The 144,179-nt window shown below is 43.0% G+C and overlaps 4 protein-coding genes across 8 annotated transcripts; all 4 read right to left on the reverse strand.

The window, feature by feature from the left end:
* Nucleotides 1-621: 621 nt before the first annotated feature.
* Nucleotides 622-12,691, reverse strand: LOC132872932 (vesicle-associated membrane protein 5-like). The gene is made up of 3 exons (XM_060908071.1): nucleotides 12,137-12,691; nucleotides 3,516-3,659; nucleotides 622-1,193 (listed from the first exon to the last, which is right to left on the reverse strand). The coding sequence occupies exons 1-3, from the start codon at nucleotides 12,137-12,139 to the stop codon at nucleotides 1,035-1,037; spliced, it is 306 nt and encodes a 101-aa protein (XP_060764054.1). The 5' UTR covers nucleotides 12,140-12,691; the 3' UTR covers nucleotides 622-1,034.
* Nucleotides 12,692-15,256: 2,565 nt separating this feature from the next.
* LOC132872643 (vesicle-associated membrane protein 5-like) lies at nucleotides 15,257-32,853 on the reverse strand. The gene is made up of 3 exons (XM_060907600.1): nucleotides 32,631-32,853; nucleotides 18,063-18,206; nucleotides 15,257-17,302 (listed from the first exon to the last, which is right to left on the reverse strand). The coding sequence occupies exons 1-3, from the start codon at nucleotides 32,631-32,633 to the stop codon at nucleotides 17,153-17,155; spliced, it is 297 nt and encodes a 98-aa protein (XP_060763583.1). The 5' UTR covers nucleotides 32,634-32,853; the 3' UTR covers nucleotides 15,257-17,152.
* A 10,132-nt stretch (nucleotides 32,854-42,985) lies between these two features.
* On the reverse strand, nucleotides 42,986-53,414 carry vamp8 (vesicle-associated membrane protein 8 (endobrevin)). Of its 2 annotated transcripts, none has more exons than XM_060908072.1 (3): nucleotides 53,224-53,414; nucleotides 45,998-46,162; nucleotides 42,986-45,726 (listed from the first exon to the last, which is right to left on the reverse strand). In XM_060908072.1, the coding sequence occupies exons 1-3, from the start codon at nucleotides 53,248-53,250 to the stop codon at nucleotides 45,517-45,519; spliced, it is 402 nt and encodes a 133-aa protein (XP_060764055.1). In that variant the 5' UTR covers nucleotides 53,251-53,414; the 3' UTR covers nucleotides 42,986-45,516. The 2 variants fall into 2 exon arrangements, with proteins under 2 accessions (XP_060764055.1, XP_060764056.1); XM_060908073.1 differs by lacking the exon at nucleotides 53,224-53,414 and adding an exon at nucleotides 46,909-47,131.
* A 2,018-nt stretch (nucleotides 53,415-55,432) lies between these two features.
* ncaph (non-SMC condensin I complex, subunit H) lies at nucleotides 55,433-70,828 on the reverse strand. 4 transcript variants are annotated; one of them, XM_060908077.1, is made up of 18 exons: nucleotides 70,670-70,828; nucleotides 69,810-70,020; nucleotides 69,511-69,598; nucleotides 69,341-69,430; nucleotides 69,134-69,251; nucleotides 68,711-68,862; nucleotides 63,575-63,764; nucleotides 63,410-63,492; nucleotides 63,072-63,274; nucleotides 62,755-62,900; nucleotides 62,550-62,656; nucleotides 59,979-60,098; nucleotides 59,762-59,869; nucleotides 59,486-59,614; nucleotides 59,103-59,213; nucleotides 58,916-58,992; nucleotides 57,958-58,033; nucleotides 55,433-55,936 (listed from the first exon to the last, which is right to left on the reverse strand). In XM_060908077.1, exons 2-18 carry the CDS (start codon nucleotides 70,013-70,015, stop codon nucleotides 55,877-55,879), a joined length of 2,064 nt encoding a protein of 687 aa, XP_060764060.1. In that variant the 5' UTR covers nucleotides 70,016-70,020; nucleotides 70,670-70,828; the 3' UTR covers nucleotides 55,433-55,876. The 4 variants fall into 4 exon arrangements, with proteins under 4 accessions (XP_060764060.1, XP_060764057.1, XP_060764058.1 ...); XM_060908074.1 differs by having other exon boundaries at nucleotides 69,511-69,601; XM_060908075.1 differs by having other exon boundaries at nucleotides 69,511-69,601; nucleotides 70,784-70,824.
* Nucleotides 70,829-144,179: the final 73,351 nt, after the last annotated feature.

Here is a 144,179-nt window from a genome sequence, read left to right on the forward strand (position 1 = left end):
GCCCAAGGTCATTTGAGGTCACTCCTCAACTTGAAATTCTGTAAAACAAATAATCTATTCGAGGGAAACGGTATTAGATGCAGTATTTAATACAAAAGTCAGCAAGTACATTTTTTAAGGAACTAAAACAGATGTGCAGCAGCTTCTTTCCCCTAAAATACCTGGAGTTTATTGTAAAAACCCTGCAGTTTCCTTCAGGTTCTCAGGATTCCTTTCACTTCTCAAAAACATGCCAGGATATGGATGGCTTCATGCCAGAATTGCCCCTAGGTGTGGATGAATGTGTGCATGCTCTGGCATTCTGTTCAGTATGTATTCCCACCTCACATGCAGTGTTCCTAGGATAATCTCCAGGTTCACTGCTACCCTGATCACGATAAAGCTTTGGCTACATGAGAAGTGAAAAAATACAACCTTCTGGAACGACTGAGCTCCAAACCCTGGAGTCACTGTCACAAGCTACAGCTGTGGTTCTGTTTTTTTTTTTTATAAGTAAGATTTGCCATAAGCTTGGGGTTGAGTTAGATGATAGGGTTTGGGGTTTGTTTAGAAAAATGGGAAGCAAAATTTCACCAAGGGCAAGTTTCCTCCAGTGTAGTGACAAAGAGGCAAACAATGTAGTCGCTCTTAATCTTAAGTGTTTAATTCATTCATTCAGAGCATATTTTACAAAGACACTGGCTCATTTATTTGACTGACTGTTAGATCTATTAAAAAACAAAACAAACAACAACAACAAAAAAACCCCAAAAAACCCCCAGAGGTGACAGTGACAAAGAAAAACTCCCTGAGACTTCAGGAGGGAAAAAACCTGACCAGGAAGTAGACTCAGACTCAAACAGTTATCAGTACCAGTACTTGTACATGCACAAGAGTAAACACAAAGAGTATGGCGTGTGAGCAGAAGTAGGCATGACGATGTGTCCTTCAGACCTTTTTGTCTTTTGAACACATAACTTAGCCTTTAAGTCCATCACTTCTTCTTAATCTCCGGCTTTTCAGCTTTTTAACCAGAGTCTCTGCTGTGTCTGTCCTTACCGTGGCCAAAATAACACACAACTAATGATGATGATGACCAGAACAACTGCTCCGACAATGATCATGATCCTCTGCCATTTCTTACATCGCAGACATGTGTTCTCAGTTTCCATCTTTTCCGCCACTTTCCTCGTTGTCTTTTCAAACTGTTTGCTCTGTCAAAAACACAAACAGGATTAGGTATAGGCTAGTTACAGTTTCAATACTATGACAGCAATATTTTATTTGCTTTGTCTTTCCCTAGCTGTTTAGTGCACCAGTCCTTCGAATGTTCTGGATGGATTTGGTTACACCAATAGTGTGGTGTCCTGAGAATTTTTTCACATGGGCTGCATCCAAATACTCATCATTATCTCATCACCTGACATCCAGCAGGCCAGTGACTTGCAGAGAGATCTTTGCCCAGGCCTACCTGTCAGCCATAGCTGCCTTGAGGTGGTCACTCAATAAGCTTATGTCCTTTTCAAGTACCATCTTCAGAGTGGTACATGGCCGGCCAAACTTGCACTTTGTGTCAGGCTCCCAGAGCAACACTTGCGCCACAGGTTGGTCGTGCCACATAACGTGATCGCAAAAAGCATCACTTCCTGATGATACATGAGAGGCGGGGTAAGTTGTCAGAGAGCTGATTATTAGACCAGTGATCATGCCAGGATACATTTAGGATTCTTCACAGCATACTAGTATAAGTACAATCCAGGGACTTTTCCTGAGCTTTGGTCAAGGACCAAAATTCTGAGCCATATAACAATATGGACTCGACTGACGCATTAAAAACCCTAATCTTGGCTTCCCTGGTCAGAGGTTCAACACAGACTTTGTATAGGGCATTAAGGGCACCCACTGATTTGGCTTTTTGACTTTCAATATCATGGGGCATACTTGTCCAACTGTCCAGGGACTTAAAGTCATTGACTTTCTCTATACTCGAGTTGTCAAGAGCATGAAGGGGGTTATTAGTCAAGGGGTTCAGGTGCATCACTTTGGTTTTCTTTGCATTTAGCTGGAGACCAACAGCCTGAGAAGCCAACTCGAGACAATGAAGAAGAGCCTCGACAGAACTGACAATGTCTTCAAGGAGTGCTATGTCATCGGCGAAGTCTAAAGGCCAATTTATGCTGACAACCCAGTCCTCGCAGATGGCATCGCAGATGGCGTCTGCGAAGCCACCCCCCTTCGCAGATGCTCTGCACACACCTCCCAAAAATTGTGACCACCGCAGACATCCTTGCAGGCAGCGTCGCAGACAAGAGGGCTCTGATTGTTCCACTCTACATCCGCTATACACGCACTTCTGCTTCCCTACTTTCCCGGTTTGGTTTGTTTTCACGACCGCCATTTTTAAAAACATGAGCGAAGATGGAGCAGCACGAAGAGCGGTTGATCAAGGAAGTGAGGAACTACGTACATCTATACGACTCCAGTTCTAGTCATTATAAGTAACCGGAGGATAAACACTCCACTAACCACACCCACCAACTACTAGCGATTTCGCGACTTTGCGCCCCCTTGCGTTGTGGCGGTGAATAACATCGCGCATGCCTATTACTCCCCGCTCAATGATAAATTACAACTGTCTGCAAAAAGCTATCTGCGAAAGCCTTGTCGCAAGAGCATGCAGAGCCCCTAAGTCGACAAGGTGGACTGCAGAGTGACGGGAGCTTCATCTGCACCAAGGTACACATACTTCCATATTATTAGTATGCTAAAAGCAGTATTACTCTCTATATAAGTAGGGTGTCCGAATACTCAGTAGGCACCTGGATGATCCACTACATCTGTAGTATGCAAATGTACCACACTATGCTGTCCCATAATTCAGCCGGAATCTCTGATAACCAAAGAAGAAGAATTTCCATGGGGAAAAATATCCAGGTCAGAGGACAGGTAAGATGATGGTGATGGAGTTCATCCGAATTGTGTCCTTACTACTTGCTTGCATACTTATAGAACGTACCACAGTTACACTCAGGTACATAATGAGCATTCGGGTGCAGCCATGGGCAAATTTGGGCATTTTCTACTTTACATTGTTCTCAAATATGTTTTTGTTTTGCCAGTCTAGCAAACCTGAAAAATTTATAATTCGAGATTTCATTCCAATTCCACTGAAAGACAGCCTGCAGTCCTACCTGCACATTTTAATCTAATCTACCTTAGGAAAAACAACTTTACTGGCAACCTGTAAAGAAAAAATAAGAAGTTTATAAGATCTCTGTATTGCAACATCTGGAATGTCATTCAAATGGTGGGACAATAAGTGCTGATTCATTCACTCACTTCTGTTCTGTTGACTGAATTCCTTGTTATGTTATGTATTTATATATATTTATATATTTTAAATCACTTAATAGGAGCATGGTGCAGGAGCAGAAATATGACTACACTTAAAGTCGAAATTGGGTCAAAATCATGTACACGGTACATTCTACAGCTAATGTTATTTATGCATGAACATTCAGAAAGTTCATATTTACTTTCATCAGCAGTGTTTCAGCTCTGTCGTCCAGTTCCTCTAGTTTGCCCTCGCGCTCTCTGACCCTGGTGACATTCTCATGCATGATGGTCCGAACCTCCTCCACATTCTCCTGAACCTGCTGCAGCTGGCTTTCTCCTTTTTTCTGAACACACACACACACCTCAATGCTGAATATGCACAAAAAATGTCTGCCATTTTCACACACGTGCAACAATCGTTAGATAAACAAGGTGCTGGTTAATATTCCATTATATTCCATCATATTTGAAATATATAGAGCAGTGGTTTTCAAAGTGGGGGCTGCGGTCCCCTGGGGGGCCGCCAGGGGGCGCTAGGGGGGCCTCAGAAAGTTGGAGGGACGATAACAAAAAAATTGCGAAGAAAATATATACTTTTTTAAAAGAATAATTATTAAATATATTGTAATTAGTTTTTTAATCATTATTATAAAATATAATTATTAATAATAATACATCATATCGAAACATTGTTTGCCATGCTCATCTCTCCGATTGCCTGTGATGTTGCGGTTTGCGCCATTTATCAAGCTGCTTTGCTCCTCAAGCTAGCGTATTGCTAGCGCAAAATGGACAGGTTTTTGAAGAAGAGACCGAAGGAACAAACCAACAGCCCTGCTGTGGAGGACACTGCTGCGAAAAAAACTAAGAAGTCCTGGCCAACTAAAATCTGAAAATATGAGGCAGCATACATTAAGTATGGCTTTACAGCCATACAGAAAAATGGCCATGATTGCCTGAAATGCGTCCTCTGTCTGGAGACCCTGTCAAATGAGTGCTTAAAACCTTCGAAACTTCAGTGTCACTTGGTACAAAAACATCCGACAGATGCCGAAAAAACAGTAGATTTCTTCAGACGCAAAGAAGAGCATTTGGTCAGGCAATCTGCTGCATTCACCCAGCAAGCTACTGTCCCCGAGCGGGCCCTGAAGGCATCATTTTTAGCCTTGTACCACATTGCTCGTGCTAAAAAACCTCACTCAATTGGAGAAGATTTGATTTTACCAGCCACCAAAGACATTGTCTGAGAATTGCTTGGTGAGGATGCTGCCAAAAAAAATCGATGCTGTCCCACTCTCTGATAACACCGTGAGCCGACAGATTGGTGACATGGCTCAAGACGTATCTGCTCAGCTGTTGGAGCAGGTGAGAGCCAGCGAATACTTCGCACTTCAGCTGGATGAGAGCACAGATTTATCCAATGAGGCCCAACTGCTTGTGTACATCAGATTTATTTCACAGGAAAGATTTGTGGAGGAAATACTATTTTGTAAAGCACTTGAAAGAAGAACTACTGGGAAAGACATTTTTCAAGTTTTGGACGATTACATCGAGTCTAACGGATTGGACTGGACCCGTTGTGTGGGGGTGTGTTCGGACGGAGCCGCGGCAATGACCGGGAAGATCAGTGGAGTGACCGCGCTCATTAAGCAGAAGGCCCCGCATGTAGTGGCCACACACTGCATGCTCCATCGCGAGGCACTGGTCGCAAAAAGGATGGATAACGAGTTGAATCAGGTACTACAGGAGGTTATACGGTTTATTGTTCAGTGCGAAAATATTTGTGTTGAAAACATGTTAGTTAATAATATTCTTATGCTAAACAAATGTAACAATTATTGACTATTGAATAAAAGTAAGAGAAAACATTCTAAAAGTTGATGTTTCTTTGCATATTTTGTAGCATTGTCTGTGGGTTTGCAAAGGGGGTCCCCGGCCAGAAGCTAATGCTGTTTTGGGCGCCTTGGCATGGAAAAGTTTGGGAACCCCTGAATAGAGGATATTACATGGTTGTGCAAAGATATGAAGTTTATCTTCGAGTGGTGAACATATTCAGGAGTGAAAATATTTTCAACACAAGAAGATAAACTTCATATCTTTGTGCCACCATGTAAAGTTCTTTATATTGTATGGACACATCTAAAAAAAAAATACGCAAGTTAATCAAAAGAATTTTAATTTTGAACCGGTTCGCCATTTTGACAACGTGCATCTAGTCAGCGGGAAACACTGGGAGTGACATCATCGGAGTGAAATATCGGGAATTATTATCCATCCAGGACACTTTTTCCATGGAATAAAAACATGTATTCTATTCCCTTCTAGTGGGTTTATTGATGGCATGCAATATTGTTATCATATCGCTTATGCTACATGTATTACGCCACTCTCCCCAATAAGCATGCAATATTGTTACAATATTGCACGTTGTCAAGACAACACGACATCACGTCAGAACTCATGTGAAGATCCAATGACAAAATGTTTCTGCTGTGCGTGCGCACAATCATTTCTTTGCCCGCTGGGAAAGAGAGAAGACGAGGCTAATCCAGTGCTACTGCTAGGATTAGCTATGCTATAATTAAGTGCTAAATAAATAAACTAAAAACTGAAACTGAAGATGTGCTGAACACTCGAAAGTCTACCAAAACTTAATTATATATTCTTCACGCACATTTACAAGAGAAAAACATACCAAACCTGGACATCGAAAACCTGGAAAAGAGACGCGTCAGAGATGTAAAACTTTCACGCTAGCGAGTGACTGTGATAGTTTGTAAATGAACATGGCTGTGAGGTTTGCTTTGTTAAAAGCAGACGATTTTGAGAGAATTTTGGCTGCCAGGTCGCTCCGTTGTGTGTCGCTGTCGATGTTGATTTTAAAAGTAACTAAGTAAATTACACAGGGAAAGTAATAATAATAATAATAATAATAATATTCGCTAACACTATACTGGCTGGAAGGTAACTGGACTGCCGCACTAACAGCACCGAGTCGCGGGTAAGCTAATTCATTCGAGAGTGCTGATATGAAGAGAGTGTGTATGTATAATAATAATAATGACTTTTTTTTCCTGTTTCCGTTTCCGGTTGAGAGTATGTTGTGCGTATTCTGGCTGCTGCTTGTCACTAGAGCTTTTTATTTTATTTTCTCTCCTTTTTTTATTTTTATTTTTTCTTTTTTTGTGTGTTTGTGTAGTTTGATGTTTGTTTGAGTGTTTTGTCCGCCAGTTGTGGTGTAGCTCCGGACCCAGTTTTGGGCGTCGGTTCCCTCCAGGCCTTGGTTCGCTGTGGGTGATGCCTGTGCTCCCAGCTATGGACTGCAGTGAGCTTGTTGCTCATTTTAACATCGTGGTTGTCCAGCGCTCTGTGCTTTAGTGCTTGGCATGATGTTCTGAGTGATGTTGCTCGGTGGTGTCGCGGCGGCTGTGCAGGCGGTTTGGGACATACCAGTGCTCTGCTCGCTTTGTGGATCCATGGCGTGGTGTTCTGAGTGATGTTGCCCGGCGGTGGCGTGGTGGCTGTGCTGGCGGTGTGGGACTTGTTTTCGTACGCCTTTTGGTGGGACTGTAGCTGCTACACCACTGGAATGACATCCTGACCTTTATTTGGTGGACTTTTTCTGCCTATAATTGTAAAGCGACCTTGGGCTTTGAGAAAGGCGCTATATAAATTGAACTTATTATTATTATTATTATTATTATTATTATTATTGGCTGGCTTCTTTTTTTTGTGGTCTATCAGATATATTCCATTCAGTTACTCATCTTCGACTTGTTCAGTAACATGCTAGCTGAATGGAATATATCTGATATACCACTCATCGCCAGCCAATATGATTTAAATATATCACTCAGATCTGTGTTCCCTTTTGTATGAAAAATGAGTTTTTCAACACGACAAGATAAACTTCATCTCTTCAAGCCAACATGTGATTTCTTTTTATTATATCGACACATTCACAAACAAAAAGTCCCCAAATTTATCAAAAAAATATATTGATTTCCTCACGAGTGACATATAGAGGTTTATGTCACAGTTTTGGTTCTCCATGTCCCGGATGGAGCTCGGATGAAAACTACGAGTAATGTATTTCCCAGTAAAACACTCGTGTCCATATAAGAAATATACAGTGTGTCAAATAGACTAACCGTATACTAATATATAGTATATGAAATATCGGATCTTTAACAGTGTCCAGTATTTAAAGGACATATACAGTACAGTATGTGTAAAATGTCTGGGTTTTTTTTCAATGTCTTGTCCACTATTCATTTCGTAATGAAAGACTGAACCTGAGCCCAGGTAGAGAAACCATCCCCATCTACCTCCCCGGGGAAATTTGTGAACTTCTGATGTCGTAACACATCAGGACTGGCTGATAAAATCAATCAATCAATCAATCAATCAATCAATCAATCAATCAATCAATCAATCAATCACAGGTTTCATTGAGAGAAAGTGAAAAGCGCCTCCTTCAGGCAGAAAAAATGTTTTGCTAGCTATTCATTTATCATCAAGGCCAAAAAATAATTACTTTATAAAATATTAACTACTCACTATGAGGACACTGAGGTTCAGTTTTGTTTCATTTTTTATTTAACCCCCCATGTGAAATTTTACTTTCAGTTCAATATACAAACAATGACTTCCTGATAATGTGGGGGCGGAATGATGTCTGTGATGTGGAATAACCTGCATTTCAAGATCCAAGCTGCAGTGGTGATTCGTGCTGAAGATGAATTTTGGGTTTATGTTTAATTACGTACTTCGTATTATTATACAATATCTGACCAAATATCTGACGTAGCTCTGAGATAGATATGCAAAAACATATGATATAAATGTGAGTGTTTCTGAGAGTTTGTAAAATGCAATCCTCGGTTTGTTTTATTTACTTAAAGTACTCATGAGAATGCAAACTAGTTCAGTTCGCTGACTGTAGTAATGTTAACTATTTGTTTATTTTCACATTTTTACCTCCGTTAGCGTGGTATAGTGGTTAGCGCTGTCGCCTTACAGCAAGAAGGTCCGGGTTCGAGCCCCGTGGCCGGCGAGGGCCTTTCTGTGCGGAGTTTGCATGTTCTCCCCATGTCTGCGTGGGTTTCCTCCGGGTGCTCTGGTTTCCCCCACAATCCAAAGATATCAGAATCAGAAACACTTTTATTGCCAGGTGTGCGAACACACACGAGGAATTTGACTCCGGTACCACTTAGCTTTCATAGTACAGTACAACACAGATAAAAGCGTACACACAAAACAAACAAACAAAACACAGGAATGGTGCAATAGTAGGGAATAATAGGAAATACAGAGAGAAGGCCTAACTGCAGTGATCTTCAGGGGAAGATTGTTGCTCCAGCAACGACCTTGAGGCAGTGCTGGCTGGGAGAGCCAAAGATAAGATTGGAATTTGTTTAGGCTTGAAATGGGTAGATGTGGCAGACTACCCTGTTCGTCCATTCTGGCCACTAAAATGATCCATATCTCTCTGCAAAGCCATCAACTTCTCCAATATCGAATCCACTGAGCGGCTCAAGTTTTTAAATAGCCACAGTCTGAGTGCCAACAGCTCTGCCCACCGCTTCAATCATGTCGGGAAGCTTTATGGGGCTTTGAACAGCTGTCACCATTTTCTGATTTCCTCGATACACTAGGGCAATGCCTAGTCCAATCAGCAAAAGTCCTGTGATCATGGTTCCGAATAAGTAAATATCCTCAATGTCCTCCACAGAAAGAACCGCCAGGCACACGACACAACACTTCTCCCAAGCGTCCATCGTATATCCAGCTGTGAACGTTCCGGCAGGACAGGCCGGTTCCCCCGAACCCAGGCTTCTCATCGAGAAGATTGTGTCAATTGCGTGAAGAGACCAGTTTATCAAATTCTGATTTGAAGAACAATGCAGAAAGGGTCTCTCAGACAAGACGAGTCAGCAGAGCAGAAGCAGGAAAGCTCAGGGGAGGAGAGGCAGAGCAATACGAGATGAGAGGAAAAAAACACCTCCGCATTATGTTCCTATCAGGAGCACTATGTGGAAACATTTAAAAAACCTCAGCGCAGCAGCTTTCCGTGAAAGCACGAAGAAGAATTAACACAACAATTACACAAAACATAGAAAGTACGAGAGAGCGAAGTCCCGAGGCAGCCGTCCGCAGCGCCATCTTGGATGGAAAAAAAAAACATGCAGGTTAGGTTAACTGGTGACTCTAAATTGACCGTGAGTGTGAATGGTTGTCTGTGTCTATGTGTCAGCCCTGTGATGACCTGGCGACTTGTCCAGGGTGTACCCCGCCTTTCGCCTGTAGTCAGCTGGGATAGACTCCAGCTTGCCTGCGACCCTGTAGAACAGGATAAAGCAGCTAGAGATAATGAGATGAGATGAGACCTCCGTCAGCAGTGTTGGAGGAGGTTATGTTTTCGCCTTTGTTTGTTTGCCTGTTCCCAACATAACTCAAAAAGTAGTGAATGGATTTTGATGAAATTTGGAGGAAAAGTGAGCCATGCACCAAGGAACAGTTGATTTTCAATTTTGATCCAAATCCGGATATGTATGCAGACCCAGGATTTTTTTGTCTGTTCCCAGCATAACAAAAAGTAGTGAACAGGTTTGGATGAAATTTGGTGGAAATCTTTAGTATTATCTTAGGTTCAAGTGACTTCATTCGGATGTTGATAATTCTGTATGTGCCTTGGTGGAGGTATGTGCTCGACTCAGTACCCTTCGAGTTAATTCATGTTTTTACATATAATTTTTTCACATGCTTCATTTATTTGATCTTGATTCATTTGTCATTGGATTCATCTTTTTACTTCACGTGATTTTTGACAAGATTCAAATATGAACAGGTTTACGGGTGTGCTTGTGCTTCCTCTTCATTGAGAAATTGTCTGTGGTTTGTAAAACTGAATTTATATTGCTTGAATTCCCCAACATTGTGTCTGTGGCCAAAATGAACATGATGAGCATGGATGCATCATGTGCAGAAAGTGTCAGGAGGTATATGACTGGTTACCAAGTGGCCAATGTCAAGACCCGTTCTAGATGGAATTGGAATTTATTAAACCAGTGCTCATCTTCTGAACAAGCTCGCTCAATCAATTTTGCAGGAGGAGTTACTTGAGAAAAAACAGGGTGGCACTGTGGTGCAGTGGTTATCACTGTCACCTCACAGCAAGAAGGTTCTGGGTTCGAGCCAAACGGCCAACGAGGGCCTTTCTGTGTGGAGTTTGCATGTTCTCCCCGTGTCTGCATGGGTTTCCTCCGGGTGCTCCGGTTTCCCCCACAGTCCAAAGACATGCAGTTAGGCTAACTGGTGGCTCTAAATTGACCGTAGGTGTGGATGTGAGTGTGAATTTTTGGTTGTCTCTGTGCATTAGCCCTGCGATGACCTGGCGACTAGTCCAGGGTGTACCCCGCCTCTTGCCCATAGTCAGCTGGGATAGGCTCCAGCTTGCCTGTGGCAGTGTACAGGATAAGTGGCTACAGATAATGGATAAATGGATGGATGGATAAACCAGTGCCCGTTTTCTGAACAAGCTCGCTTAATCAATGACTTTATTTTGAAGGAGGAGTTACTTGAGAAAAAACAGGGTGGCACTGTGGTGCAGTGGTTATCACTGTCACCTCACATGCCCCTTTTCCACCAAAGCAGTTCCAGGGCTGGTTCGGGGCCAGTGCTTAGTTTGGAACCGGGTTTTCTGTTTCCACTGACAAAGAACTGGCTCTGGGGTCAGAAAAAACAGTTCCAGGCTAGCACCAACTCTCTGCTGGGCCAGAGGAAAGAACCACTTACGTCAGCGGGGGGGCGGAGTTGTTAAGACCAACAACAATAACAAGACCGTGAAAGATCGCCATTTTTAAGCGATGAGAAGCAGCAGCTGTACAAACGCGAAGTCATTTATTATTATTGTTGTTGTTGTTGCTGCTGCTGCTGCTTCCGCGTTGTTTTTGCTTCGATATTCGCGCCAAGGTTTATGCCAACGTAGCGACGCAACTGACGTATACAGCGACGTAATGACGTATACAGAGACATAATGACGTGGCTTCCCTTAGCACCACGAGCTATGGAAAAGCAAACTGGTTCTCAGCTGGCTCGCAAGTTGAACGAGTTATGAACCAGCACCGGCCCCGAACCAGCCATGGAACTGATTTGGTGGAAAAGGGGTAACAGAAAGAAAGTTCTGGGTTTGAGTCTCACAGCCGACGGGGGCCTTTCTGTGTAGAATTTGCATGTTCTCCCCGTGTCTGCGTGGGTTTCCTCCCACGGTTCATAGACATGCAGATTAGGTAAAATACCCAGCAACTGGGGTTGTACAAGCCAGTGCATACTTGGTGCCGGGCCCAAGCCTGGATAGATTGGGGAAGGTTGGGTCAGCAAGGGCATCCGGTGTAAACACTTATGCCAAATCAAGTATGCAGAACAGATCTGCTGTGGTGACCCCTAATAGGTGCAGCCAAAAGAAGAAGTTACTTGAGAAAAAAAACAACACTACATTTTTTAAAGGCAGTTGTACTCAGTCAAGACCAACTAGAATATTTGGCGAGACCAATGGTCAAGACGAGACAAGTCAGAGTGCAAATACTGTACCAAAGAGTCCAAGACAAATCCAAGACAACAAACAAAATGTCTCAAGTCCGGACTTGAGTACTCCACCCCTGCTTATCAGTTGTACAGAGAACAGTGGATCAGGTATTGACAGTGAGATACAGACCTGCACAGACCTGTGTATGTTCAGTTTACTATGCACAATTATGAAGCGTAGAAGTAGAGAAAGTGATCCTAAAGTAAAACGGATATTATAAAATTATTACTTTACCATGTTGGTTCTTGTCTTGACACGTTCTTCTAAAAGATGATCCTGGTTTCTGTCCCTTGTTTCCCTTCAGCTCTTCTCTCAGATCTCTCTCCCAGTCTTCTGAACTCACAGCTTTCTTTGTTCTTTAAAAGAACCTTTTTTTTATCCTCTGGTTCTCCACCTACTCACGTCACAGGTTGCCAGATTGAAGGTCGCAAATTGGAATTAAATGATCATCAGATTGCCAAGGTCACTTGAGTGATTTATTAGTTTGACTACCACATAAACTTCACCTAAAATAGCAGCAAAAAATGATCCACTAATTTGCAGATGTTGACACAAGGAGAATTTCCACCATTCTCAGTCCTGCAAAAAATGTTCGATGTCCCATGATACATTGCGTTTACTGTAAACCAATGCACTGCTCTAAAACACTTTTCACAAACATGATGAGGCTGTCCTGGTTTTATTCACAGAAACAACAGCAAGTCCAATCGGCAATGTGCTGAAAAGTGTGCCAGGTTCTCCAAGCTGCAGAGACAACTTACCAACTGGTTTCCTCTTTAAAACTATGCATTTTGTTATTCACTGCACATAATTTTCTCTCATGGTTACCGCCCAGTTGATACATTTCTTGCTTGGTGGCATATTTGGAAATCAGGAAGCTATTATCTTAACTGTCTCTGAATGCAGGTTGGAATGTGGAAGAACTCAAGGATGAAGGTGATGAGCTGGTGGAGTGTGACTCTTCCAAGCCACTCTCATGAACTACTGTAGAGTAGCTTTTGTACCATGAAGTGGTTGTTATAAACCTCAAACAGCACTCCATTTAACCCTGAGGAAGACCATGCTGTGGTCACAACCGAAGTAATCTTGCTCCACCGAGGAGATGTAGTATCGCTTGGGGAAGTTAGGTTTTCTTCGAGGCTGTATATGGGGGAAGCTATGGCCTAATGGTTAGAGAAGCAGCTTTGGGACCAAAAAGTTGCTGGTTTGATTCCAAGAATGGCCGAAGTGCCCTTGAGCAAGGAACATAACCTCTGGATAAGAGCATCTGCTAAATGCCTGTAATGTACTGTAACGTAACATGCTTGGTGGAGTGTTCTTGCCTGAGTCCACTACATGGCTCCTTGAGCTCCTCCCTTGCAATCTCCAGCTTGCTTCTTTTCTTCTCCTCCAGCAGGCCCTGAGCATACATGAATGTCTTTTGACTTTTTCCTTCTCCTTGCCACACCTACAATTTTATATTCTCTCTTCCCAAATCAATCCCCCAAGCCTGCTCTTGATTTGCTTCCAGAGAGCTTTCAATCTTTCCTTCCAAGGTACCTTACCTTCCTCCAAGCTCTTCTCAGCAGTTGCCTTTTTTTTTTTAACCAGCTATACGATCCCACTCTTGAATTTAGAGGTGAGATTGAGAATACCAGATTGGATTTAATACCACCTGCCTTTGATCTTGAGTTACTTTGTTTTCCAGTTGGAGTCCAACTTCTTGTGATTTAACCTCTGGAACTCTTCTTGGATGATTCATACATTCAGTAGTGCACAATTTTATCTAAATGCAGGGACTGTTTGTAATTTCTGACCCATTTTAAAACAACCTTTTTGCTCTCAAGTAGGATCAAAGTTAGAAGGTACGGAGTCTGCTCTGCCAAATGAGACAAATGACTTTCTTTTTTACTTGCTAATTGCTCCATCCTAATTCTTCTAGACCTCAGGGCCATTTTACTCATTGAAATATTAAGCATGTGGTTGGCCTGCAGGGGGCAGTACTGAACTGATTAATGACTAGGTCAATTTCTCTTCCTCTTTTATCCAGTGTCACTGAAAGAGCTCTATGAATATTAATTAGTCTCTTCTCCTTACATATCTTCCCACAGAGCAATATAATTGATGTGCAATATTTTCTTTTTTTCTTTATTTTTACTCCATTGTGTCCCAGTTTGGTCATTGTCACGGCTGTGGCATTGTCAGGATTCATACTGGCACGATTCCAACAATAGGATGAGTGTGGGGAATACCCGACTCAACGGAGACTCACAGTTGGCCTGAGAACTTATCAGAATTTCTGAGTATGTGATGGAGTCTACGGCTTATGATGCATACGTCTGGAACTTCTCGGGCTATTTCCACCACATCCCTCACCTGGAAAAGCAGAAAGAAAATGAGTAACTGGCTCAGGTGTCGGGGATGGTAAAGAACTGTTCCTGTAGGTTTCTGGCATGGGAAAGTCCTCAGGACAGACAAGTTGACACTTGCTGGTTTCTTGGTAATGTGGTTCTTGTGTAATTATCAGCAAATCTTAATCTGGAGTGTAGTGTTGTAGTACTTCAGATCGGTCTCATGATCACTTTATGAAGGTGTCAGTCATGTCTCGAAATCGATCACGTTTTTACCTGGTCTTGTCTCGATCTCAGATATCGAGGACTCAGGATTTTATTTCAAGACCGGTCAAGGCCACAGCTGTGGGGATTTGTCTGATTTATTTGTTAACATAGTTTCTGTGATTGGATATAAAATTTCCTGCTTCAAATGTGACCAATAACGGGACTTACTGCTAATTTGAAAATTTTCTTCCAGTGAACAGCTGTCACTCCTCCCCCGTCCCCCTTCACACCCACTGGTCTGGTCCTGGTCTTGACTTAGTCTCACCTTGCCTTGGACTTGGTCTTGACTTGATCTCAACCCCTCAAACTCTTGGTCTTGTCTTGGTCTCGATACACTTTGGTCTTGGTCATGACTTGGTCTCGGTTTTGGTTGTCTTGACCACACCACTATTCGAGTGTTAAAAACAACTCTGCTTTGCGTTGGCCTGTTTTACACCACTCTGTTATTGATTATTTTCCAATAATGGCACACCACCAAGTGTTTTACAGGCTGTGACATCATTTTTTTCTTTCAGGATTTGGGAAAGGACTTACCTAATCTTGCTTGGATTGCCTTGTGAATAAAACTTATGGTTTTCTTTAGCTTGTTGAAAGGGATTATACAGTATCACCCTGCCTTAAACCTTCATCGTCCATTTAAGGATCTAGTTTAAGGTTTGATCATTTACTTCTAAGCTCTTAATGGGCTGGCTCTCTCTCCCATTTACAAACAGAACTTTGTAAATTGTTGGAAAGCAATCAGTCATACAGCAACAGCAATATGAAATGTTGGTATTTAATATTAAGACAAAACAAAACATGGGGCTTACAAACAAACTGACAACTTAAAAAAAAGCTTTATTTTAGCAGCATAAATTTCAGACGCACCTTCATCAGAAACATCGGATGCTAAGAACACAGCTTGCAATGCTGAATGACAAGGTGTATTAACTATTATAGAGGGGGAAAAAATTAAATATTTTTACTGATACTAATGACTGTATAATGAGCTTGCACTCTTAGAAAAAACAGTTTCCCGAATGGTTCTTTGGATGGTTAATAATGGAAGCTTTCTAAATGGGTTTGACTTTAATCCTTTAAAAAGGAAAGTCTATTTACACCCTGTAGAGGAACTTAATAACATCTTGACCAAAGCCTATAACAGATTGTGCAATAATGTGTGTATATGTCAGATTATACGATGAAAATTCTCCAATGATAGAAAATATGCAAGTCAAGATTTTTACAGATTGTGTGCTTTAACCACGACTCAACAAACATGTCTTCTTTTAAATCTCATGTTTTGTACATGTTTCATTACCAATACTAGCATATTTGTAACTGTCCTGGGAGTTTGGCTGGGAGTCGTTTTACACCATCTTCCTATTGGTGCATTTTATGCTAAGGTCACACATAGCCGGTTGATCTGTGAGAACCATGGCTGGGGCCTACCATGGCCATTCCGGCACATTTTGCAGGCGATCCATTGCATAAATCTGGGCGTAGTAAATATGCAAATGAAACCATGGTAGTCATGACGGTAGTGCCAGTAAAACCAATGGCGGTAGCGACATATAGCGACATATGGCCTTATGGCAGTGACGGCAGTATGTACAGTTTTCACAGCGGCAGTACAGTGTAGCCACGGCAAGATGAAATAAGGAAGCTAATAACCTAATAAAGCCCCTAGGCAAGCTTTTTTACTTTCTGTAGAATATTGTTCCATGAACATTTTGAGCTTGATTATTGTGAAGGAATCCAACAGTCACCCACGTAAGCCTCACGTATGCCTCAAGGATGCTCACAGATACAATCATGGTTGCGACGGATGAACTGACCCCAGCGCTTGACCCACAGCAATTTTCAACACTACAAACTTTCCAGGGATGGAAGCCACACCCTTCTGGCTGTCAAAGTAGCTCTCTGGCTCTCACGTATTCTGATGGAAGGGCCTGGAACGTGTGCTGGAAGCCCCTGGAAGGCTAAAAATCATCTACCGATGTCTACCGTGAAGTGATTCTGGCTATGTGAGACCTTAGCATTAGATGCGTGTCATAGATTTTAATAATCATTGTTTTTCACTCTGCCAGAACTTTATCGTCCTAAAATGACTGACAGTTTTAGACTCAAGCAACGTTTAGGGTGCTACAGGGAACCTCTTTTTTCCGAAGAGTGTCCTGACAGTATAGACATAGATTCTATAAGGTTATTGATCTGACAGATCAATACCCCGTCACCAACAGTAATCCCTATAAAGTACATCTATTTTAAAGATGTACTGTAATATTCATCGTTCCTCAGTTTGAACAGTAACAGTGTGACCAACATCAACATTTCCAGCAGAAAAGCTGCCGAAAGTTCACCTTCATCTCAAAGTCCTTATCCGCCGGTTCCTCCAACACATATTTGTTTGATTAACTACTGCACAGAGGCCAGTTACAGATGTTACTTACGTAGAAATGAAAGCAAAGACAGCAGCAAGTGTCCACAAGTACCATCAGATCTCATACACACACCTCTGAGATTTAAAGATAAGACAGATAGAATGCTTTAGCATGCATCCTGACGCTTGGGTTTAACAAATGAACCGACTCCGTGATTTCCTGAGCAACCTGCAAAACAAAGCAATTCGTTTTCTCTTCCTTTTGGCGTGTCAATCGGAATTGGGTTTCCGTTATTCCCCACTGGTGCTTAACACAACAGCCGTGATGATGATGGCCAATACGACGACTCCAATGATGACTGCCAGGAACACCTTCAGCCTCAAGTTCTCCCACTGCTTTTTTTGCTTCACTTTGTTTGCAGTTTTGGAAAAAACCTTGCTCTGAAAGAAGAGAAGAACAAGAATAAGATCTATGAACATGCTACAATACGTTGTCAGACATTCAGTTTGTGCTCGCTGTGGATAGAGATGAACATGACCAAGGTGAGAATGTAGAGGTTGGATGGTTTTTCTCTAAATATGGTTCAAACGTTTTATACTACACCAAGCATTATGATTGCATGCAGAACATAACAGAAGCAGGAAATAATTACAGGGTTTTACCTGTATTCCCTTATTAGCTGGACATTATCAGGAACTTCACATCTTATCTCAAACTTTCTGACCTCAGAGCCAAAACTCAAATCCCCCATCACCCCCCCCCCCACACACACACAAACACACATGCTTCATTCATCTCATCAAAAAAGGAAATAGCTTTCTAAAATTAACACTGTCAGCAAAAAAAGTCAGGATGTAAATTCTACATTCTTCTGTCTCCATAAACTCTGACCTACGGTGTATTTATAGACTTCAATATGACATTTCCTGTTAGGCCTTGGAACTGTGGAAAGGTATATTACTCTCTGCTGAGGGCCAGAAAGCATGATTAGTGTGTTTACTGGCCTTCCTGACTTCCATCCAGAAATGTATAAAAAAAAAAAAGTTCTGACGAACACAAGAGAGAAAGACGGGCAAGAGGATGTGACCTGTCTTACGTAAAAGAAAGGATAAGAATAGAAAATAAAAATAGTCCAGGTTTTCAGGAAAGTACTCACGAAAATATGATATATTCAGAACCGTTCAGAAAGTTTTTCTTCACCTGTTCCAGTAGCTGGTCAGCTCTGTTCTCCAGTTCTCCCAGTTTCCCCTCACGCTCACTGGCCTTGTTCAGGTTATCCAACATGATCTCGCGAACCTCTTCCACATCCTGCTGTGCCTGCTGCAACCGGCTTTGCCCGTTCTCCTGAACACATACACACACAGAACACATACAGCTGTTGTCAGAAGTTTACATACACTCAACATGGACATGAGCGTCATGGCAATATCAGGCTTTCAGTGATTTCTTTGAGCTGTTCTTTTTCTGCGGCAGAATGATCTTATATTCCAAAAAAATTTTTTCTGAAATAAATACAGGGTCAAAATTGTACATACAGCACAGCTAATATTTGGTTAAATGTCCCTTAGCAAGTTTCATCTTCACCAGACATGTCCGTCGCCATCAGCAAGCTTCTGGGAGAATTCTGGTTGGATATTTGACCACTCTTCTTGGCAGAATTGGTATAGTTCAATTTCATCTGTGTGTTGAGGTCAGGACTTGGTTTAAGATTAACGTTAGCCTGCTTTATCCTCCACAACCACCTCTGATGTGTGTTTGAAGTCATTGTCCTGTTGGAACACCCAACTGTGTCCAAGTTTCTGCTTTCAGGTTATGCTGAAGAATTCTGATGTAGTCCTCCTCTTCAGCAAAACAGCCCCAGAGCATGATGCTATCACCACCATGCTTAACAGTTGCTCCAGTGTTCCTCTGTACCTCTGGTCATTGTGGCCAAACAACTCAATCTTTGTCTCGTCTGACCATAAAGCTTTCCTCCAGAAGACTTTTTCTTTGTCTGTGTAGTTAAACTTTACTTGAGCTTGAAGATCTTGATTTTGGATCAGGGGCTTCTTACTTGAATGGCAGTCCATGGTGATGAAAAACCTTCTTGACTGTACACAGTGTTCCAGCAGCTTCCAGTTCATGGCAGTCCTGTGCCTTGGTGGTTCCTGGGTTGTTCCTGACCATCCAAACCAATTTCTGCTCAACTGAGGGGGACAGATTAGATCTTCTTCCAGGAAAGTGGGTTGGAAAAGTGGCCACACTTCCCAATAACTTGCATTTATATACAATTGTTTGAACTGATGATCTTGGGATCTGCAGTTGTTTAAAAATGGCTCCAAGAGATATTCCTGACTTATGACAATCTATGATCCTTTTTCTCAGATCGCCACTGAGCTCCTTGGACTTTCCCATTGTACTGTGTATTGGTCAATCCATGATGACATTCATATAAAAATGTATCCAGAAATGGGAAAATATGGTAGAATTAGGACATAAGATAAGATAAACCTTATTATTATTATTATTATTATGGGCGGCACGGTGGTGTAGTGGTTAGCGCTGTCGCCTCACAGCAAGAAGGTCCTGGGTTCGAGCCCCGGGGCCGGCGAGGGCCTTTCTGTGCGGAGTTTGCATGTTCTCCCCGTGTCCGCGTGGGTTTCCTCCGGGTGCTCCGGTTTCCCCCACAGTCCAAAGACATGCAGGTTAGGTTAACTGGTGACTCTAAATTGACCGTAGGTGTGAATGTGAGTGTGAATGGTTGTCTGTGTCTATGTGTCAGCCCTGTGATGACCTGGCGACTTGTCCAGGGTGTACCCCGCCTTTCGCCCATAGTCAGCTGGGATAGGCTCCAGCTTGCCTGCGACCCTGTAGAAGGATAAAGCAGCTAGAGATAATGAGATGAGTATTATTATTATTATACATACGTATAATCTGAGTTATGTAAGAAACTAACCTAATGGTGAAAGTAAATATTGCACATATGTTGGGGAAAAAATATTGCACATGGTGTTGTGAAAAACATTATTGCACATGACCACTCAGAATACTGCACATGATATAGGTATTACTGTCTTGATTGATCAGCTGTCCATCTTGCAGAAGGGGGAGGAGTTATAAAGTTTGATGGCCACTGGTAGGAAAGACCTCTTGTGGCATTCTGTGGTGCTCCTCGGTGGCCTCAGTCTCCTACTGAAGGTGCTCTGATGTGACACCACTGTGTCATGCAGGGGGTGGGAGGGGCTGTCCATAATACTAAGAAGTTTCCTCAGCATCCTTCTCTTTGACACCTCCACCAACGACTCCAGTTCCACCCCCAGGACAGACCCAGCTTTCCTGATGAGCTTGTTGAGTCTGTTGGCATCAGCTGCTTTCACCCTGCTGCCCCAGCACACCACAGCGTAGAAAATGATGCTGGCCACCACAGAGTGATAAAATATCTGCAGCAGGTTCTGCAGACACTGAAAGACCTGAGTCTCCTGAGGAAAAACAGCCAGCTCTGACCTTTCTTGTATAGTGCATTTGTGTTTTTTGTCCAGTCCATTTTACTGTCCAATGCTCGAAAAACCTAATGTCCGATCATCCCAGACGACTAAAGTCTGTGCAAGGACGAGTAAAACTTTAATAGTAATCATCCGATCGGACAACAAAAGTTAGTGCTGGCAACCTCAGCAACACAGGCTCTAAGAGAGCAGGGAACCAGTCTAAAGTAGCTCGTCTTGTTTCACGGGAAATGCATTAAAAAGTTTTATTCATCAACACGACAATATATACAAGTACAAAAATATTTTGAGGAAATCATTCAAATTTCCTTGTTTTTGGTTATAATTCATCGAAGTATGCGTGTGTTTGAGTGTACAGGAAAAGCTTGGCTCAGAGAGGTCCACGTAATGACATAATTATATCAATTGGCTAAGGGCGACAAGAGTCAAGGACATCGTGTGCCAGCAGCGCAGTTGAAGCGGACAGCTGTCAAACTTGGAACTTTTATATCACGATTGGAGTTAATAATAAACGATATCACTGAATAATGTTCCTTACCTCTAACCAGTGTGTATTTATTTATATATATATATATATATATATATATATATATATATATATATATATATAGACTTTTAAATTGTTTTTGATGGTTTCATATATTTTGTAATGGTATTTTTATTTCCTATATATATCAACATACCACCATTGTAGCACGGGAGCCTGTGATTGATGGACAGCCAACAAAGGGTGTCTCCCATTGGTTGTAAATCATGACATAAAAATCATAGACACATACGGGACCCGCTGATTGGCTGTTCATATACTGAAGCCAAGTGGAGATGTCCGGCGTCTGGTGCTGTTGTCTGAAGAAAACTACAGCTAATAAAGCTCTACTACTGGATTATTTGGATCTTAGTCAGAAAGAAGTGAAGGATCGATATACACGGAAATGAGAGTTTATTAGCGGTTCTGATCCATACAAAATTCCTCAAAACAACTGGAGTGACGGTGCAGATTTGTGGCCTAGCGTTAGCATTAGCTACATGTTGGAATAGGCCACCTTTTTCCTGAAAAGTCCCGACACAGAAGAAGAGTTTTAAAAAACTACAGAAGCAAGAAAACTTTCTTTGTGTAAAGACTTTTCCCCCAACATCAGCTTTTGGGGACAGGATGTTGTGCATTTACTCTCAAAGGGCTTTGACTTGAACTTATTCCCACTCATCCATGTCTCAGCAACCCCAAGGACATGTTGTTACAGAGCTATCTGCACTCTATCATTTATACAGTGATGCCTATTATTGTTAAAACAACATCTGAAGTGTTATTTCTAAAATAACAAAATATCTTGCTCTAGACTTTCAAAAAATATTGTAAGATTTTATTTTATCTAATAATGGATGGTACAATAATTACAAACACTAACAGAATCAGCACATTCCAGTTGTAGCTGTAGTTATATAGTAACTATAAGCCATCCATCCATTATCTGTAGCCGCTTATCCTGCAGGCAAGCTGGAGCCTATCCCAGCTGACTATGGGCGGGAGGCGGGGTACACCCTGGGCAAGTCGCCAAGTTATTGCAGGGTTGACACACTCACATTCACACCTACGGTCAATTTAGAGCCACCAATGATCCTAACCTGCATGTCTTTGGACTGTGGGGGAAACCGGAGCACCCGGAGGAAACCCACACAGACACGGGGAGAACATGCAAACTCCGCACAGAAAGGCCCTCGCTGGCTGCTGGGCTCGAACCCAGGACCTTCTTGCTGTGAGGCGACAGTGCTAACCACTACACCACCGTGCCGCCCAGTAACTATAATCATTCTTGTAATAATAATTTCAATAAATGGTTAATGTTCAGTTCGCTTTTCATTTATTCTTGATTTAAAGGCACAGCTGAGTCACACAGGTTGATCAGTGTGTAACGGACAATAACTGTTATCCAAAACAGTTTTTTCCTGCCTTAGTTGATTTATTTCCATTTTACATGCGTGCAGCTGTTATAAAGTTCAGTGTGTGTGTGTGTGTGTAGAACTCTCTTGAACTGTAGGTTCATTTCTACACTCTGGTTCCATGGTGACATTTTGCACAGGACTGTGTTCCTTTGATAACAGAAACAAAGCTCCAGCATTATTATTATTATACTCTTTCAAAACTCTCCACAGCTTAACATACCCTAATTCCTCTACTACTAGAACTTTTCCTTCTGAACGTGTCTGCATATTTTGGTGTTATGGTTTTGTGAATTTATGATAATTATGCTGCTTCACCTATATAAAAAAAATCAACTGCATTCTGTCCTCTCCAAAATAAAATAAAGCTCTGGGCAAGTGGAATTGTTTTTCGGGCAAGTATGTTTTGGGTGCTGCTTGCCCATTGGGCAAGTAAGGCTGGGAGATTTTTTTTGAGGACTGCTGTCTATATGGACGCCCAGGTACCTGTATTGCTCTACATTGTCCACCTCTGTTCCCTCAATGGTGACTGGGCTCAGACTGGTCCTTTGCTTCCTAATGTCCACCACCAACTCCTTAATCTTTGCCACATTGAGTTGCAGGTGGTTTAGTCTGCACCACTCCACAAACCTGTCCACCACATTCCAATACTCAGCCTCCTGTTCCCTGCTGATACAGCCCACAATGGTAGAGTCGTCTGAAAACTTCTGCAGGTGGTAGGACTGTGAGCAGTATCTGAAGTCAGAAGTATAGTGTGTGAACAGGAAGGGAGACAGGACCATCCCCTGAGGTACCCCGTGCTGCTCACTATAAGGTCCAACATGTTTTCCAGCCTCACATACTGTGGCCTTCCTGTGAGGAACCACCAAACAGGAAATGGAACAAGATGATAAAACATAATGGAATACTAGAAATTCATCATCGGCTGTCCATCACTAGCGATGATGACTGCTTCATTAGGATGCGCAGAAATGCAGATGGGCCATGATGAGGCCCGCACTAGAGCAACAGAGTCGTCCGCAGTGGTGGTATGAATGGCCTGGTTGAGCTGCTATGGAATGTCTGGTTTTGTGAGCTCTCGTATACTGCTTGTCTAGAATTTCAGACACTGAGCTTTTAACTATGCTTCGCCATGTTGCTCTATCCGAAGCATCCCTTTCTGACAACTGATCGATAACTTCGGCATTCTTCATGCTCCTCTTCAAAACATCTTTGTATCTCAGTTTCTGTCCTCCTTGTCTCCTCTTTCCTCAGCTCAGTTCTCCGTAGAAAACAGCTTTGGGTAGTCACGTCAGGCATACACCAGATGTGTCCAGACCGATGACGTTGGGAGGCTGTGATCAGGGCTTCCACGCTTACTGTTTTAGCTCTCCTGAGGACTTCTACATCCGGGACCTTGTCCTGCCATCTTATTTTGAGGATTTGATGCAAGTGTCAGAGTTGTAGCCTGGCCACTTTCTTGAAGTGTTTACAGTAGAGCGTCATGCATTCAGTGACATAAAGCAGAGATGGTAAGACTGTGGCGTTGTATACTTTCAACTTGGTGGTTCTCTTGATGTCATAGCGAGACCATAGTTGCTTTTATAATGCACGGAAGGCTTTGGTGGCAGCTTGAATCTGGCGGTCTACCTCCAAGTCTGATGAGTTTGTGTTGGTAACTGCACTGCCTAAGTACACTACCGTTCAAAAGTTTGGGGTCACTTTGAAATTTCCTTTTTTTTTGAAAGAAAAGCACTGTTCTTTTCAATGAAGATCGCTTTAAACCAGGGCTTTTCAAAGTGTGGGGCGCGCCCCCCTTGGGGGGCGCCAGAGTTCTTCAGGGGGAGCGCAACGTGAGAGACAAAATGGATCGATTTTTAGTACCTAAAGCTACAGGGAGTGAGGAGACGGCCAAGCAAAAAAACAGAGCCTCCAGGATGTTGCGATTTGCAACTTCAGCGCAAATTCAACCAATCCCCACGAATTCAGGGGGGTGCTGCAATTATATCCAATCACCGCAACTTTCCCGCAAATTTGACCAATCGTTGGCGTCGTCTTGAGGTGACATCGACAAACTACCTTCCGCCTTACTTCCAGATGTCTATGTTCAAGAGAAGCAGCATGCGCCGCCGTGCGAGTCAGTGTTTCTGTAGGCTTAAATTCTGTTACTGAAAGTGTGTTATGTTTACAGTGAAGGACTGTGTGCACTTTATTTTTTTTTACTTAATACAAGAAATTAATGGATGCCAACATTTTTGCCAAAATGGTATTTTATTTTCCATTGTTTAGGCAGCTTCAGCATCATACTGTGAGATTCTGTTCAAATTGTTTTTTTCTTCTATGAAGCCTGAGCCATTTATTTTATTAGTTTATAATTATTGTTTAATTTAGTCTTCAGGAGAGACTGCCTGCACACAGTACTAGTATTAATAGTTTTTTTTTTCTTACATGAAAGCTGAGGCATTTATATTAGATTTTAAGGTAACTTCATGTTGTGCTGTGAGGTTCTCTGCACTTTAACTTTTGAACCAACAGGAGCATTTGGATAAGTAAAGCCTATTTTTCTGCATTTTTGTAGTCCTGGTAATCTTTTATATTGGTAAAGTTGTTTATAGGACCATTTCTCAGTGTCTGTTTTTTTAATCAATAGTTTTTCAGTAATAACTTAATATTTAACATATCACTCAATTTTAATCACAAAAAGAGAAAATCGCAACAATTTCTCGCAACTTTCACTTCCTCCCGCAATGTAATCGCAACAAAAACCTAAACACTGCAACTTTCATCACAATTTTTTTGGAAACCCCCGCAACATCAGACATTTTAGCTTGCAACAATCACAAAAAAGGCCCGCGGAATCCTGGGGGACTGGAAAAAGAAGGAAGTATGACCACGATTATTTAAAGTTTGGATTTTCATGGACTGGATCTGAAGATGCTCCACTGCCACAGTGTGTTGTCTGCCAAGAGGTGCTAGCTAACGATGCTATGAGATGTTTAAAATGTGTAAAACAAGATGTTTTAAAAAGCACAGATGTTTAAAATGTGAAAAAGAAAAAAAATAATGTGTACAACAACCATTTTCTTTTTAAATACGAATGGAACATTAAGTATAGCAACAACAAAAATTGTAAGGGGGGGCGCTGTTGTTTATTTGCTCTCCGAGGGGGGGCTGACCCTCCCACACTTTGAAAACCCCTGCTTTAAACTAATCAGAAATACACTCTATACATTGCTAATGTGCTAAATTACTATTCTAGCTAAATTCTACTAAATGTCTGGTTTTTGGTGCAATATCTCCATAGGTGTATAGAGGCCCATTTCCAGCAACTCTCACTCCAGTGTTCTAATGGTACAATGTGTTTGCTCATTGCCTCAGAAGGCTAATAGATGATTAGAAAACCCTTGTACAATCATGTTAGCGCAGCTGAAAACAGTTTAGCTCTTTAGAGAAGCTATAAAACTGACCTTCCTTTGAGCAGATCGAGTTTCTGGAGCATCACATTTGTGGGGTTGATTAAATGCTCAAAATGGCCAGAAAAATGTCTTGACTACATTTTCTATTCATTTTACAACTTATGGTGGTAAATAAAAGTGTGACTTTTCATGGAAAACACAAAATTGTCTGGGTGACCCCAAACTTTTGAACGGTAGTGTAGATGAAACTCTCAAAACTCTTAAGAGGCGTTCCATTGACCAAAACAATGTTGTTCGGCATTGCCTGAATACGAGAAATTAATACTAGAAATTTTAATACTAGAAATTAAAGCAAGATAAGCGTAATGAGATACCAGGAAACAGAATGAGATGATACAGCACAAGGGCATAACAGGTAATGGGGTGAGACTGTTAAATGTAAAAACAGACCAGAAAACAGGACAATGTTGTCAAGTGTAACGCCACACCAGGAAATGGGATGAGATGGCGAAAAACAGAACAGGACTGGGAAGCCGATATGACAAGGATTTTACGATAAGGAAAGAGGTATGTGTCAGAAACCTGGGAAACAGGATAGAACTACTGAACCAGGAATTGTGACAGCAGCAAAATATATCATAGAACTGAACACCAGGGAATGTAAAAGGATATTAAAATAGCACAGGACTGTGTTCTTGTGAACTGGGACAGTAAAACTATAATGGTTGATGTGGTGACGTTTGCTGTTTAGAGACTTTTACTTGACATTTTTTGGAAGGAGCCTGTAACGTTTTATAACAGTCACTGGTAAAAAATTTCCACTTTTTTTTTTAACATTACAAGCTGCCATCGCTTTTCTTTTTTTTTATGGTTTATTAACTTTAAAAGAGAAGAAAAAAAAGAGAGGCAGGTGAGGGGATGGCGGTTTATAGCTAATAATAATGCAAGTGAAAACAGGAACTAACATGCCATGTGAATGTTCCACTACATTAACTGTGAAAAGGTTAAAGGATAAAGGTTGACATGTTTTCAGTTAAAAAAATTAATTATTGGCAAACTGCTGGTTATGAGAAGAAGAATTACACGCTCAGTGAAAGTGCTGTTAAAGGAAAAGAATCACCCGGGACCTTTAATTCTTTAATTGTGATAAAATGAATACCCAAGACTGAATGCTAACATGCAGTGTTAAGATTCTTGTCGGCGTTTTAGCTGAACTCGCTTCAGGCGTGAATCAGCAGAAACGTCCCTTTTCTTGAAAACCTAAATTCAGTGAGGACAGAAGGGAAACGGTTCTGTTAGAATTTATCCAGGCTGGTTGCTGTAACTCTGAGAATGCAAGTCTGGACGTGCGCCTGTGTGTCGTGCCTCTCTTTCTGAAGCTAAACAAAAGAGAGCAGGCCTGAGCCACTCTGTGCCATCCAAACCTCACAATGTGCTCACTGTGAGTGTGGTGTGGGACTGTGACTCTAAAATAGAGGCATTTAAAGACGCTGACCTGCAGTGACCCCTCTCAATACATATGGGCTTCATTAGCATGATTATTAGCCGCTCAAGCATGTAGAACAAACGCTGGCATGAACACAGAAAGGTAAGTCCCCCAGACTGAGAGAAATGTACTAGTGCATCTCAAAAAATTAGAATATTGTGAAAAGTTCAATATTTTCCATCAGTTATTTAAGAAAGTGAAAATGTTATTATATTATAGACTCATTACACATAAACTAAAATGTTTCAAGCATTTTTCAATTTTAATTTTAATCAGTATGGCATACAGTACAAAAACGTAAAAAAAAACCCATCTCAAAATATTAGAATATTTCATTTCGAGTTTGAGTAAAACAGTATGAACACAGTGCATCTCTCGGTCTAGTTCAGTACACACAACCACAATCATGGGGAAGACTGCTGACTTGACTTGACTGTTGTCCAGAAGATGATCACTGATGCCGTCCACAAGGAGGGTAAGCCACAAAAGGTCATTGCTGAAAAGGGTGGCTGGAAAAGGTGCACAAGCAACAGGGATGGCCGCAGTCTTGAGAGGATTGTCAAGAAAAGTTGATTCAAGAACTTGGGAGAGCTTCACAAGGAGTGGACTGAGGCTGGTGTCAGTGTATCAAGACCCATCATGAACAGACATCTTCAAGAAAGGGGATACAACTTTCGCATTCCTAATATCAAGCTACTCCTGAGCCAGAGACAAATGTCAGAAGTGTCTTATCTGGGCTAAGGAGAGAAAGAAATGAAGAACTGAAGAAAAGTCCTCTTTTCAGATGAAAGTACATTTTGCATTTAATTTGGAAATCACGGTTTTAGAGTCTGGAGGAAGAGTGGAGAGGCACAGAATCCAAGGTGTTTGAAGCCCAGTGTGAAGTTTCCACAGTCTGTGATGATTTGGGGTGCCATGTCATCTGCTGGTGTTGGTCCACTGTATTTTATCAAGTCCAAAGTCAACACAGCCATCTACCAGGAGATTTTAGAGCACTTCATGCTTCCATCTGCTGACGAGCTTTTTGGAGATGCTGATTTCCTTTTCCAGCAGGACTTAGCACCTACCCACAGTGCCAAAACTACTACCAAATGGTTTGCTGACCATGATATTACTGTGTTTGATTGGCCAGCCGGCTTGCCTGATCTGAACCCCATAGAGACTCTATGGGGTATTGTCAAGAGGAAGATGAGAAACACCTGACCCAAAAATACAGATACGCTGAAGGCCACTATCGAAGCAACCTGGGCTTCAATAACACCTCAGCAGTGCCACAGACTGATCACCTCCATGCCACACTGCATTGATACAGTAATTCATGGTAAAGGAGACCCAACCAAGTACTGAGTGTATAAATGAATATACTTTTCAGAAGTTGGACATTTCTGTATTGTAAATCCTTTTTTTGATTGATCTTAGGGAATATTCTAATAATTTGAGATACTGGATCTCTGATTTTTATGAGCTATAAGCCATAATCATCAAAATTAAAACAAAAAAGGCTTTAAATATTTCACTTTACATGTAATGAATATAGAATATATGAAAGTTTACCTTTTTGAATTAAATTATGAAAAAAAGGAACTTTTTCATGGTATTCTAATTTTTTGAGATGCACTAGTATATGTTGGTTTACTCAGACAAAAAGCCAGGAAATATTTAGCACGGGGGACAAATGAACATCCGATTGAACCGGCCTCATTTTTCATATTTAGCTGACTCGCTGCCCTAAAAATGATGGATGCCTCTGGGTCTAAAAACAGGAAACGGCCGAGTGTGAGCATTGCAATAACAAAAACTGCTAATGACACATAACCATAAAAGGTTTTACAGGTTCACTGAGGACACAATGGTGCACTTTTCACTGTTCCTTACACAATACACCATCCCCCGTCATCAGGCTACATCGGAAGTGTTCCAAACTACACACACTAATCACTACGCAGAGCAATAGAAGACGGAAGCGTTCCAAACTACACGCACTAATCACTATATAGAGCACTATAAGGTAGAAAGTGTTCCAAACTACCCACGCTAATCACTATATAGAGCACTATTAGATGGAAATGTTCCAAACTACACGCACTAATCACTATATAGAGCACTATAAGGTGGAACTGTTCCAAATTACACACACTAATCAATCACTATATAGAGCACTATTGGATGGAAGTGTTCCAAACTATACACACACTAATCACTAGACCACTATAAGGTGGAAGTGTTCCAAACTACACACACTAATCACGATATAGAGCACTATAAGTTGGAAGTGTTCCCAAACTACACATGCTAATCACTATATAGAGCACTATAAGATGGGAGAGTTCCAAACTACACACACGAATCACTGTGTACAGCAGTAGAAGATAGAAGAGTTCCAAATTACACATACTAATCACTATTTGGGCTCTAAGATGGTGGTGTTCCAAATTACATGCATTAATCACTATTTAGAGCTGTATAAGCTGGAGATGTTCCAAATAAGGCTGCACGATATCAGAAAAATATGCGATATTCGATAACATGACTGAATATCTCGATATCGATATGTATCACGATAATTAATGTTTTTCTTACCTCTACTCGCCGTTCTGCCCTGTCTAGCATTTAAAAAAAAAAAAAACACACCCAATGCATCGCTTCCATTCCAACATTATTTTTTATTGGAAAAACATGGCTACACCTGCAATGGTGTCCATCAATCATCTTTAAATCTCTTAATTTTTGTGAGCGCAGCAGAAATATATTCGGGGAAGTATACAGTCTCTAGACATCGTGTCTTCAGCTCGAACTCTTCAGTCAGAAAACGAACTGTGAAACTCAAGTAGGGTTCTGTGGTGCGACTTGACCATAGGTCTGTAGTACTTGCGTAGTACTCCGCTCCACTTACTTCAAGTGTAGCTGATTTTCGACACGTGTTGTACATGTCTGGAATTGCGACTTGAGAAAAATAATTCCGTGAGGGAATTTTATACCGTCGGTCCAGTATTGAAATCATGTCCACAAATCCACTGCCGGTAACAGCTGTCATTGGCATCATGTCTTTCGCCAAGTATCTCGCTATGCCTGCCGTTATGTCTTTGTGGCGTTTAGAATGCGTCTCATAAGGGGTTATACTAGCAAAGCTCTGCTGAACTGTAGTTACCTTCGTAATTTTAGATGTTGAAGGACTTGGCATATCATTGGACTGTTTGCTGCTAACGCTAGCTTGGATCTCTTCGTACAGGTGTTTATAGTTGTGTTGTAGATGCTTATGGAGATTCGTCGTGTTCCCCTTGGTAGCTGCCACCACTGTTTTACATGTCTTGCAAAGTACCCGAGTTTGCAGTACGTCATCCCTCCTGAATCCAAAGTACTTCCAAATAGCAGACGTGCATTTTTTTTTGGAAACCAGTTCCGCCTCACACAAGTTTGTCTCACCACACTTGCTACCGCTCCCACCTTCCGCCATCACCACGAGGCTTTTACTTGTTTTGCAATAGGGGGCAGAGTTATCCCGCGGCGCTTGTTGACATTCAAATGTGATTGGATGGCACAGAAAAATGTGCCTTTTATCGAAATTTAAGTAATTTTTGCGGTATGTGTATCGCAAACTATGATATCGCGATATCGATACTTTTTCGATATATTGTGCAGCCCTAGTTCCAAACTACACAAACTAATCACAATATAGGACTAATTAGGACTATATCTGTAATTTGGAACACCACCATCTTAGAGTCTAAGACGGTGGTGTTCCAAACTACATGCACTAATCACTATTTAGGGCTGTATAAGATGGAGACGTTCCAAACTACACACACTAATAATTATATACGGCTCTAATACGGTGGTGTTCCAAATTACATGCACTAATCACTATTTAGGGCTGTATAAGATGGAGATGTTCCAAACTACACACACTAATAATTATATACGGCTCTAATACGGTGGTGTTCCAAATTACATGCACTAATCACTATTTAGGGCTGTATAAGCTGGAGGCGTTCCAAACTACACACACTAATCACTCTATCAGCTTCCAAAGCTTCAAAGTTCATGCTCACACCACCGTCAACACCACAGTGCTCATCACCACATACTTACGATACCCCTGCTAACTAGCTGAGCCGAGCCTCTGTATCATATAGCCGCATTGCATTCTGGGACTTTGCATCAACACCTAAACGACTTCTGCGCTGGCTTTCACACAAACATGACGCTCAATATCACTGGACCATGGCAAGTGAGAAAAGTTTCCGGTTTGTTTATGTGACGGCGACCACTTCTGCCTGACAGCATTGAATTTTGTTCTTCTCCTGAGCTCCAGCATAACTGTGTTGGTAATTACAGTGCCCCTATGTGACATTGGTACGATCAGAATCAGAACCAGAACCGGGTTTATTGGCAAAACACATACAAGGAATTTGCTTTGGTGATTGGTGCTTGAACAGTTAAGATAGAAGAATTTAAAAAAAGACAAAAGTAGTTATATAAAGTCAAAGTCCTTCCTGCACGGCGCGTTTGGCAGCGCCGATCTCCGTTTCATAGCCTTCAGCCTCTCACCTATATTACATAGCTAGGGTTACAGTGGGGGGCTCGTCCTCTGGTACAATGGCCTTTGGTATGACTCGACCGTGAGTAGAATTCACAATCTCCTGATCGAGAGGCGGACACACTAACCACTAGGCCGCTTGCCGGTAGTTATGTAAATGGAATAAAAAATAAGAAGAATCTAAAATATATCGAAATTTGAAAAGTGGACATATTTAAGGGGTACGTGTATGGGTGAGAACCTGTGAATTCCACCAACCACCAGGAGAACCACCAACTTCTTACAGGAAAAACAGAAACACAGCATTAACTCATAAATTATAATCTGAATCACTGAACGCATGAGAAATATCTCAGTTATCAACATGTTTAATGTGTCTCAGGGTGGAGTTTTCCTTTAAATACATCCAGGGAAGACAATGAATATAGCGAGAGGATGAGTGGGTAAGGGCAGGATGTGCCCATCTGAGCACTTCCTCCTGTTCCTTCCTTCCTTTCCCCTCTCTCTCTCTCTCTCTCAGCTGGAATTTCCACGCTCTAAAGATGCAGCTCATCTCATCATCGTGCACCATCTCAGAGGCATCTCAGCATTTCAAGAAAACCGTTTTCTTGTTCTTCTCATGATGTCTCAGAGAGCCAAACCTTTCGATGTCTAAAAGTGTGACACGAACATCTTTCAACATGCAGAGTCATCTAGCAGAAGCATGAGACAGCTGCAGTAAATAAACCATGTCGTGTGTGTGTGAAGACTATGACTTGTACTTGGGTTCTTTCATTGAGTTATCATCTTACACACAGGCAGCAGATCTGCTCAGCTGTCACGGCTCTGTGTGTGTGTGTGTTTTGCAAATTAAGTAAACAAGGGTGTAGTCTGACATATAAATGAAAGAATAGAAAGCAGAAGATGGAAGGAAAGGAGAACGAAACTTACCATGTTGTCACGGTTCCTTGTCTTTGTCCTTGTGTCACTGAGATCTTCGAAAGGACATCTGAAAGACAACCTTAAACTTCCAGCAGCTCTGGTCCTAACGTCTGTCTCGTATTTCTCTTTGCCTGTGTGTGTGTGTGTGTGTGTGTGCGTGTGTGAGCGAGCTCTTGCCTCTCACCAGGTCCTGTGAGCTCAAGTGCTCTGTGTTTGGTTTTTAAAGGGACCTTTTCTGCTCTGTGGTTGCACATGTGTGTGAGGCTGTCTCTTGTCCCGGGTTGCCAGATTGACATAGAAAACTATAATAATAATTCTTACTAAGACATTTCATGAAGAAAAATGTTACTATTAATACAAAGACAAAAATATTAAAAATAAAAAAGTGTAATATTTTCCTTTGTGTACTTTTAACACCACGTGTATTTACTAATCCCACTGAAAATTAATCATTATTGTTGTTTTTATTATCAGGTAATACGAGCTGTCATGGTTACAACATAACATTTCCTGTGCCACATGATAATGACACGGTTACAACGGTGTTATGACGATATTGTTCTTGCCTGTAAATCATATATTAATTCTAACTTCAATTTTTATTTCTAATTCAAAATTAAACATAAATAAACATTAATAATACACTATATGATATAGTATACAGTATACTAAACACTTCTTCTGTCTCGGTATTGGTATGAATTAAATAAAATAAATAATATATTATAATTAATTAAATTTAAATAAATAATGAAAACAATATTATTTTTAAAAATACCAGAGCAGAGGAAGTATAAATTTATCACACAGATAAATAGTGAAATGACACCAAATCCAGATCATTAATATATTATTGATGTGTTATAACAGGTAACAGCTATTTATTAATAATTAACTTATTAATTAAAATATAATTATATTTAGTTAGTATTAAATTGATACATTATTTTTATTTGCATTTTTTATTTACAGTTTTTGCTTGTGTGTAAAAAATACCTTGAAGTACCAGGTAAATAAAAAATGCTTTAAATACTGTAATATATTATTATTATTATTATTATTATTATTATTATTATACAAATAATTAGATAAGAATTATAATTTTATATATAAATGATTTAAAAACCGCGTGGGTTTCCTCCGGGTGCTCCGGTTTCCCCCACAGTCCAAAGACATGCAGGTTAGGTTAACTGGTGACTCTAAATTGACCGTAGGTGTGAATGTGAGTGTGAATGGTTGTCTGTGTCTATGTGTCAGCCCTGTGATGACCTGGCGACTTGTCCAGGGTGTACCCCGCCTTTCGCCCGTAGTCAGCTGGGATAGGCTCCAGCTTGCCTGCGACCCTGTAGAAGGATAAAGCGGCTAGAGATAATGAGATGAGATGAGATGATTTAAAAAGTAATAATTATTTAAAAATTTGTTATTATTGTTATTTTCAATTTATTTACCTTTATGCTACCCAGTGCATGAACATTTCTCTAAAAATAAAGATGATGATGATGATGATGATGATGATTATTAGTGGTAGGAGGAGGAGGAGCAGGAGGAGGAGGAGAAGAAGAAGGAGCAGGAGGAGGAGAAGGAGGAACAGGAGTGGTAGGAGGAGGAGGAGAAGAAGAAGGAGGACTAAGAGGAGAAGGAGGGGGAGAAACAGGAGAAGTAGTAGGAGGAGTAGGGGGAGTAGGAGTAGTAATATTAGGAATAGGAGGGGAAGTAGGAGGAGATGTAGTAGTAGTAGTAGTAGTAGGAGTAATAGTAGGAGAAGTAGGAGGAGGAGTAGCAGTAGGAGTAGAAGTAGTAGGAGGAGTAAAAGGAATAGTAGGAGGAGATGTAGTAGTAGTAGGAGTAATAGTAGGAGTAGAAGTAGTAGTAGGAGTAGTAGGAGGAGTAGAAGTAGTAGGAGGACGAGGAAGAGTAGTAGTAGTAGGAGGAGGAGGAGGAGGAAGATTAATAGGAGTAGGAGTAGGATGAGGAAGAGTAGGAGTAGTGGTAGTAGGAGGAGTAGGATTAGTAGTAGGAGTAGTAGTAGGAGAAGTAGGCATAGTAGTAGTAGTAGGCGTAGTAGTAGGAGTAGTAGTAGTAATAGTAGTAGTAGTAGTAGTACGATAGTAGTAGTAGGAGGAGGAGGCGGCATAGTAGTAGTAGTAGGAGGAGTAGTAGTAGGAGTAGTAGTACTAGGAGGAGGAATAGGCATAGTAGTAGTAGTAGGAGTAGTAGTAGTAGGCGTAGTAGTAGGAGTAGGAGTAGGAGGAGTAAGAGGAGTAGGAGTAGTAGCAGGAGGAGGATTAGGTGTAGTAGCAGAAGGAGGATTAGGCGTAGTATACATAGTAGTAGTAGGAGTAGTTGGAGTAGGAATAGTAGTAGGAGTAGGAGGAGGAATAGTAGTAGGAGTAGTAGTAGTAGGAGGAGGAGTAAGAAGAGTAGGAGTAGTAGGAGTAGTATGAGGAGTAGGATGAGTTGGATGAGGAAGAGGAGTCAGAGTAGTAATATATATACACACACACACACACACACACACACACACAGTGCAGTACAAACAAAAGCATCTAAAGCCACAGTGAAATCCCCCAATCTGGCAACCATCCCCCTGAACTCATTTCTCCCCTCCACCCTTCGCCTCATGTGAGTGGGGTAGTCAGTGTGGGCAGGAAGGGATTTTCTTGCTCAAGCAGCTCCATCCAACTGCCTCAGTCTGATTTCATGAGCAGCGCTCAACTCCAGACCAAAACACCATTAAAGAGAAACATGATGGAAGTTAGTGAAGTGAAGTTCAGAGCATTTACGCTTTCACTTTTCATTTCCTGGCTCAGTGGGAAAAACCAAACCGCACTGCAGAGAGGAACGTGTAGAAGATCTTACATTAACCGTGGGTGTTACTCCATTCTGGTATTTCCTGCAGCATGCTCACACTCTGGTTCCACTTTCCTTACAGGGCTACAAGAAAACTGTCCACCAATTTATTTGAAACACAAATGAACCTTCAGCACATCATGAGTTCGAGCAGCTTCTGAACACAACGTGTTGTGTAATGTAAAGATGCTAGCTATAAAGTTAGTGATGACGTACTGAAGCGTTGACGAGCCGTAAGGCCTACATTTCACTCCTGGGTTTGTGCGCGATTTCATATTTGAAAAGCCATTAAAAACAAATACATAAACATCTACTAGCCATTTAATTAGGACAAAAGTAATGGCGCCCTCTAAAAGGAGGACGTGTTAGTCTCACATCTCTGAACAGTACCTCTCCTCACCAGCAGAGGTCACCACCTCCAGGATTCTCAGCATATTCTGATTTTCATATCTACTTCCAGCGGCACGGTGGTGTAGTGGTTAGCGCTGTTGCCTCACAGCAAGAAGGTCCGGGTTCGAGCCCCGTGGCCGGCGAGGGCCTTTCTGTGTGGAGTTTGCATGTTCTCCCCGTGGGTTTCCTCCGGGTGCTCCGTTTTCCCCCACAGTCCAAAGACATGCAGGTTAGGTTAACTGGTGACTCTAAATTGACCGTAGGTGTGAATGTGAGTGTGAATGGTTGTCCGTGTCTATGTGTCAGCCCTGTGATGAGCTGCCGACTTGTCCAGGGTGTACCCCGCCTTTCGCCCGTAGTCAGCTGGGATAGGCTCCAGCTTGCCTGCAACCCTGTAGGACAGGATAAAGCGGCTAGAGATAATGAGATGAGATGAGATATCTGCTTCCTTCTTTATATACAACGCATCATTTCATTTGCTGCCTTCAAGTCAAATGGAAATATCGCTATTACAAGTTGAAAGCAGATGAACACCAGCACAGCATCGTGATTAGGCGAAGCTAATTTTGCATGTTAACTGTTCAGATGTTCATTTCTTTTCAGTACGACGAAATAAACAACTTCCTCTTGAAAAAAAAGAAGTGTTTTCACATACCGTACATTGCTTCCCAAACCACTAGAACACACACCATGTCGTAATCAATACCTCCGAACACGTACACATGAACGTCTGAGGACGACCTGAAGGTGTCATGTTTTTAGTCATGATATCGTCGTCTTAGACTTCAATTCCTTTCACCTGTTTTGTGTTTAACCCTATCTAGTATTTTTATCGAAGGTCTGAATTTTCCCTGTTTACAGGTTGTTGTGGGTTTCGTACCATGGCTCCTTTACTCATTTTGCTCAACGAATGAATCTTGTTTTGACTGTTATGTTTGTCTTTTTGTTAAGCCTACACGCCCTTCAGCTTCCTCTTGCTGACAGAAGGCAGCAATTGTTGGACGCGAAGTCTTGCCAATCCTAAGTTGTTTAAATTCTGAACCCTGTTATCTTTCTTCTTGACTATTCTTCCTGTGACCTCTGCCTGCTTAAAAACAATGAGCTTGGTCTGTGATAGATAATAAAAACTAGAAAAGCACTCGGAGAGCGCAGACCTCCGCCAAGAATCCTTTAAAAAATTCCGGGATCCAGAAGGTGATCCAGATCACCGCCAAAATTTAATGGATTGTTACTTGTGCCCAGTCACACCTCTGGAAAAAATTTCAGAGCAATCCGTTCATACCTTTTTCCGTAATGTTGCTAGCAGACAAACCAATAAACAAACAAACAAACCAACGCTACCAAAAACATAACCTCCTTGGCGGAGATAACAATTAACTATACATATAAATCCGATTTAGTCTTCCGAGCCTGTTTTGCCTTTTGCTGTTTAGTCGTTTTCAGCTCTCTGTGCTTTGCCTTGTATGGAGGATGTGGGCGTGGCTAAATGTAAACCAGCTGTGCCATGTACACATTTCCTAATTCACAGCTAATTGGCTTTTTGTGCTGTTACGAAACCATAGAAATGACTCATTTTTGTCATCTCTTAATTACTTTAATTGCGTCTCTAACCTCCACCTCCCAGTCTTTGAAGTTGAACGTTTCAATATGACCTACTTCCTGCTACGTAACTGACGAGTTAGATTTAAAAACGTGATTTCAGTGCTTAGTGATGTTGCGCAAAGCAAGTGTATAAAGAGCAGGGCGTGTACAGTACAGCGCCCTCCACAATTATTGGCACCCCTGGTTAAGACGTGTTAAAGGCCTTAAAATAAATTTTTTACTGCAGAAGCATAATCGCACACTGAAAATTGTAGAAAACCGTAACCCTTAACTCAAGTGAATTAAAAAAATCCCGGACTAAGAAATAATTATTTTTCATAAAATCACCTGTTCCACAATTATTGGCACCCATAACAATTCCTAGAAAATAAATGTAATTGAAGCATTTCTGTCATTTCTACTGTAGTTTATAAAGTCGATCAGAGTATCTAGGAACCTTTAATTAGTAATTCATCACATCCTGTTTCCCTGGGGAATAAATATGATGTGACACAGAGGCCTATTTCTCTTATCCACTCTTCAACATGGGAAAGACAAGAGAATACACCATTCAAGTAAGGCAGATGTGTGTCGACCTTCATAAGTCAGGCAACGGCTACAAGAAAACAGCCACTCGCCTACACCTGCCCATATCTACAGTCAGAGGAATCATCAGGAAGTTTAAAACAACTGGAACAGTGGCAAACAAGCCTGGACGAGGATGCAAGTTTATCTTGCCACCACGCACAGTGAGGAGGATGGTAAGAGAAGTAAAAAGTTCTCCAAAGCTCACGGTTAGAGAATTGCATCAAAGAGTAGCATCTTGGGGTCACAAAGTCTCCATAACAACCATCAGGCGCTATCTACATGCCAACAAGCTGTTTGGGAGGCATGCACGGAAAAAGCCTTTTCTCACTTACAAACACAAACGTAAACTTCTGGAGTTCACCAAGCGGTACTGGGACTTCAACTGGGACCGTGTGCTTTGGTCAGATGAGACCAAGATAGAGCTTTTTGGCAGCAAACACTAATACATCACAAAGGATGAGTATGCGGAAAAGCACCTCATGCTCACTGTGAAGTATGGGGGAGGATTGGTGATGCTGTGGGCCTGTTTCTCTTCCAAAGGCCCCGGGAACCTTGTCAGGGTGCATGGCATCATGAACTCTTTGAAATACCAGGACATTTTAAATCAAAATCTGGTGGCCTCTGCCCAAAAGCTGAAGATGGGTCGTCACTGGGTCTTTCAGCAAGACAATGACCCTAAACATGTGGCCAAATCTACACAAAAATGGTTCACCAGACACAAAATCAAGCTCCTCCCATGACCATCTCAGTCCCCAGACCTCAACCCAACTGAAATCCTGTAGGGTGAGCTGAAGAGGAGAGTGTATAGGAGAGGACCCAGGACTCTCGATGATTTAGAGAGATTGTGCAAAGAGGAATGGTCGAATATCCCTCTCTCTGTATTCTTCCATTTTGTGAAATGTTATAGGAGAAGATTAAGTGCTGTCCTGTTGGCAAAAGGGAGTTGTACAAAGTATTAACATCAGGGGTGCCAATAATTGTGGCACACATGATTTCATGTAAAATAATTATTTCTTAATGTGTTTTTTTTCCCCCTCACTGAATAAATGCACTTGAATTAAAGGTTGGATTTTTTTCTTTTTTTGCATTCTATATTATTTAAAAAAAAAAAAAGAATTTATTAGAAGCCTAAGAACATATCTTAACGAGGGATGCCAATAGTTGTGGAGGGCGCTGTGAAAACAAATGGGGAGGGGGAACTTTTGTACATGGGGACTTTTGTACGTGGGTACATTTTCTAAACTGTTCCTTTAACTGGTTACAGAATGACTGTGTGGGGTTGTATAGTAACGTGATATTAATCTAGGATGAATAATAGATGAATTAATGAATAGAAAACACACATTCTTGTACCTCTGTCGTTGTGGGGACTTGTTGATATAATGCATTCTCTAGCTCCTGATCCTAACCTGACCCCACCCTAAACCCAATGTACCCTAAAACTACAACCCCGATTCCAAAAAAGTTGGGACAAAGTACAAATTGTAAATAAAAACAGAATGCAATAATTTACAAATCTCAAAAACTGATATTGTATTCACAATAGAACACAGACAACATATCAAATGTCGAAAGTGAGACATTTTGAAATTTCATGCCAAATATTGTCTCATTTGAAATTTCATGACAGCAACACATCTCAAAAAAGTTGGGACAGGGGCAATAAGAGGCTGGAAAAGTTAAAAGGTACAAAAAAGGAGCAGCTGGAGGACCAAATTGCAACTCATTAGGTCAATTGGCAATAGGTCATTAACATGACTGGGTATAAAAAGAGCATCTTGGAGTGGCAGCGGCTCTCAGAAGTAAAGATGGGAAGAGGATCACCAATCCCCCTAATTCTGCGCCGACAAATAGTGGAGCAATATCAGAAAGGAGTTCGACAGTGTAAAATTGCAAAGAGTTTGAACATATCATCATCTACAGTGCATAATATCATCAAAAGATTCAGAGAATCTGGAAGAATCTCTGTGCGTAAGGGTCAAGGCCGGAAAAACATACTGGGTGCCCGTGATCTTCGGGCCCTTAGATGGCACCGCATCACATACAGGTATGCTTCTGTATTGGAAATCACAAAATGGGCTCAGGAATATTTCCAGAGAACATTATCTGTGAACACATTTCACCGTGCCATCCGCCGTTGCCAGCTAAAACTCTATAGTTCAAAGAAGAAGCCGTATCTAAACATGATCCAGAAGCGCAGACGTCTTCTCTGGGCCAAGGCTCATTTAAAATGGACTGTGGCAAAGTGGAAAACTGTTCTGTGGTCAGACGAATCAAAATTTGAAGTTCTTTATGGAAATCAGGGACGCCGTGTCATTCGGACTAAAGAGGAGAAGGACGACCCAAGTTGTTATCAGCGCTCAGTTCAGAAGCCTGCATCTCTGATGGTATGGGGTTGCATTAGTGCATGTGGCATGGGCAGCTTACACATCTGGAAAGACACCATCAATACTGAAAGGTATATCCAGGTTCTAGAGCAACATATGCTCCCATCCAGACGACGTCTCTTTCAGGGAAGACCTTGCATTTTCCAACATGACAATGCCAAACCACATACTGCATCAATTACAGCATCATGGCTGCGTAGAAGAAGGGTCCGGGTACTGAACTGGCCAGCCTGCAGTCCAGATCTTTCACCCATAGAAAACATTTGGCGCATCATAAAACGGAAGATACGACAAAAAAGACCTAAGACAGTTGAGCAACTAGAATCCTACATTAGACAAGAATGGGTTAACATTCCTATCCCTAAACTTGAGCAACTTGTCTCCTCAGTCCCCAGACGTTTACAGACTGTTGTAAAGAGAAAAGGGGATGTCTCACAGTGGGAAACATGGCCTTGTCCCAACTTTTTTTGAGATGTGTTGTTGTCATGAAATTTAAAATCACCTCATTTTTCTCTTTAAATGATACATTTTCTCAGTTTAAACATTTGATATGTCATCTATGTTCTATTCTGAATAAAATATGGAATTTTGAAACTCCCACATCATTGCATTCTGTTTTTATCTACAATTTGTACTTTGTCCCAACTTTTTTGGAATCGGGGTTGCAAGTCTTCACCCTCAAACAGCCTTTTGAAGAAGTGAGGACCAGCCAAAAGGTCCTCACTCTGTTAGTAAAAAAAAAACATGTTCCGGTCCTCAGTATGTAGCAAGTACAAGTACACAGTGTGTGTGAGAGAAACGGATTGAATGGGATTTCCAGAAACACTAATTCGATTACAGTAAATGATTCTCTTGGCATTACTTTTATCTGAGTCATGCTGCTTTGTGCCGGAACAACGATGTATTCAAACTCTTGTGTGAACACACACACACACACACACACACACACACACACACTTATCCTCCTGGAACAATAAGTTAATTATTTCTTATACAAGTGGCTCAATGCAGCGTGTGTATTTACTTCCTGCCATGTGCCCTTCTTTGTTACAGACCGTGCGAATCATCTGCTTTTGCAAAACTCTCACATGCTACACTAACCACAACCACTTCCTGGAGCCAGAGTTCGTACACCCTTTAAGAGAACACGAAAAGGACAAGAAAAAAAAAATTCACGACCACAAGACTTAAGCGTGTCAAGTTTCACAGACGTTCCTCCATCGTAACAAACACATAAATGGAAGATAAAGATCAAGCCCTAAACATAACTAATTTGAAATCTATTTACATTTCTGACCAATCAGAATCCAACAATGTTTCGTTTGATAAAAGTCCCTCAGTGCTGATATACATGTATATGGTGTTTATGGGTAAAATAATTTCCACACACGCACGAACACAAACCTCCCTCTAGTGGAGAACATCAATCAGTGCAACCATTTTGAAGAAATGAATTATTAAATTATTAGGTGCAATTTATTGTGTAAGTAAATCCAGCAAAACAACAGTACATATCATCATCACTTTTTTAATTGCACTTCCACCACAGTGCTGTTAAGTTCTGGATTCTGACTGGTCAGAGGGTGTTGATTACTCGTCATAACAGCGGTTACGGCAGCAATGTTTAATATCGTTTCTATAGCAACGGTTAATTCTCATGGTGGATGCGCCATATAAATGTTTTACAGAAACGCGTGCAATCAACACCTGTTGATTTTCTGTAAGGAGAGAAACATGTTCATTTCACATTTATGGAAGGAGTCAACAATGTCAGTGCTATGGAAGTCAGTAGGTAGCGCTGTAATGTTTTCCAACACTTTCAGGTCAAACTCAGAATAAATTATCAAAAGCACTGGACGACATAAGCCCAGTTTCCATCAAGCTGCTTCTCATCTCATTATCTGTAGCCGCTTTATCCTGTTCTACAGGGTCACAGGCAAGCTGGAGCCTATCCCAGCTGACTACGGGCGAATGGCGGGGTACACCCTGGACAAGTCGCCAGGTCATCACAGGGCTGACACACAACCATTCACACTCACACCTACGGTCAATTTAGAGTCACCAGTTAACCTAACCTGCATGTCTTTGGACTGTGGGGGAAACCGGAGCACCCGGAGGAAACCCACGTGGAGAACATGCAAACTCCACACAGAAAGGCCCTCGCCGGCCATGGGGCTTGAACCCGGACCTTCTTGCTGTGACGCGACAGCGCTAACCACTATGCCACCATCAAGCTGCTTAATATGCAATTTTAAATTGCAAGCTGCAAAAAAAAAAAAAAAAAAAAAACCACAAGGAATGGAAATGCGTGAATTTCAAAGGAAAAAAACAACTCAAATATTGCAAAGAAGTTTAGATGCTTGCATGAGGCGGTTTTTCCAGCGAAACTGAAATCTTGCATTTGATTAAACACTACCACGGCCATTGTGGTGGACGCAAATCAAAATCCTTTGCCAACTACCAAGCTTCGGTACTTAAAAAAAAAAAAAAGGCGCTTCAATTTTGCGCACCACTGCAATGGAAACCTGGCTCGTGTTATTTGTATAAATAAGAAAACAATACACACCATTCAGCTTTAATGACACTTCAGATATTTATTTTTTTAAAAACAGCTCTACAGGCTTTTAGATTGTATTTATTCATAACTCTTGATTTACATCCAAAGCCCCAGCACTGCTTGAGTATTTAATCTGAACCTGAAACACACCACCCGTTCACTCACACACTTCTCTGTAACGAAATAGCTGAAGTAATGTTATCAGGTGTTGTGGTGCATGATCAGAATAAACACACATACATTTTATCCCTTAACACAACAAGAAATCAATCCATGTTAAACGAGGCAGTGTGTGTTCTCATGATTATCATTTTTCTGATTCAAGTCAAGACTAGAAGGCACCTAAAACAGCTTTAGTATGGAACAGGAACAATAAATAAACTTGGATATGTAACATTCTAATGTCATTGGACGCTACAGCATGAGATTTGCATGAAAAATTACAGCAGGAAAGACTAAAATATTTACAGAACGAAGCAATTTTCACCTTGCAAGATCTCCATAGATTGATTGCAAAACCACAAGGAGCGGAATTATAGAAATTTAGAAAAATTGACACTAGGTTCTGATTAATTCTAGGTTTACAACTGCACAGCTGTAGCTCTGATAGCATCACTAATGAGATTTATTCTGCATATTTCTACTAGAAAGAAATATTACTACTAATGGTAAATGTAGCCAGTAATTATTTAAATCAAAAGATGTGCAAAATGTGTAAAACAAACAAACAAAAAAACTGGCTTCTAAAGAACTAAAAGAGGGCAGGGTCCCCCCCTTTTTCACAATGAAAAATCAGATAAATATTGAATTTTACAGCAGTGACTGGAATGTTCAAGACAAATCGTCGACAATATTTGTACCCACATTAAAGCAAAGTGCATTTGCGCAATTGTTCATATTGATTTTTAACTGTAACTCAGCCTTCAAACATTAAAGAAACTCATGGGGGGGGGGGGGGGAGAACATTTTCATCTTGTAAAAACAAGCAGACACACTAATATACTTGGGCAAACCCCTGTGAAAATTCACACACTCACTGGATCACTAGTATATTGAGAATATTGTGTTGAACGCATCATGTGACCGAAAACTGTAGATGGCTATTAAACTGATTCTGAAAAAGTTTACACAGTAAAGAGATGAAATTATTCCTATGTTTAAAACTTACAAATTTCACTGTGGTTATTTTATAACAGTAATTATTATTAATATGCAACATCTTGTAGCTATCCTACCTTCCAGCATTGATACCATTTTCAATATGTAACAAAAATCTTACATTTCTCTGAATTTTTAATAAAGGAACTTATTTCCAGTTAGTTGTAACAATAAAACATTAGAACTTTTCATTTGTCAGATAGTTTCATTGTATACTTCTTATAAAAATTAAGATATTTTCACTTTCAAACTTTGTGTTCATTCTTCAACTTATTAGTAATTCATTTTCAACTAATTGTAGCTTCAATTTCTGACATGAATGGGTCATGATTTCAAAAATTAATAAATAATTTCAATACTTTTTCACCATCACATTTAAATATAAATTCTGGATATTTTTAAGATGAAACTTCTAACTTCGAAATATCTGTAAATTCCTTGATTTCAGGGTAAATTTCTGTCCAACTGCACATCTAAATCTTAAAAACTCTTAATTTGGGCTGAACTCAATAGAAAATCTCTTTAATTCCCAGCTGTCAGTTCAGTTTCCCTGACATGTTCGCTACATAACATCAAATAATGTCCCTTAAATCTGTTAAATTTCTCAACATTTTCAATACACGACATTCAAAATACCTTTAGTTTAAAGCTTCCAGAACTTTCCAACGTGCAATTCTGTGAACATCTTAAGTTCCAGCGATTTGTGTGAAATTCCGGGTATTTTCCACGTGCAACATTGTATAAATCTTCAGAATTCAAATTTAATTTCTAGATATTTCAACAAATTCTTGGAATGTTCAAAGAAACTCTGGAGAGGGAAAAAAAGGATTATTATTCTTATTAGAGTTGTTTTCTACAAACAATAAATCACATTACGTGCTAAGACTAAGGACTCAGGCTTGATTAGTCAAGTGAAGAAATTTCGCCATTTTGTAGGAACTGGATTCCGTCGATGAATAAAAGCAAGTAGGAAACAAGTGCGTGCTAACGAGCTTCACCGTAAACAACTTTCAGAGTTTCGTACGAAGCGTTATTACCGAGGACGTTCGGACTGAGATAAACACGTAAATAAATGTTAGTTTTTACGTAAAAACCAGAATTCCGAACTCAGTCCTACAGGATGATGCGCTTCCCGACCTGATCCGATACGTTGATGATATTTCAGCGCTGTATGATATTTAAATACAGATCAATATCCTGCCTGGGCAAAGGGTTAAGTTTCTTCCCCTCCCAAAGTGTAGACACGGTAAATATTTTTATTTGGGATGGGAGTGAAATCCTGTAGGAGGGAAACTGTGTCCGAGTGGGACTTTATTTTTAAAGACTAATGTGTGTGTGGTTTGTGTATAAAGTAAGTCTGTGCGTATGAGCGAGTGTGAAGACGTTAATTTTCTTGTTTTGGTGTGACTGCCGAGGACGTTGGGATTGACGGGGGCGGAGCTGCAGGGGCACCTATCGGGATGACTCCTGAAGCCAGCAGCACGATGATGAGCAGGATGATGACGACAATCACAACGATCACTACGACGAGCTTCACGTTCTTCCACCAGTAGGCTCGTGCCACCTTCTGCGACGTGTGCTTGAAGTTCTGTGCCTGTGGAGAAACACCATCTGTCGTATTATTATTCAAGACGCTATTGTTATTGCTGAACTTTTGCCCTCCCATATTACACGCTGATTAACAGTTGATTTGTCGTTAAATGTAAAAATTCCTAACTTCCCATTTCTGGAGTCAGTTAGCGAACACAACTTCAGTGTGGGAACAATAAGTCGTTCCGCAGAACCACTTTTCCTGCCGTTCAGTAAAACGCACGCGGTGACGAGTGAAAACGAAGAGGTTTATTGCGTTACAGTCGAGGCCTCACCCCAGCCTGCAGGTCCTCGGATTTATCCATCAGATCATCGAGTCGTTCTCCGCGGGCCAGGATTCGCTCCACGTTCTGGGTCATGATGTTCGTCACACCATCAACCTGAGACTGCAGCGACTTCACCCGGTTCGTTTCCTCCACCGGAGCCGATGCCCCCTGCTCCTGCATGACAGCGTGGTTCAGAAAAGAAAAATCAGTTTGTAACCAAGCGCTTTTTTTAAAAAAATATATATCAATACTCCATCTTGAGGAAACAGCAGGAAGTGCAACGACGTAGAAAATAACGTGGAAAATATATGAACGCATGAATGAGTGTTTACTTCCAACAAAAGTGTGTCAAATAACAAAAAAGAGCCAAGAAAATATATACATATATAGGGAAAAAAAAATTTTTTATATATATATATATATATATATATATATATATATATATATATATATATATATATATATTTATGAGCAAAAATAAATGGTGTGAAGCACACTTGATCCCGCCTCCTTGTTTTTTTTATTGGCTCACAGCTCAAGGTTCATGTCGATAAAGTCAACACGGTAGGAAAGTCAGTGCTACCAGATTCAGTGAGCTTTATTACTGCTGGAGAGCGTCTTTGTTATTCACAAACAAAACAGAAGTTGCTGAGCATAAATTTTGGCACCTCAGACTTTGGTAGCATGAGTGCGTGTCTCTGCAGTTACTTCAGGCTGTGTGTGATGCACAAGTGTTAGCAGCAAAAGAGCTCAGAATTTCACACCATGTTACTTTAAAGCACAAATTCACACTCAAAGCCACCGATACATTTCCTCAAGCCATACAGTAACACACACACACACGGTCAAGATCATCTGCTGAGCCATGAAGGTGAGCGCTCAAGTTACACACCACAGCACAAAAAAAAGTCCTTGTTTACCGGGTCAGAAGCAGAATACGGGTTCTCCAGGTACACATTGTGTGAGAACATAACTGCGTGTGTGAGAGAGAGAGTTTAACAGGCCACACCGGCTGAGCATTCATAAACAACAGGGCTGCGTAACCGGGAAACCAAACAGCTCTGAGACGTCACTACCTGTGGCTCTCTGTGTGTGCGCGCGCGCACGTGCAAGAGAGAATAACAGAGAGCTATCATCTGCTACTGAGAGAGAGAGAGAGAGAGAGAGAGAGCGCGCATGCACAGTGTGTTAAGGAGCCAAAAAAAAACCCTCTCTAAAAATTGATGTAAAATATACTACACTATAAATATATACAGAAAAGTGTCGGTGGTAATAATAATAACTTACAGTTTACAGTGATGAAAAATTCTCAATAAATAATCAATTAAATGAAATTAAATACATTATTTTGGTAGAACTCCTGTATATAATGGTAAAGAAAAAAGAAATTATAAATAAAATAGTTTTAATACTGTATATTTTGAAATATACCATGAAAAATTTATCCATCTTCAAAAACAAACTTTTTAAAAATATTTAAGTTATTCTATGATCAATAATAATAATAAAACTGTCAGTGTGTGATGTGTGAAACTGTTTTAGCAGTAAATGGAAAGGTGTGTGTGTGTGTGTGTGTGAGAGAGAGAGAGCACGCATCCACATTTTTTCCATCACTTCCTGTCTCGAACATGTCTGAGCCACGTAACCTGCCTGCCTTCATCGAGACTTCTCCACCCTGACTGATCCTCACACCCACAGCTCTCACACTGACCTGGACGTGCGGTCGAGGACCTGGCTTAGACATGCATGTACATAATTTAGAAGAGGATAACTCAACTGTTATAAGGCTAATTTGATCCCAAGGAATAACTTGGGACGTGTGCTGAAATCACTATCCGGGGCAAACAGCCTGAAAATGACTAATCCAAGATGGCCGCCGGTATTACTGTATTATTATTATTATTGTATTACTCTTCATGTTCCTGGCCCTGGTTCATGCGACACAAACAGGAATAATGTGATGTTAAAAGTTGTATTGTTGGCTGTTGAACATTTAGGCTCTCAAGATATCGCTGCCTACTAAAGTAATAAGCTTCGTTTTGTACAGTATTTTTCACTTCAAGTTAACATTCCATTGATCCTCGTAGTACGATTGAAAATACAATTTCTTTAGATTAATCAAATGCTTGCTTTCTTATACGCTCCTAAATTATGTGCAATAGGCCTCCCAATTCCATGATTTCATATTTGAGCTACGGTTATTCTGTTTTTCTCATGTTTTCTGTGAAACTGCAATTTTGGCCAATTTTTGGTGGGTTTTTTCCCCACCTTGCCCTTGACCATAGCTTATTCCCTTTTTCTTCAATCATGAAAATGTCACTAATGGATTCCCTGCACCCAAAACCCCATAAAACGAGGTGCTGTGCACACTGTAAAAAAAATAGTTGAGAATACTTGAAATTTCAAGGCAACCGTCTGCATTAAGAATTTTATGTTTTGCCAACGATGTGCCCATGATAATCCAAACTATGATAACACTTATCTTTATTAAGAATTCTTAATTAAGTCAATTTTCAATTCCTCATTCTGCCAACATAGATTTCTCTTTTTGCTGAACAGTGGCATTCACAGAAGTACAAAAAGGCAATTGAGGTTATCACAATTTTTTTTTTTTTAGATTTTTTTTGGGCTTTTTTCACCTTTATTTGGATAGGACAGTGTAGAGACAGGAAATGAGCAGGAGAGGGGGATCGGGAAATGACCTCGGGTTGGAATCGAACCCGGGTCCCCGGATTTATGGTATGGCGCCTTATCTACCTGAGCCACGACGCCCGAGGTTATCACAATTTATCATTAAACTATACATGCCTTTTTTCATTGTTCTACACAATTACAAAACTTCAATATTGAAATAAAGTTTGTTAAAAAGTGTGAAGTTTATTGTACATTATTGAAGTTTTGTAATTTTTTAGATCTCAGGGGCATCGTGGCTCAGGTGGATAAGGCGCCATACCATAAATCCGGGGACCCGGGTTCGATTCCGACCCGAGGTCATTTCCCGATCCCTCCCCGTCCCTCTCTCCCGCTCATTTCCTGTCTCTACACTGTCCTATCCAAATAAAGGTGAAAAAAGTCCAAAAAAAACCTAAAAAAAAAAAATTGTGATAACCTCAATTGCCTTTTTGTACTACTGTGAATGCCACTGTTCAGCAAAAAGAGAAATCTATGTTGGCAGAATGAGGAATTGAAAATTGACTTAAGAATTCCTAATAAAGATAAGTGTTATCATAGTTTGGATTATCATGGGCACATCGTTGGCAAAACATAAAATTCTTAATGCAGACGGTTGCCTTGAAATTTCAAGTATTCTCAACTATTCTTTTTTTACAGTGCGTGGCGAGTGATTCAAAAATTGATATTTTCAATATGGCTACCGGCAACCATCTTGGATTGGTAATTTTCAGCCTGTTTGCCCCGGATAGCGATTTTGGCACACATCCCAAGTTGTTCCTTGGGTTCAAATTAGCCTGAACAGTTGAGTTACCCTCTCCTAAATTATGCGCATACATATCTAACCCAGGTCCTCTACGAGTGGAGCTCAGGGAGGATCTCACACAGCTGTGGGATGTGAACTCAACCTGATGGGTTCAAGCTCAGAATGTTAATGCGGTGGGTCTGAATCACATGCTCATCAGGGTAAAGGGGGAAGAGTTTTGGGAGAATCGGACCGAGCGCTCGTCTGCTACACTTACAGCTCCTTATCATATCATCTCATTATCTCTAGCCACTTTATCCTGTTCTACAGGGTTGCAGGCGAGCTCGAGCCTATCCCAGCTGACTACAGGCGAAAGGCGGGGTACACCTTGGACAAGTCGCCAGGTCATCACAGGCTCCTTATCATATCAGAATAAAAATTTCATTCACTTTAAAGGGGGGATATGGAAAAAACAAACCCCTCTGGAACACTTATTTTTGTTCGAGGACGATAAACAGGAGTGTGTTATTCCACTTTACAGCGTTGTGACGAGCCAACAGTGACTGTTTATTTAGTTATGAATAAAATGTTGCACTTTATGAACAGGTTTGTATTTATATTTAATGCTATGAATTGTTACAGCTACAATTACTACTACTGCTGCCAATAATAATAATAATAATTAAAGGGTCTTTCCCTCACCAACAACAAACCAAACCTCAGTTTTCTCTCTTTACCGTATAAAGCAGCAGTGATTGTAACGAAGCCCTGGTGCTGAGACTCCCTACAGAAACCTTTAGCGAGGTTATCTGTTCAATAACAGCCAACATGTGATTATTAAGACGCACTAAACCTATTAGCTACATTAGTACTGTTCCACATTCGCCGCGTGTGCGTGTTGGCGTCGCACTTTAACTGTGCAATTCCACGACACTGTGTTCCATTTTACTCAAATATTTATCTAAAAAAACAACAACAAAAAAAACCTGTATACGCTGAAACGGAAATAACGTACGCTGAACTCATGCATCGGGTTTCCGCTAAAGTGCTCAATTTCCAAACAAAAAAAAAAGATACATACTCCAGTTATATGAAACTTAGGAATGTTAATTATAGACAAAAATAAAACAAAAATGAATAAATAAAAGAAATTATTAAACAGCCCAAGTTATATAAAAAGTTCAGGAAGTCAAGTCAGAGAAACAAACAAAATGGGTGCTTATAGGAGTCTTATAATACATAGGGCCAAATTAATTACTCAATTCTGACTGGTCAATCAACGAGGGCTTTTTTCCTTAACACAGGGCCGTATTTCTGAAACGCTATTGGCTAGTTCGTTGCTTGGTTACAGTTACAAAAATTGGCAAATTTTGTCCAAGTGACTTTTGTAAAGAAGTTCCAATAAAATTTTGTAAACCACTTTCAAAATCCTCGTGTCACGATGAAAGACGCTTTAGAAAGTGATTCAAACGTGCAAGATAGTCTCGCGCCCTGATTGGTTCAGAAAACGTGAGTAACAAATGTGAACTTGAATGGCTTCCGAAGTATGAATTTGGCCCTGTATATTATAAACAAGTAATCGTATGGGGCCAAGTAAAATTAAGGATCAATTTCACTCGTGATTTCAAAGTTTTGAAAAATGCCCTCGTCGCAAAATTAATCCTTAATTTTACTCGGTCCCATACAATTAGCTTTTCAAAACGATTAGTATGGAGCACTTGCATGTGACGTCACAGCCGATCCAGATTGTGACAGACGCCATCTTGTCGGTCAAACGCCATTTTCCGCCTTCTCCTTCTGGTTCTACTTCTACCTTTTCTTCTGGAAAACCCTACTATATACAATTCTACTACAACGGCTGCAGCTACAAGCTCTCCCTACCTGTGCACGTTTTTTATGTTTTTTGTGTGTATTTTTGCGTGTTGTTCGTCTGTACCGGACTTCAATATCCACTACAACCGTTTGGACTTGCTGGACATTGGTTTCCAGCAGAAAGTGATGGTTTGTAGCGATTTCCATCGCATGCACAACATTCCGGATGAGATAGCGAGACCAGCGGGGTCTCCGTGGATTGTTATCGGAAGCAAAGCAAAGGAGGCGGCGTCGGGAGCGGAAGCAAAAGCGAGGCTGCAGAGCCGGCCTGTTGACTAAGCTCAGAAAACAGCCACTCAAACCTCCACTGCCAAGCCTCTACCTCTCCAACGCCAGATCCATGGTAAACAAGATGGACGATTTGGAATTACAGCTGGAATTACCTTATTCTATTCTATAATCGGCTGGTCAGTGCTATACTCAATACTTAAGTGACTTACCCATCCAATGAGGATTATTTTCTTGTTTACAAGATGCCACATCTGAGTCGGTGACAAATCCTGAATTTCTGTAAAGATAACTGTCCAGAGATTTATAAGCACGCAGTGCTTCACCACTGAACAGCGAGGGAAAGTTAATGAGGTAATTATACACGTCTGGGTATTCCGCTGGCAGTTCAACATCCACTGACACGGTCGTGAAAACTCCGTCCGGTAAGCCATAAGGGTCACTAATCTGTAGATCGTTTATTTTAGACATATATCTAGTTATCTATTCATTAGAAAAATGAGCCGTGTAGTCCGTCGGTTGAAATTGATCCATTCTGTACACGAGTGCAGCAGTATTCAGCGGTGTTTTTGACCGACAAGATGGCGGCTGTGAACTTTCCGGTCACGTGACTGCAAGATCTCTATTGGTAATGTTAAATTATGAAAGAAAAAAAAACATTTGTAAAAACATTTGTGTCAGCAGAGTCATACAAAATATTGTGGTTATGTTTAAAAAAAATTATACTCAATAAAATTTCCCAATTTAAAAAACACAAAACTAGAAAGATTTAAATTATTTACTTTAAGGTTAGGCTTATGAATAAAAAAAAAAAAAGTAGTGAGTAAAGAAAATATTTACACATCTGGTTGAAAAATAAATTAAAATCACATCTTTGCATCTTTTTTTTGTTTTTAAAAAACTTCAAGTCCCTCACTTGGAATTTTTTTGTGAATTTTTCCTGAAATTAAAAAAAAAAATTTAAAAAAATAAAATCACAACTGATTTAACTGAACAGATTTGAGATTCAGTTTATAACTGATCTGATTGAAGATATTTTTAAGAAAATGTACAATGGCTGAGCAAAAGGAGAAGAAAAATAGCTGAGTCACTTTTTTGTGTGTGTGTGTGTGTGTGAAGATATTTTTACTGTGTTACAGTCTGGTAAAACACACACCATGGTAAATAAACTAACACTGAAGTAAAGGAAGAGGAATTAGTGTCCAGATACGAGTGTGGCAGCTTTCAGGACACAAACAAACAAACAAACAAGAGGTTAACAACACAGTCTGACACTAATACGGCAACTTTTACTGATCTTCAGGACTGCAGTGTCTCTCTCTCTCTCTCACACACACAGCTTTGTAACCTCTCAGACTAGTGCCCACGGCCTTTCCAGCTATAAATAATCCCTGTTTGTTGTTTTTCTCCCCACAGCTGCTCAATCTGCCTCAGTAAACAAATCTCTCTGTATTGAAAGTGTCGCACAGAAATGAAAACTAGATTCACTTCATATTGCTTTACTTTAAACCCAAAATGGAGTCTGCGCCCTTTTCTCATACTGTTAAAACCTGCTGAATGTAAAAAAAACCCAAGAACTTCAATAAAACTTCCCTAAAACCATAAATATCGACAAAAACCTTCACAAGTCAGCCAAAGCACACGTTAAAGTTTTAAATGTGGAAAAACAGAAAGAAAAAAAAAAAGCTGATTTTCAGTAAAAGTGAACTAAGGCCTTTACCATCGCGTTCGGATCTCCGACTCCCATCTTTTAAACCAAACCGACTCAGTAAACTGCACAGAAACTCGGCATTAAACAGCGAATCTGCGCCGCTGAATGTTTACAAACCGTCCAACTTTTAGCACTTTATTAACACCACAGCGCGCCTCGCCAACTTCCGCGTTTCCTCTTCCGCGTGAAATGAATTCCTCCGCTAAACGGGTGCGATCCCGATTCTAGCCACTAGAGGGAGTCTATGGCCTCGCAAGTCCCGCCTCCTCCTCTGTGATTGGTTCAGAGTTCGCACTGCTCGCTCACGGTTCGCTGGCTGGATACTCAAACCAACCAATAGTAGTGCAAAAGTCTGAATACGGGTAGGAGGAAAAAGAAAACTTTAATCTGTGTTTCAGTCACAAGTGTATCCAAAAAGATCGAATATTGAAAAAACAAACAAACACATTCTGTAAAATATTTATATCATGGCTATTTCAGTGTTTGTAATAAATACTTCCATGTTTGTATACTTTTATAATACGTGTGTAAAATATTTGATGCAGTAGGTCCCACCCACCCACAGAAAGCTGGAGGACCTGTCTCACAGCCTGACACACACACACACACACACACACAATTATTTCAAGAATTATCTAATTATGGTTCTCTTGTTTGCGTCAGTCTTAAATCCGCCCCGCCCAGCTCAAGTGTTGCGGTGACGTTTTCGCCACGCCCCTCCACATCTGTGTAACTAACAGTGAATGAAAGCGACTGAAATATGCAAATGAATCATGCATACATCAAAAAGGAATTCTGTGGCTGTGGCGATGAAAATCAGCATATGTAAATGAAAGAACATCCTGATTTCTGTCCTTTATAAAAGGAGTACCGAGTAGGAGCAAATTTGAATATGCAAATTAGTTACTATTAACTGGTTCTGGGTTGTATAAAAGCTGTTGCTACATTCCTGGCTTTTATAAAGGCTATAGCAGGCCTAATATTAGCATATATAAAATAATCATTAATCTGATCAGCTGCTTTTGGCTTCAGGCTGAACAAATGAGCAGCCATGCCTCCTCGTTGCAAAAATGTATTCTTAGACATACATATGGGTGGTGTAGTGGTTAGCGCTGCCGCCTCACAGCAAGAAGGTCCTGGGTTCGAGCCCCGTGGCCGGCGAGGGCCTTTCTGTGCGGAGTTTGCATGTTCTCCCCGTGTCCGTGTGGGTTTCCTCCGGGTGCTCCGGTTTCCCCCACAGTCCAAAGACATGCAGGTTAGGTTAACTGGTGACTCTAAATTGACCGTAGGTGTGAATGTGAGTGTGAATGGTTGTCTGTGTCTATATGTGTCAGCCCTGTGATGACCTGGCGACTTGTCCAGGGTGTACCCCGCCTTTCGCCCGTAGTCAGCTGGGATAGGCTCCAGCTCGCCTGCGATCCTGTAGAACAGGAGAAAGCAGCTCTAGATAATGAGATGAGACATACATATAGTGATTTTTAAGAGCTAGCCCTAGTTCGTCTTGTAAAATAGCATGTGTTTTTGGGTGTCAAAGCAGACACAGGAAATTAGGAGGGGTAATTGGTTTAAGGAGCTTGGCCTTTAAAGCGTTCAGTTCATTTTAGCGAATAAGTTCTCTGTTATATCAGTGAGGTTAGTTTGCAAAAATGCCTGTTGCTTTAACAAACCTGCCGAGCTCACCTAAAATTGAAATCGAGAAACTAGCTAGCTAACTCTAGATAGCTATGCTATTACTGAGGAGTTAAAACAGACATGTATTAGCTAGCTCACTTTATTTACCGACCAAATCAGCTTATATAATGTTTGGGCTGCACCTTGGGATTTCAGCAACACCACGACACCCTTGATGTCGCAGTAATAAAAAACATTACGTCTTGAGCGTTCCCACAAACATCATTCTACTCATCAGGAAACTTCAGTCTGATTCATCATGAAAATTATTGATAGATTTTTAAGGTTGCTTATATATTTGTTTGTTAACACAAAGCAAATTAATCAACTGTGTTAAACATAAGCGAGCTACTAATTAGCATATGCAAATAATTATTCAGTTTCTACTGGGTTTTATGAGTAGTCCATCAGTGTACACAAACGAGAAGCTACAAACTAACTACTTTTGGTTGTATAAACGCTAAATCATTAATCTCACAAGTGGTTTCTAATTGGCTGTCAATTAACACATGCAAATTTAATGAAACGGTGATTTACACACTTCAAATGCAAGTTATATGCAGAGATTTAATGATGTATAAAATACACAGAAAAGGAAAAACATCAAAATGTAACAAGGTTTTAAATTAACGAGACGAGACATAAAAGAGGAGAAGAAAAAAAAAAAGTTCATGGTGTTCGAAGGTCAGTGAAAAGTAAGACAATCTCCCCTTTGGGGCATTTTTTTTTTCACATGATACTGAACAACAAAATTATTAAATTGCACATTTCAGTATCGTGTAGCATATTCCAAAAAACAAAAATGAAAGCTTTTCCCTATAAATCACAGTTAAAAATTATAAAATGATACCACAGTTAACATTTTACTGTAGCTGCTCCTTACATGTTTAAAAAAAAAACAAAAACTGTACACTGTAAAAACCTACTCTAAAAAATAATCCCTTAATAATAATAATAATAATAATAATAATCTGGCGGCATGGGCGTGCCCTCAGTGCCCTTGTTTGATGATGATGTCCGACATGTCGTCCACTTTGTGAAGCTCCAGGTTCTGGGAGTGGAAGAAAACAAACAAAAAACAAAACATGACTTGTGATGAGGAGGAGGAGATTTCACTCTGTACAAAGACCAACACTTCCTCATGGTGAATCATGGTGGTGGGAGCATTACACAGGAGGCTGCTTGTTTTCAGCTGGGACTGGGGCACATTTAAACAGCCTGTCATTACTGGAGTCACATCTCAACATGCTTACATTCCAAATGATTTTTTTCCCCTTCTCCTCAACACACTTGTAATTTGATGCGAGTGTTTTTGTGTACATTAATCATCACTTGGGAAGAATTCACTTTTGACTGAGACTCAGGTATGATGCGTTATTTGAAGTTTTTTTTCCCTCCCTCTACTGATTATTAAACTGCTTCATCTAAAAACACTGAAAAAGCTGCAATTTGCACAAATAATGCTTAAAAAAAACCCCTCAACATCTATTAATACAATCTATACAAATCTTACAAGCCCCGCCCCTTTCTCTTGTAAACCAGTGCAACTCTTGTATTTTAAAAACAAAAGGGGAGTGTTTTTAAGAGTTATGCACACTTTTTACTTATCCTTTTTATGTCTGTTTGAAACACTACTAGTGCATCAGACGGTGCATGTGAGTTTGTAGCCTCCTCCTCCAATAGTCTCTATCTAGAGCGTCACTGGCCAAAAGGCCCCAGTCCTTCAAATCGGCAACCACTAACTCCTTCCATGACTTTCTCGGTCGACCCTTCTTTCGTTTCCCAGCCACTTGCAGGTTTGTGATGTCTTTGATGGTTTGGGAACTGCGATTGACGTGGCCAAACCATCGAAGACGCCTGTATCTGATCTCCGAGAAGAGATCAGCCAGGCCCAACTTCTGGCGAAGGTCTTCAGTACTAGTGTTGACACCCGGCTTAATGTGGCACATCCAACGCAGCATAGCTCTTTCATTACGCTCCAGGCGCCCGAGATCCTCCTTTTTAATCGGCCAGCACTCACAGGCATATAGCATTGCGCTACGAACGTAGGAGTTGTAGACGCTGCCACGGATGCTCCAAGATACACTCCTAGATGACAGGAGGGGCAGGAGCTCTCCGAATTTCTTCCAGGCTGACCTAGTTCGCATTATAGTGGCAAGCTCACAGCCACCACCAGCACATAGGTTGTCACCAAGGTAACAGAAAGAGTCAACAGTGTCAAGCTCACGAGTGCCAATAGCCACCGGATTGCATTGCTTGCTGACAATGGGACGTGCGAGACCAAGGCAACGGTCACATCTGAAATTGGAAACAGCAGATAGCCTACAACGTACACTACCATTCAAAAGTTTGGGGTCACCCAGACAATTTTGTTTTCCATGAAAAGTCACACTTTTATTTACCACCATAAGTTGTAAAATGAATAGAAAATATAGTCAAGACATTTTTCTGGCCATTTTGAGCATTTAATCGACCCCACAAATGTGATGCTCCAGAAACTCAATCTGCTCAAAGGAAGGTCAGTTTTATAGCTTCTCTAAAGAGCTAAACTGTTTTCAGCTGTGCTAACATGATTGTACAAGGGTTTTCTAATCATCCATTAGCCTTCTGAGGCAATGAGCAAACACATTGTACCATTAGAACACTGGAGTGAGAGTTGCTGGAAATGGGCCTCTATACACCTATGGAGATATTGCACCAAAAACCAGACATTTGCAGCTAGAATAGTCATTTACCACATTAGCAATGTATAGAGTGGATTTCTGATTAGTTTAAAGTGATCTTCATTGAAAAGAACAGTGCTTTTCTTTCAAAAATAAGGACATTTCAAAGTGACCCCAAACTTTTGAACGGTAGTGTACGTTTGTGCATTTAATGGCATTAAGTGTTTAGTCGTAAAATCTGCTTTTTATTTATTGATCATCGTTTACGACTCTCACCAATGCCAAGCCCTGATGCTTTAACACAGAAAAGGTCATCAGATTTTATGTAAGTGAGGCAGATGCAGACGTGTGTGCATTATGTGGAAAACAGAGTAAATTAATGGCTGTAGCTTGTTGTTTTCGGGCTCACCTTCTCATTGGCCAGATGCAGCAGAGCGACGAAGGCCAAGGGCACGGACAGGTTACTGGCCATGGTGCTGGGCAGCCTGGAACAGGAAATGAGCCAAAGACACGAATTATGAAAAAATTTCTTACTTCTGTGTATTTAATCTGAGAGCCGCGGGTCACGCCGACGCCCTGCGGGTGTAAAAGTGGCATTAGGATCCTGCAGGGCCGCGCTGCCGGGAACACTGTTCACTTCCCAGCTCTGCTGCACGCGCCGCTTCGTCCCATGAGATGAAAACAGATGGGAGTGTAACAGGTGGCGGATCCATCAGTAGCACATAGTGGTGATGACGGAAGAGTACGCCATCAAGCAAAACCCCCAATTAAATCATATTTGTGATTTAGAGCTTTCTGGACGGGCGGCACGGTGGTGTAGTGGTTAGCGCTGTCGCCTCACAGCAAGAAGGTCCAGGTTCGAGCCCTGTGGCCGGCGAGGGCCTTTCTGTGTGGAGTTTGCATGTTCTCCCCGTGTCCGCGTGGGTTTCCTCCGGGTGCTCCGGTTTCCCCCACAGTCCAAAGAGATGCAGGTTAGGTTAACTGGTGACTCTAAATTGAGCGTAGGTGTGAATGTGAGTGTGAATGGTTGTCTGTGTCTATGTGTCAGCCCTGTGATGACCTGGCGACTTGCCCAGGGTGTACCCCGCCTTTCGCCCGTAGTCAGCTGGGATAGGCTCCAGCTTGCCTGCGACCCTGTAGGACAGGGTAAAGCGGCTAGAGATAATGAGATGAGATGAGCTTTCTGGACGAATAAGTTACTCAGAAGCCATTTTGGATTTGGATCATCAATCAACTCAAAACCTAAAAACACTTTCCGGCTGTGTACTTGATTCGGTTCGTTTAACCGATTCAGTCCTCGAGGGCTCAGCTCGGCGCTCACTGCCAAATCTTCTGAACGAAGAACCATAAACCGAGAGTGTTCTTACTTTTGTAGGAGCGTCCTGGTGGACTGGCTGAAGGATTTCTCTCCTGGGACTTCTGTAGGCTTCTCGCTCTCGACGTCCTTTAAAAACACACGCAGAACAAAATGTGAAATGAACCTGGACAGATCAGATCAGGGAGGAGTTACTGTTACCGGTGTGTACTCGTCTATCCTGCTGTGTAATAGAAGACCTTGGCAGGTTTCTCGGGGCTGTCCGTCAGGAGGCTCCACATGCTGCTCTTCAGGCGCTTCATGTCCATCTTCTTGGCCGTCTTGGCGTAATTAATCTCGATGATGTTGACCTGGAAGAGAGAGAGAGAGAGACGGACAGAATGTTGATTTGTCTCCAGGGGACAGCTCCAGAGAACACAGTATCCTCTCGGTAAATACTTTCTCTCGTCCTGACAGGAAATCTGACTCGGATTAAACAGCTTGTGTCGCTCCCAGTGGGATCGTATTTGCAGTAAACACGAAGGAATAATGATGTGAAGAAAGAACAAACAGTAAGAAGGTTGAATTCATGCCTCTGACAGTTAGAAATTATTATTAACAACAGTGAGAGCGTTCATCTTACTTTATATGGCTCAGGCACTAGGCAGTCTTCTCCGTATGTGGAGATGCCTTCGGTGCCCAGCCTGTCCGTCACGGGCTGAGAGTCATCTGATCCTGCGAAGCCTTCCACTTCGTCATCGCTGTCCTCAATCTGCCCCCCCAAAAAAATCGCATTACAGATGTTTTGTTCACAAAGTACTAAAGGTTCGGAGATTTATAATATTTAAAGTCCGTCAACAAAGCAAAGACGAGCAAAATGGTATAATGGATCTTAGCCGAGGTGTGTGTGTGTGTGTACCTGCAGCCGTGGGCAGAAGTTAGCAGTGTCGTTAGCGTTGCTATAGTCGTACTCTCCAATATCCTCCGCTAGCTCACCTGATATCCTCTTCTTGTCTTTGACAATCAGCTACAGCGTTAAACACCACACACACACAGAAAGGACACGTGTGAGATTCCTTGTCGTGTGTTTTATGTAACAGTGCTTTAAGTTAGCTGAGGGTGCTTTAGTGAGTCACCGTGCTGGCAGGTTTGAGGCTGAGCTGCGACAGGTTGCTGAGTGGATACTGGAAATCTGCCGGAAGTGTCGTTTTCTTGTTGCTGGTGTTCAGGGCGGATTTACTGATGGTGGTCGCTGCCTAGAAATAACATACGAGTCATGGGGAGATAATTATTTAAAAAAAAAAAAAAATCCTGTTTTGGAAGCTTTCCAGTGAAAAGCAGGTGCATGTGCAAATGTTCAGTGAACTGAAAAGGTGTGCAGATTTTTGCTGATATTAAAAAATTATAAAATATTTTGTTTAAAAAAAAACAAAAAAAACAACAACATACACACACACAAAACAGCATTTAACTTGTTTTTAGCCCCATCCTAAATCTTTCTTAAAAAAAAAACAAACAAAAAAAAACAAAACAAGGACTTGGCATAAAATTTAAAGAAAATAAGCTGATTCCTGTAAGAGTGTATTTTTCCCCTAATAACATACACTCATAACCTCGGTGTGTGAGAAAAGTATCGTGACAACATTACATACATTTTAGCAGACACCCTTATCCAGAGTGACGTACAACACACCCAGAGCAGTTGGGGGTTAGGTGCCTTGCTCAAGGGCATTTCAGCCATTCTTGCTGGTCCAGGGAATCGAACCAGCAACCTTTTGGTCCCAAAGCTGCTTCTCTAACCATTAGGCCATGATCACAGATCACAATATTGATCTTATATGGCCATATTGCCTCGCCTTAAGTGTTACATTTTACCTTCTAATTAGAACATCAGGCAAATACCCCCCCGATAAAATAAGACTTGTTTTTTTAATCCTTGGTGGGAAATTACAGTTTTTTTTAAATTTTAAATCAAGTTTAATTCATGCCACAGTATTACACAGAATTATCCCATAACCATGTAAATGAATAAGTGGTAGGGCTGTAACGATACACCCAACTCACGATTCGATTCGTATCACGATTTTTGACCCACGATTCGATACGCCCACGATTTTTTTAAAAATGTTTTTTTAAAGTAGTAAATTTGACTTATTAACATTTACTTACTTACATTAACTATTTAATAACAAATAATTCAGACCACTGCAGAGAATGAGTAATATGTATGCAAAAATGAACAAATGTATATCCAAAGATTGTTTTATTTCTCAAAATAATACTGTTGAGCTGGAAGCTCTGTTTTTTTCGGTTCTGAAAAAGTCATTTTTCCAAATTGTGTAAATCCGTTAAGATTTTTTTTGGGGGGTGGGGGGGGGGGGGGGTGGCGGCTCTCTCACTGTCTCACTCTCATAGGGCCAATGATTTTCTGTGATCGCGGAAAACAGATGGAAATTACGGAATTTTTATGGTGAAACATTGCTCACGTGTCAAAATGTAACTGCCGCAGAAGGCTTCCGCCCAAGCAGACATGCCTTCAGTGTTGCCAGATATTGCTAACGTTTTCCACCCCAAAATATGTTCAAAACCAGCCAAAAAGCACCTAAACCCGCCCAATCTGGCAACACTGCATGCCTTTCCGGTCAAGTGATTATGATTGGCTTGTGGCACACCTAGCCAGCCAATGAGCTGCTTGTTTACAGATTCGCTCCCCGCGTCGCAACCAGAATGGCGACCGCTTGAAAGAAATGAATGCTCTGCCAGTGGCGAGTGTGGACGTTGCGTGACTCGCAGAAGATTGTCGCAAGTCGGCGAAAAAACGACTTACTAATAGATATAAAAAAATAAAAGTAATTTAAGTAAGTTTAAAATGTAATTTAAATAAAAAGTAAAGTATTCATAAATTGAAGTTTGGAAGCGCCTCTGTTTTTGGGCTGAGGAGAAGTTTGAAAGGGTGTACCGCGATTCTGCCTTCTTGTATCGCGATACGGATCGTGGCTCTGCGTATCGCGATTTCGATACGCATATCGCTACAGCCCTAATAAGTGGATATATTTATTTCCAACTCGTTTTGTTTAACAGAGATGCCAACCTTTCAAATAAACAGATCTGTAGTCCGGGGCCGAAGAATCTGTAGTTTTCGTATTGTCCGCTGTGCCGGACAGAAATATCGCAGTTGCAAACCGTGCATTGTGCGAAATACATCCCCTTTCGCGAAGGAACAATACACGGCCATGTTGCTGTATATTTATCATTACATTTCTGGTTATTCTTGCTCGGCTTCTCCATTGTCGGACGGCACTATCACGAATTTTGATTGGGCGAGTTCAAACCCGGAAGCGAATATCAACCAATCAGCGACGACGTATCACGAAAGCTTTGAATGATTCCTGCGGATTTCATCCTTCCGAAAATGCGGAACGGACTGAATTTTCTTCGATCATGGCGGAGTTCAACGTACCAAACAAAAATGCGGAACGAACTGATTTTTTTTCCGATCACTGCGAAATTCGTAGTTTCGAATTAACTGGTCGTAGTGGTGCAAAAGTGGCAAAAAATCGTATAAAATACGAAAATTTCGTAGTGGTTGGCATCTCTGGTTTAATCCTCCATCCTGCCATGTTGAGGAAGATTCCCTGGTGACATTTCTATACTAAAGCAAACCATGTTTTTTTTTTTTTTAAATCAGAACCCGTGAGTGAACTTACTCTGGTCGTGCGGAAGTAGTTGTGAAAATGGACGTCCTCGCTGAAGTCGATCACCAAGGGGTTTTTCGGCGCTCGCTTTTTAGTTTCCTTCTCTGGCTTGTGATCCTCTACATGGTAGAAAAAAACAAAGCCCAAACATACACATGCTACATCAGGTGCCTTGCGGTCGGAAACGTTCAGAGCGTGGGTATCTGTGTGAGCTCACGTTTGTGTGTCGGTTTGAAGAGCCAGTAGCCCGGGCCGACCCACGTCGCCATGGTGCGGGGGCTGAAGTAGGAATACTCTCTGGGTTTATCGGACAGCTGGAGGCACATGGTGGTGATGTCGCCTTCTCCGATCGGTATAACCCCCCTGCACAGACACGTTAACTCACTTAAACCTGCAGCTGGTTGTGTGAAACACTAAAACAAAATCCTAATCAATCCATGACGGAAAAAGCCTCGACTGATCAGTTCTATGCATTAGTTTTAAAATTTAATACGTGATCTAAAGTACATTTGAGTCAAACAGTGGCTCTCTCACCGCCCTTTCTCGGGGCTCCTCCTCGAGCAAGTGTCTTTGTGATCATCGAAGGGCTCCCCGCAGTCTCCCACTCCCTCGTCGTCTGCGTCGAAATGGTCCCCGAAATCCGGTGCCTTGTCCTTGTCCGGCTCGACGTCAGCGTTGATGTCGAACGCGTGCTCGCCCTGCTTCATCTTCTCCAGCAGCTGGTTCAGGTTGGTCGTCTGTGGAAACAGACAGAAGCAAGATTTATCTATTACTCGGAGCGAAGCTCAAGTCATGCTGCTGTTTGGACAAACTCCACCAGGAAGGCGGTGTTCTCTTTATGAGTGGAACTTCCCTTTAAAACGCTGGGGTACCTGGTCAGGTGTCCACTGGGTGAAGGAGAAATCTTCTAGAGACGGGCAGATGGGCATCTTTTCCTCCAGTCTCTTTAAGCCAACTGCAGGTACAAAAGAAAAATCCCCGGTGAGATCTGTCCCTCTACGCACACTTCACACACAGACTGGTGTTTACTGCAGGACCTGTGAAGGGTGAAGCAGGTGTGTGTTGTACAGGTGAGGGTGAGCTCGGCGGTCTGGAGTGTAGCAGGGTCATGTGGGAGGGGAACCTGAGCTCACAGCGGCTGTCCTCGCTGAATAGCACGGACAGAAACACTCCAGCTGTACTGTTCTCATCGAAAGACGCAGCCATGCGCTGGAACATAGGGTCCACCTGGAACGTGAGGATTTACTGTACATCAGACACTCTGCTCTTAATAAACATCATCAAAACACGCTTCACTCGCACTGTCTTTCCACTTCTATGATTCTATCGGACCATTTAAAGGAGGCGTGGCCTCTGCAGCCATCATACTTAGTAAAGGAGGCGTGGCCTCTGCACTCAGCAATCCATGTAAAGGTGACGTGACCTCTGCAGCTGTCATTCCCAATAAAGGAGGCGTGGCCTCTGCGGCTATCATTCCCTATTGCTGGGTGTCATGTGACATCATATCCGCCTCATTAGTTATTCAAAACTTTAGCTGGTGTACGGAGAAGGTGGATTGCTCACATGAAAAACGCCTTACGCTTGCACTGTTTTAGGCTGTTCGAATCGATCAAACCATGAAACTGATCAAATTTTCTTCAGGGTTCCCTGTGAACTAATAAAAAAAGGGTGAACGAACACAGGATTTCACAAAAAGACGTGGAGAAAGGTGGCTTTTGAAGCGCTCAGTGAAATCGAAGGGAGCCGAGTCGAAGCATGCTCGAGTTTTCTTGCTGTGTGTCGTTATTTTACGGTACTTTTTTTTTTTAGTCACGAAGCGCTACAGCTGTTTCTTTGTTTCCTCCTCACAAAGTCCATATGCATGAAGGTCCCGACAAAATTCTTCCCCAGCCGTACAGTTACAATGCGCCGTGATCATTTCTCCGTCTTGTTTAACTAAGATCCAGGTCTTTAAAGGGGTTTCTGATGAGCTTTGTGAATGATTTAGCTGAGAGATAAGAGCCAACACAAGTGAGAATCAAGCCAACTGTTGTTTGCTTGTTTACACTTCAACTTGCAGCACTTTGTTGTAAAGATGTGAACAAAAAGCTTAAAAAAAAAAGACACCTTACATGGGCAAAAACAATACAGGATTCATTGGGCAGTAGGGCTGGGTTCAAAAGATCGATCCACGATCCGATATCGATTCACGTTCAAAAAATACGAGATCGATTCAAAAATGTGTGGATCGATCTCTTCCAGGTGGCTATAGGCACCATTTTCTCGACCGCGCAAGGACCGCTATAAAAAGTGGGTGCCGGCAAACGAAACCGAAACTTAAGAACGCGAGATGGCTGAAGCTGCACAGCTAAAATCACCGCCTGGCCTGAAAGCTGATGTATGGCATTACTTTGGATTCAAACGTTACGAGGACAGAGACGAAGTCGACAGAACAAAAGCAGTGTGCAAACTGTGCCACGTAGGGGTAAAATATAGTGGCAATACAACCAATCTCCGCAACCACTTATCCAGGCACCACGCCGACACAGTTTCAGCTAAACCTGTGGCGAATCAAACTGCACTGGAGAAGGCATTTGGTGTTAAATTACATGCACAAACACATATAGGGCTGTTCCTGTCAATGGAGCACTTGCATGTGACGTCACAGCCGATCCAGATTGTGACAGACGCCATCTTGTCGGTCAAACGCCATATTTCCGCCTTCTACTTCTGGTTCTACCTTTTCTTCTGGAAAACCCTACTATATACAATTCTACTACAACGGCTGCGGCTACAAGCTCTCCCTACCTGTGCACGGTTTTTATGTTTTTTATGTGTATTTTTGCGTGTTGTTCGTCTGTACCGGACTTCAATATCCACTACAACCGTATGGACTTACTGGACATTGGTTTCCAGCAGAAAATGATGGTTTGTAGCGATTTCCATCGCATGCACAACATTCCGGAAGAGATAGCGAGACCAGCGGGATCTCCGTGGATTGTTATCGGAAGCAAAGCGAAGGAGGCAGCGTCGGGAGCGGAAGCAAAAGCGAGGCTGCAGGCAGAGCCGGCCTGTTGACTAAGCTCAGAAAACAGCCACTCAAATCTCCACTGCTAAGCCTCTACCTCTCCAACGCCAGATCCATGGTAAACAAGATGGACGATTTGGAATTACAGCTGGAATTACCTTATTCTATAATCGGCTGGTCAGTGCAGTACTAGTAATACTTAAGTGACTTACCCGTCCAATGAGGATTATTTTCTTGTTTACAAGATGCCGCGGCTGACAAATCCTGAACTTCTGTAAAGATAACTGTCCAGAGATTTATAAGCACGCAGTGCTTCACCACTGAACAGCGAGGGAAAGTTAATGAGGTAATTATACACGTCTGGGTATTCCGCTGGCAGTTCAACATCCACTGACACGGTTGTGAAAACTCCGTCCGGTAAGCCATAAGGGTCACTAATCTTTAGATCGTTTATTTTAGACATACATCTAGTTATCTGTTCTAGGGGTCGACCGATAATCGGCCTGGCCGATATATCGGGCCAATATTCTGCATTTTTAGGGTTATCGGTATCGGCCATAATTTCCACCGGTATCATGCCTTTTTGCAGCCATTTCATTCCTAACGCGACTGTCACTGCACATCCTTTCCTGCACTCGCCTCTCTGAGTTCAAGAACACGGTCCCGCCCACCACAACATCTGATTTGTTTGGCACAAGAGATACAGCCAATCAACACGCGTAGCTAACCGCTGTGAACTGTTTCAAGGCGGCCGTACGGGCACTCGGGCAGAAGCAGATCCCACTTCAAGGTAAGGACACGCTGCTTTTGCCGCAATAAGTCACAAACACACAAGTTGCAAAAGCACAACATCATTATATGTTTACATTCTTCATCTACTACTCGTTAAAATTGTCCATTTGCATCTGTGTAGCCAGGCAAACTTAGCTTATGGAAGGAAGCACTTGAATTAGCCTACAACCAACTAGTCTCGCTGAAACTACATGTAATGCTTCCTTCACTACAATATAATCCTCCTAAATTGGGAATATTAGGCTTGGGCATTAAAAGCATTAGAATGTAGATGGTTACTTGTTAAGTTGTTACATAATAAGGAGTGATAACCTACTTTATGTTTGATTTTACTTTTTAAAAAATGCTGCAGGCAGCTCCCTACACTTGATTTGTTATTTAAAAACTACTTGAAGTTGGTAAGTCTTACTTAGGCGCCGTTTACACATACCCGGGTATTTTTAAAAACGCAGACCGTTGCCTTCGTTTGTGCCTTTCGTTTATACACAAACGGAGTTTTTTCCTCTGAAAACGATTCTTTCTAAAAACCCCGGCAAAAGTGGAGATTTTTTGAAAACTCCGTTTTGCGTTTGTGTGTAAAGAGACCAAAACGGAGTTTTAGGCAATCTTCGCGCCACAAAAGAGCGACCATTGTACATATGACAAGCATGGAAACACTCAGAGTAGCAGCATTTCTGTTATTAAGAGCTATATTCACCTGTTTTCTTTTGAGAATAAAGCTCATAAAGCTCATTGACCAGCAGAGACGCATTAAGGCTCGGAGGGCAGCAATTGCGGAGCTTCTGGTGACCAAAAGAGCCCGACCGTACCACCGCCAGCGTCGGTGATTTTGGGTTCGACCTGGATGGACTGCTATCTGGTGGGAGAATTTCAAGAATGGCGTTGTCGTCCCGGAGGAATGGCAGGAAAATTTCAGAATGTCGCGATCCTCACTCCTGTCACTTGCAGAGGTGGTACGTCTGTACATACAGGGTGAGTGTACTCACATGCGCGCTTCTGTCGGCGGTTCTTGATGAGGCTTCTGATTGGCTTGTGTGGAATTGTCATTCTTCTAACACTGCCACCGAGTTTAACAGCTCTTGACAGCGTATTTATGCGGATCAATATAAACGTAATTTAAAAAAAAAAACACAGCTGTGTGCACGAAGTTATTTTGGAAAACGGAGTTTAGAAAATACTCGTTTTTAAAAATACCCGGGTATGTGTAAACAGCGCCTTAGTTCTTAGTGTAAAAGAATCCAGAGTGTATTTTCATTTATTTTCCACTGAAAATGGTGAGCTGTAATATAGTAGGGAGTGATTTATTTTTTTAATGGTGAATATTTTATTATTTTATTTCTCATTTTATTCTAACTAATGTTTGACTTTATTGTACAAATGCTGCTGGCATCTCCCTGCACAAAATTTCATGTTCAATTTTACAATTAAACATAGGCTACATTTCATGGATATGAAGGTCTGTGTCAGTGTGTGCCATGTTTAATTTCATGTGAATTATAATGTTTACATTTATCGGTTGCACATATCGGTTATCGGCATCCCAATTCCATAATAATCGGTATCGGCCCTGAAAAAAAAAACATACCGGTCGATCCCTAATCTGTTCATTAGAAAAATGAGCCGTGTAGTCCGTCGGTTGAAATTGATCCATTCTGTACACGAGTGCAGCAGGATTCAGCGGTGTTTTTTACCGACAAGATGGCAGCTGTGTACTTTCCGGTCACATAACTGCAAGATCTCTATAGGGACAGTTTTTACTTTAAAGTGACAATCCAGCAATATCTAAGTAGATTGATATCGGATCGAATCGGATCGTGGCCTTATGAATCGGAATCGAATCGATCCAGGAAATCTGGATCAATTCCCAGCCCTATTGGGCAGCGACTTGATCCCGAGGTCCTTTACCCAGCCACATACAAAAACAAGTTGTAAGCCTCCATACTCTTCCATGCGTTCATCTGTTTTGCGGTGTAGAAGGACGTCTGCAACACCAGATAGTTGGAGATGTCGGGGAACTCGACTGAAGGGTCGTTTTCGAGATCGTATGACAAATCCTTCTTTCCCAGACTGTAGGGGTCGATTCCATTGCACATAGCAACCTTCTGAATATATCTACAGCCAGCAGTGGCTTCTAGATTATGAGCGTACTCTGATAAGTTGCACTATGGCCGCCGTTTAGACCACCAGCTATTTCACATCTGGTAAAACTGCTAAGAAAAGTCACGTGACTGAAACCCAGCAATAAAGGAGGTGTGGCCTCTGTGCATTTTATACCCTCACTTTTATTCACTGGCAGGACAGCAAGGCGTGAGGTTTTGACAGCGCATAAAGAGTGAAGAATCTGGTGCACTGGTGAGACCCCCATATCCTTTACCTCGCACTTCATCTCGGTCTCGGAGAGGTTGATGTTGCTCAGGTTCTGCTCCACCGTCTTCTTCGGAGGTCGTTTCTTTGGGGCCTGCTTGGTGGCTGCCTGTTCACTCACACTGCCCTCTGCTGCCTCCGCCTCGTCTCCTGCCTCCTGGTCTGGTACAGTCAGAAATGGCATTAAACAGCATCACACACACTATTAGAACATACGACATCATGACACACGTCACCTTTAATACATAGTTATAATCTTTCTATAATAAGCTAATTATGGGATTAACTTCTTTAAGACGTACATGGTAATCTTATGCTGTCAGGAATCATCTACTTTATCTAGGAAAAAAAAGCAGGAAGTCGAGGTGGAGCGATGACATTTTGGCATAATAGATATTAGGATCTCAGATGCTAATTAGTAACACACACACACCATCTTTTGGTTTGGTCTCGGAGCCGAGTCCTCCCAGAACTCTGTAGGCATCAGCGTGTACTGCGTCCACCCTCACTGCGTAGATCTTAGTGCTGGCGTCCAGTGTCCCTGCAGCCACCTGAACACACGCATCACATCATGTGCCTAATACACCAGCCCTGGGAATCCTCAGAAAATGTTTAAAGCTCTTCATGAAGGTCCTCTCACCTTGAAGTTGAGCTCGGAGTCCTTCTGCTTGAGTATGTCCGCCATATAATCAATGAGGTGCAGACCAAACGCGTTCTTCGTGGTAATTTTCTACACACATATTGATGAGATATTATAAACATACACCAGGACCTGTGGATTTGTTTAACAGCGTGTGTGTTTTTGCTCACGTTTTCAGTCGAGAGCTTGATGCAGGTGGAGTAATGCTCCGAGATCTGTGCAGAGGACAGCTTGGGCACAACAGCTGGAGTCCCTGTGCTACTGTAAACACAGCAAATGCATTGTTTCAAAGATGAGAATCCCATCAATCAAATCTACAATATATCACGATAATTATTGCGTGTAACATTTATTTCAGGGATTCCCAAACATCTCGCTGATATACGCAGGACTCTCACAGCGTGCCATGAAATAGTCATAACACTAATGAATGAGTAAGGAAGCAGGGTTTGGATACAGGCGAATTCACCTGTGGGCCTCGTTGATGGAGGAATCAGCTCCCGCGTGAAGGTCGACGACTTTGGACCTGCGCCTCTGCCGTCGCTCCTGTTCATCGTCGTTGCTTTGGATGGATCCGAGGAGCGGCGTACTGCTGGCGGAGAGAGACATTTTGTGCCCCAGTGCTGGAGAGGACCACTGCCGTGACTGTGAAGTCGGTGTGCTCACTACACTCATGCTGCCTGTCAATCAAATCCAGAGAAAGGCACAGAAAATATTCATCATTAACAGACTCCAGCAAGGTCTCATGCTCTCAAACAGACTTGTACGCTAAGGATCATCATTATGGGGAAATAATAATAATTAAAATAAAAAAGCGTGCTGCACTTAATACAGAGAAGCTGAGTTGAGAAGTGATGATGTAATAGTACTAAGAAATATTATTTATTTTCATGACTCGAATCACCTGAATCGATTCATTTGAACGATTCATTCCCGAATCGTTCATTTTAAAACACAAATAACCCGAACGTTTAAAAAGGCAATTTTTTAAACTTTAAAATTTACACATTGTATGTGTTGTTTATTTTAAAAAAAAATATATACACATTGTCCTTCGGGAAAAGAAAGATAATTCACTTTTATTCTGAAAGCACAAAACTTAACACTTTAACAAACGTTAATTAGTTAGTGTGTGTAATACACTGTTAGACTTTCAGAATTATTGCCGACTGAGCTAGTTAGAAGAAATTATTTATTTCTATATATTTACTTTAAATAAAACTTTTAAATGTAGATATACAACAGGCTAAGCTAGCACATTAGCATTTAGCATGCTAGCTCGAGTCGCTAATAAACAATTTCAACAAATACAAACAGAACTGAACTCACTGTATTCAACCGCTCAACTTGTTAATCAAAACCAGATTACTTATTTACAATTAAAACAAACTTATCAGAAAATAATCATTGATTTACTGTAAACACCGGAACTAAACCACACACAGGCGAAAAACTCTGCTACCTCCACTTTCCTCCTGTTTGAAATTTAGCGCCGGACGGTTAGTACGTCATACGTCCGTGATGACGACATCACGCACACACAATGACGCACGACGCCAGGGGGGAAAGTCTACTGCTGATCTTGGATCAGGTCTGTGAAGTTAAAATGAGTGGTGGATAATTATCAGTGAAAAATCAAAGCTGTTCTCAGAACAGTTTGGGGAAGCATTACCATATCGTTAGTGTTTTGAGTAAAGCTGCTTCAAATTTACCCAGATGATCTATCTGGTACATTACAAAACATATTTATTGGAGAAAGGTTTTAAATATTGTTAAATAATATTTGTCAAAACATCTTAAATAATAAGCATATAAACATTAATAATCATAGAAACCATGACACAACTTATGTACTAGCTAGTTAACTTAGCTGGCTAACTACCAGTTTTAGTGTTTACCTTTCATAAAAATAGTCATATTTTATTGTTTTATTACTTATTTAGTATCCATGGTTGTTTAGTGCTTTGCTATAAACCAGAACATCCAGCACCAAGACAGTGAGCACAGGGAGCCCCCAAGGCTGTATGCTCAGTCCACTCCTGTACACCCTCTTCACCTACGACTGCACCCCCACCCAGAGCAACACTTCCATCATCGAGTTCGCTGACGACACCACTGTCATTGGGCTGATCACCGGCGGAGATGAGAGAGCCTACAGGGAGGAGGTGGCTCGGCTGGTCTCCTGGTGCCAGGAAAATAACCTCTCCTTGAATGCTGAGAAGACCAAGGAGATGATTATTGACCCGAGGAAGAGGAGGAGAGACCAGCACGCCTCGCTGCACATCAACGGGACACAGGTGGAGAGGGTGAAAACATTTAAATTCCTCGGAACTCACATCAGCGAGGATCTCACCTGGACACACAACACACAGCAGACCATCAAGAAGGCTCAACAGAGACTCTTCTTCCTGAGGAAGCTGAGGAAATTTGGACTGTCCACCAAACTCCTCAGCAACTTCTACAGGTGCACAGTGGAGAGCGTCCTGACAAATTCCATCACTATGTGGTACGGGAACTGCACAACTCAGGACAGAAAGGCTCTCCAGCGTGTCATTAAAATGGCACAGTTCATCTGTGGAGCTGTCGTCCCCCCACTACAGGACATTTACAACACCCGGATCACAAAAAGGGCACAGAGCACCATCAGGGACCAAACACACCCACAACACAGATTATTCACACTCCTACCATCTGGCAGATGCTACGGGAGTGTGAAAGCAAGGACTACTAGACTGACAAACAGTTTTTACCCCCAGGCCATCAGGCTTTTGAACCACGGATTATAATCACCATCTACCTCTATATTTCCATCAGGCTTTGAACCACGGATTATATTAGCAATTTTGCACAAGACATTGCACAGTATATCTACCTCTATGTTTGCACATTGTTTGTTTGCCTCTCCTTTTTTTTAAAGACATTGCACAGTATATCTACCTCTATGTTTGCACATTGTTTGTTTGCCTCTCCTTTTTTTAAAGACATTGCACAGTATATGTACCTCTATATTTGCACATTGTTTGTTTGCCTCTCCTTTTTTTTAAATGTTATCTTCATTTTTCACTCTACCTTTATATTTTGCATTCCATATGCACTTTATATTTTATATTTCATATTTTATATCTATATTTCTTTTTATATCGGTAAGCGTAGTTTGTTCGGGCAGTTGCAAAATAAGAATTTCATTACTCAATAATAAACCGCTGTGTCTGTTATTGTGTATATGACAAATAAAAAATCTTGACTCTTGAATAAATAGTGTCTGAGGTTAAACAGACTGTAAACTGTCCACAGATCAACCAGGATACTTGTGTTTCTAAAACACCACGCTGAAACACATTAAATATGTTTAAAGATTTGTGATGTAATCGGTCCTTTAGTTCAAACAGGTCAGCTTGTAAAGCTTCAATGTTCATGCTAATACGACACCCAGAATCTTGAGTACCTACATTGCATTATGAGACCACATCTCCACCATATCGACATTACATTTCTCATTAATATGATGTTGACCATCTCTTGCTCCTTTGTTTTTAAGGACCAGCAGCAAAACCCAGCCGTTATCCTTTGTTTGTGATTGATGAATTGTTTTGTCTCCTGGTAAACGTCATTGTTTGTTTTATTCATGGGATACTTGTGTTTCTAAAACACCATGTTGAAACACATTAAATATGTTTAAAGATTTGTTATGTAATCGGAAAATTTTGTGACTCTGTGAGTGGTGTGCCATTCTGATTCTTGCTAGCATGAATAAAACAAACAATGACGTTTACCAGGAGACAAAACAATTCATCAATCACAAACAAAGGATAACGGCTGGGTTTCACTGCTGGTCCTTAAAAACAAAGGAGCAAGAGATGGTCAACATCATCTCATCTCATTATCTCTAGCCGCTTTATCCTTCTACAGGGTCGCAGGCAAGCTGGAGCCTATCCCAGCTGACTATGGGCGAAAGGCGGGGTACACCCTGGACAAGTCGCCAGGTCATCACAGGGCTGACACATAGACACAGACAACCATTCACACTCACATTCACACCTATGGTCAATTTTAGTCACCAGTTAACCTAACCTGCATGTCTTTGGACTGTGGGGGAAACCGGAGCACCCGGAGGAAACCCACGCGGACACGGGGAGAACATGCAAACTCCACACAGAAAGGCCCTCGCCGGCCCCGGGGCTCGAACCCAGGACCTTCTTGCTGTGAGGCGACAGCGCTAACCACTACACCACCGTGCCGCCCGGTCAACATCATATTAATGAGAAATGTAATGTCGATATGGTGGAGATGTGGTCTCATAATGCAATGTAGGTACACAAGATTCTGGGTGTCATATTAGCATGAACGTTGAAGCTTTACAAGCTGACCTGTTTGAACTAAAGGACTAAAGCGCCGCTGCATCACTCTCTTTACATAGACATGAATAATGTAGCGAGGCATAAAATCCCACTGCAACACTATCAAGATGGTAGACAAATGGAATTGTGGGTAATGTAATGAAAATCGAGTAACATGGCGATTGAAAGACGATTTATCTTCTCAACTCAGTCAACTCAGAATTTCATTATAAAGTAAATCCGAAAAGCAGATTTCAATTATAAAGATTAATAAGCAAATTGTTCAGGGTGGATTTTGTCTTTACGGAGTGTGCACTGGAAAATATTTTATTTGGAAAGGCAGCATAGGATCCAAATGTGCTTTGCCTTCTGAACAAGGTTGAGGGGGGGAAAACACTGGTGGGAAGCACTAGGTGGCAGTAATGACCTCGGAATTAATTCAATCTGACAAGTCTACAAACCTATTATGCTCAAAACTCTTTGTTCGACCGAAGTAACGGAAACTCTGTTAGCTAATAATTGAAAATCCCCTAGACTTTTATTATCTGTGACATCTCTCTCTCTAATGCTAATGCTTCCCTGTCACACACACACAGACAAATTCATCAGGGAGTGGAGGAGTTTGCACAGGGTGGACTGGATCAGAGTTCACTGGTGCAGGCCAGAGAAACTTTTTACAAGGTCATAAATTAACAAAGGATTGTGACGCACAGGCAATTATCTCTCCACTGCTGGGAAACCAGCGTCACATCGCTGCAGCACCTCATTCTTTTTTTTCCTCATTAATGTTTTTAGAAAACACAGTCTCGGGCTATGTTCCGATCCTCTAATTAGCATGCCTTGGTCGACCGTTCCTCTCCATTACCTACTGGTGGGATCCCCTCACCATGTTCTGGTCCCTTTGGGTAGGTTATGAACCCAAGAAGTTCATTAAGAGATGCTTCGAAAAGTTGTGACGACAGGGAATAAACTGTGTATTCTCTTAATAAATAACAGGCAAATTAGTTTTCGAGGTATAGTATGTCGCATCGGTGGTAACACCCCAGCGAGAAGAAAAAGTGTAGTTTGGTATCATCGTTTCTGAGAGTGGAAATGGATTAATACATGGATTTAAATACGTCTGATCGAATCATGTTCAAGACAAGACGTGCTCATCTTTCTCTATAAACATCAAGGTTTCAACAAGGGATTCATATATACATATACGTAAAACTGATCACTCTCACGACGCAAGGGTTTTTATTCCTTTCCTCATATCAGAATGACAAACAAACCCAGAACATCATTAATGCATGTTCGTGTTCGTTACCAAGCTGAATTAGAATCTACATCCATTTCTGTGGAAGAGGTTTATCTACGCTGCTGCACCTTGACTGAATTGTGTGTGATTCAGAAATGTGGTGTTGTGCTGAAATGATCTATTATCGAGTACTAAAACAGGTGGGTTAAATAATGCATGGAGACTCGAGAGAGCATGTGGTCAGGACTGCAAAAGAAAGTGAGGGTGGAGATGTAGACGCTGTTAATGTGGTAACACAAACACACACACACACACACACACAAACGTAGAATAACTTATCTTGCCCTGCCTGGCACCTTCTCAGTTTCCGAGTTTATTAACTGTTCTCGTTCTCTCTCCTTCCTTGAAACATTTTTTTGATTACATATAGATATTTTTTCCCTTACACAGGGAGCAGGGGCACGTTTACAACCACCTTCTCTCTCACCACCGGGCTTATCTGCCAAGCAAACAGTCCAAGGAGCATGGCTAGTGATATGATTGTTTATCCTTGTGAAAAAGGAACACGTCCCAATATGTGCCTTTTGTGCCTTTGTGAGGCGCTTTTGGGCCACTAAATTCTTCTAGCAATACCTTCTCACTGAAATTTGTATTGAACTAAAGAAAAAATGGGAAATGGGGATTTAGAAAGGGTTATGTGATATGAAATATTTATATTTCTATGGTTCTGCGGTAATAGGAGATATGGACTCTATTTGAGTATTTTTTTCAATACAGCACAATGTAAGCAAATCCCTTTAACATTATTGAAAATGTGAATCATGTTTTACTGAATGCAAATATTATATTCTGATTCATGTGATCAATGAGACACTTAAGCCCTATTCGGACGGGATTAGTTTTCCGGACATACAGTGGTGCTTGAAAGTTTGTGAACCCTATAGAATTTTCTAGATTTCTGCATAAATATGACCGAAAACATGATCAGATTTTCACACAAGTCCTAAAAGTAGATAAAGAGAACCCAGTTAAAGAAATGAGACAAAAATATTATACTCGGTCATTTATTTATTGAGGAAAATGATCCAATATTACATATCTGTGAGTGGCAAAAGTATGTGAACCTCTTGGATTAGCAGTTAATTTGAAGGTGAAATTAGAGTCAGGTGTTTTCAATCAATGGGATGACAATCAGGTGTGAGTGGGCACCCTGTTTTATTTAAAGAACAGGGATCTATCAAAGTCTGATCTTCACAACACACGTTTGTGGAAGTGTATCATGGCACGAACAAAGGAGATTTCTGAGGACCTCAGAAAAAGCGTTGTTGATGCTCATCAGGCTGGAAAAGGTTACAAAACCATCTCTAAAGAGTTTGGACTCCACCAATCCACAGTCAGACAGATTGTGCACAAATGGAGGAAATTCAAGACCATTGTTACCCTCCCCAGGAGTGGTCGACCAACAAAGATCACTCCAAGAGCAAGGCGTGTAATAGTCGGCGAGGTCACAAAGGACCCCAGGGTAACTTTTTATTTTTTATTCTTTAAATTCGTATACAATACAATTATACAAAACAATCACAATACAACTACACAAAAAAACAGAATTCAAACACAACACCAAATTTAAAATTGAGTGAAAAACCAAAATTAACAGTGAGGAATAATGTGTATATGGAGATGTGTGTGTGTGTGTGTGTGTGTGTGTGTGTGTAAGGAGTAGTACTGACTCACTGTTGGACCGGGGAGATGGAGGCTAGATCACAGAGAAGGAGGGTTTCAAAGGAAATTAGTTATTATCTTTATGTAGGCTAATAAGAGAAATAAGAATAGGAATAATTTGATTAACTGACTGACTATACAGATTGCCTGGGCACCCAAGTATGACCACGGTGTTGTCCCGCCCCCGCACAAGATATACCACAATGAGACGGCAGAGGGAAGGCCCTGCGTGCTAACCAGCCCATGGGCCAGGGCCCCCAGCACCCCCCCCCCATGACCCACCACACCTCGACTCCAGACCATCACGCAACATGCCATATTTGTCCTATGTAAGAATGTAAATGGCTAGATTGTGGGCTTTCTCTAATGTATTGCATTAAAAGAAGTGTGCACGCAGGGTGAATCTCTGCCCAGATTTCCCCCTGCACGTCGCAACAACCCTGTGTACTCATAAATATATGCCTCCTCTAAATTGTGTTAGCATTAAAAGAAGCGAGGCGTGCAGTGAAACACCTGCAGAGACATCTGCATGCATGCCTCGCTTGCCCTAGTCTATTTGTTCTTGTTATTGGTAGATGTACACTACCATTCAAAAGTTTGGGGTCACTTTGAAATTTCCTTATTTTTGAAAGAAAAGCACTGTTCTTTTCAATGAAGATCACTTTAAACTAATCAGAAATACACTCTATACATTGCTAATGTGGTAAATGACTATTCTAGCTGCAAATGTCTGGTTTTTGATGCAATATCTACATAGGTGTATAGAGGCCCATTTCCAGCAACTATCACTCCAGTGTTCTAATGGTACAATGTGTTTGCTCATTGCCTCAGAAGGCTGATTAGAAAACCTTTGTACAATCATGTTAGCACAGCTGAAAACAGTTTAGCTCTTTAGAGAAGCTATAAAACTGACCTTCCTTTGAGCAGATTGAGTTTCTGGAGCATCACATTTGTGGGGTCGATTAAATGCTCAAAATGGCCAGAAAAATGTCTTGACTATATTTTCTATTCATTTTGCAACTTATGGTGGTAAATAAAAGTGTGACTTTTCATGGAAAACACAAAATTGTCTGGGTGACCCAAAACTTTTGAACGGTAGTGTATGATGTATGCAATCTAATGTGTAGTGCATTTAAAAGAGAATAAGGCGTGTTACATATTACCAGGAAGAGGTATGTGTGCGTGCGCAAAGGGCGAGTGCGCGGCGGGGGCCCAGAACCCACGAATACCCCACAGCACCAACCAACACTGGTCCCACATGGTAACCCGACAGGACCGGGCTGCCCGAGCCACCCATGGGGCTCAGGCAGAACAGGGATGAGTGAAGTAGAGAGAGGCAGAGAGAAAGAGAAGGGAGGAAAGGAGAGGAAGAAAATAAATAAAAAAAATTTAAACAAAAAAAAGGGAGGAGAGGAAGAAAATAAATAAATAAAAAAATTTAAACCAAAAAAAAGAGATATATCTCGTCTCGTCTTCATCCGCTTTATCCGGGGCCGGGTCGCGGAGGCAGCAGTCTGAGCATGGAAGCCCAAACTTCCCTTTCCCCAGACACCTCGGCCAGCTCCTCGGGAAGAACACCGAGGCATTCCCAGGCCAGCCGAGAGACATAGTCCCTCCAGCGTGTCCTGGGTCTTCCCTGGGGCCTCCTCTCGGGGGGACATGCCTGGAACACCTCCCCAGGGAGGCGTCCAGGAGGCATCCGAAAGAGATGCCTGAGCCACCTCAGCTGATTCCTCTCAATGTGGAGGAGCAGCGGCTCTACTCCGAGCTCCTCTCGAGTGACTGTGCTTCTCACCCTATCTCTAAGGGAGCGCCCAGCCACCCTGCGAAGGAAACTCATTTCAGCCGCTTGTATCCACGATCTTGTTCTTTTGGTCATTACCCAAAGCTCATGACCATAGGTGAAAGTCGGAACATAGATCGACCAGTAAATCGAGAGCTTCGCCTTTTGGCTCAGCTCCTTCACCACGATGGACCGGTAAAGCAACCGCATCACTGCGGAGGCTGCACCAATCCACCTGTCGATCTCACGCTCTATCCTTCCCTCACTTGTGAACAAGATCCGAGATACTTAAACTCCTCCACTTGAGGCAGGACTTCTCCACCAACCTGGAGAGGGCAAGCCACTCTTTTCCAGTCAAGAACCTTGGACTTGGAGGTGCTGATTCTCATCCCAGCCGTTTCACACTCGACTGCAAACCGCCCCAGTGCATGCTGAAGGTCCTGGCTTGAAGAAGTCAACAGGACAACATCACATCACACATTATCTCTAGCCGCTTTATCCTTCTACAGGGTCGCAGGCAAGCTGGAGCCTATCCCAGCTGACTACGGGCGAAAGGCGGGGTACACCCTGGACAAGTCGCCAGGTCATCACAGGGCTGACACATAGACACAGACAACCATTCACACTCACACCTACGGTCAATTTAGAGTCACCAGTTAACCTAACCTGCATGTCTTTGGACTGTGGGGGAAACCGGAGCACCCGGAGGAAACCCACGCGGACACGGGGAGAACATGCAAACTCCACACAGAAAGGCCCTCGCCGGCCCCGGGGCTCGAACCCAGGACCTTCTTGCTGTGAGGCGACAGCGCTAACCACTACACCACCATGCCGCCCACAGGACAACATCATCCACAAAAAGCAGAGATGAAATCCTGTGGTTCCCAAACAGGATTCCTTCCGGCCCCTGGCTGCGCCTAGAAATTCTGTCCATAAAAATTATGAACAGAACTGGTAACAAAGGGCAGCCCTGCCGGAGTCCAACATGCACTGGGAACAGGTCTGACTTAGTGCCGGCAATGCGAACCAGACTCCTGCTCCATTCGTACAGGGACCGGACAGCCCTTAGCAAAGAACCCCATACTCCCGAAGCACCCCCCACAGAATACCATGAGGGACACGGTCGAATGCCTTCTCCAGATCCACAAAGCACATGTGGACTGGTTGGGCAAACTCCCATGAACCCTCAAGCACCCTATGAAGGGTATAGAGCTGGTCCAGTGTTCCACGATCAGGACGAAAACCGCATTGTTCCTCCTGGATCCGAGGTTCGACTATTGGCCGAATTCTCCTCTCCAGTACCCTGGAGTAAACCTTCCCGGGGAGGCTGAGAAGTGTGATTTCCCCTATAATTGGAGCACACTCTCTGGTCCCCTTTCTTAAAAAGAGGGACCACCACCCCAGTCTGCCACTCCAGAGGCACCGTCCCCGACAGCCACGCAATGCTGCAGAGGCGTGTCAGCCAAGACAGTCCCACAACATCCAGAGACTTGAAATACTCAGGGCGGATCTAATCCAGCCCCGGTGCCCTGCCACCAAGGAGCTTGAAAACCACCTCAGTGACTTCGGCTTGGGTAATGGAAGGGTTCACCTCTGAGTCATCAGCCTCCGCTTCCTCAATGGAAGACGTGACGGTGGGATTGAGGAGATCCTCGAAGTCTTCCTTCCACCGCCCGACAATGTCCCCAGTCGAGGTCAACAGCTCCCCACCCGCACTGTAAACAGTGTTGGCAGAGTACTGCTTCCCCCTCCTGAGGTGCCGGACGGTTTGCCAGAATTTCTTAGAGGCTGACCGATAGTCCTCCTCCATGACCACACCGAACTCCTCCCAGTTCCGAGTTTTTGCCTCCGCAACTGCCCGAGCTGCGGCACGCCTGGCCTGCCGATACCCGTCAGCTGCCTCCGGAGTCCCGGAGGCCAACATGGCCCGATAGGACTCCTTCTTCAGCTTGACTGCGTCCCTTACTTCCAGTGTCCACCACCGGGTTCGGGGATTCCCGCCACGACAGGCACCGGAGACCTTACGGCCACAGCTCCGAACAGCTGCATCTACAATGGAGGTAGAGAACATGGTCCACTCAGACTCAATGTCCCCCGCCTCCCTCGGAAGCTGGGAGAAGCTCTCCTGGAGGTGGGAGTTAAAGACCTCCTCGACAGAGTGCTCGGCCAGACGTTCCCAACAGACCCTCACCATACGTTTGGGCCTGCCAGGTCTGTCCGGCTTCCTCCTCCGCCAGCGGCTCCAACTCACCACCAGGTGGTGATCAGTTGACAGCTCAGCCCCTCTCTTCACCTGAGTGTCCAAGACATAGGGCCAGAGATCCGATGAAACGACAACAAAGTCAATCATCGACCTCCGACCTAAGGTGTCCTGGTGCCACGTGCACTTATGGACACCCCTATGCTCGAACATAGTGTTCATTATGGACAAACCATGACTAGCACAGAAGTTCAATAACAAAACACCACTCGGGTTCAGATCGGGGAGGCCGTTCCTCACAATCACAGCCCTCCAGGTGTCACTGTCGTCGCCCACGTGAGTGTTGAAGTCCCCCAGTAGAACAATAGAGTCCCCAGTCTGAGCACCTCTCAGTACCTCTCCCAGGGACTCCAAGAAGGCCGGATACTCTATACTGCTATTCGGCCCGTAGGCACAAACAACAGCAAGAGCCCTCTCCCTGACCTGAAAGCGCAGAGAGGCGACCCTCTCGTTCACTGGGGTAAACTCCAACACATGGCGGCTGAGCTGGGAAGCTATAAGCAAGTCCACACCAGCCCGCCGCCGCTCACCATGGGCGACTCCAGAGAAGTGGAGAGTCCAGCCCCTCTCGAGGAGCTGGGTTCTGGAGCCCAAGCTGTGCATGGAGGTGAGCCTGACTATCTCTAGCTGGTACCTCTCAACCTCCTGCACAAGCTCAGGCTCTTTCCCCCCCAGCGAAGTGAAATTCCATGTCCCAACAGCTAGCCGCTGTGTTCGGGGATCAGGTCGCCGAGGCCCCTGCCTTCGACTGCCGCCTAATCCACACTGCACCAGCCCCCTACGGCTACTTCTGTGGGTGGTGAACCCACAGGAGGTCGGGCCCATGTCACCGCTTTGGGCTGAGCCCTGCCGGGCCCCGTGGGCAAAGGCCCGGCCACCAAGCACTCACATACGAGCCCCAACCCCGGGCCTGGCTCCAGGGTGGGGCCCCGGCTGCGCCATACCGGGCGACGTCACGGTCCTTGATTTTATTTTATCCATAAGGGTTTTGGTGAACTGCTCTTGGTCTGGCCTGTCACCTAGGACCTGTCTGCCTTGGGAGACCCTAACAGGGGCATAATGCCCCCGACAACATAGCTCCTAGGATCATTCAAGCACACAAACCCCTCCACCACAATAAGGTGGCAGTTCTAGGAGGGGGGGAGATTTTTTATATATAGTGTGTGTGTGTGTGTGTGTGTGTGTGTGTGTATATATATATATATATATATATATATATATATATATATATATATATATATATATAATAAAAAACAGTAAAAATAATTGTTCCAGCTACCATCCGCCGCCCTATTATAGATAGCTATTTACATGTGGATGTAAAGTTGTGAGTTGGATCTCAGGCGCAGAGGGTCAGGTCATAACTGTAAGAAGGTGATGAAGGCTGTCCAAGGACTGGGATGTGACAGCCAAGAATGGTAGAGAGTGATTCTGTGACACTTAACCAAAACCTGTTGATTGGAGTGCAGTGCCAGACAGCATGAATGTATGTGTCTGGGTTATTTTGCATACAGCAGGGCTTTTCAAAGTGTGGGGCGCGCCCCCCCTGGGGGGCGCCAGAGTTCTTCAGGGGGGGCGCAACGTGAGGAGCCTTTACCAGAGACAAAATGGATCGATTTTTAGTACCTAAAGCTACAGTGAGTGAGGAGACAGAGTTTGGGCCAAGCAAAAAAAACCCAGAGCCTCCAGGATGTTGCAATTTGCAACTTCAGCGCAAATTCAACCAATCCCCGCGAATTCAGGGCGGTGTTACAATTATATCCAATCATCGCAACTTTCCCACAAATTTGACCAATCGTTGGCGTCGTCTTGAGGTGACGTCGACAAACTACCTTCCGCCTTCCTTCCGTGTTTACGTTCAAGAGAAGCAGCATGCGCGCAGTGTTGCCAGATTAGTTTTAAGTGCATTTTGGCGGGTTTTGAACATATTTTGGACTGGAAAACGTCAGCAGTATCTGGCAACATTGCATGATGTGTGAGTCAGTGTTTATATAGGCTTAAATTCTGTTACTGAAAGTGTGTTATGTTTACAGTGAAGCACTGTGTGCACTTTATTTATTTTTTTTACTTAATACAAGAAAGTAATGGATGCCAACATTTTTGCCAAAATGGTATTTTATTTTCCATTGTTTAGGCAGCTTCAGCATCATACTGTGAGATTCTGTTCAAATTGTTTTTTTTCTTCTATGAAGCCCGAGCCATTTATTTTATTAGTTTATAATTATTGTTTAATTTAGTCTTCAGGAGAGACTGCCTGCACACAGTACTAGTATTAATAGTTTTTTTTTCTTACATGAAAGCTGAGGCATTTATATTATATTTTAAGGTAACTTCATGTTGTGCTGTGAGGTTCTCTGCACTTTAACTTTTGAACCAACAGGTGCATTTGGATAAGTAAAGCCTATTTTTCTGCATTTTTGTAGTCCTGGTAATCTTTTGTATTGGTAAAGTTGTTTAGAGGACCATTTCTCAGTGTCTTTGTTTTTTAATCAATAGTTTTTCAGTAATAACTTAATATTTAACATATCACTCAATTTTAATCACAAAAAGAGAAAATCGCAACAATTTCTCGCAACTTTCACTTCCTCCCGCAATGTAATTGCAACAAAAACCTAAACACTGCAACTTTCATCGCAATTTTTTTGGAAAACCCCCGCAACATCAGACATTTTAGCCCACAACAATCACAAAAAAGGCCCGCAGAATCCTGGGGGGACTGGAAAAAGAAGGAAGTATGACCACGATTATTTAAAGTTTGGATTTTCATGGACTGGATCTGAAGATGCTCCACTGCCACAGTGTGTTGTCTGCCAAGAGGTGCTAGCTAACGATGCTATGAGATGTTTAAAATGTGTAAAAAAAAAAAAAAAGATGTTTTAAAAAGCACAGATGTTTAAAATGTGAAAAAGAAAAAAATAATGTGTACAACAACCATTTTTTAAAAATATGAATAGAACATTAAGTATAGCAACAACAAAAATTGTGTGTGGGGGGGGGCGCTGTTGTTTATTTGCTCTCTGAGGGGGGGGCTGACTCTCCCACACTTTGAAAACCCCTGGCATACAGTGAGAACACAAGTCAGAGTCAAAGCCCATTTTATATAGTTTCTGTGCAGTGAAGTGAAATCTGTGAAGTACCTTGTATTGTATTAATTGTTGATTGGTTTTTTTTTGTCATGAGGTAGATGTTTTTACAGATTTGGGTCCAGGAGTCAGCACCGGGAGTAATGGACAAATCTGATTCCCATTTGTGATATGGTAGGCTTAAAGTTTTTTCTCAACGAGATATAATTTTGTATATTTTGGAAATAATTTTTTGGGGAGAGGGAATGTTGATCAACTCCATGATTGGTGAGGGGATGTCTAGGTTCGCTGTCTGGATATTAATTTTAGCTTGGATAGATGATTTAATTTGTAGGTATTCTAAAAAGTGTTTACTCTCAATGCCGTGCTTCTGGACCAAACAAGGGAATGAAGCCAGATTTTTGTCTTGAATGATGTGATGAAGTTGAGTGATGCTCTTGCCTATCCATGTGAGAAACCTGAGTGGTTTTTTTTGTTGACCGTGAAATCGGGGTTATTCCAAATCAGGGTGCGATTTGACGGTGCTACAGGTGAATCAGTGATGTGATAGAATTTCCATCAAGCTGTCAGACTAGATGATATTGTTAGTGCTTTGAAGGATGGGTGTTTTTTAACGGCCTGACTACAGAAAGGAAGGTCTGAGATCTGAATATCCTTGGAAATGGTTTGTTCTATGTCTAACCAGGTGTTGTGTGAGGGGGTGGGATGTAACCATTTGTATATTTAACGAAGCTGGTTGGCCAGGGCATAATGTTGGAAGTGTGGAGCCTCTAGTCCTCTGAGTATTTTAGGTTTTTGTAGACTGGTCAGTTTGATTCTTGGTGTCTTATTTTTCCAGTAGAATTTAATAATTGTTGAGTCTAGTGATTTAAACCAGGGAGGGGAGGGCTGTGTCGAAATCATTGAGAATAAATTTATTTTGGGTAATATTGACATTTTGATGACTTATATCCTGCCCATGATGGATAGTGGAAGGTTCATCCATCGCTGGAGATAATCATCTATTGAATTGAGCAGGGGGGTAAAATTTAGACTAAATAAGTCTGACAGCCTGGGGGAAACCTTTATCCCTAAATATGTGATATAATTAGTACATAGTGGGATAGGTGATGAATGGGCTGTCACATCCCAGCTGTTGGAGTGTAATGGAAGAATTGCAGACTTATTCCAATTGATTGAGTATTCAGAAATATTAGAGAATGTGTCAATGAGTTTGATGGTTTCTTTTACTGATACTGTGGGGTCTTGAAGAAAAAGTAGGATGTCGTTGGCATAGAAGCTGATTTTATGATGCATATTTAGAGTCTGAACTCCCAGGGTAACTTCTAAGCAACTGAAGGCCTCTCTCTCACATTGGCTAATGTTCATGAGTCCACCATCAGGAGAACACTGAACAACAATGGTGTGCATGGCAGGATTGCAATGAGAGAGCCACTGCTCTCCAAAAAGAACATTGCTGCTCATCTGCAGTTTGCTAAAGATCACATGGACAAGAAGGCTATTGGAAAATGTTTTGTGGATGGATGAGACCAAAATAGAACTTTTTGGTTTAAATGAGAAGCGTTATGTTTGGAGAAAGGAAAACACTGCATTCCAGCACAAGAACCTTATCCCATCTGTTAAACATGGTGGTGGTAGTATCATGGTTTGGGCCTGTTTTGCTGCATCTGGGCCAGGATGGCTTGCCATCATTGTTCCATCAATGATTTCTGAATTATACCAGCAAATTCTAAAGGAAAATGTTCAGGACATCTGTCCATGAACTGAGGTGGGGTTTACATTAGACCGTATCAGCGGATCATCAGATTAACGTTTTTAAAACCGATTAGCGTGCACACAGCAACGCCAATACACGGATACACTAATCACATGACTAATTCGGCACGTAAGTTGAAATGTGTCAGTGCGGCTCATCACTTCCTCCTCAGCAGCTGCGCTCCAAATCACTCCACCCTGAACAGCGAGTGCCCTCTGGAGGGTGCGCACTCCGGCCCTGCGCAGCTCACAGAGCGTGCGAGTTAAGCACACGAGCAGTGATTCGGGACTGAGCCGCTGTGTGCAAGTCACTTACCACTTGCAAGTGGAAGGATGGCAAGCCTAAAGACAATCATAACTACACAATGGGCAGTATTTGCATCAGTATTTGCAGTATTTTCATACTTTTATACTCTTTAATGAAAGGTGATACAAGGCGGAAGTCCGCACCGTTTTTCAGCAGTCGCGTCACATGACCAACGCCAGTGAATCAGGAAGGTGGATGTCACAGTGACGTTGTCCAATGACGACGCCAGCTAGAGCTCAGCACAGCGTATCCGCGTATTCTCAATGTTTACACAGCACCGGACCAGACACGATCTGGATTGAATACGTGGACCCTGGCGGATTCCCGTTTCCCAGCGTTTCCAGGTGTTTTAATGTAAACGGACAGTGCATCCGCGAAGAAAATGAGACAGATATGGTCTAATGTAAACTTGGCCTCAATCTCAAGGGAAGGTGGGTCATGCAGCAAGACAACGACCCTAAGCACACAAGTCGTTCTACCAAAGAATGGTTAAAGAAGAATAAAGTGAATGTTTTGGAATGGCCAAGTCAAAGTCATGACCCTAATCCAATTGAAATGTTGTGGAAGGACCTGAAGCGAGCAGTTCATGTGAGGAAACCCACCAACATCCCAGAGTTGAAGCTGTTCTGTATGGAGGAATGGGCTAAAATTCCTCCAAGCCAGTGTACAGGACTGATCAACAGTTACCGGAAACATTTAGTTGCAGTTATTGCTGCACAAGGGGGTCACACCAGATACTTAAAGCTAAGGTTCACATACTTTTGCCACTCACAGATATGTAATATTAGATCATTTTCCTCAATAAATAAATGACCAAGTATAATTTTTCTCATCTGTTTAACTGGGTTCTCTTTATCTACTTTTAGGACTTGTGTGAAAATCTGATGTTTTAGGTCATATTTATGCAGAAATCTAGAAAATTCTAAAGGGTTCACAAACTTTCAAGCACCACTGTATCTATATCAAGTAACCTTGCGAGAGGACATCTTTAGTGAGTGTCTAGAAATCATGGTAGACTCTTTTCTTGCTTTGATTCCTTCTGTACGATCTGCATAGAGCACACAATCATTTTGCCAACATGGTTCATAACCTCTTGAACTCTGTTTTTTTTTGCCTCAAATTAAAAATTGTTTTCCACTCATTAGCTACTGCACAAGGATATGCACCTTATTATCTCTGCACCTTGGTTCAAAACTACAATGTTAACCTGTCAGGAGCTTCAAGTATCATTATAATATAAGATCTCACTCCTTCAGTGTCCTGACTTCACCATCAAGTCTGAACAGTCATGGTGTCTCATCGTGTTTCTTGCATAAACGTCGAGAAACGTTGACTTGTTTTCTGAAATTTGAACTTGATGCACATTTTCTCAATTCGTACAGATGTATTTTGTGGTACTTCACATTCAGCACATCCATTTGGATAAGAGAGTCCGCGAGACGGCTAAATCAAATATATAATGTGGACAGATACAAATCAGCATGGCGTTCCTCAGCTGAGCTTATATCACGCCTGTTTGTGATAGCTCATCAATTCTAAGCACTCGCTGTTTTCCTCTTGCTTGATGCAGCACTGGGAATGCAATGATTAAGATGCCATGCAAGTGGCTGGAAGGTTGAAAATTCAAACCCCAGGACCACCACAGAGCCACAGGTGATGAAGTTCTTTACCTCTCGAGTACTCAGCACAGGGTTTGGATTGAATTCTAAATCTATCAAATGACTTGGATACAGAAAAGAGAAGGTCCTTATGAATGTATTCTCTTTGTTTATTGGTCAAAGGTACTGTATAGAAACCCTCCTGGACATTAAAAGCAGGATACTGTACTTGGCTATCCAAACCCCAAAATGTCAACTTGAGCCAAAAATCTTTTAGAAATCAAGAAATGTGATCATTTCCTAAGAAGTGCAACACTGGAAATGAAAGTGAATGTTCAAAGTAGGGACGATTCAGATATCAGTATTCATAGAAATGCTGCAGTGCCAACATTCAGTACCGGGGGGGGAGTGTGTAACATTATCCTCACATCTGTTGACAGCATGAGGTGTTCATTGTGATAAAAAAACAACAAGAATGTTGATGCTAGCTGAGTGAAAACAGATATATGTTGTTCTTGAAGCTCAACCCCAACCGAAAGCCTAATATTCTTTCCTGCCTCCCCACTCCATCCAAGCTAGCTGATGTAGCTAGCTAATACACTTTATTTAATTTTATTCTACTAGCTAACATTTAAAGAATGAGCCTAGTAGTGCAAGGCTAGTACTAGTAGTCCACACTCATTAGTGCTTTTCCTGCCCACTATTTAAACCACAAAATCAAATGTTCCCAGATGCCATTTCGGTAACAGTATCGCTAGTAAAAAACAAACAAACAAAACAAAAGACTCATACTCACTCTTCATACACCTATCTGAAAAAATATGGTGTTTCATCCCTGGTTCAGAGCATTTCAAAGGGTTTCTAAAGACCGATGTTGAGTTAAAGTGAAGCTAAGCCGAACTAGAAGGGCACTCAGTCGAACGCATACATCCGCCAAGCCGCATACAGAATAATCAACATCCAAACCAAATCACTTGAACCTGGGATAATACTAAAGCTGTCCACCAAATTTCATCCAAATCCGTTCACTATTTTTTGAGTTATGTTGGGAACAGACAAAAAAATCCTGGATCTGCATATTTATCTGGATCCTGGATCCGCAAACATATCTGGATTTCGATAAAAACCTATTCAATTGTTCTTTGGTCCATGACCCCACCTTTCTGCCAAATTTTATCAAAATCCGTCCACTACTTTTTAGGTTACGTTGGCAAAAGACAAACAAATGGACTTGAAAACATAACTTCCTCCATCAAAGTTGGTGGAGGTATTAAACAGTCGTGTTCTCTCATCAGCCAGCCTGAACTCCTGCATAATGGCACATAAAGTCTAAAAAAAAACAACAACGAGGGACATTTCCCTAAAAGTAGACATGTCAATCTTCAGTTGAAGTGGCATCCAGGTTCAGATACCGTATATGATCATTTTCAGAAAGATTCTTTGAGCAATTACATCCCAACAGTGCGTCCGTGTCATTATGGTAATTATAGTTATTATGAAACGATGAGGAGATTCTATTCGGAGCTGAGTGAGTTCTAATCTCTTCACATCTAAAAACATTACGCCTCGCACCGATAAAGCAGAATGACGAACAGATGCGTTTCCTGACAAAACGCCTCCGAGATGAAATCCAGTCGCTTTGATATTTCTGTCATTAGCCTTTTTTTTTTTTTTGCAAAATGACCTCAATGACATGACCGTCAGTGGTTTTCCCAACCCATTGGCATCTGGAGAGGTTTTAATCAGTCAAAGCCACTCCCTCGCTGTGTTTGCTGGAGATTTCAGATGAGTTTAGAGAGAGACGTGGATTTGGCTTCTCCAGAATGGGGGGGGGCATGCTGGTGTAGTGGTTCGTGCTGTCGCCTCACAGCAAGAAGGTCCGGGTTCGAGCCCCGCCTTTCTGTGCGGAGTTTGCATGTTCTCCCCATGTCCGCGTGGGTTTCCTCCGGGTGCTCCGGTTTCCCCCACAGTCCAAAGACATGCAGGTTAGGTTAACTGGTGACTCTAAATTGACCGTAGGTGTGAATGTGAATGGTTGTCTGTGTCTATGTGTCAGACCTGTGATGACCTGGCGACTTGTCCAGGGTGTACCCCGCCTTTCGCCTGTAGTCAGCTGGGATAGGCTCCAGCTTGCCTGTGACCCTGTAGAACAGGATAAAGTGGCTAGAGATAATGAGATGAGAATAGGGGGGAAAAAATCAATAAAGCTGCTTAGAGTGCATATAATGACAGCGCTCTATACACAGGCCGACACGTTTAGTGCTGCAAGTCCTCCGTCTCTCTTTTTTCCTCTTTCATGCTTGAGTGATGACTCGAAGAAAAAGATGACTTCCAAATGAGAAGGTTTGCTCGAACTCGGGCAGGTCTGAGATTGGTAGCGTTCACCAGAGCAGAGCTTATATAGATGCTACAGTTCCCTCAATCTGCTGATGCCATGTCTAATGGACGTATAATCCTTTCATGCTAATATGTTATGTTTAATACCCAGCTGTTATCAGACCCACTGTTTCAAACCACCGTCTATTACAGCACTGATAAGACGGGGAAGAGGCAAAAACAGACTGCAAGAACAAATCTAGTGCTGCTTTGCATTTTGCTGGTTTGTCCAAAATACACAGTCTCGGAAAACTGGCTGTCCTTCTGCTGCCTTCTGGATGAGGTTTTATCTCAGGAGCACAAATCTCGTCTGCCTAACACTGCCAGACATTTCTCACAATCCCACCGAATAAAACATGAGGTAGCTGATAGTGTTTTGTGTCCATCATATATCTTATTAATGACATGTGTCAACCAGAAATTTGCATGTAGATGGAGAATTACTGTTGGATGAAGGGTACAGAGAGAATGTGACAGAGAAGGCTGACAGGTTCTCCCAGTAAAAGTTCACCTTATAAATAAATTTGACACTTAACATGTCTGCTCTAAGTCTCTGCTTTTCTTTTTTTTTTAATTCTCTGAGTCAAAACAAACAATGAGCCATTTGGGAGTCAAAAGGAGTCGACTCTTATTGGTGAACCGAGTCAAATGATCTGACTCGATGAAAAGACCCAGAGTTTCCATCGACAGCACAGTAGGCATCATTTGGAATAAGATTTTTTTTAATTATATGTAAATTAGGTATGACCATAAAGCTGGAAATCTAAAGCGTTGGCTCAAATGATTCTTCAGACTAATCCTGTGGCATGGCGTTTCTTCAGTTCCCCGCTCACAACTTATAACCCTGCTTTCAAGTTATCTGCTCATTAAATGTGCATAAAGACATTATGAAGGAAAAATATAGCTTGGAAGGAAGTACCAGGATCATTGGTGTCACTCGTGAGGTTGCTTTGCTCAACAAAGATGGTATGAAGTACTACACTCTTTAGGTTTGATGGAACCCTTAAAGGTTCTATGTAAAATGCAAGTGCAGAGCAGTTTCCAAGAAAAAACCACAGTCGCTATATGCCCCAGTACACATTCCTCCTCGGTCTTCTTTTCCTACAAGTTATGACACGGAAAAATCCCAAAGTTAGGGGTTCCCGTGTTAGAAGTCATGCATTTCGTAAACTGCCAGCTCTATGGCCAATCTACCAACCTTATTTTGATCATAAATCAATAAAGATCACTTGGCCCAACATGTTATTCAATTCAAGTCGATCGTATTGATCCAAACAGTCAACTTCTGCCTACTCCATGGGTGCTGCCATTTTGGAAATCACTTGATGCATTGCTATGTGCTGATTGGTTGAAAGGTGAGTGACGGTGAATTCGTCTGCAAGAAACCATGCACCAATGTTTTAAATGTGAACTGTCAAAATGAGTAACAAAAATGGGACGGTGAAGAGGGAGCTGGGCCAGAAGGCAAAGCTTTTGATTTACCAGCCAATCAACGTTCCAACCCTCACCTATGGTCATGAGCTTTGGGTCGTGACTGAAAGGATGAGATTGTGGATACAAGTGGCTGAAGTGAGCTTTCTCCATAGGGTGGCTAGGCTCACGCTTAGATTGAGGAGCTCAGACATCCGGAAGGATCTCGGAGTAGAGCCGCTGCTCCTTCATGTTGAAAGGAGTCAGCTGATTAGGATGCCTCCTGGTCACCTTCCTTTGGAGGTTTTCCGGGCACATCCAACTGGGACGAGATCTCAGGGTAGATCCAGAACATGCTGGAGAGATTATATATCTCATCTGGCCTGGGTGTTAGGACTAGGACTGTTTTGGCCTCTAGAGGCCGCTGTTATTTCCTTTTCATGTCGTGTTTATTTTGGCCTCTAGAGGCCGCCACTGTTCCTGTGTCTTGTGTTTGTGTTAATTGCCTAATTATCTTCACCTGTGTCCTTAATTAGTTTGTGCATTTATACCCCTGAGTTCAGTCCTCTTGTCACGGAGTCTTTGTGCTGTTATGTTTATCTCCAGTTTCCTTTGTACTGTGTTTTTTGATCTTCTTAGCTTTTGAATTTTTGCACTTTGCTTTTCTTTTGGATTATACTCTTTGGTTTTTTTTTGTCTTTTGTTTTGCCCTGTATATAGTGTATATAGTTTAAATAAACCTTTTGATTCTTTTTCTACTTCCGCCTCACGCCTCTGCATTTGAGTCATCCCCCTGGTGGCCTAGTGGGGGTTTGCTGGATTATCACACCAACGAACCAGGTTCGAATCCCAGCAAAACCCTAACAGAAAGACTCCGTCATGACCGACTCAGCAGAGGCTGCTTCAACTGTCTACCCGGCCAACCTTCAGGGAATTATGGCAGCTTTGACACGCTTCGGAGCGACCATGGACGCTCATGGACGTACGCTCACCAGCCAACGTGAGGCCCTCGCTCGCCACGAGGAACTGCTTCAGCAAATTGGGAAAACCCTGGCACAGCTGACATCTCTGCCTGCATCTCCTGCTCCTGATCCAGTTCCTGCTCCTGATCCAGCTCCCACTCCTGCTCCAGTGCCTCCTTCACCTCGCGAACCCAGCCTTCCTGCACCACAGAGGTATGACGGCAAGCACAGTGAGTGCCGAGAGTTCCTTACCCAGTGTCAACTCACCTTTGAGCTTCAGCCTACCACCTACACTACGGATCGCCGCAAGATTGCCTTTGTGATCACCTTATTAGCTGGTAAGGCGCGAGCCTGGGCTACTGCTATCTGGCAAAGACAGGGACCTGAGTGCTTTGATTTCCAGCTGTTTTCTGAAGAGATGCTTCGGGTCTTCGATCAGGCAGACATCAGTACCGACGCAGCCCGAAAGCTCATGTCCATCCGGCAAGGAGGAAGCGTCGCAGATTACGCCATCTCGTTCCGAACACTCGCAGCAGTAAGTGGATGGAACGAGACTGCCCTGGTGTCAGCCTTCCACCATGGTCTGTCTGACCCCATCAAGGACGGTCTGGCCTCTATTGGATGCCCAAGTGACCTCGAAACCCTCATCTCACATGCTATTCGTCTGGACAACAGGATGAGAGAACGCCACCAAGCCTTGAGCCCCCCCAGCCTCCCTACCTCTACCTGGAGACCGTCTACCTCCTTCAGTGACTGTCCAGAACCCATGCAAGTGGGTCGTACTCGCCTCTCCGCATCTGAGAGGGAGCGCAGAAGGAGGGACAAGTGCTGCATCTACTGTGGCAAGCCTGGTCACTTCCGAGCATCATGTCCCGAACTCTTGGGAAAAGGACCGCCCCGTCCAGCCGAGGGAGGGTTGTGACGGGGCCTACCCTCTCTCCCGGACTCCCTGGCCAAGGAATCTACATCCCGGTCTCCATCTCCTGGGGTGAGTCTGTCCACTCTTGTCAAGCTTTGATAGACTCAGGGGCGGCTGGGAACTTTATGGATATTCACTTCGCCCAAAGCATCAATATACCTACTGCACCTCTTGAAGTCCCTCTGTCTGTGTCTGCCCTCGATGGCCAAGCGTTAGGTGATGGAAGAGTCACTCAAGTTACTTCTCCAGTCTTCCTCCAGTCTCAAGGTCACAAGGAAGAAATATCCCTGCACCTGATTCCTTCACCTGAGTTCCCAGTTATTCTAGGCCTTCCTTGGCTTACTCGCCACAACCCTCGCATAGACTGGGTAACAAGCCAGGTTGTGGAATGGGGCCCTGCATGCCATGCCTCTTGTCTGCTCTCTAGCTCTCCTGTGTCTCCTGCCGAGCCCCCTGATCTCACCGAGTTATCTCAAGTTCCCACAGAGTACTGGGATCTCAAGGAGGTATTCAGCAAGAGCAGGGCCGCCGTTCTTCCTCCGCACCGGGCCTACGACTGTGCCATCGACTTGCTCCCTGGGACTACCCCTCCTCGTGGCAGACTGTTTTCACTCTCTCAGCCAGAACGCAAGGCCATGGAGGAATACCTCAAAGATGCCCTGGTCTCTGGGTTTATTCGACCCTCCACTTCACCTGCTGGAGCCGGCTTCTTCTTTGTCGGCAAGAAGGATGGGGGGCTCCGACCATGTATTGATTACAGGGGCCTGAATAAGATCACTGTGCGCAACCGATATCCCCTTCCGCTGATGTCCACAGCTTTCGACCTGCTCCAAGGCGCCACCGTCTTCACCAAGTTGGACCTACGGAACGCATACCACCTCATCCGTATCCGACAGGGAGACGAGTGGAAGACTGCCTTTAACACCCCGTCTGGGCACTACGAATACCAGGTGATGCCCTTCGGACTCACCAACGCACCAGCTGTTTTTCAGGCCCTAATCAACGACGTCTTAAGGGACATGATTAACCTATACGTTTTTGTCTACCTCGACGACATCCTTATCTTTTCCAAGACCGTGCAGGAGCACCGCCACCATGTCCGCCAGGTTCTCCAGAGGCTGCTACAGAACAATCTGTTCGCCAAGGCCCAGAAATGCGAATTTCATGTTCCCGAGGTCTCCTTTCTGGGATTTATTGTACGGACAGGCCAACTCCAAATGGACCCTGCCAAGACCCTGGCCGTCCGGGATTGGCCTACTCCCAAGTCCGTTAAGGAGGTTCAGCGGTTCTTAGGATTCGCTAACTTCTACCGCAAGTTCATCAGGAACTTCAGTTCTGTGGCAGCACCCATGTCAGACCTCACCAAAGGGACAGGTGGATCTTATGGCTGGTCTCCTCAGGCAGAAAAGGCGTTCAAAGACCTCAAGGACCGCTTCTGCACGGCACCCATTCTGGTTCTCCCGGACACCTCCCAACCATTCATCGTGGAGGTGGATGCCTCGGACAGTGGTGTCGGCGCGGTGCTCTCTCAACGTTCGGAAGGAAAGCTGCACCCCTGCGCTTACTTCTCCCACCGCCTGAGTCCTGCTGAGTCCCGGTACGATGTGGGGGATCGAGAACTGCTAGCGGTCAAACTGGCCCTTGAGGAGTGGAGGCACTGGCTGGAGGGAGCACAACATCCATTCCTGGTTTGGACTGACCACAAGAACCTGGAGTACCTCCAGCAAGCCAAGAGACTGAACCCTCGACAGGCTAGGTGGGCCCTGTTTTTCAGTCGGTTTGACTTCACCCTCTCATACCGCCCCGGCTCCAAGAACACCAAACCTGACACACTGTCCAGACTGTTCTCTGCCACTAACAGGGAGAATGAAGTCGGGCCTATTATCCCTGTGTCCCGGATTGTGGCCCCTGTCCGCTGGGGTATTGAGGAGGCTGTCCGACGAGCCCAACGCCAGGACCCCGGTCCTGGGACGGGGCCACCAGGCCTCTTGTACGTCCCACATCAAGCCCGGGCCAAGGTTCTCCAGTGGGGTCACTCTTCCCCTCTCACCGCCCACCCGGGAGCTCGGAGGACCCTGGACTTCCTGAAAAGACGCTTCTGGTGGCCTAACATGGAGAAGGAAGTAAGGTCATTTGTCCTGTCCTGTGAGGTTTGCACCAGAACCAAGAACCCACGACAGCGTCCCCAGGGTCTCCTGCATCCTCTGACCATTCCCCGGCGTCCCTGGTCCCACGTGGCAGTCGACTTTATCACGGGTCTCCCTGAGTCACAAGGTAACACGGTCATTTTGGTCTTAGTTGACAGATTCTCCAAGGCCTGCCGCTTCATACCACTGTGCAAACTCCCCTCTGCTCTTGAAACTGCGAAACTTTTGTTTAATCATGTCTTCCGAGTCTTTGGTCTTCCACAGGACATCGTCTCAGACCGAGGGCCCCAGTTCTCCTCCCGAGTGTGGCACGGGTTCTGCAAGGTCATCGGAGCCACTGCCAGCCTCTCCTCTGGGTTTCACCCACAGTCCAATGGTCAGACGGAGAGGCTCAACCAGGACCTGGAAACCACCCTGCGAGGCCTGGCTATGGATAACCCGACATCGTGGAGCACCTGGCTGCCATGGGCGGAGTACGCCCACAACACCCTGCAGTCATCGGCCACCAAGCTGTCGCCATTCCAGTGCCAATTCGGGTTCCAGCCACCTCTGTTCCCGGACCAGGAGGAGGACGCGGGGGTGCCCTCGGTCAACCAATATGTGAGACGGTGTCGCAAGACCTGGAGCAAGGTCAGAAAGACCCTCATACAGACCTCCAGAACCAACCAGACTCAGGCCAACCGCCATAGAAGACCTGCACACGCTTTCCGCCCTGGGCAGCGTGTTTGGCTGTCCACTAAGGACCTTCCACTGCGGGTGGAGAACCGCAAGCTTGCTCCTCGCTACATTGGCCCCTTCAAGGTGGTGCGCAGGGTGAACCCTGTCTCCTACCGGCTCCAGTTGCCCCGGACTCTGAGGATCAACCCCACTTTCCATGTTTCCCTGTTACGGCCCGTACTGACGTCTACGTATGCCCCTGCCCCTAGGAACCCCCCACCCCCCCGCATCTTCCAGGGGCAGACTGTGTTCACTGTGAATCGCCTGCTTGACTCCCGCCGGGTCCGCGGCGGGTTGCAATATCTGGTGGACTGGGAGGGCTATGGTCCTGAGGAGCGCTGCTGGGTTCCTGCTCGGGATGTCCTTGATAAAGAACTATGTCGGGACTTCCATTCGGCCCATCCGGATCGCCCTGGGAACGTCAGGAGACGCTCCTAGAGGGGGGGGTCCTGTTAGGACTAGGACTGTTTTGGCCTCTAGAGGCCGCTGTTATTTCCTTTTCATGTCGTGTTTATTTTGGCCTCTAGAGGCCGCCACTGTTCCTGTGTCTTGTGTTTGTGTTAATTGCCTAATTATCTTCACCTGTGTCCTTAATTAGTTTGTGCATTTATACCCCTGAGTTCAGTCCTCTTGTCACGGAGTCTTTGTGCTGTTATGTTTATCTCCAGTTTCCTTTGTACTGTGTTTTTTGATCTTCTTAGCTTTTGAATTTTTGCACTTTGCTTTTCTTTTGGATTATACTCTTTGGTTTTTTTTTGTCTTTTGTTTTGCCCTGTATATAGTGTATATAGTTTAAATAAACCTTTTGATTCTTTTTCTACTTCCGCCTCACGCCTCTGCATTTGAGTCATCCCCCTGGTGGCCTAGTGGGGGTTTGCTGGATTATCACACCAACGAACCAGGTTCGAATCCCAGCAAAACCCTAACACTGGGAGCGCCGTGGGAGCCCCCAGGAGGAACTGGAAAGCGTTGCTGGGGAGAGGGACGCCTGGAATACCCTGCTGCCACCGCGACCCGACTTTAGATAAGTGGAAGAAAATGGATGGATGGATGGATGGATGGAAAAACGGGACTAAAGGCTCACAACACACCATGTCATGGTATGGAAGGGCTGGAAATTAAACAAGTAGTACACAAAGTCTAAATTTATGATACACTATGTGGCTTCAAATCATTATTTGCAAGTTTATTTGGGTGCGCTGATTGGGAGATACTGATAGGTAAAACAGCATGGCGCATAAGGTTCACGAACACTGTTTCAAGCTTTGGCCAATCAGTGCACAGGAATGCAATCGTGTGATTTTCAATCATGGCGGCACTGGCGGAATAGACAAACTTTTCAGCTCGATTCAGAAAATCGGCAGCAGGGGACACTAATATTGATTTGAAGCTGCTGAAATGTTGATTTGGGAAACCTTTATTGTTTTGTGATCAAACAGAGATTGACAGATTATATGTGAAGTGGACCATTCATGAATTACAGCTTTGGGGATTTTTTCATGTCATAACTTGTAGGAAAAGAAGACCGAGGAGGATTGTAGATTGGGGCATGTAGCGACTGAGAAAAACCTCTTTAGAAAGCTATGAACCTCCAAATGCTAAAAGGTTTAGTACAGGAAAAAATGGCACGGAGTCATTTTGGAGTCAAAGAGTCGACTTGGCGAGCCGAGTCAAACAATCTGAAAAGGATTTGACTGCGTAATTCACTCACTTTGACAGCTCATATTGCACACATCATAGGGTTTTATTTGCTACCTCCTTTGTTTCTATGCCTCACAACGTCAAAGGGCTGCGATTAGATCTGTCGTCTATTGTAGAGCTGAATAAAGTGATTATTAAAGTTCTCGTGTGCCAACAGATGGTGAGTTTCTCGCCTCCTTGGGGATAAAAATATTGATTGGTGAATGGTCTTTTTATTGTATGCAGACTGAATTAGTAATTATAGGACTGACAGGACGGGAGATAAATAGCACGAGAAAATTAACTGGTATTAAAATTCAAATTTCACGTCATTTGCTTTGATCACTGTCTCAGAAATTCTTTTTGGCATTTTGATTAAGGGTTCACGGAAAGAAATTGTGGGATTGCATTCAATATATGGCACAGAAGTTATTTTGAAGAAAAAGGCAGTTACATTGTCTTGCAAAAGTATTCATCCCCCTTGGTGTTTGTCCTGTTTTTGTCACATTATAAACTGGAATTAAAATGGATTTTTGGATGGTAAGCACCATTTGATTTACATAACATGGCTACCACTTTAAAGGTGCACATTGTTTTTAGTGTACTGACGCAAACAATAATTAAGATGAAAAAACAGAAATCTGGAGTGTGCATATGTATTCACCCCCCCAAAGTCAATACTTTGTAGAGCCACCTTCTGCTGCAATTACAGCTGCAAGTCTCTTGGGGTATGTCTCTATTAGCTTAGCACATCTAGCCACTGGGATTTTTGCCCATTCCTCAAGGCACAACTGCTCCAACTCCTTCAAGTTAGATAGGTTGCGTTGGTGTACAGCAATCTTCAAGTTATGCCACAGATTCTCAATTGGATTAAGGTTTGGGCTTTGACTCGGCCATTCCAACACATTTAAATGTTTCCCTTTAAACCACTCCAGTGCCACTTTAGCAGTATGTTTAGGGTCATTGTCCTGCTGGATTGTGAACTTTCGTCCCAGTCTCAAACCTCTGGCTGACTCAAACAGGTTTTCCTCCAGAATTGCCCTGTATTTAGTGCCATCCATCTTTCCTTCAGTCCTGACCAGCTTTCCTGTCCCTGCAGTTGAAAAACATCCCCACAGCATGATGCTCAGGGTGTTGGGTTTGCGCCACACATGGTGTTTCTCATGATGGCCAAAAAGTTCAACTTTAGTCTCATCTGACCAGAGAACCTTCTTCCATGTGTTTGAGGAGTCTGCCACATGCCGCTGGGCAAATTCCAAACATGTTTTCTTATTTTTTTCTTTAAGCAATGGCTTTTTTCTGTCCACTCTTCCATAAAGCCTCACTCTGTGGACTGTACAGCTTAAAGTGGTCCCATGGACAGATACTCCCATCTCCGCTGTGGATCTTTGCAGCTCCTTCAGTGGTATCTTTAGTGTCTTTGTTGCATCTCTGATTAATGCCCTCCTTGCCCGGTCTGTGAGTTTTGGTGGGCAGCCTTCTCTCATCAGGTTTGTAGTGGTGCCATATTCTTTCTATTTTGCTATGATGGATTTAATGGAGCTCCCTGGGATATTCAAAGTTTGGGATATTTTTTATAACCCAACCCTGATCTATACTTCTCCGCAACTTTGTCTCTGACCTGTTTGGAGGCTCCTTGGTTTTCATGTTGCTTGCTTAGTAGTGTTGCAGAGTCAGGGTCCTTCCAGAACAGGTTGATTTCTACGGACGTCATGTGACAGATCATGTGACGCTTTGATTGCACACAGGTGGCTCTTACTCAATTAATTATGTGACTTATGAAGTGAATTGGTTGGACCAGCTCTAATTTATGGGTTTCATGCGAAAGGGGGTGAATACCTATGCACACTCCAGATTTCAGTTTTCTCATCTTAATTATTGTTTGTGTCACAATAAAACAACAGTTTGCACCTTTAAAGTGGTAGGCATGTTGTGTAAATCAAATGGTGCTAACCCTCCAAAAATCCATTTTAATTCCAGCTTGTAATGCGACAAAACAGGACAAACACCAAGGGGGATGAATACTTTTTGCAAGACAGTGTATTTGCATTATATTGGTATTATTGATGTTATTATGATCAACAGAGTATATTTATTTCAGGACTGTTCAGTGATAGAGATGGCTGAGTGTCAGTGGCTCATGTCTGTATCTCATCTCACAGCAAGAAGGTTTCAGGTTTGAACCTCACAGCTGATGGGGGCATGTTTTCCTCGTGTTTGCGTGGGTTTCCTCCAGGTGCTCTGGATTCTTCTTACAGTTCAAAGACATGCAGAATAGGTAAAATATCCAGCCACTGGGGTTCCACAAGCCAGTGTATACTTAGTGCCGGTCCCATGCCCAGATAGATTGGGGAGGGTTGCGTCAGGAAGAGCATGCGGTGTAAAACCCATGCCAAATCAACTATGCGGAACAGATCCACTGTGGTAACCCCTAATGGGAGTTGCCTGAAGAAGAATGTTGTCCAATAAGTTCAGATAATCAAATAACACAACACAACGAGTCATGGAAAGACAGGCACACAGCTTTTCCTGTGCTGTGGGCTTTGTGTAATCCAATTTTAATCCCTCAGACTGTCTGCACCAATTGCTCAATATTTACGACTCAAAACCTGTTCAATATTTATCACTCAGCATCCTGGAGAATGGCGAACTGCTGACTGTTGTATATAAAAACTGCCTGCCTAAAAGCCACTGGGCTGAAGCGAGTGTCAATATTTATGGACTGCCTTGACATTCAGCTGCTTCAAAGTCCAGTTATAAGACTGTAAACACAGAATTCGGCTCATATTGATTCATGAGGACCGTTGAGTGCCTTCGCTTTCCTGTTTTTCTTTGTCACCAAAAAAAAAAAAATCAGCCTTCGAACAGCACTGCCAGTGTTTATTCTGGTGTGTTCTGATTTTTTTTTGTTGTTGTTAGTTTTTTTTTAAACAGTGCATCGAGTGACTTTTTGCTCACTGGAGAATTATCTGGCTGCGCTGGGCGTTTGACCATTTCAGCCTGAGACAGAGGCGGAGTTAAGGGTTCATGTGTATTTTCCAATTTTTTTTTCAATCTCAGCTGTGAAATAAACCCGACTCTGTTATTTCTTCACGTCTTTCTTCCCTGTTGGCACAAAACAAAGTGTCCACTTGTCATCCATCATGTTTGGATTGACTCAGATCCTTATCTTGCAGGTGCAAAGATGACAATCAAAATGAAATCGGTTACCTACATGCTCCGGAATGAACGATGTTCACTTTCCTCTCAGTACTCTCCTCCAGTGTGGCAGACGTTTTGGGGGTTCGCGTCAAATTTGTGAACCGTTCGTTCGGAAACGCGGCATATGTTGCACAGCCGTGATGAATTAGTGCAACATGAACGTCTGTCATTTAAAATCAGGGCTCATACCAACCTCACCGTGCTTTTCGTTTTCTTTAATCTTCTTGGAGGATGGCATGAACGAGGTCACTCAGTGAAACTTCCTCTGCTCTTTTTCATGCTTATTATTTCGACGTTAACGAGCAGAAGGTAAGGGGTAGTCCTTCCTCAGCGCTCACTTAATAAGTGTTGTGCAGCAGTCAAGACTCGCAAATTGCCTCCTTTTTTTATTCATGGAGGACAAGAAGACAAAAAAAAATACATGTCTGTTCCAGTAGGAAGCCAGGTTATACAAATTTTCCATTCTCGCCCCGTATGCGTGTCCCAAACTCCACTTCCGTTCTGCCACTTCCTCTGCTGCCATTTTTCGCTCTCGAGTGTAATTTTGTGCGTAATGACACGCAGCACAGAGGAAATAGCGAGGAGCATTAGAGGATGCCGAAAGCGCTGATTCAGGGGTTCCAGGGTTACTGACACCACCTGGCATGACTGACAAGTTCCTAAACACTTGATGGATGCAACAGTGGATGAATATAGACACGATCCTGAACAGCTGTTCCCAAACAAACCAGCAGGGCAATTCTCCAAACTCCATTCTTTTAGATCAGTTTAGATTTAAACGACTGGTTCTGAGAATTCATCCAGCAGAGATTAGGCTGTGTTTTTAAAGCTAGACGGCCTTTCGATTTCATAAAAATCAGTGAAATTTAGTTCCCACTGAAATTTGGTCATTGTGATATTTGCTTATTTCTGTAATATCTCACAAAATATCAGGCCGTTCTGTGGCTGGGAATTTACTCAATTTGAGGGGATTAAAGCAAATAACGTGCATGAAATCGCTTGCTTTGCGCAGTCAAGCAGACAGAGGAAGTCCGTATGTGTGCGCATGCACAGAGTTACCTTTGAGCGTACACTGACAGTTCCATCATTCTGTCGCTAAACGAACAGCTGGTCACACTGAGGTGCTCGCTGATGCCGATATTTATTAGTTTGGTCCTGTGTTTCCTTTCCTTTGTATATAACATAACGTCTTATTTTTTTCGCGGTCCAGTTTCCATCAAATCCTGCGCTCTGATTGGCTGGCAAGCGGGTCCGTATCCTATGATACGGACCCTGGTTACAGATCCCGGATACAGACTTCTGGCGACTCGCTCGTTCATAGCAACAACAAACATAGTAGCAATTTTTGTCAACATTTATTTTCACACTTCTCAGGAGAATAACATTCATTTTACAGCATGGATAGCGATAACGACAGAGTTCACAGCGAAAGCGAGTTTTACTACCCTGAGGAAGAAGAAATAAAAGAAATCATTTCAGGAGAAAGCTAAAAACCTGTAACTGTTGCTAACACCGAGCAAAAACATGGCTGAATCCTGAATGACTCAATTTTGTATAAATAGGGGACTACATAGGCGGCAAAATGTAGTTTTTTTTCTTTTTTTCCTGCCATTGGAAGTGCACTTGTATACCGAGGAGGAAGCCATTTGCATGACAGCCGTGAATGAGGATTCAATATGGTGGCTCGGCTCAGTTTTCCCTTTCGGGCGCTCTTGTTTTTGTTAGAATTTGGTAAAGAAAAAAATAAATATATTATTTACCAGCTTAAGGTCGGTCCATATGGTGAAATACTGTGATCTCGGCCTTGAATACTGACCTCGGCCCAGAGGGCCTCAGTCAGTACTTTCAAGACCTCGGTCACGGTATTTCACGATACGGACCTCCCAGCTGGTAAATAACATATATTTCTTCTCACTTTCCGTTACTGTAGTCCGTCTTTCATGTTTCATTCACACCCTCATGTCCTCCATTTTTCTCTCCTGTTTCAAATTTGTATCCCACAATGCCTTGCGCAAAAGGGGAAAGCCCACCACATGATGTGATGCATCCTGAATGGGGTCATGGTGAAGCAGGAAAAAATCTCATCTCATTATCTCTAGCTGCTTTATCCTGTTCTACAGGGTCGCAGGCAAGCTGGAGCCTATCCCAGCTGACTACGGGCGAAAGGCGGGGTACACCCTGGACAAGTCGCCAGGTCATCACAGGGCTGACACATAGACACAGACAACCATTCACACTCACATTCACACCTACGGTCAATTTAGAGTCACCAGTTAACCTAACCTGCATGTCTTTGGACTGTGGGGGAAACCGGAGCACCCGGAGGAAACCCACGCGGACACGGGGAGAACATGCAAACTCCGCACAGAAAGGCCCTCGTTGGCCACGGGGCTCGAACCCAGACCTTCTTGCTGTGAGGCGACAGCGCTAACCACTACACCACCGTGCCGCCCGCAGGAAAAAATAGCGGAGAATTTAGGGCCACATGGCCTTAAATTCATTAATTGTTCTGTTTTAAGATAAACGAATAAAATTGGAAGTCTGTGATTCGATTTCAGTAGCTTTCGCTCCACAAAACAAAAATAATTGGGTGTTGGGGAAAATTCTTTCTTTTCATGATCTTAACTTGAAAAATCTGAAAGGCAGTCTAGATTTAATTCTGCTGTTGTAGGAAATTAATCCGTACTCCACCACCGCTGGGTTTCAGATCTCACCTGAGATAAAGATGGAGAGGATTCATCAAAAACCACTGCCTTTCCTGTGACTACTGGAAACAGTTGGATTGTAACATATGGGAGCCGGGTCTGACTCACACTCTTTTGACAAGAAAAAAAAACAGATGTAGAAACATTCAGAAATCACCTAGGCAACAGTGGAGCAATGATTGCAGTAGTGGGAAGAAGATTGCCCGGCCCTCGTCAGGGCCCCGCACATCAAGTACACACAATGGTGCTCAAATTACCAACAAGGAGAGGCGGAGCTTCTGATTTCAGCCGCCTCGAGACAGTGGTAGTGCAGACGGGACTATGTTTGGTAGTTGTTTGGAGCACTACTTCACTGGTCATGACCGGGATTCACCACTTAAGGTGATGAGAGGGAGAAAGATAGAGTGCTGAAGTAAGGCTAACGAGAGCTGAGAGAAAAAAGGAAAGGTTTGGCGAGAAAACAAATGAGAATGGTTGCAGCTGATTACTTGGCCATTAACAAAGCTGAATTCTGGATCCTGATTGGTTGGAAGGCATTGATTCATTTTCCCTAACAGCAACTCTGACTGTATTAATGCACTCATTAACGAAGCAACAACTAACAGGAACTCGTACAGTGCGGAATGTTGGAGGAAAATAATTCACTTCAGGATGGTAACAGTATCTCTGCTCCATCACAGCAGCCTCCTGTCGTTCATTATGTAAAAATGAAATTCAGAAAGGAGCAAAACCTTCTCTGGGTCATAAACAAACGCGAGGACAGACACATCTCATTATCTAGATAACAGTAGTTATGTCCACACTGACCTCACAGCCCACTGTGGCGTATTTCAATTAGCACTCGGTTAATGAACCTGACGAGCGTGAACGAACAACGATGATCTGATGCAAGATCACACACTGCGGTGTTATTATATCAGCATCGGCGGGTCATGGGTTGAGCTACTGTTTCATTTGGAGAAGATGTGATAATGATGTATAGCACCTTGACACACACTCAGGGGCGCCGCTAGAAATCTTGGGCCCTATGAAAGATTACAATTTAGGGCCCCCCCGGTAAAATTTTCAAGCGCAAGCAACTGAATTTGAAGTCTGTTTTTGGGTGGCACTTCTATTTTACTATGCATGTGATCAGCTACCTAGCAAGTTTAGGTGATACAGTGGTGCTTGAAAGTTTGTGAACCCTTTAGAATTTTCTATATTTCTGCATAAATATGACCTAAAACATCATCAGATTTTCACACAAGTCCTAAAAGTAGATAAAGAGAACCCAGTTAAACAAATGAGACAAAAATATTATACTTGGTCATTTATTTATTGAGGAAAATGATCCAATATTACATATCTGTGAGTGGCAAAAGTATGTGAACCTCTAGGATTAGCAGTTAGTTTGAAGGTGAAATTAGAGTCAGGTGTTTTCAATCAATGGGATGACAATCAGGTGTGGGTGGGCACCCTGTTTTATTTAAAGAACAGGGATCTATCAAAGTCTGATCTTCACAACACATGTTTGTGGAAGTGTATCATGGCACAAACAAAGGAGATTTCTGAGGATCTCAGAAAAAGCGTTGTTGATGCTCATGAGGCTGGAAAAGGTTACTAAACCATCTCTAAAGAGTTTGGACTCCACCAATCCACAGTCAGACAGATTGTGTACAAATGGAGGAAATTCAAGACCATTGTTACCCTCCCCAGGAGTGGTCGACCAACAAAGATCACTCCAAGAGCAAGGCGTGTAATAGTCGCTGAGGTCATAAAGGACCCCAGGGTAACTTCTAAGCAACTGAAGGCCTCTCTCACATTGGCTAATGTTAATGTTCATGAGTCCACCATCAGGAGAACACTGAACAACAATGGTGTGCACGGCAGGGTTGCAAGGAGAAAGCCACTGCTCTCCAAAAAGAACATTGCTGCTCATCTGCAGTTTGCTAAAGATCATGTGGACAAGCCAGAAGGCTATTGGAAAAATGTTTTGTGGACAGATGAGACCAAAATAGAACTTTTTGGTTTAAATGAGAAGCGTTATGCTTGGAGAAAGGAAAACACTGCATTCCAGCATAAGAACCTTATCCCATCTGTGAAACATGGTGGTGGTAGTATCATGGTTTGGGCCTGTTTTGCTGCATCTGGGTCAGGATGGCTTGCCATCGTTGATGGAACAATGAATTCTGAATTATACCAGCGAATTCTAAAGGAAAATGTCAGGACATCTGTCCATGAACTGAATCTCAAGAGAAGGTGGGTCATGCAGCAAGACAATGACCCTAAGCACACAAGTCGTTCTAGCAAAGAATGGTTAAAGAAGAATAAAGTGAATGTTTTGGAATGGCCAAGTCAAAGTCCTGACCTTAATCCAATCGAAATGTTGTGGAAGGACCTGAAGCGAGCAGTTCATGTGAGGAAACCCACCAACATCCCAGAGTTGAAGCTGTTCTGTACAGAGGAATGGGCTAAAATTCCTCCAAGCCAGTGTGCTGGACTGATCAACAGTTACCGCAAACGTTTAGTTGCAGTTATTGCTGTACAAGGGGGTCACACCAGATACTGAAAGTGAAGGTTCACATACTTTTGCCACTCACAGATATGTAATATTGGATCATTTTCCTCAATAAATAAATGACCAAGCATAATATTTTTGTCTCATTTGTTTAACTGGGTTCTCTTTATCTACTTTTAGGACTTGTGTGAAATTCTGATGATGTTTTAGACCATATTTATGCAGAAATATAGAAAATTCTAAAGGGTTCACAAACTTTCAAGCACCACTGTACAATTATTTGGTATATGAACATTTTAAATGCCGAACTGTCAGAATTAGACTGAATAGACTGTTGCCTTAAAATGAAAATTCCATGATATATATGGAAGATATATATATATATATTTTTATGAGCAACTATTATTAGGCCACTCAGTAGCCTATGGAGTTCATTCAATCCAAATGTTTGTGTTGAGAGAAATTGCATGGATCACTGTATCAGTATGGATTTATAACATTCTGTATGCACATTATGGATACTCCAGAGCCCTCCAGCAAACATCATCAATAATCAGGATTACAAAATGTATTCCTTTGTTTCCTCCATTTATTGACTTATTGTATGTGATCAAATGTATGCCTTGATGAATAACTACACTAGTTTTTTGATACAATTACATTGTGCACTGCAAGAAATCCACTAAGTGTTTTTGGTTTCTTTTAGGCATCACACATTTATTAGAAAACACAGCAAATGTTCAAATATTCAAGTTAAATACTTAGCAACAGTATCAATAAAGCCACACATGAACAATAGCAATGATATCTATGACCACAGCTAATGCGCAAAATATTAAAGTTAAATACTTAACACTCACTACGTTTACATGCACATAGAGAGAATCGAATTTCTGCCGTTGCTCGACTAAAATCGAAGTTCAAAATGCCATGTATACACCTTAATTCGGCTGAAATTGAACCGAACTTGATTTCTCGGAATCGAGCTACACGACCTAGTTTATGCGATTTCTGCCGAGCTACTTTGTGCATGTATACCCTATCGAGCTAGTTGTCGAGCTACTTCCGGAAGTGACGAGTGACGAGACCACAAGCGGGAAACACAACAGCCTCGGTCGGCATGACAACGAATCATGACAACGGCATGAATCTTTTCTTTTTGTGGCATTGTTTGCACTGTTAAAATTTAGCTCACTTACTGTATCACCAAATACATCTGTACAGCTGTTGCATAGCTGTGAATTGTGTACATAAACAAGTCACTGTATTTGTGTGTGTGTATATATGTCCAATATCTGAAGAATGTCAATAAAAACAAAACAACTGAACTTTTTGTGTGTTTATTAAGACATGTTAAATTGTAAGCAAAAAAATATATATATTTTTTGTAAGCAAAAAATGGACTTTAGAAAAATATTATTGTGCAAAATAAGTTGTCTTACAAAACAGTGGTCTGCGCCGGACAGTTTGTAGCCTTATGCTGCGTTCATGTGCTATGGGAAGATGATATTTTCCAGTTGGGAAGTGGTATTTACCAGTGTGTTGTGTTCACATGCTTTTGTTGTTGTTGACAAATTAAAGATGGTGGACCAGATTCAAGTTAGCAATAGTTAGTTAGCTATCGTTAGCAATAGCGTCTGCTCTGGATAGGTAAAAACAAACCATAACAACACATTTTTAAAGGAAACGGATTTCTAACGTATTATATTACACTTGTTAATGACGCAACATTGCATAGACACAAAAAACTACCCACTAGTACTAGTAAAAAAAAACTTTAGTAGCGTACAATGCTTAACATTCAAGTGTCTTGTACCGCTCGCCGCCATGTTGAAAAGGTTAAAGTTCATCTCATCTCGGCAACTCATGTATCAAAGTTTTCTACGAGTTGCCCAGTGGAAAATACCACAAGAGGGGGGGTTCATGTGTGCTTTCCATGTCGGCGTTTGGTATTTACTATAATTCCCATAGCACATGAACGCAGCAATAGTCTACAGCTTGAACACGGAACCTAGTGTTGCCAGATTGGGTGTTTTAAGTGCATTTTAGCGGATTTGAACATGTTTTGGGCTGGAAAACGTCAGCAGTATCTGGCAACACTATAGCTCTTCTTCATGACGACAACCGGAAGTGTACCAACACGATGGGGCGTGTAGCGCCACGTGTGGCTCGGGTGCACAATGCACCTTGCACAATAGCCCGATTTCACTTGTGCATGTAGGATTGGATTTCTCTGGCACCCCTGCTGGGACCCTTTGCTCGATTACCAACAGCAGCTCGATTTGGACATGCATGTAAACGTAGTCAATATCAACAAATCCACACATGAACAATGGCAAAACATCTAGACTTAATTATACAATAAAGATACCTATGAAAAAAGGTGATTTTTTTTCACATACAGTGTTATCAACTTTATTTCTATCTGCAAGTATCAGTCATGATACAGGCTAGTCTTCATGATCGTATTGCTAGTGTTTCTCTCTGTCAACTCTTCTTTCTCTCTTGATTTAAATGCCAAGGTCTAGACGCCGAGCCTTCCTTGTAGCAAAGTCATGAATCAAATCTTTGAAGCTCAGAGAGAGGGCCAATTCACTTTCAATTGAGAGGATTGCCAGATTGTTCAACCTCTCCTGTGCCACTGTTAACCTGAGGTAGCTCTTGATAAGTTTCAGTTTACTAAATGCCCTTTCTCCACCAGCAACAGTAACTGGGAGAGTGCAAAAAATCCTAATGGCAATACAAACTTCTCCAAAAATGCTCTGGAGTTGCATTCTGTAAATTGAATTGAGGAGATCAAGGCTGGTGCAATCAGAGGGGAAAGTGGCAGAAAATACTGTATTTTGTACATTATAACATTATTTATAACATATTCTGTATTATAATACAGAATCTGTTATAAATCCACTGAGATACTACTGAGACAGTAATGCATGCAAGTAGAGGTCTGCGCGGGTCAGGTTTTTCAGTCCCGCTCCCGCCCGTGCCTGCATTGTGCAGTCCCGCCCGCGCCTGCAAAGAATTATGATTTTCAGTCCCGCTCCTGCCCGCGACCACAAAAAAATTATGATTTTCAATCCTGCTCCCGCCCGCACCTGCCATATTTTGTCCCGCTCCCGCCCACAAATCCCGCATGATGCAGACATTCGCTTTATTTCTCAGGAAAGTTCTTGTCTTGACACAGCGTGATGGTGCCCTGCCCCCTACTTTGAGTGGATTTGAGCATAAATATCTACAGCTCACGTTCACGTTTGTTATTATTTACCTTGTTTCTGAATTCAGCATGTAGTGTCTCTAATAATAATAATTAGTGCTGTCAAGCGATTAAAATATTTAATCGCGAATCGCACATTCTTATCACATGAGAAACCATTGTAATTCTCTGATCAGCATAAAAAAGTGAATAGGCTTGTTTTGTACCAATGGTGTTTTGTTTTTTTTTTTAATTGCAAAGCAGAGCTAGTAAGAGAAGTGAATTGATTTACTGCTTGAGTTAGTCTACAACTCTAATCAGAGAGACAGGTTACACAGTGCCGGTAGGCTTGACTCAATGCTATCCCAGAAATCCTTCCTGTAATATGCAAATTTGGCCGCCTCTGATTGGACAGCCAAATTCGCATATTACAGGAAGGATTTCTGGGATAGCATTGAGTCAAGCCTACCGTCACTGTGTAACCTGTCTCTCTGATTAGAGTTGTAGACTAACGCAAGCAGTAAATCACTTCACTCATGGTTCTCTTGCTAGCTGGGTGTGAACTGTGAGTCATTAGAGTGATCAAAGGATTTCCCGTTAGGGTGATCAATGGCAAATTTAAGATGCCATTCCTCACTCAATCTGGCAATCTGACTCTCTCTGCAAATTTGGGCATTTTAAAATGTTTTTATTAATGCCAAATAAAATATCCAGCACAAATTATATATGATAGACATAAATTAATAATTTATAAATTTTATTTCAAACACGTTTTTAGTTAGCAGGACTGCAGCTTATCACCGCTCCCGCCTGCGCCGCATATGTGCACTCCCGCTCCCGCCTGCGCCGCATATGTGCACTCCCACTCCCGCCCGCGCACGCATATGTGCACTTCCGGTCCCGCCCGCGGCCACAATGAGCTTTCAAAATTTGTCCCGCGCCGCACTGCTTTGCGGCGGGTCCTGCGAGTCCTGCAGGACTCCCGCGGGAGTGCAGGGCTCTACATGCAAGTTCTCTCAACACATGAACATTTTGGTTGAATGAACTCCATACTAAGTTACCTAAGAATAGTTGCTCATAAAAGAAATGTCTTTTCATTTTAATTTAAGTCTTAATAGTCTAATGCTGCTTACTGTAGCCTAGCAATTAAAATAGTTTTAACCCTAAATCCTTTATTCATGGATTGTATTGCTCACCTCCTTCTCCTTCAACTGGGATTTGGGTTGAGGGCTGGGGTCCTATGTATGTTGAGGGCACCTCATTAGTTTTGAAACCAGTTATTAGCACCAGTATCATGTAGGCTAGCCTAATATTTTACCTCACGTATTAGCCCAGTAGGCTAGTTTATTGCACAAGTTTAGCTAGTTCTGTGCAGACCTTCTACATTACATTCATCTAATCTTCCATGGCAATAAACGTTAAGTATTTAAATGAAATGACACTGCACTGTAGCCTGGCAAGCCAGACTAAATGTGAATATTTAGTCTGGTCTCGGTCGTAGACATTTCCGAAGGGTGTGGGTAGGAACAACCCGTTGTCTTTCAAACTGTCTCTGTGCGTATAGGCCAACGCTCTGACCAATCAGCGCAACAGTGACTGTGACGTAGTCAGAGCGACAGAAAGCAGTGGGGGAGCTGGTAGATCAGACTTTTGCCATAGCCGGTCGGCAAAACAGCGAAAACGTCCTTCTTGAAAAGGAATGAGCGGAGAGCCTCTTCCTGCTCATGTTTCAATGAAAACTCCAAGTCTAATTCTTCTAAAACTGATTCCAAAGCGGAGTCAAACGAGCGCTGTTCAATAGCCGTAGCCATCTTTCCTGTTGTGCTTTCTCCAGCATTGCGCAGCCTTGTCGTCACTCCTGCAAAAGCCCGCCCAAAGAATCCAAACAAAAACCTTGCGTTGTGATTGGCGGGCACGATTTGATGCCTGGGGTGTGTTGTTGATATGGTCCGAGGCTAGACCCACTTGTAGGCAAAAATATTTTTGGCTGCTAGGCGGGTGGGTCTAGTTTACTAGGCTAACTGCACTGCTTACTGAAAAGTGTTGTCTTGATATTCCAACTCAGTTAAAATGAAATCTGCTAGTCTATCATTAGCGAGTATGCTGTAATCGCATCGAGTGCCAGTGAATAATAGGCTACCTTTCTTTGGGAAAAACTGAGTCGTCAATTCTTGACCCTTTTTCTCCCTTTCAGCTTTCTGCTGCTTCTCCTTCCGTTTTTGATATCCGGACTTCATAATTTATCTCACCACCATCACACCTGCTCCTGCTTAGCAACTTCTAGAATGTTCACCTCTGTTGCGCACGTAGAAAAACTGACTGCTGATCTGAGCTGCGCTAATAGCGCTGTGCTTACACGGAGCTACACATTTCACGTGTCCCGCTCCCAGAATCAGATAGTACCATTAATAAAAAGGGTGGAGGGGTGAAATGACAATATCAGAAATAATTCAAGGAAAATGTCATAGCAAATCATAACCATGTATAATTTGCATATTTTAACAGATGAAATGAAAAATTTTATTTCAAAAACTTACACAAGGCATATTAAAATAATATTAATATCCCTCATAGGGCCCCCTGTCAGTGCCAGGCCCTTAGAATCATCCTAACTTTCCCCCCCTAGCGGCGCCCCTGCACACACTCACACACACACCGTTGGCAATGGTCTGATTCAATGTGTTGACTGAAGCGTTCGTCCATATACAACCAAAATATCTTTATTTTTCGTTCAGAGCTCAAATGAAACTCAACCTTGTTACACGTTTGATAAAACATCCAGTATCACGTCAGTTAAAGGCTGTGTGATGTGTCAAAAAATGACCAGGATAAAATAGGAGTGCATGTTAAGAGCAAACGAATTAAGCCCAAATGTTACGTCAGTATTTATACAGGAAAGTTCCTCGTATTCAGAGTCGGGCTATGCACCTGCTTGAGTTGATTTTCTGAGCTCTTTGTTGAGATTCGGCATGCTTGCCAGATTTTTCTTGAACTAAAGCTTTGGAGATTTTTTCCTTTCAGTAGCAACACAATACAAACACAAGCACTTACTTTTAAACCCAGAAAATTCAGGGATAGAAAATACGGACTGAATGAAAAAATAACTTTTTTTTTTTTTTTTTGCTTTCAGATGTAATAAAGCACATCCTGTTTTTTTAAACATTTTATTTATTATTATTGACTTAATTGTAAGCACAAATTAACAAAGTTACTAAATCAAGGTCATGAAATTCTGTTTTGAGTGTTTTGATTTGTCAAACTACAACCCCAATTCCAAAAAAGTTGGGACACTGTGAAAACTGGAAATAAAAACAGAATGCAATAATTTGCAAATCATGGAAACCCTATATTTCATTGAAAATAGTACAAAGACAACATATCAAATGTTAAAAATCAGAAAGTTTATTGTTTTTTTAAAAATATATGCTCATTTTGAATTTGATGTCAGCAACACATTTCAGAAAAGTTGTGACAGGGGCACTGTGCTGCATCACCTTGACTTTTAACAACACTCTGTAAACGTTTGGGAACTGAGGAGACCAACTGCTGTAGTTTTGAAAGTGAAATGTTGTCCCATTCTTGCCTGATCTACAATTTCAGTTGCTCAACAGTTCGGGTCTCCTTTGTCATATTTTGTGCTTCATAATGTGCCAAATATTTTAAATGGGTGACAGGTCTGGACTGAAGGCAGGCCAGTTTAGCACCCGGACTCTCTTACTATGGCCCCATCAATCCCCATCCATTATCTGTAGCTGCATATCCTGTACAGGGTCACAGGCAAGCTGGAGCCTATCCCAGCTGACTATGGGCAAGAGGCGGGGTACACCCTGGACAAGTCGCCAGATCATCACAGACTAAGGAGCCATGAAGTTTTAATATGTGCAGAAAGTGGTTTATCGTCCTGCTGAAGGCCTTCCCTGAAAAAGATTTTGTCTGGATGGCAGCATATTGCTCTGAAACATGCATACATCATTCAGCATGAATGATGCCTTCCCAGATGTATAAGCTACCCATGGCATGTGCACTAATGCACCCTCATACCATCACAGATGCTAGCGTTTGAACTGTACACTGATGATAAGCCGGATGGTCCCTCTCCTCTTTAGCCTGGAGGATGTGGTGGCCATGATTTCTGAAAAGAATTTCTACTTTTTATTTCGTCAGACCTCAGGACAGTTTTCCACTTCGCCTCAGTCCATCGTAAAAGAGCTCGGGCCCAGAGAAGGTGGTGGTGTTTCTGGATATTGTTTATATCTGGTTTTAACTTGCATTTGTGGATGCAGTAATGAACTGTTTTCACAGACGATGGTTTTCTGAAGTGTTCCTGAGCCCATACAGTGATTTCCACTACAGACACGTGTCTGCAGTGTCTCCTGAGGGCCTGAAAATCACAGGCATCCAATATCAGGTTTCAGCCTTGTCTCTTGCATACAGAGATTTCTCCAGATTCTCTGAATCTTTTAATGTTATTATGGACTACAGATGATGTGATCCCCAAATTCTTTGCAATTTTACATTGAGGAACATTATTCTTAAATTGTTGCACTGTTTGCCCAAGCAGTCTTTCACAGAGCGGTGAACCCCTCCCCATCTTTACTTCTGAGAGACTCTGCCTCTCTGGGATGCTCTTTTTATACCCAATCATGTGACTGATCTGTTGCAAATTAACCAAATTAGTTTTTTTTAGCATTACACAACTTTTTCAGTCTTTTGTTGCCCCATCCCAGCTTTTCTGAAACATGCTGTTGCTGACATCAAATTCAAAATGAGCGCATATTTTTCAAAAAACAATAAAATTTCTCAGTTTCAACATTTGATATGTTGTCTTTGTACTATTTTCAATGAAATATAGGGTTTCCATGATTTACAAATCTTCACATTCTGTTTTTATTTACAGTTTACACAGCGTCCCAACTTTTTGGGAATTGGGGTTGTAATAAAATAACGGCAAGTATTTTTGTTAAATTGAAAACATGCCGACGGTTTGAAGGATAAGCTGACCGAGCAATCGATTGTTATGGCTCATAATTTTATCCATTCAAAACTTTAGAGGGGAAAAAAAATCAGAATTTGAGATAATCAACGTCTCCTGATTAAGTTCTTCATGCATGAAAAAACCCCAAACCCTGAGGTGTAAACAGGATCAATTGATAGTGGTTTAATCGAGCAGATCTTTTTAATATTGTGGATTTAGTTACACTGGCATTTTTAACCCAATGAATGAACACTAAACCCCTGGGATGCATCGTCAGGCTGAAAGCTGGTGTGTTGGTGTGTCGCACTAATGTGCGTGCGCATTTCCTCGCAAATTATTCACAAGACATCTAAAAATGTCAAGTCACATTCAGACTAATGGATGTTAAAGACAGACAGGCACCAAAACAAGTGATTTAAAGAACCTGAACATGGAGAACCTGATAGAAGCAACAGATATCTCAGCTGTACATGTCAAAAAGTAGTTATTTTGGATATATTGGAGAGAATGAAGACAAACTGTCAAAATAAACTCATATATTGTGTTTTGCAAAACAAATAAAGAATTTGGTCAATAGGCCATTTTATAGGCAACAGGCCTGAGGCTAGAATCAAGCACTTACATGCTGAGCATGTCACGGAGAAGAAAACTTGGCTATTAAGTCAATTTACATAACAAACTGGGCTGTTAAGAACTTAGCATAAACTTAATGACTTTAGAGGCCAGTATTACAGGGCAATGAATAGCACATTAATCCAACACTGTTTTGGAGGTGATGTGAATAGTAAAAGAGAAGGAAATTGTGAGGACTATTTAAACAGCTCATTAAGGGTGTTTTTTCTTTCGCGCTTATATAAGTCAAGTCAAGTTTATTTGTATAGCGCTTTTAACAATAAACATTGTCGCAAAGCAGCTTTACAGAATTTGAACGACTTAAAATATGAGCTAATTTTATCCCTAATCTATCCCCAATGAGCAAGCCTGTGGCGACGGTGGCAAGGAAAAACTCCCTCAGACGACATGAGGAAGAAACCTCGAGAGGAACCAGACTCAAAAGGGAACCCATCCCCATCTGGGCAACAACAGACAACATGACTGTAACATTAACAGTCCTAACATAAAGTCAGCTTCGTTGATGCTATAAACCCCCCACCGATGGAAACCCGAGCGCAAAACCGTTCACAACAACCGTAGCCCTAAAGTCAGCAAGTCAACTGTGGTCCTAAAGTCAGCAAGTCAACTGCGGTCCTAAAGCCAGCAAGCCAACTGCAGTCCCCAGCCACAAAAGCACCACTGCAAGAGTCCAGAGCATCTTCCAGGTGCAACCCCCAACTGTCCACATGGGGCCGCCCTCCACAGGAGCGATGCAATGAGACTCCAACCAGACACAGGGCACCAGGATGGATCAGGCTCTCGTGACTCTTACTACAGGTTAAAATAACTAGACTGGCTTGCATTCTAGATTTGCTATTATTACAATTCGTCATCTCCTTCTGTCTCAAAAGACATGCTCATGTTAGCCTGGGTCCGCCCATCCTAAGCGTGACGCAACACGAGGGCCTGTTGCGAGCTTAGTCTGGCCAGGCAAGCTATCTCCAGCTCTTCCAAGCTCTGGAAAAATCGGGAGCCAATCAACTTTGAGCATCTCCAACGGCCCTGGGTAGAGGCGTGTTCAAGGCAGTGACGTAGTAGAACTGCGACCGGAAGCCATAGATTGTTTACAGAATCATGCTGTATTGAAAGCATTCAACGGGAAGTTCTCACTGAAAACGGAGCAAAGAGCAGCCCTGGAGGTATTTATTGAAAGGAAGGACGTTGCTCCCGACCGGCTTCGGTAAGAGTTTAATCTACCAGTTAGCCCCGCTAGTAGCCAGATCAATGGGGCTCAGCGAGAATTCTATCGTCGCGTCACATACGTCAGAGGAAAGAGTGATGTGATTGGTTTAAGCTTCGTCACAGCCTTTTCTGGCTTCGACCAGTAGCAAACTGAGGCATTTCAGGGAGGTGGGTCAACCACGGGCTCTGGGAAACGGTTGGACTGAATATCTTGGCCAGACCAATAGCTCGTAGAGCTTTGAAGTCGCGTTAGCCAGACTATGCTCATGTAGCCATTAGCCTCACTGCATGCCTTTGGACTGTGGGAGAAACCAAAGCGCCCAGAGAATGGGGAGAACATGCAAACTCCACACAGAAAGGCCCTTATCAGCCACTGGGCTTGAACCCAGAGCCTTCTTGTTGTGAGGCAACAGTGCTAACCACTACACCACCGTGCCGCCCAATGAAGGTTTGTGCTTTCGTTTAATGAACAGGTTCCAGTCTGCAAAATCCGTCTCGGATCGGCGCTCCTACGAATAAAGAAATGAACATCAGACGCAAAATGTGTCCTGGCATAAGGGGGAAATTGTCTCTTAGGCAAATGACTTATTCCTTAATCGATGAAAAGGAAAAAGCACTTCCCTCATGGGAACCAGCATACTACCATTTCCTTGTTTTCCCATCTCTCTCTCACACACACACACACACACACACACACACACACACACACACACACACACACACACACACACACACACTATCTCTGGCTGATGATAAGACAGAAAGATAGGGAGACTGAGAGACAAGGGCATAGAGAGAGACAGATAGAGAGATGTGGAGAGAGTGAGAGACAAAGACAGACAGATGAGATAGAGAGGGATAAAGAGAGACAGCAAACAGAGAGAGAAGGAGAGACTGAAAGAGAGAGCTCCAGAGACAGACATCTGTGCTGTCATTATGCTGGATAATATGAATCTCTTAATGTTCTCATCATCGTGTCACATCTGATCTTCTCCCTGTCAATGTGATGATGTTTTGGCAGCAACGTAACTAAATAAAACCATGCAAATAAAGCTCTGCCGCACTGAACTGAACTGGAATTGAATGGAGAGGCGAGGCGAGGCGAGGCATGAGATAATGTGAGAAAAGAAATGTAGAGGGGACTCTAGAGACAGAGGTAAGCAGGGAAACACACACACGCGCACACGCGCACACACACACACACACACACACACACACACACACACACACACACACACACACACACACAGGATTTCTCTCTCTCCACCCTGCTGTGAGCCTGAAGAGCTCAAATCAATCCTGGAGTTTCTCTTCAATCCGCTTTTATTCTGTTTTAGCTACAACGCACAGACATGTAACACTAAAACCTTTCTCTCTGTGTGTGTTTATATACTACTGAGGACCAAATGTCCCCACAAGGATAGTAAAATCTGACAATTTTGACCTTGTGGGGACATTTGGATGGTCCCCACAAGGAAATTGCTGTTGTGTTAAAAAAAAAAAAAAGAGCCAAAAAGGTTCCTTTTCATCACTGAGGTTAAGGTGAGGATTAGGTTTAGGTGCAGGCATGGCATTAATTAACTGCAATAATAATTGTCAATGGAAGGTCCTCACAAGGATAGTGAGACGAACGTGTGTGTGTGGGGGGGGGGGTATGGGGGGGCTCTACCTCATCCTTCTCCCTTCCAGTCTTTTAAACCTTGTTCATATTATCTGCACTTTACTTCACACAACACTAAGAACAATTGATTTGTCATTATGTGCAGACAGAGAGCACATCTGAGAGAATTACGCTGCACATTATTACTCGATAATCGTTAAGAGGAGCAGGTTGTTATTCGCCGTGTGTGAAATAGGACATGTCTCTCCGTACGGACGTTTTGTCAACGTCACCCAGCTCGAAAGTAAATTGCTTTTTTTGGTTTGTTTTTAATGAATAAAACAGATGCAAATCAATTTTACTGATTTGAAATGCAGTACGCGGCATTGGAATTGACCGTGTGTGAGGGAAAACAAGTAAGACACCAGGATATTGCATGTTAAATACCCCTATTTATAGCAGAGCATATTAGCGAGATGGAAATTGTTTCAATTATTTCTGCACTTTTTAAGTGTTCCTCAAAAGGAACCTCTATGCTGAAGCACACTGAATGTGTTTATATTGAAATCTCTATATTATATAAGTGATTTTGGTGCTAATTTTTGTCGATAATGCTGTATTTAGCAGTTAGCGAACCTATACTCATGTCACAGGGTTGACACCTTTATTGTTAGCGCAGTAATGATGATGTTTCTCAGAGAAAAAAAAAAAACGATCTCAAACGTTCATGACAACGATGAGGTTTCTATGACAATGTACGTATTAAGGTCATTAATAGGTTAAAAATGTGGAGTCGAGGATAATTCTGAGAGAAAAAAATTTCTGACATTAAAAGGTGTAAATTTACGAGAAAAAAAGAACTCAGATGTTTGCTGAGATTCTAAAGTCATAAAATTTCAAGAAGGGAAAACTCAGAAATTCCAAATATTAAAAAAGTCACAAATTTATGAGAAAAAACAAAAACTCAGAAAAATATAGTTTTCTTTGGATCAATGTCATGACACCAGAGACGCCATGTCTTAGCTGAGAGTTTTAGGAAATATCCTTCCTGCTCGATTGCGCAATACAAAAAAAATAAAGTGCAAAGAGAATTTTAACTACACTTCCCAGAATGCACTGCAGCCAGGAAGCACGTGATTGTTCTGAGTTTTTTTCTCACGCACTTTATAATCTCAGATTTTTTTTCTTGTAAATTTTCTCAGAAAAAGTTTTTTCTCCAGATATTGCATTACCTCCTTCCTCAACTCACTATCTATCTATCTATCTATCTATCTATCTATCTATCTATCTATCTATCTATCTATCTATCTATCTATAATGGCTTTAATACACCACATCATACTTTGAACAAACTCTGGACTCAAAGTCCCAGAATGCAACGCAGCTCTATGACAGAGACTCACCTTAGCTAATTAGCGGCTTAGCATAAAAAATTTGGAGCTTACACATGGACCTGTACGGCTCCACATAATCGAAACCTAATACTGTAATAAACAGATTAAAACACATGCTCTTATTTTATAAATCAAAACCGATACTTATAGATATGGTGAATTTTTCCCTTAAGGAACGGTTATTTAATGTTTATGGAAGGAGTCTTCAGTGTCAGAGCTTTGTACGAACAGGCAGTAATTGTCCACCATTTAACGAGACACATGTATGAAAATTTCACATGACTACAGAAACACTTTATCAGCCTCAATAACACAGTGCATTCATTCCACGGTCTAAATGTAACGAAGTGCATTGGCCGAGTTTTATTTTAAATAAGCTACCACTACACTTAAAAGCCCCGAATTAATACTGCATTTAATCTCTTGGCTCTAAACCTGCCAGAGAAAGAGGCCGAGACGGGAAACGCGGCTAGAGGAACACGAACACATCACAACAAGATTCTTTTAAATGGATTGTTTCAAAGATCTCTGGTGTGAGGCCCATTTTTCAGAGGTAGGAAGAGAGGGATGAGATTCGCCAACAAACAGCACTCATTAGAGATCAGAGAGCGATTCAGCAGGGAACAGAGGACGTCCACTGCATTTCATATCAGCACAACAACTCCACATAATCACTGACAATCATTTCTCAATCATAGAGAGGTCGGGCGGTTACTGTTCACGTCGAGGTCTAATCAAGGCGCATAAAAACCTTTTGAGTTTTGTTTGATCACAGCTGCATTTTGTGTAGCTTTAGTCTTTACATCACTCTGTCAGCACATCCAGGAATGATTACACAGATACTCAGTATGAGTAAACAACAGTGTGTGTGTGTGTGTGTGTGTGTGAGGGTAAAAGCATTTTCATATAAGCGTGTGTATCCATGAGGTGATGTTTACCATGTATCCTTAACTCAGGTGCAATATATGTATATAGGAATCTCATCTCATCTCATTATCGCTAGCCACTTTATCCTGTTCTACAGGGTCGCAGGCAAGCTGGAGCCTATCCCAGCTGACTACGGGCGAAAGGCGGGGTACACCCTGGACAAGTCGCCAGGTCATCACAGGGCTGACACATAGACACAGACAACCATTCACTCTCACACCTACGGTCAATTTAGAGTCACCAGTTAGCCTAACCTGCATGTCTTTGGACTGTGGGGGAAACCGGAGCACCCGGAGGAAACCCACGCGGACACGGGGAGAACATGCAAACTCCGCACAGAAAGGCCCTCACCGGCCACGGGGCTCGAACCCAGGACCTTCTTGCTGTGAGGCGACAGTGCTAACCACTACACCACCGTGCCGCCACTATATAGGAATCATTGTATATAAAATCACTTCATTTTGCTTTTACTTAAGTTCTCATCTCATCTCATTATCTCTAGCCGCTTTATCCTTCTACAGGGTCGCAGGCAAGCTGGAGCCTATCCCAGCTGACTACGGGCAAAAGGCGGGGTACACCCTGGACAAGTCGCCAGGTCATCACAGGGCTGACACATAGACACAGACAACCATTCACACTCACATTCACACCTACGGTCAATTTAGAATCACCAGTTAACCTAACCTGCATGTCTTTGGACTGTGGGGGAAACCGGAGCACCCGGAGGAAACCCACGCGGACACGGGGAGAACATGCAAACTCCACACAGAAAGGCCCTCGCTGGCCCCGGGGCTCGAACCCAGGACCTTCTTGCTGTGAGGCGACAGCGCTAACCACTACACCACCGTGCCGCCCTTTTACTTAAGTTATTGAACTTATTTAAATTTATTTTATTTTAATTTATTCTTTTTTAAAAGAGTATTTTATCTTCTATTTTTAGACATGTGTATTTCTTCTTTGATTCAGGAGCTTGGTTGCAAGTTTTAATTTCCCTCCGGGATTAATAAAGTGATTCTGATTATGCTGATTAGTTAAGTTTATCTTCACACATTCACACAAAATGCTCTACATTTATGCAAAATACTCTCACATTTACCCCAAATATACTCACATTCACATAAAATGCTCTCACCTTCACACAAAATCTCAAAATGCTCTCACATTCACTAAAAATGCTCTCACATTTATACAAAATCCTCTCACATTTATACAAAATGCTCTCACATTTACACAAAATGCTTTCACATTTACACAATCACAAAATGCTCTCACATTCACACAAAATGCTCTCACATTTACACAATCACAAAATGCTCTCACATTTACACAAAATCACAAAATGCTCTCACATTCACATAAGTTCTCTCTTTCGACACTTCTCATGTTGTAAAATCTAAATGTTGTAGATTCATCACTTTAAGTTAGTATATAGTCGCCAGCACTTGCTGGAATTACAATCATCCAGTGACTTCGGCTTCATAGACATGACTACACGGGTGTGTTTGCATAGCCTTGGAGTGCTATGCCGGCAAGACCCAGGGGCCTATGGTGCAATGGACTCCCCTAGCAGCATAAGCCGATGGAGGAGCAAGCGGAGGCGGTGTGACCGAAGGCAGAAGCGCGGCGGCTAACAGCTAAGCTAAAAGCTAACCCCTATAAAACGCCGCTTCCATTTCTGACAGAAACATGACTTAACTCATCAATCCCGGACAATGTTGTTAGAATAGAGGGGCTAGCTATGCTTCGTGCCGACAGGAGCCGCGCACTAAGCGGTAAATTCTGAGGGGGTGGTTTGTGCATCTATATCAATAACAATTGGTGTAAAAATGCTCAGTTTGTCTCAAGCCATTGCTCACTGGACATTGAGCTTTTTACTGTAAACTGTAGACCATTCTATCTGCCCAGGGAGTTTACTTTAGTTTCCATCACTGCTGTGTACGTGCTCCCCAGCGCTAACACAAAGGAGGCTATGAGTGTTCTCTATCGGACCATCAGTGAGGTGCAATCCGCTCACACTGAGGGCTTTTTCATTGTGGCTGGAGATTTTAACCAGGCCAACATGAAGATAGTTCTCCCTCATTTTCACCAGCATGTGGATTGTGCAACCAGGGGAGCGAACACATTAGACATGGCCTACACCAACATGAAGGATGCATTCAGAGCAGCCCCCCGCCCCCACCTTGGCTCTTCTGACCATTTTTCCGTTATGCTAATCCCTGCATATAAGCCCCTCCTGATCAGAGGAAAACCTACAGTGAGACAGGTGAGGGTGTGGTCTGAGGGGGCTATGGAGGCACTACAGGACTGTTTTGAGTGTACTGACTGGGACATGTTCAAGGCAGCTGCCACTTACAATGATCATACCAACATAGATGAGTATGCCACGTCTGTGTCAGCCTACATCAATAAATGCATGGATAACGTCAGCGTCATAAAGAGCATCACCACCCGGGCCAACCAAAAACCCTGGATGACTTATGAATTACGCAAAATGCTAAAGGCACAGAACTCAGCCTTCAAGTCTGGTGATGAGAAGGCACTGAGAACAACGAGAGCCAACTTGAACCGTGCCATCAGATTAGCAAAGCGCACTCACAGTCAAATAAAACAGGACTTTTTCCACAATGCCACCAACACCAGGGATATGTGGCAAGGCATACGGGCTATCACAAACTACAGGGTAGCCCCTCCCGAGCGTGATGATAACGCTGACTTCCACAATGAACTCAATAACTTCTTTGGGAGGTTTGAGGCACTAAATAGCATTCCTGCGTTGAAAGCTGTTCCCCATCAGGATGAAAAGGCACTCTGTCTTGATACAGCTGAGATGTGGAGAACTCTGAGGAGAGTCAACACACAGAAGGCCCCGGGCCCCGATAATATTCCTGGTCGGGTGCTCAGGGAATGTTCAGACCAGCTGGCTCATGTTCTAACAGACATTTTCAACAGCTCACTGGATCAAGCCAAAGTCCCATCATGTTTCAAGACTGCCACCATCATCTCAGTGCCAAAAAAACCTCAAATCACATCACTCAATGACTACTGGCCCTTCGCACTCACTCCCATTATGATGAAGTGCTTTGAGAGGCTGGTAAAGGAGTACATCACCTCCAGGCTCCCTCCCATGTTCGACCCCTTCCAGTTTGCCTACCGGCCAAACCGCTCTACTGAAGACGCCATCTCTTCTCTTCACCTGAGCCTTGCACACCTGGAGGAGAACACCACTCATGTGTGGATACTGTTCCTGGACTTCAGTTCAGCATTTAATACCATCATTCCACAGCACCTGGTGAACAAACTTGTTTTTCAAGTGCTTGCTCACTCGAGTTTGTTGACGGTGTAATGGCTGGCTGCTTTATGTCCTGGGGCTCCCTCATGCCTGTGTTACCTTCTGGCTCACCCCTTTTAGTTATGCTGTCATAGTTAGTTGCCGGAGTCCCTGCTTGTACTCAGTGCAATATGTATACTGTTCCTACTTATTCAGGTGACATTGGGCATACCTAACAACCTGTGTTTTTTCTCCCCCCCCCCAATCTGTCCCTCTGAGTTACATGTCGGTCCTGGGATCGAGATGCTGACCTCTTCTGCTCCTTGGACCTGCCTGATCCATCCTGGTACCCTGTGTCTGGTTGGAGTCTCATCGCATCGCTCCTGTGGAGGGCGGCCCCATGTGGACAGTTGGGGGTCGCACCTGGAGGATGCTCTGGACTCTTGCAGTGGTGCTTTTGTGGCTGGGGACTGCAGTTGACTTGCTGACTTTGGGACTGCGGTTGACTTGCTAACTTTGGGACTGCGGTTGTCGTGAATGGTTTTGCGCTCGGGTTTCTGTTGGTGGGGGGTTTATAGCATCAACGAAGCTGACTTTATGTTAGGACTGTTAATGTTAGTCATGTTGTCTGTTGTTGCCCAAATGAGGATGGGTTCCCTTTTGAGTCTGGCTCCTCTCGAGGTTTCTTCCTCATGTCATCTGAGGGAGTTTTTCCTTGCCATTGTCGCCACAGGCTTGCTCATTGGGGATAGATTAGGGATAAAATTAGCTCATGTTTTAAGTCGTTTAAATTCTGTAAAGCTGCTTTGCGACAATGTTTATTGTTAAAAGCGCTATACAAATAAACTTGACTTGACAAACTGGGTCCCCTGGGCTTCAGCAACCCCCTGTGCAACTGGCTGCTAGACTTCCTCACTGAAAGACCACAGTCAGTGCAGGTCGGACAGAACACTTCCAGTGTCATCACCCTCAGCACAGGCTCCCCTCAGGGCTGTGTCCTGAGCCCTCTGCTGTTCACTCTGATGACACACGACTGCATCCCCAGGATGGCCAGCAACCACATTGTGAAGTTTGCGGATAACACAACAGTGGTAGGCCTCATCAGGGACAACAACAACCTAGCCTATAGAGAGGAGGTGGAGCAGCTGGTGGGCTGGTGCAGAGAAAACAACCTGATCCTGAACATGGACAAAACCAAAGGGATCATTGTTGACTTTAGGAAGAACCAGCCCAGCTATGCTCCACTTCTCATCAACAACACGGCTGTGGAGGTGGTCAATAGCACCAAGTTCCTGGGGATGCATATCATCAATGACCCCTCACACCCTCACTATGGACTGTTCTCACCTCTGACCTCTGGAAAGAGGTTCCGCAGCATTCGGTGCAAGACCACCAGGTTCTGTAACAGCTTTTTCCCCCAGGTCACCAGACTGCTGAACTCCAAATCCAAACTCTAAACTTTTATTTATACTTAAACAATTCCTAATTCCACAGGTCACTTTAAACCATTGCACTTTATAATATTTTTGCTGCTGCATAATTTAATACACTTTCATATTTAATTCTGTGCTGAGCCAAATTGCAAAAAATTTTGTTCTGTGTACACTTGTTGCATACTGAATGACAATAAAGGTTGTCTAAGTCTTGCCTCATGGTCACACAAAAATGTTCCCACATTTACACAAAATTCTCTCACATTTACACAAAGTGCTCGTTTCGTTTTATTTTTAGTTGGATGTATAAAGCTGTCCATTTTAAATAAATGCTCTTTCATTCACATTCAAACACATTTTTTGTGAAAGGTGGATTTTGAATAACATCCAACATGGTATCAGACTCTGGCCTGAATGTGAGCTGGTGTGTGTATGTGTGTGTGTGTTGAACGTCAAATCTAGTTTCCACAATGCTATTTGTCAGGCTCCAGGAGCAGCTCTTTAATTCCATTAAGAGGCCACTGTCAGGGCTGAGAGCTTTTCCTTTAAGATGTCACATGGAATTTATAACACTGTTCAATCCAACACACACACACAATGGCCCACCAGCTCACTTGCTGGTCTTTAATAGAGTCAGACAGATTCATGGTGTCTGTCTCACTGTCAGAGAAACATGGTTCCCTGTGAACTCTGTCATCACTCTCTCTCTCACTCTCTCTTCTCTCATGGCTTCTCTCAAATCAATGTCTTCCTCACACGTTTACCTTAAAGCTCCAACATCTGACATCTCTAAAGTAACCGGTGAAGACATCTTCATAAGCAGAGCCAAAAGAAATATCATCCAGGACCAAGATCGTGATGAACTGTAGGGACACAGAAACATCACAACTCTAAATATGTCTTTTCAGCGAGTTCTGCAGGGACATGTTTATTAGTGATACTGTATCAGGATCAGCTCTCATTTGACATGCATGGCAGTTTACCCCAGTGCTGTAGAATTCTCAGTTCTGAATATCGAAGGTGGGTAATCATTTTCTATAACAGCAACTCTGATGATAGTGCAGCTGGAAATCACAGGTTTATACTGGGATGAGCTTGTATTGATGTGTTATCGTTTCTATGGTAACGGCTCATTCATGGGGATCATGTAATCTAAGTTTAATAATCAACTGACAAATTATCTAGTGATAATGCTTCAGTCCAAACACATGGCAGGTTTGATTCACTTCTTGAATGTGTATTGATTCAGAGTCAAATCATTTTCGCATAAGAGTTCACTTCCTGCAGGTGAGTTGACTCAGATAAATCACTTTCTCATTAGGGTTCACTTCCTGCAGGTCAGTTGATTCAGAGACGAATCGCTTTCTTACTAGACTTCACTTCCTGCAGGTGAGTCGATTCGGAGTCAAATCACTTTCTCATTAGAGTTCACTTCCTGCAGGTGAGTTGACTCAGATACAAATCGCTTTCTCATCAGGGTTCACTTCCTGCAGGTGAGTCGATTCAGAGTCAAATCACTTTCTCATTAGAGTTCACTTCCTGCAGGTGAGTTGATTCAGAATCAAATCACTTTCTCATTCGAGTTCACTTCCTGCAGGTGAGTTGATTCAGAATCAAATCACTTTCTCATTAGGGTCCACTTCCTGCAGGTGAGTCGATTCAGAGTCAAATCACTTTCTCATTAGAGTTCACTTCCTGCAGGTGAGTCGATTCAGAATCAAATCGCTTTCTCATTAGAGTTCACTTCATGCAGGTGAGTCGATTCAGAGTCAGATCACTTTCTCATGAGAGTTCACTTCCTGCACCTGAGTCGATTCAGAATCAAATCGCTTTCTCAATAGAGTTCACTTCCTGCAGGTGAGTCGATTCAGAATCAAATCACTTTGTCATTGGAGTCCACTTCCTGCAAGTCAGTTGATTCAGAGTCAAATCACTTTCTTTTTTTTTCTTTTGACTTTTTTAACATGGTTTTAGATTTGGAAAAAAAAACCCACCTGTACATCTGAACTGAACGTAACAAATTTTCAAAAATAGGACAAACTTACCATAAATAACCACAACATTACTGTTTACAGATGAATCAATTCAACTGGCAAAAAAAGGAAAGAATTTTCTGCAGTATAAATGTCTGAAATATACATTTCTTGCACTGGGAAACTTTTCATATAACTTTATTCATAGAAAATGCAACAAATGTCCCTCATGCGTATGAATATGAATATTACATGAACCTTTTTCAAGCTGTTATTTTGTCCCCAAGATGAGATCGCGACCCGTTGGAACCTGTGACTATATTTTTTTTTTTTGCTAACTGGATTATGTAGCTATTGGCTTTATAACTCTGGCTGACCGCAAGTTCACCTCTGGGTGGTGATGACCTTCTGAATGTCACCATCCATTCCTGTGAATTCAGGGCGGGGGGTGTCTAGTAAAGATGATGGAATCTTTTACCCTTTTCTGTCTCGTCTATAAACTAGCACTGGAACACCAGAGGGGAAGGCCTGGGGATGATTGTAATTCTGATAGTATAAAGGAGAAATACGATCGCTCCTGAACTCCACTGTGTCTTCTGCGGCGTATCCTGGGTCACTGCAAGGCTGGGAAGGGAAAGGTTGATATTGTGACTGATTTATTGATTATGTGATCGATTTGAATGTCATGTAATGTATGGCTTTTGTTTACAGCTGATTTTATTTCCCAAGTAGATCAAGCCATAAAATGAAAATGGGTAAAATTGTGTTAATAAATCCATCCATCTATCCATTATCTGTAGCCGCTTTATCCTGTTCTACAGGGTTGCAGGCAAGCTGGAGCCTATCCCAGCTGACTACGGGCGAGAGGCGGGGTACACCCTGGACAAGTCGCCAGGTCATCACAGGGCTGACACATAGACACAGACAACCATTCACACTCACATTCACACCTACGGTCAATTTAGAGTCACCAGTTAACCGAACCTGCATGTCTTTGGACTGTGGGGGAAACCGGAGCACCCGGAGGAAACCCATGCGGACACGGGGAGAACATGCAAACTCCGCACAGAAAGGCCCTCGCCGGCCACGGGGCTCAAACCCGGACCTTCTTGCTGTGAGGCAACAGCGCTAACCACTACACCACCGTGCTGCCCATGTTAATAAATCATTGATCAATTTATGTTTTAATAAAGAAGATTATGAACAAATTAGGAAGACAGAGTCAGTGTGAATATATATTATATATATATTGTTTTGAATATATATTATATTATAATATCTCATTATCTCTAGCTGCTTTATCCTGTTCTACAGGGTCGCAGGCAAGCTGGAGCAATAGCAGAGAATTTAGGGCCACGTAGAAATAAATTCATTACTTGTTCTGCTTTAAAAAAAAAAATAAAACTAGAGACTAGAGATTTCCCCTGTGGGAAATCGTGAGAGTGATGCAGTGGGCGTAGCAGTCGCTATCGCAGGAGATGTACTGTACTGTGTGAATGTGTGACTTGCTATGAGGCTACAATGCTAACATGCTAACAGTTAGCATGCTAACATGCTAACAGCTAGCTAACATGCTAACAGCTAGCTAGTATGCTAACATGCTAACAGCTAGCGAGCATGCTAACAGCTGGCTAGTATGCTAACATGCTAACAGCTAGCGAGCATGCTAACATGCTAACCGCTAGCATATTAACAGCTAGCATTCTAACATGCTAACAGCTCGCGTACTAACACTCCATTCATTTGAATGGGGCCAAAAATCAATGGAAGCCTCATCTCATCTCATTATCTCTAGCCGCTTTATCCTGTTCTACAGGGTCGCAGGCAAGCTGGAGCCTATCCCAGCTGACTACGGGCGAAAGGCGGGGTACACCCTGGACAAGTTGCCAGGTCATCACAGGGCTGACACACAGACAACCATTCACACTCACATTCACACCTACGGTCAATTTAGAGTCACCAGTTAACCTAACCTGCATGTCTTTGGACTGTGGGGGAAACCGGAGCACCCGGAGGAAACCCATGCGGACACAGGGAGAACATGCAAACTCCACACAGAAAGGCCCTCGCTGGCCACGGGGCTCGAACCCGGACCTTCTTGCTGTGAGGCGACAGTGCTAACCACTACACCACCGTGCCGCCTCAATGGATGCCTATGGATGGAAAATAGGATGTGTGAAAACCAAGAAAAAGATGAGTGCAGGTCTCAGATGAGGGGACGGATATGTGTGGGGACTTGCCCTGAGGCATCATATGAAGCCTTTTGAAGTTTGGTCACTCAGTTTGGTCACGCATGTTAGCTAGCTGTGAATGTGTGACTTGCTATGATGCTACAATGCTATGATTATGTGTGTGCTTGAGACAGCAGCCCCTCCCCTCTCTGCTCCCTCACTGCTCCTAGTTGGCATGGTGACGGTCTTGAACAGGCGCACTGACTCACACAAAATCTTGTCAGTTTTTTGCTGATTTTTGCTCAGGAGCAGGCCTCGAACAACGACGATTTACTCGAAAACGAAAGGAGCAATTCACAAAATTCTTTCACATTGCGCGCTACAAGACTCTCATGAACACATTGATGTATTTTTTTTGTCCCTAGTTTAAAAAATGTGGACAATAGAGTGAGTTAAAAACAAGTGACATTTCTGATTTTGTAGTAAAAGCACTGCCAGGTTTATAATGGGAGTCAATGGGGCAGCGCGCCTGTCCTCTCCTTACTTTCAGGCTTCTCATTCAAAAACTGTAAATCCTATCGCTCAGGTAGACACATTGTGTGAATCAGGACAAGTGTGACTCCAACTTTTGAGAAAATTATGTGTGTAGAGTGAAGTTTGTGGCTGAAAACACAGTTTAAATGAGAAACTTTGAGCTATTTTTTTCAAGCTCTCTACACTCTAAGTTAATCAGCTCCACTGGTGTGTAACGCCATAGACACCCATTATAAAATCTGAATTTCTCCAGATTTGCTCATGGTGTTTGATCTGTGACTGATCAGAAAGTATAGAACCTAGCAAAAAAGTTGAATGCCAGATCCACACAGGAGAAGTTTGTCTCTGTTTTAAAGTTTGAATCATGTCTCTAGGTGAAAGCATGCCAGAGCAGCGGATGTTTGAAAAACATTGAAAATGTGCAATTTTTTCAATTAATTCCATTAGAAATGAATGGGAAATTTTGCGTAGAATGCTGAACAAAGTAATAGCACACCGAGTCTGATCGAGCTGCACGTTTTGATGTATTGTTTGTCTGTGTGCGATGTACGGATATTGGGTTATTAAAAATCGAAATTTGTACGGAAGATGAAAAACGGAAGAACAAGAGTTTGCTGTGCTTTGCACTGTAAACTATTGACTCCCTATATGGCCACATTCTGCATTCTCCCTATATGGGAGTCAGTAGTTTGCAATGCATAGCACTGCATCACTAATTAGTTGAAAGTCTGTGATTCGAATTCAGTAGCTTTCGGTCCACTAAACAAAAATAACTGGGTGTCGGGGAAAATTCTTTTCATGACCTTCACTTGGAAGATCTGAAAGGCAGTACAGCTTTAAACTACATAGATGCTGAGCATCAGTGGGTTTTTAATCAATGAGTCGTACTTCCACAGACTTCTACGGGGAAAACTGGCATGATCAGATTCTGACGACCAGCGACAAATAACTGCTGAATGAACTAGCCGTAAAGCTGAGCGCTTTGCAGCACAAAAAATTGATTTGGAATAACAGAGTTAAGTTGTGTAAATACATGTGTGGCAGCGGGGGCGTGGTCTAGCATAGGTCTGTGACAGGAGGGCGGAGTCAGGGAAGTTAAGTGGCAGAATCACTACACCTGTTGTTAATTGATGTGTTTGTGTGTCTTCCCAGTGACCGCACCCTTCTTAAGGAGAGAGTGAGAGCAGAGGGACGCTCTCCACAACCAGACGGCTGATGTGTGTGTTTGCATCTGAAAAGTGCAAAATAAACAAGAGTTTTGTTAAACAGTTCTGTCCTGCCATCCTTCTGTGCTCCACCCACCTACATGGACTGTTACAGTGGTGCCGAAACCCGGGACCCGAGCACAGAAGACAACAGCCCCATGGAGTCCTCCACCTTCGCCGACCTGATCCACGCCCTCGCCACGGCCCAACAGAGCCAGCACCAGGCGCTGCTTGCCCTCCGAAAGGAGCAAGAACAACGGTTCGAGGCCCTGGTGCTGGCGCAACAGGAAGATCGTCGGGCGTTCCGGCACCTCCTCGCGTCGGCGGGGTCCACCAACTCCACCGCCGCAGGCCTTTTCACCCTCACCCTCATGAAGATGGGCCTGCAGGACGACCCCGAGGCATTCTTCACGCTCTTTGAGCAGGTAGCAGAGACCTCGGGGTGGCCGGTGGAACAGCGCGCGGCGCGCCTCCTCCCCCTGCTAACGGGAGAGGCGCAGCTGGCCACGCTACAGCTCCCCGCCGACCGTCGGCTGGCCTACGCGGACCTTCGCCGGGCCGTCCTCCAGCAGGTGGGATGCACCCCGGAGCAACAACATCAGCGTTTCCGCGCTCTGTGCTTGGAGGAAGTCGGCCGGCCGTTCGCGTTTGGCCAGCAACTCCGGGACACCTGCTGGCAGTGGTTGAGGGCCGACAGCTGCGACGCCGAGGGACTCATCGACCAGGTGGTACTGGAACAGTTTGTCGCGCGTCTACCAGCGGGAACCGCAGCGTGGGTCCAGTGCCACCGCCCGGCGTCGCTGGATCAGGCAATCAAGCTGGCGGAGGATCATCTGGCGGCTGTCCCGACGGCAGGACAGCAGACGACCTCTTCTCTCCTCTCTCTCTCTCTCTCTCTCTCTCTCTCTCTCCTCCTCCTGTGTCTTCTCCTCGCCCCATTCCCCCACCGCGGAGACGGGGGCCGGCGCCACCTCAGCCGGCCCGCCGCACCCGCGGTGCCCTTCCGTGTCTCCCTTCTGTGTCTGTCTCTCCCCCCCCTCAGGTGAGTGAGCCCCAGAGCACTAGTGCAGAGAGGAAGCCCAGGCCGGTTTGCTGGCGCTGCGGAGAACCGGGCCACCTCCAACAGCAGTGCTCGATAATGGAGGTGGGCGTGGTGGTTTGGATCCCCAATGCGCCAGGAGCCGCCCTCGATCGGGCCGGAGCGTATCGCATACCGGTGAGTATCCAAGGGGATACGTATCAGGCGTTGGTGGATTCTGGCTGTAATCAGACCTCAATCCACCAAAACCTGGTGCAAGACGAGGCATTGGGGGGGAGCACAATTGGTGAAGGTGTTGTGTGTGCATGTGGATGTTCACCGCTACCCTTTAGTGTCGGTCCACATTATTTTCAGAGGGGAAAAATTTATAGTGAAGGCGGTGGTTAATCCTCGCCTTACCCACTCTTTAATTTTGGGGACTGATTGGCCGGGATTTCGGGGTTTAATGACACACTTAGTCAAGAGTGGGTCCTGCCATTTGACAGGGGGAGGTCCCGGTGTCGCTTTGGCGGGAGCAGCTGTCACAGAGCCGTCTACGTCATCTCAGCGCCAGAGTGAGGAGCCGCCGGCTCCTCCTCTCTCTACTGGGGAATCCCTCGTGGATTTCCCATTAAAGCAATTGCGAGACGAGACTCTGCGGCATGCTTTTGACCAAGTGAGAGTAATCGATGGTCAAACGGTCCAGCCGAACGCCTCCCCGTCCTTCCCCTATTTCTCGATTATGAAGGATAGATTATACCGAGTGACGCAGGACACTCAAACGAAAGAGCAAGTCATGCAGCTTTTAATTCCGAAGAGCCGCCGGGAATTGGTATTCCAGGCGGCTCACTTTAATCCCATGGCTGGACACTTAGGGCAGGATAAAACACTAGCCCGAATAATGGCCCGATTCTATTGGCCGGGGATTCGCGGCGATGTCCGTAGGTGGTGTACGGCATGCCGCGAGTGCCAGTTAGTAAATCCAGCGGCCATTCCAAAAGCGCCTTTGCGCCCTCTACTGTTAATCGAGACCCCGTTCGAAAGAATTGGGATGGATCTCGTCGGGCCATTAGATCGGTCAACATGAGGGTACAGCTTTATATTAGTTCTGGTGGACTATGCAACGTGATACCCGGAAGCAGTGCCTCTTCGCAATATCTCAGCACGCAGTATTGCAGAGGCGCTCTTCCGCGTCATCTCCCGAGTTGGAATCCCGAAAGAGATTCTGACTGATCAAGGCACCTCGTTTATGTCACGAACACTGAATGAACTGTATGGGTTATTAGGTATTAAGCCGATCCGCACCAGCGTTTATCACCCACAAACGGACGGCTTAGTGGAACGGTTTAATCGCACCCTTAAAAATATAATTAAGAAATTTGTAAGTGAGGACGCACGTAACTGGGATAAATGGCTCGAACCCTTGCTCTTTGCAGTGCAAGAGGTCCCCCAAGCCTCCACGGGGTTCTCCCCGTTTGAATTATTATATGGGCGTAAGCCGCGCGGCATTTTAGACGTGCTGCGAGAAAATTGGGAGGAAGGACCTTCACCAAGCAAAAATGAAATTCAATACGTTATTGACCTGCGCGCAAAACTCCACACACTCACACAACTAACCCAGGAGAATTTGCGGCAGGCCCAAGAACGGCAAACCCGCCTGTACGACAAGGGTACGCACCTTAGAGAGTTTGCACCGGGAGAGAAAGTACTCGTACTGTTGCCCACATCGAGCTCTAAATTAGTCGCCAAGTGGTAAGGACCCTTTGAGGTCACACGGTGAGTCGGGGACGTCGACTATGAGGTGACGCGAACAGACAGGGGTGGGGCGCTACAGATTTACCACCTCAACCTACTCAAACTCTGGAACGAGGAGGTCCCCATGGCGTTGGTGTCGGTGGTTCCAGAGAAGGCGGAGCTGGGGCCGGAGGTTCAAAAAGGAACATTAGCATCGCATCCTTCTCCGGTCCCCTGTGGAGACCACCTCTCCCCGACCCAACTCGCGGAGGTTGCCCAGTTGCAGACCGAGTTTTCGGACGTGTTCTCACTCCTGCCCGGCCGCACTAACCTCACAGAGCACCACATTCAGACGCCCCTGGGGGTGGTAGTGCGTAGCCGCCCTTACAGGTTACCCGAACACAAGAAAAAGGTGGTTCGGGAAGAACTCGAGGCCATGCTCGAAATGGGCATTGTCGATGAGTCCCACAGTGACTGGAGCAGCCCGGTGGTCTTGGTACCCAAGGCCGACGGGTCGGTCTGGTTCTGTGTGGACTATAGAAAAGTCAACGCGGTGTCTAAATTCGATGCGTACCCAATGCCTCGTATTGATGAGTTGCTCGATCGGCTAGGCACGGCTCGTTTTTACTCGACACTGGATTTAACAAAGGGTTATTGGCAGATCCCCTTGACTCCATTATCCCGGGAAAAAACGGCCTTTTCCACACAGTTCGGCTTGCACCAATTCATCACACTTCCTTTTGGGCTGTTTGGGGCGCCTGCTACGTTTCAGCGGCTGATGGACAGGGTCCTCCGCCCCCACGCCACCTATGCGGCCGCGTACTTGGACAATATCATTATTTATAGTAATGACTGGCCGCGGCACCTACAACACCTGAGGGCTGTCGTTAGGTTGCTGAGGCGGGCGGGTCTCGCGGCCAACCCGAAGAAGTGTGCGATTGGGCGGGTGGAAGTACGGTATCTGGGCTTCCACTTGGGCAACGGGCAGGTGCGTCCCCAAATTAACAAGACTGCAGCGATTGCGGCCTGCCCGAGGCCCAAGACCAAAAAGGGGGTGAGACAGTTCCTGGGGCTGGCTGGCTATTATCGTAGGTTTATACCTAATTATTTGGATGTCACCAGCCCGCTGACTGATCTGACTAAAAAGGGGGCACCAGATCCGGTCCAGTGGACGGAGCAATGCCAGCGGGCTTTTTCTAAAGTTAAGGCTGCACTGTGTGGGGGGCCACTTTTACACTCCCCTGACTTTTCTCTCCCCTTTATGTTGCAGACGGATGCGTCGGACGGAGGGCTGGGGGCCGTTTTGTCCCAGCAGGTGGAGGGGGAGGATCGCCCCATCTTGTACATTAGCCGCAAGCTGTCGGTGCATGAGGGGCGCTACAGTACCATCGAGAAGGAGTGCCTGGCGATCAAGTGGGTGGTCCTCGCCCTCCGGTACTACCTGCTGGGACGCCCTTTCACCCTCTGTTCGGACCACGCGCCCCTCCAGTGGCTCCACCGCATGAAGGATGCCAATGCGCGGATCACCCGTTGGTATCTGGCACTCCAACCCTTTAACTTCAAGGTGATCCACAGGCCGGGGGCGCAGATGGTCGTGGCGGACTTCCTCTCCCGTCAAGGGGGGGGGGGAGTCGGCTGCGGGCCGGACGGCTGCCCGGCCTGAGTCGGGCGGTGGGGGTATGTGGCAGCGGGGGCATGGTCTAGCATCGGTCTGTGACAGGAGGGCGGAGTCAGGGAAGTTAAGTGGCAGAATCACTACACCTGTTGTTAATTGATGTGTTTGTGTGTCTTCCCAGTGACCGCGCCCTTCTTAAGGAGAGAGTGAGAGCAGAAGGATGCTCTCCACAACCAGACGGCTGATGTGTGTGTTTGCATCTGAAAAGTGCAAAATAAACGAGAGTTTTGTTAAACAGTTCTGTCCTGCCGTCCTTCTGTGCTCCACCCACCTACATGGACTGTTACAACATGTTTAACAGATTAACTTTTTGTGACATTTTAAAGGAAGCTGGGCTTCTTTTGTAGTCTTAAAGCAGTCGTGTCTGATGGGAACCTCTGGTGGCATGGGGCGAAACTGTCAGGCGGAACTGCGACATGAACAAACAACAGCAACAAATAAATAAATAAATGTTTTGTCACTGACATAATGGGACAGTAATTACACACCCTCTATCATCATGACAAAATTGGATGTAGAGCGTCATTATGAAGATGGCTTGGCTGCGCTTTTGTTCCAGCAGCGGCTTTGCTCACGCACTGATGGATGGCAATTATTGTTGTTCTGAGGCGGCTACTCATCTGCCCGTGCATTAGATTTAATTACAGATACGGCAGCGTAGCCCATTCCATGATCTGCTTATCCCATGACGAGGGCTGGATTTTGGAATCTGGAGTTTGAAACCACACCAAAAGCCAACACTGAGTTTGCCAAAGTAATTTAGATGGAAGATAAGGGTGGATTTCTGGGGAAGAAAATGGGCCTACACGTGTAATCCTGCAACAGCTGTTTACTCGGGTTGTGCAAACAGAGACTGAGAGCAAAAGTCAAGGCGACAAAGTTATCAGGCTTACTGAAACTGTTTGTTCTTGCAAATTTGTTTTTACGTCACTTGAAATTATAAAGTCCTCTATGAATTTTTTTCCCCCGAAAGTGAGTGATAAAATAATACAGAGAAAATTTGTGAATGAAACGTGAAAGACCGACTACAGTAACGGAAAGAAAGCGAGAAGAAAAGACGTTATGTTATATACGAAGGAAAGGAAACGCAGGACCAAACTAATAAATATCGGCGCTCAGCGAGCACCTCGGTGTGATCAGCTGTTCGTTTAGCGACAGAATGATGGAACTGTCAGTGCACACTCAAAGGGAAACCTGCGCATGCGCACACACACGGACTTCCTCTGTCTGCTTAACTGCGCGAAGCGAGCGATTTCATGCACATTATTTGCTTTAATCCCCTCAAATTAAATAAATTCCCCGCCACAGAATGGCCTGATATTTTGTGAGATATTACAGAAATAAACAGACACCACAGTTACCACATTTCAGACGGAACTACACTACCGTTCACAAGTTTGGGGTCACCCAGACAATTTTGTGTTTTCCATGAAAAGTCACACTTTTATTTCCCACCATAAGTTGTAAAATGAATAGAAAATATAGTCAAGACATTTTTCTGGCCATTTTGAGCATTTAATCGACCCCACAAATGTGATGCTCCAGAAACTCAATCTGCTCAAAGGAAGGTCAGTTTTATAGCTTCTCTAAAGAGCTAAACTGTTTTCAGCTGTGCTAACATGACTGTACAAGGGTTTTCTAATCATCCATTAGCCTTCTGAGGCAATGAGCAAACACATTGTACCATTAGAACACTGGAGTGAGAGTTGCTGGAAATGGGCCTCTATACACCTATGGAGATATTGCACCAAAAACCAGACATTTGCAGCTAGAATAGTCATTTACCACATTAGCAATGTATAGAGTGGATTTCTGATTAGTTTAAAGTGATCTTCATTGAAAAGAACAGTGCTTTTCTTTCAAAAATAAGGACATTTCAAAGTGACCCCAAACTTTTGAACGGTAGTGTACATTTTACCGATTTTACGAAATCAAAAGGCCGTCTCGCTTTAATAAGGAATAAAATATTTTGTATCTTCAGTATCTGGAAATTATATTAATAAGGCATCCAGATGATGTATAAAACACTCAGTGTGTGTGGTGCTGTTGTAGGAAAATAATCAACGTTGACACAGTGGGTATGTTGAAGTAGAGTTCCTGTTATCAGCGCGAAGTCGTTATAGAAAACGAATCAACACTTTCTGACCAATCAGAATCCAAATCACCAACACTGTTGTACTAAAAAAAAAAAAAGGACAAAATACATTTGTGATTTATGCTGTAATTTGAAAAGACTGACAGATTGTTTAATTGAATCATACAGCTGAGCAGTCGAGGGTTAAATGTTTGCTCGAGGAGGGTCCAGCCCTGGCTCTGTGACAGTGCTGAGATTTGAGCTCGCATCCCTCCGGTCATTTGCGCAAAACCTCCGGCTCGACCGCTGCTAATTTTAGACGAAATGTTATTGTCAAAGCTTGTGCTCGTTAAAATGAGCCTGACAGCTACTGGAAATGTTCGGCTGATTGGAACCTGAGCTTTTATGAGAGAACCAGTTTCTGTCTGTGATTAGAGTCAAACAAGATCAAAGATATCGTTTTATTAAACCAATCCTGGAGCACGTATTCTAACAAAGTAATACAGAAAATAATATAATTGAAGTCAGATAAAATTCAAGAAAGTGATATATACAGGAAAGGTTAATTAATTGTTACGATCCATCAACAATCCATCACAGATCTTCTGTTGTGGTTCAACCAATCACGTGCGTTTATGTAAATTATTTCGCTGAAGGCATCTCATTGGACCAGAGACCAGCTACAAGGCTAGTTACCACGCCAGCGACGGAGTAAGTGGGGCGAGGTATTGTAATCCGTGTGGTTTGTTTGTTTGTTTGTTTGTGTTAACAATCTAGCGTCTAGATGGTTGCACTGATTGACTTCAAATTTTCAGGGTAGGTGGGCAATGGTCTGTAGATTACCTGATTAAATTTTGGGGGTAATCGGGTCAAGGTGAAGGTCAAGGTCACCGGAAAGGTCAACCTTTCCATCAAAATAACATATTTTCCATTATAACTCAAAAATGGTTGCCGATAGTTTACTATTATGAGCATATAGGAACTCCCATATGGCCTTTCATTTGGCACCACGATCTTTGACCTTGAGTGACCTTGAAAGGTCACACTCAAGGTCATGTATATTCAGAGGGTTGTAACTTGAAAACGGTTGATGGTAGACAGAGATTTACCATTATCAACTTACAGGAAGTGCCATATGGGCTTTCATGTCGCACCATGATGTTTGACCATGAGTGACCTTGAAAGGTCAAACTCAAGGTCATGAATATTCAGAGGGCTGTAACTTGAAAATAGTTGATGGTAGACAGATCTCATCTCCTTATCTCTAGCCGCTTTATCCTGTTCTACAGGGTCGCAGGCAAGCTGGAGCCTATCCCAGCTGACTACAGGCGAAAGGCAGGGTACACCCTGGACAAGTCGCCAGGTCATCACAGGGCTGACACATAGACACAGACAACCATTCACACTCACATTCACACCTACGGTCAATTTAGAGTCACCAGTTAACCTAACCTGCATGTCTTTGGACTGTGGGGGAAACCGGAGCACCCGGAGGAAACCCATGCGGACACGGGGAGAACATGCAAACTCCGCACAGAAAGGCCCTCGAACCCGGACCTTCTTGCTGTGAAGTGACAGCACTAACCACTACACCAGTAGTAGACAGATATTTACCATTATCAACTTATAGGAAGTGTGATATGTGCTTTCATTTGGCACCATGACCTGTGACCTTGAAAGGTCAAACTCAAGGTCATGGATTTTCAGAGGGTTGTAACTTGAAAACGGTTGAGGGTGGACAGATATTTACCATTATCAACTTATAGGAAGTGCCTTATGGGCTTTCATTTGGCACCATAACCGTTGACCTTGAGTGACATTGAAAGGTCAAACTCAAGGTCATGGGTTTTCAAAGGGCTATTACTTTAAAATGGCTCATGATACCCAGATGTTTACCATTATCAACATACAAGAAGTGCCATATGGGCTTTCAGTTGCCGCTATGATCTTTGACCTTGAATGACTCTGAAATGTCAAACTCAAGGTCATGGATTTTTATAGGACTATAACCTGACAGCTGATGATTGAGAAATATTACCAATATCAACATATAGGTATAAAATAAGTGCTGCCGGGCGAGGTTTGTTTTGCCTGGCAACACTTGTTTTCACCCATTTTTCATTTTATCCACCATCTTTTGGAAAAGTAGAACTTTTTAAAGACAAGTGGATGGAGAAGTATGAGAGAGAGCTGTAGAGGCCTGGAAAGAACATCAAGAACGTGTGTTTGTCTCTGTAGCAGTTCCTGATGTGGGTGGAGCACAGAAGCATGGAAGACGAGAGTTGATGGTCACACACAAACACTTTATTTCACTTATTTCAGCACTCACTCACTCACTCACTCACTCACTCACTCAATACGCACACATGAGTTGTGGTCAGGAGGGGAGCCCCTTTTCTCTGCTCTCTCCCTCCTTTTATGCTCCATCCCTGTAACAAACACACACACACACACACACACACACACACACACACACACACACACACACACACACACACACACACACATTATTGACAGCAAGTGGAATGACTTAGCCACTTACCTTCCCCGACCCCGCCCTCCATTCACAGACTGCTGCTTGGCCACGTCCCCGCTGCCACAGTCTCCTTTAATAATTACTTCCTGTTCTTTTAAAGAAATGTGACTTTTTTTTTGTTGTCTCTTCATTTGAACTCTGACCACGTCTCCGACTGCCACAAATTCACGTTCGGAATAATCAGGCTGCGAGATCACAGAGCACAGATGGTGCAGTTCTCTCCTGAGCAGTTGTTGTCCTGGAAACAGATTTATTCTCACGCCTGTGGCTTGTTTTTAGCTGCAAAGATAAACAAATTAAAGGGAGGTGAAAGTTTTAATTATGAAGATTTTCGCTGTCTATTATTGGGCTTTGAAGACATTACCGCTCAAAAGTTTGGGGTCACCCAGACAATTTTGTGTTTTCCATGAAAAGTCACACTTTTATTTCCCACCATAAGTTGTAAAATGAATAGAAAATATAGTCGAGACATTTTTCTGGCCATTTTGAGCATTTAATCGACCCCACAAATGTGATGCTCCAGAAACTCAATCTGCTCAAAGGAAGGTCAGTTTTATAGCTTCTCTAAAGAGCTAAACTGTTTTCAGCTGTGCTAACATGATTGTACAAGGGTTTTCTAATCATCCATTAGCCTTCTGAGGCAATGAGCAAACACATTGTACCATTAGAACACTGGAGTGAGAGTTGCTGGAAATGGGCCTCTATACACCTATGGAGATATTGCACCAAAAACCACACATTTGCAGCTAGAATAGTCATTTACCACATTAGCAATGTATAGAGTGGATTTCTGATTAGTTTAAAGTGATCTTCATTGAAAAGAACAGTGCTTTTCTTTCAAAAATAAGGACATTTCAAAGTGACCCCAAACTTTTGAACGGTAGCGTATCAGCAGTCGTGCACGTTCTTTTTGACATTTTTTTTGGATAGAGATAGAATTAAGATCAATCAACAAATTGAGAAACCTTTCGAGAAAACTATGGTACTTTTGTCGGTGCTGGTTTGGCGTCAACATTAAACGTTTACATTCTGATGAATGGATAAAGACTTTGGGAAAGTACAGCTTTACCGAAAATGAAAATATACACTCTGTCATGTTTAAGGTTAAGTTTGACACCTCTTGAAAAGGTCCTGCATAGAACCCAGTTCTTCCAAGGTTTTATATATAAGTTTTAAAGTAAGCTGAGGTTCTGCATTCACGGTTCTGCTTTGCTGACGCTTAGAAACCTGCGTCATGCATCTGAAAGGCTTCCAAGTAGAGCCTAAATCCCAGGTTTATATTAATGCGCTCATTCAAATTTCAAATACATTATCATTTCTATAGTAACAGTGGCATGTTTTCTGTCAGATGTTTATTTATCATTTATCATAAGATGTAACTTGATATTTACGCTGTTTACGTTCTCGGTAACAAGCTAACAAGCTGCGTTATGTGGTTTTTTTGTCTTATTAACTACAAGAGAAAAAAGAGACACTGGTGAAGGAACGACTTAGAACTAACTTGTTTGGTGAACATGGTTATTTTATTTTATTTTGTTTACAACAATAGCTTGAATAGTGTTCACGTCATGGTGTATCCAATATGACATGGATTCCGTGCAACATGTCCGTTGTCATGGAGGTCGAGTTGGCAGGGAGATGAAATGACGTCACCTCGACACCCACGACGCCGATGGCACTCGATTCCAGGTCAGAAATAATTATAGTTTTTTTTTTCCTCTCGGCTAAGAATAAGCTGATTTATGATGGAAAATCATGGAATAGTTCCATATTTGGATCACGACCAGGTCTTTGTTGTGAGCAGAATAGACCGCTTCATTATTCCTGGGTCCACAAAAGCCAATTTCATCTGCCATGTTCAGGGTGTTGGCTGCAGTGAGAGAGAGAGAGAGAGAGAGAGAGAGAGAGAGAGCTGTTAGTGCAGAAGTAAAACAGCAGAAAGATCATTTAGGCAATAGCTCAGGTCATGTTGGTCCTCTTCACTCCATTTGCAGCCTTCACACTGAAGCCTTGCCTGGTGAAGATCTCTGTGCTTAGATAAAAGCAGCTCCTCTACCTCGTCCTCCACCTCATCCTCTTCCTCGTCCTCCACCTCTTCAGCAGGTGAAGAGAGATAGATAATCCAGAGCTGTCCAAGTCCCCAGTGCTGAAACCAAGTGTTTCCATTAACAAGTCTATTCCTGGAATTGACAGAGCTGATGGACTCATAGAAGGTGTCTCTGACAGCTGAAGAGCACAGAAAGAAAGGCGGATGAAGAAAGACTTGGGAAATGGGAAAGGAATGGAGAGAGAGAGCAGAATGGATAGAGAGGGAAACAGAATGATGGCGATAACGTGAAGTGGATTAGTGAAGAGAGGTGGAAGCTAAGATAAAGAGAACGAAATATGCCAGGAAGTGGTGTGTGACTGAAGCATGGAGGGAGAGAAAAAGAGAAAGATGTATCGACAGAAAAATGGAGGGAAGGAGGAAGAGGAAAAGAAAGATAAAGAGAATGATGGAGGAAGAGCAGGGACAGTGAAGATGAAGAGAATAATGGAAGGAGAGTGAATGAAAGATTAAGAGAAAATGAAAGCGAAAGACAGAGAAGCATGGAGAAAGCGAGGGATGAAGATAAACAGAAGGAGTGAAGGATGAAGGAAGGGGGAAAAAGAAAGACGAAGGGCAAGAATGGGGTGGATTGAGAGAGAGAGTGAGACAAAGATGGGGTAGATGAAGACAGAAGAATATAAAGAAGGACGAAGGGATAGGTGGACAAAGAGAGATGGAGAGAGCAAGAGAAACGAGTGGATTGAGAAAGCAAGAGAAGGATAGCCGGAGAGGGAAAACAAAAACTTTCAGTGGGCGCTGAAAGTCAGAAGAATGCAGGGGAAAGAATTAAGGAGAGAGGGAAAGAAATATGGAGGGACAGAGAATGAAATGATGGGTGAAAAAAGAGGAGCAAGAGAGGGAGAAGTGGAAAGGGGACAGGAAAAAGATGGTGCGTGAGAAGTGTGAAGGATGGCGGTGTTGATAGAGCGAGCAAAAGAAAGACATGAGAGAGGAAGGGGAAGAGAAAACAGAGGCAGAGTGAGAGAAGTATGACGGAATGATAGAGGGTGGAAAAGGAAATGGGATGCATAAGGAGAGATGAAAAAAGAGAAAAAATTAGATTATTAAAAAGTAATCTTGTGGGAGAGAAGGATAAAGACTGGGGTGGAAAAGATAAAGGGAGGACAAAGAGATGATGGAGAGAGCAAAGAGTGAAAGGAAGAAATGAGCAAGGGCTCGGGGAGAGAGCGAGAGATGAATGAATGTTGAGGAAGACAGAGCATGAGTATGATGGAAAGAGGGAGAGAAGGAAGAAAAGAAAGGAGGAAAAGAAGATGACCGAGAAAGAGAAACATGATATTTATTGTTTGACACGGAGCACAGATGACACCACCCTCGGCTCTCGGTAACAGATTTGCGGATTCACAGTGAACACCTGAAGCGGAACAACTTAAATGGTCACGAGCGACTGCTTCCACAAACATAAACATTTATAACAAACACACACTGAGACGTCACACACTTGAGCGCACCGCTGTGCAGCTTGCAGCTGAAAAAACTCATGGGATGATCTTTCAAACCAGGACAGATAAATGAGAGGAAACGAGCTACGTTTAAAATCGCGGCGAAAATCAAAATCGGTGTTTTAGTTTCTCCCTGTTAGAGAATACAGAATTTTTTGCCGGCTCATCCTGTACTAGTTTTCTACTCATCCAATTAAATGAACGTATATGCCCCGCCTCCTGGGCGTGCACTTTGTTCTCGAACGCTATTGGCTGTTGTGTAAATCAGTCAAGCAGTTCAACATGCCATCACTCTGGTTTTCTGTCTTGAACAAATAACAGCAATGCTTGAAGAAAATATAAGTATGCTGTATATATTTCACAAGAGTGATATAGAATTTTCAGATTTTGTCTGCAGAGATGAGGTTGAGTCAATAAGTTGGCGTCAGGGCTTAATTTGAGCCGGAACATGACGGAACAAGATCCGGAACCTCCATCGTCGGATCCGGCAGCTATTTTCATTTCATTCGGTGTTCCGGCAGCTATTTAAATGGATCAGATCACCTCTGTGACCATCACAAAGGGAAAAAAAATCAATCAATAAATTAAATAAAAATTTGTTTAGTGTTTGGTTTTGATTTTGATATCTGTTGTTGATTTCTCTCCTATGACATCCACAAAATCTATGCGAAAGGGGAAGCGGGAGGGGGGGAACATGGGGTGTATACTTCCGCTCAATAGAACACTGGGTTTTTTGTAGTCGTTAGCTTGCGCTGTGGAAAAAATGGCAAAAAAACAAGAAAGCTTACTAAAATTTTTCAAAGTCCCAGGACAGCCGGATCCTAAATGACCTAAAATGGACGACATTGGACACAGTGACACTGCACCAGCACCTGCTGCAAGTGTACCAGTCTGCGGGAACGATCAAAAAGAAGACGAGAAGAATGATGATGGCGGTGAAGCTAGAAGTGTTAACGCACCAACTGCAACCGTCAGAGGGAATGAGGATGAGGATCGGGAAGGATGGCGGTGAGGCAAGTGGAGAGCGAGAGTGAACTTGAGT

This window comes from Neoarius graeffei, chromosome 24 (assembly GCF_027579695.1).
Source record: "Neoarius graeffei isolate fNeoGra1 chromosome 24, fNeoGra1.pri, whole genome shotgun sequence".
NCBI lineage: Eukaryota > Metazoa > Chordata > Actinopteri > Siluriformes > Ariidae > Neoarius > Neoarius graeffei.

Coding starts and splice junctions, on each gene's coding strand:
- LOC132872932 (XM_060908071.1), bottom strand. Junction 1,194..3,515: donor CTGAAACACTGCTGATGAAA/GTAAATATGAAC, acceptor TGTTTTTGACAG/AGCAAACAGTTTGAAAAGAC.
- LOC132872643 (XM_060907600.1), bottom strand. Junction 17,303..18,062: donor CTGACCAGCTACTGGAACAG/GTGAAGAAAAAC, acceptor CTCTTCTTTCAG/AGCAAGGTTTTTTCCAAAAC.
- vamp8 (XM_060908073.1), bottom strand. CDS start 46,959: ATGTTCTCACACAATGTGTACCTGGAGAACCCGTATTCTGCTTCTGAC. Junction 46,163..46,908: donor CGTATTCTGCTTCTGACCCG/GTAAACAAGGAC, acceptor GCTGTCATGCAG/GAGCAGGGGGCATCGGCTCC. Junction 45,727..45,997: donor CCGAGGACCTGCAGGCTGGG/GTGAGGCCTCGA, acceptor GTTTCTCCACAG/GCACAGAACTTCAAGCACAC.
- ncaph (XM_060908074.1), bottom strand. CDS start 70,015: ATGAGTGTAGTGAGCACACCGACTTCACAGTCACGGCAGTGGTCCTCT. Junction 63,275..63,409: donor CCCAGTGGACACCTGACCAG/GTACCCCAGCGT, acceptor CTGTTTCCACAG/ACGACCAACCTGAACCAGCT. Junction 59,615..59,761: donor ACTTCTGCCCACGGCTGCAG/GTACACACACAC, acceptor TTGGGGGGGCAG/ATTGAGGACAGCGATGACGA.